This window comes from Coptis chinensis, chromosome 2 (genome assembly GCF_015680905.1).
Source record: "Coptis chinensis isolate HL-2020 chromosome 2, ASM1568090v1, whole genome shotgun sequence".
Classification (NCBI taxonomy): Eukaryota; Viridiplantae; Streptophyta; class Magnoliopsida; order Ranunculales; family Ranunculaceae; genus Coptis; species Coptis chinensis.
This window is the reverse complement of record NC_141457.1, coordinates 79115165-79254527: the sequence shown is the minus strand read 5'-3', so window position 1 is coordinate 79254527 and position 139363 is coordinate 79115165. Positions and strand designations below refer to the sequence as shown.

General features: G+C 38.2%; 13 protein-coding genes and 1 pseudogene across 17 annotated transcripts; 8 read left to right on the top strand and 6 right to left on the bottom strand.

Annotated features, from left to right (window-relative positions):
* The first annotated feature begins 8305 nt into the window (after window positions 1–8305).
* On the top strand, window positions 8306–9893 carry LOC147518085 (uncharacterized). The gene has a single exon (XM_086590057.1). The coding sequence runs from the start codon at window positions 8801–8803 to the stop codon at window positions 9704–9706; it is 906 nt and encodes a 301-aa protein (XP_086446183.1). The 5' UTR covers window positions 8306–8800; the 3' UTR covers window positions 9707–9893.
* A 19338-nt stretch (window positions 9894–29231) lies between these two features.
* LOC147518084 (uncharacterized) lies at window positions 29232–30377 on the top strand. Its single transcript, XM_086593811.1, has one exon. It carries the CDS (start codon window positions 29232–29234, stop codon window positions 30375–30377), a length of 1146 nt encoding a protein of 381 aa, XP_086449937.1.
* A 425-nt stretch (window positions 30378–30802) lies between these two features.
* On the top strand, window positions 30803–33699 carry LOC147518083 (uncharacterized). The gene is made up of 3 exons (XM_086593809.1): window positions 30803–31293; window positions 32449–33274; window positions 33346–33699. The coding sequence occupies exons 1-3, from the start codon at window positions 30803–30805 to the stop codon at window positions 33697–33699; spliced, it is 1671 nt and encodes a 556-aa protein (XP_086449935.1).
* Window positions 33700–37266: 3567 nt separating this feature from the next.
* On the bottom strand, window positions 37267–38257 carry LOC147518082 (zinc finger BED domain-containing protein RICESLEEPER 2-like). The gene is made up of 2 exons (XM_086594730.1): window positions 37436–38257; window positions 37267–37322 (listed from the first exon to the last, which is right to left on the bottom strand). Exons 1-2 carry the CDS (start codon window positions 38118–38120, stop codon window positions 37267–37269), a joined length of 741 nt encoding a protein of 246 aa, XP_086450856.1. The 5' UTR covers window positions 38121–38257.
* Window positions 38258–57390: 19133 nt separating this feature from the next.
* LOC147518081 (protein NDL1-like) lies at window positions 57391–62785 on the top strand. Of its 3 annotated transcripts, XM_086590054.1 has the most exons (11): window positions 57391–57514; window positions 57600–57700; window positions 58094–58191; window positions 58302–58390; window positions 59591–59651; window positions 59778–59864; window positions 60133–60210; window positions 60303–60359; window positions 61081–61136; window positions 61347–61482; window positions 62202–62785. In XM_086590054.1, the coding sequence occupies exons 4-11, from the start codon at window positions 58344–58346 to the stop codon at window positions 62430–62432; spliced, it is 753 nt and encodes a 250-aa protein (XP_086446180.1). In that variant the 5' UTR covers window positions 57391–57514; window positions 57600–57700; window positions 58094–58191; window positions 58302–58343; the 3' UTR covers window positions 62433–62785. The 3 variants fall into 3 exon arrangements, with proteins under 3 accessions (XP_086446180.1, XP_086446181.1, XP_086446182.1); XM_086590055.1 differs by lacking the exons at window positions 57391–57514; window positions 57600–57700 and having other exon boundaries at window positions 58122–58191; window positions 58293–58390; XM_086590056.1 differs by lacking the exons at window positions 57391–57514; window positions 57600–57700; window positions 58094–58191; window positions 58302–58390 and adding an exon at window positions 59014–59066.
* Window positions 62786–63228: 443 nt separating this feature from the next.
* On the bottom strand, window positions 63229–65782 carry HSP70T-2 (heat-shock protein 70T-2). 3 transcript variants are annotated; one of them, XM_086590053.1, is made up of 3 exons: window positions 65603–65663; window positions 65109–65165; window positions 63229–65038 (listed from the first exon to the last, which is right to left on the bottom strand). In XM_086590053.1, exon 3 carries the CDS (start codon window positions 64975–64977, stop codon window positions 63436–63438), a length of 1542 nt encoding a protein of 513 aa, XP_086446179.1. In that variant the 5' UTR covers window positions 64978–65038; window positions 65109–65165; window positions 65603–65663; the 3' UTR covers window positions 63229–63435. The 3 variants fall into 3 exon arrangements, with proteins under 3 accessions (XP_086446179.1, XP_086446176.1, XP_086446177.1); XM_086590050.1 differs by having other exon boundaries at window positions 63229–65165; window positions 65603–65782; XM_086590051.1 differs by having other exon boundaries at window positions 63229–65157; window positions 65603–65782.
* A 5955-nt stretch (window positions 65783–71737) lies between these two features.
* LOC147518079 (protein FAR-RED IMPAIRED RESPONSE 1 pseudogene) lies at window positions 71738–73329 on the bottom strand (annotated as a pseudogene).
* A 2759-nt stretch (window positions 73330–76088) lies between these two features.
* LOC147518078 (uncharacterized) lies at window positions 76089–76694 on the top strand. Its single transcript, XM_086593808.1, has one exon. The coding sequence runs from the start codon at window positions 76089–76091 to the stop codon at window positions 76692–76694; it is 606 nt and encodes a 201-aa protein (XP_086449934.1).
* A 4676-nt stretch (window positions 76695–81370) lies between these two features.
* On the bottom strand, window positions 81371–87755 carry LOC147518077 (uncharacterized). The gene is made up of 4 exons (XM_086593807.1): window positions 87141–87755; window positions 86917–87036; window positions 82898–83674; window positions 81371–81709 (listed from the first exon to the last, which is right to left on the bottom strand). Exons 1-4 carry the CDS (start codon window positions 87753–87755, stop codon window positions 81638–81640), a joined length of 1584 nt encoding a protein of 527 aa, XP_086449933.1. The 3' UTR covers window positions 81371–81637.
* Window positions 87756–96760: 9005 nt separating this feature from the next.
* Window positions 96761–97365, top strand: LOC147518076 (L10-interacting MYB domain-containing protein-like). Its single transcript, XM_086593806.1, has 2 exons — window positions 96761–97147; window positions 97240–97365. Exons 1-2 carry the CDS (start codon window positions 96761–96763, stop codon window positions 97363–97365), a joined length of 513 nt encoding a protein of 170 aa, XP_086449932.1.
* A 1047-nt stretch (window positions 97366–98412) lies between these two features.
* LOC147518075 (uncharacterized) lies at window positions 98413–99342 on the top strand. The gene is made up of 2 exons (XM_086593805.1): window positions 98413–98713; window positions 98951–99342. The coding sequence occupies exons 1-2, from the start codon at window positions 98413–98415 to the stop codon at window positions 99340–99342; spliced, it is 693 nt and encodes a 230-aa protein (XP_086449931.1).
* A 4740-nt stretch (window positions 99343–104082) lies between these two features.
* Window positions 104083–106114, bottom strand: LOC147518074 (uncharacterized). The gene is made up of 4 exons (XM_086593804.1): window positions 105709–106114; window positions 105407–105567; window positions 104738–105298; window positions 104083–104396 (listed from the first exon to the last, which is right to left on the bottom strand). Exons 1-4 carry the CDS (start codon window positions 106112–106114, stop codon window positions 104325–104327), a joined length of 1200 nt encoding a protein of 399 aa, XP_086449930.1. The 3' UTR covers window positions 104083–104324.
* A 2374-nt stretch (window positions 106115–108488) lies between these two features.
* LOC147518073 (uncharacterized) lies at window positions 108489–109808 on the bottom strand. The gene has a single exon (XM_086593803.1). The coding sequence runs from the start codon at window positions 109806–109808 to the stop codon at window positions 108489–108491; it is 1320 nt and encodes a 439-aa protein (XP_086449929.1).
* Window positions 109809–120141: 10333 nt separating this feature from the next.
* LOC147518072 (SEC12-like protein 2) lies at window positions 120142–125099 on the top strand. Its single transcript, XM_086590049.1, has 9 exons — window positions 120142–120555; window positions 120649–120799; window positions 122967–123058; window positions 123191–123290; window positions 123628–123703; window positions 123786–123906; window positions 124250–124363; window positions 124483–124553; window positions 124818–125099. Exons 1-9 carry the CDS (start codon window positions 120230–120232, stop codon window positions 124889–124891), a joined length of 1125 nt encoding a protein of 374 aa, XP_086446175.1. The 5' UTR covers window positions 120142–120229; the 3' UTR covers window positions 124892–125099.
* Window positions 125100–139363: the final 14264 nt, after the last annotated feature.

Genomic DNA, 139363 nt, shown 5'->3' with positions numbered 1-139363 from the left:
ACTGTTGTGTCTATTTTAGAAGGCTTTGTGGTAATGACTTCATCTATCTCCTGCTTTATGTGGATGACATGCTTATTGCTTCCAAAAGCATGGTGGAGATAGACAAGTTGAAATCTCAACTTAGCTTTGAGTTTGAGATGAAAGACTTAGGTGGAGCCAATAAGATACTAGGCATGAAGATTGACAGAGATAGGAAGAAGCGACAGATAGTTGTCTCTCAGAAGAAATACGTTCAGAAAGTAATTTCTCGATTTGGTATGGAGAATGCAAAGTCGGTTTCTACACCTTTATCTGGGCATTTTAGGCTTTCAGCTAAGTTCTCTCCTAGTTCGGTGGAGGAACAAAAGCATATGGCAAATGTTCCTTATGCAAGTGTTGTGGGTAGTTTGATGTATGTTATGGTGTGCACACGCCCAGATATTTCACAAGCAGTTAGTGTTGTAAGCAGGTATATGGCAAATCCTAGAAAGCAGCATTGGGAGGCAGTGAAATGGGTACTAAGGTACTTGAAGGGTACCTTGGATGTGGGATTAGCTTATGGTGGAGGCACTTGTTATGTCAGTGTGTTTGTGGATTCTGATTATGCAGGTGATCTAGATAGACGACGATCGACTACTGGTTATGTGTTTATGATGCATGGTGCACCGGTTAGTTGGAGGTCTATGCTACAGGTTACAATTGCTCTATTTACTGAGGCAAAATATATGGTAGTGGCAGAGGCAGTGAAAGAGGCACTATGGCTTCGAGGTCTTCTAGATTATATGGGTATTGAGCAAAACAGTGTTGCTTTGTATTGTGATAGTCAGAGTGCTATTCATTTGGTGAAGAACCAGGTTCATCATGCTCGGACCAAGCATATTGATGTCCGTTATCACTTTATACGGGATGTCGTTGAGGATGGTGATGTAGCACTTGAGAAAGTGGACACCCATGACAATCTTGCTGATATGCTGACGAAAGTTGTCACTGGAGTTAAGTTCCAACACTGTTTGGACTTGCTCCAAATCCTACATGTTTGAAAGAGCCCTTTGTGGGCATGGCCCTTCGAGGCAGTTGACTGCGAGTCTTCCTTGCTGGATGTGTTCCTACTGGATGTGTTCGGCTCGGTTTTATGTGTTAAAACCTTACTGAGGTGGAGAATGTAGAGAAAAAGATGAAGTTTTCTCTATTTAGGCTTGAGCGTACCCTGCGCTCCTTTTTGCCTGGACAAGGGCGCGGGTCGCGTTCATGTCTTGGTCGAACTATAGGCTCTTCAGCGTACCCTGCGCTAGACTTTGCCTTGCCGAGAGCACGGGTCGCGCCCCACCATATTTCAGCACGAATTTGACTTATTTCGGAAGTTTTCTGAAATAGTATAAATATAGGTTTTTTCTGTAGAAACCTAACTTTTCCAAAACCAAGAAAGAGAAAGATTATAAGTGAGCAATTCTTTGTGAGTTGAGTGTTCATTCTTTGTGAGTGAATTGAGAGACTTGTAATCTGTTACTCCGGACATCTAGTAAAACTTGGGACTCGCAGTGTGGACGTAGGCAAATTGCTGAACCACGATATATCTCATTTTGTGGTTTGTTCTTCTTTTACATTAATTGTTTTACTTTATATGCTTGTTATTTGATATTGAGAAGTGTTGGGATATTGCTTGGAGGGTGTTGAAGTCTTGTCTATTGAGAATGATCGATCCTTGTGTAGGATTGATCTATTTGTTGTAGGTAACGTTGTTTCCGCATTGTTCTATTCACAACATAAACATGATTTATGGACTCAATATGGTTGCTTCAATGAAATAAAATGAGTCTTAACGATTTACTATTTTTGTCCGCATGAAAATTGGTTCATTGCAGGTTTCATCTAGCTTAATTATATACATTTGAGGAGTTACCCTCACAGACACTAGTTTCATCGGAAAGCTTCAAATTCTGCTGATAATTGTGGCCTTGAGCTTGTGGAAAATGACTGGCAAAGCCATAAAACGGAGCATTGTGGGATTTCAGTGAAGACTTTGGATTTCCAAACAGAGAAATTTTCCTCGTGCTCTCTGTAGGGTATGCCGGTACGGGTACCTCACTCAGTGTTCGTGATTCCGAACGAAACTTCGGAATTTCGCCTAATATTTCGGTTTTTCAAAAAAATGACATTCCAAATGTAAAATCGAAATATTGAATATTCTGAAATCATTTGAAATTCCGAATATAATAGGGTCGAAATTTGATAAATTTCAATTTTTAGATTTGTTGGAATTTCAAGAATTCCGAAATCCCGGACTATGACCTCACTACATTTTCATATTTAATAGCTGATTTTATCATACCTCTATAATTCGGCGTAACTTATTATGTTTCTCGTGGAGGGGACAGTTGGAGTTGTGTTTCAGCAGTGGTCCTGAATCCCAAGTTCAGTTCATGCTTCCTTCATCTAAATCTTCACAGTTGTCATTGTCTGACCTTTTATTTAATCACCATAAGACCTTAAAAAAGCTAAAAACTAAGGGATACTCAAACTTGAAATCATACTGAGAGGAAAGGAAGGAGGGAATAATTCGCATATTTGGCCAAAAAGCAAAGACAAATTCATAATGATACTCCCCGGCCCTTTTCTGTTGTATTGCAATTTTTCACTCTTTTATCTTTTTGTTGCGTAGCCTGCATTCTAAAGTGGCTTGATGTATCGATTTAATATCTTTTTTTTTTTTATGCAATATCGATTTAATATCTTCGTTGGCTATTTTATAAGACCGTCGTCACCCCGCGCGTGATATAAATCCCTAGCTATTAATTCTTTCACTTGAGACTTTTTAACATTAATATTCGGATCCTAAAATGTTTCTCTTACTTAATTTGAAATGCATCTGAAGTTTCAGAAAAAAAAAGGAATTATTTTAGCTTGTGAAGCTTGTCTCCTTTTCTATTCACCTGATCAACAATCCTTATTACTTCATCTCTTTGCGCTTTGAACCCCGGCTAAAGCTTGTAACTGTTAGGGCTAGCTTGTCTTCAAACTGGTTTTGAATTCGGGAAAAACAATATATCATGCAAATTTCGATCTGTTGGCTCTGCATTGAAATACACATCATATCATCAGAAACCATCATCTATTCGTAGTTTCCTTCACAAAATTACCAAATACGATGATATTTGATTGCTAAAACATAACTACACATAGATACCTGTGTCTACATTTGGTGAAAATCATGTAGCCTACAGGGCTACAGATACCTGTGTCTACATTTTCCTACCAAAAAAAGTCTGGTATTAGTTGGCATGTATGTCAGCATGCGTGACCTCGCTGAACATTCCTTTTGCATTTTATTTTATTGGATATTGTCAAACATAAATACCTATTTTGTTAATGGTCCTAAAACCTGTTTTAGGACCATTGAACACATAGATTGCATGAAGGATATTGAAGCCTTTGAAGCCATCATATTATGTTGATGGCCCCCCTAGTAATTGGTCCCAGCTCCTTCACTTTGAATGCCATGTGCTGTGTGCACTGGAAATGTATGAGAGCTAATTTTCCTCTCAAATTGCCGAGGCCATGAGAAGTTAAGAACTACTTTTTCTCCTCAAGGCAAATCTCTGTCCCTCTCCCACACAATTAGGATTCTTTTGGAAGATCAGATCGAGTTGAGTGTGAAAGTCTGAAAGATGGCGTGCGGGGTGCTGACGTCATGATGGCCTTTGATGGTTGGGGCACCAATAGCTAAGTGCTTTTTGTTTTTTGTAGTTCGTAATAAACCTAAAATTAAGGCAACTCTGGGCCCAAATCATTTGAGAACACAAAATTCAGTGACCGTTTTTACAAAATCATTTCATTTTCTGTCAATAGCTCTTAACTGAAGAATGAAGTTGTGTGGTTGTAGGCAGAAACTATCCAAGTATCCAATATAATATTATATGTGTTCTTAGAATTTTGTCTATTATTTTCTTGGAGGTAAAATTACACTTGAGCTCATACAAATTTCTAGCTAGGTATCACAGAAGTATCTCCATTATTTTTTGATAGGCAAGTATCTCCATTATTAATTGGTTGGAAGTGATATCAACAAATATACGAGGAACACATGTCCCAGATGCTTACAAGTTTTCTGTCAACAATTTCCTTAAGATTAATACATGTTTTGCTCTGAGCCTCTCAAGACCCTGCAATGGCGTGAGCTCCCCTTGTGCATTCCCCTACAGCGTTTTCTGAGGGAGAGCCGATAAACACAAAACTATTTAACTGCTAAAAAAAATGGAACTAAAAAATTAAATTAAATAAAAAGGGATAATTGATTAAGTGACAAAATGAAGGTTGAAACGGCTTTGAGCAGATCCCAATTTTTGTAGTGAATCAAATCAGGCCCGATCCAGCAGACATGACAACCAAGCATAGACAATCACACGTGATAGCCACGTCTTTGCTTTTAGCAAACATACAAACAATACAAATCATCGCTAAACTTTATATCGAAAAAGTATTAATATTGTATTAGCCACGTATAATTGAAGAAAATTAAAGTAAAGCTAAAGCATATCCATCAAAATGTTAGCCCAACTAATCTTTAGAATCAATTCACCTACATATACCAACCCATACTCTTTTACTAATTGAGCTGTTGAGCCTTATTATTTTTCTGGTTTATTGTACCCACGTCCTTAAATTGCATAAAAACATGCGCGCCATGTGGAAGAAAATGGCGCTAATAAGAAATATCGTGTACGATTTAAACAAATATTCAATATCAGTGGCCCCAGTGGGCATAGTTGGTGAAGACGTGTAGTAAGAACAGTTTATTAGCAGCGTGAATTATATTATGAAAAGTCCTTGGGTAATGATTCTTTTGGTGATTTTCATTTTAGTTTTTGTTAGGTGCTACCGTGCCACTGGAGAATTCCTTTATCATTAATTTTGTGCAACACTCAAAAATGCCACAAAATGAAATAAGAAAGTAATCCACGCACAAATTATGATTATGAATTAGGCCCGGTTTTCCACAGAACATTGGTGATGCCCGTGATGCCATCAAATTTACTGATACCTCGCAGGCGCGCCGTCACCAGGAACCGATTCAGCCAAGTTTACAAACTTAAAAGAGGTGACGAGACTAAAAATAACCTACATATGACTATATGAGTTGGTGTAGTCCTTGAATTCCGGAAACCATCTTCAATCTTAAACTTTACATATTCTCCTAATTTTCCAATGTAATGTTTTTTCAGTTAATGTGAATAGTGCAAACCTATCAAAAAGCAAAAATTAAGAAGTCATGATCATGATGCATCAATAATTAAGCCAAGCATGCCAAACTTGGTCTGCTTTGTGTGATGCGTAGCATAAATTCCATAAAAACAGAATCAACATGAATAAGACACATTTAGTCCTGATTCTGGTCTTCTGGCCAGCTCCACAGCTGGGCTTAAGAGTTCGAGACTCTGTGTGACACTCATTTTCCTGAAACTCAATAATTGATTCTTCCAATCTTACTTTCTGGTTAACATTATTCTTGAACCATTCAGCTCCAAATTCTATGTATTAAAAGTGCCGTAGGCATGTGGAACAAATAACAAACAATGATCTATATATATCAGTAGCCGCCTAGCCAGGAAGTAAAAGTCTATTGAAGTGGGTTTTATATTCGTTTTTCCTGTATAATATCATTAATATGCATTGCGTGTTTGAATAATTAAAAGAGACAACTGAGATATTTCATGTAGATCTTAGTGGGGGCATCATACAAACTAACAATGAATTTTTACATCAAATGCCTTCGCATCATACTAGGGGTGATAAAAGGGCCGGGCCGGGCTAGCCCGGCCCTCAAACCATAAAAGCCCCGTGATTGAGGGGCGGTCACCCCCTATTTGATATTGAGGGCGGTCGAGTAGGGTCAAGCATGAAAACTCAGCCCTTAACAGCGCCTCCCCTCATTTTGAGGGCCAAATGAGGGGCCCGGTCCCCGGCCTAATTATAGTTTCATTTTTTTTTTTTTGTTTTTTTTTTTTTTTTTTTTTTTTGTAATTGATTTAATGATATGTATATAAAGTATACAAAACTAATTCTTTATATCTTTAAAAAAAATAGATAGAGATGGTGGAAGAAATGATATTCTTAAAATATCTACATTTTTAATACTTAACTATGTTGTTAGGTTGGATTTACTTTATGTATGACTTATATACATATCATTAAATCAATTACAAAAGTGCATATATTATATTATGTTATAATTTATCCCCTATTGAAAACTAATTTAATAATTTTTTTTATACAATTTAGATAATTATAGTATAATACATAAATATAATGTAAAATAACAATAAAATATAGTTTTCTTTTAGGGTTTAAAAAAATATATAGTATAATACATAAATTATCACATCTATTTTGGGTTTACACAAAATAATCATAATTCACTTTTCTTTTTATATTTGAACTCTTTTACTCAAATTACAAAATACCTCATGATATGTGGTAAACTACTATTATTAAACATCATTTGTAGTGAAAATATTTAGTTCAAATAGGGATAATTGTGGTACCTTACATATATAATGTAAAAAAATAAAATATATCTTATCGAAAAAAAAAACACGGGGCAGTGAGGGCTTGGAAGGGGAATCTTGCCTACGCCTAGAGACACCAAAGCCTGCTTTTTAACAAGCGTGAGGGCGGAGGACCCCCCCTCAAATCTGTGAGGGCCAACTTTTGAGGGTTTTGACGCGTATTTTTGAGGGCCGGGTCGGGCCGGGTTGAGGGCCTGAGGGCCAAATTATCACCCCTACATCATACGCATATTAGGCTGGACATTTTGGCACAAAGAAATGAAAACGTACAAATTTCTGTTTTCTTTGTCCAAGTCCCCTCTCTTAGAACTGTTTCAAATGCCAAAGGGCTTAATCGCTGGGATGTAAAGGCGAACTTGGTTTGCCCAAGAACTCGAGTACTTGCTTGATTGATTGATTCACAAATCTTTGAGGTCCATGCCATTGCTAGTTTGCCACATAGTCAAGGATTACTTGACTCAAACCTGACACAGTTCTATATTTTCTCTGCTACACATTAGCTGAATGTTGTATTTTAGCCACAGTCCAAAGAATTCTTCCACTTACTCCGTTCCCAAATGCATGATAGTGGCCGAGAAAGACATTCTTTTCAGAGATTCCCTTCTACATTTCAAAATTGAATTTTAACCAACAATCCATAGGACACACCACATGTAATGGACTGCATTTCCTGGTTCGAACCATATAAGGTCGTATTCCATAATTAGATATCGTTATATGTGACATTTTAACTATGTAACCATTGCATGATTTGACTATCGGAAAAAAAAAAACATTGCATGATTTGATTTAGAAGTGAAAGTGTGGAAAATCCAATTGTTAGATCATAGATCCACTGATCATGCACTGTACACTCCTTTGAGTAAAATTCCTACTTCGGAGATACGATTATTCACCTCCTTAAACACGAACTTACTTAACAGGACTGAGGGAGCCTCTAGAGGAAATGCACTGGTTAATAATCAGTATGTTACTAGAAGTTACCAAACAAAATTTCGTCCTTTACAGGCAAATGTCCAACAGAAATTCATTAACACTGTACTTTATGGAAACAGAATCTTGCAAGGAAAATAATGTACTGGGATGATATGTTGGCAGTTAGTGTGTGATTCTGGTTTTATATGGAAAGGGTATGGTCAAGGAAGTTGATAAGGACTCAAAAATAGGGAAGGTTTTCTTACCAATTTATTGTGACCTCGTGCCTTGCACTTTCACGGCCCCACTTCCAAAAACCGTTTTCTTTCTAAATTATTCCCCTTCCTAAATCATCATCATTAGTAAAAGAGTCCCGTAAGTCCGTAACACACTTATATACAACACTAAAATTGCTTCTAAGCAACCCTTATAAAGAGTTGCACTACTAGCGAAACATAGATATTGCAAAACATTGTAAACTTTGTTATTTAAAACATAGGATGAACGCTAGCATGCCAGCAATGAACACACTTTTGAGTTGCATACTAAGTATGTAACCCAAGTAGGAGTCTTGTGGAGCATCATGCTTGGTTTGTCACGACCTTTTTGCAGAACTCCAGTGTGGATTGCGCTACAAGAAAAATAAAACAAAAAAAAAAAAAAAAAAAAAAAAAATGATTCACAATTTCACACTCACATGGTATCTTATCCGGGGTGGCATGAGTGCAGCTGTTTATGAAAATTCATGGATGCACACTTTATTACTTAATTAATTAATAATAAAATACTTGTTTAGTATTACGCGTAATATAATAAATTTATAAAGAAAGTCATTGAAAGGAAAGTTTGTATTATAACTCCTCACAATTTACATCTTCCTCTCATCAAAGTCCACCATTACTCTCTTTTCCTTTCAACTCAGAATCTATTCATATTCATATTCATCCTCATCTGAGTTTCATTTCATTGTAATATATAATATAATAATAATAATAAAGTTTTCTGCTATAATAATGCATGTGGTTTTTTTTGTCAGGTAAAAACAACTTCTGCATGATTGCCAAGTCTTTTTTTGTTTTTTAGAGTAGAGGTAGAAGACTGAAAGTGAAACAAGTCCTTGTTTGTCTTGTTTCATTTAAAGTTTGTTAACTGTCTACATTCTATGAAATTGTCATTAGAATGGACTCTGTCTTCTCTCGGGACTTGTTTGATTTTTTTTTTTTTTTTTTTTATGGCTGGGTCAATAAGGTTATGTTGATTGGTTGAGGTACATACCCATTACTTTTTTTGTTTTTATAGATTTCAGTTGTTTTGGGGTGAATTAATTTTTATTAGGAATTAGGATGAGGGATTTTCCTTCATGTTTTGGTGAGAGTGGAGTTCAAATTGCAGATTCATCATCATCATCAAGTAGTAGTAATAAAAATGCACAGAATATAGTTACGTGTGTTCACCGGACTAAATTACGAGGTCGGGCTTGTTTGATTACTGTTACATGGAGCAAGAATTTGATGGGTCAAGGCTTAACTATTGGAATCGATGATTCGAGGAACCAATGTTTGTGTAAAGTAGATGTTAAGCCATGGTTGTTTTCAAAGAGAAAGGGGTCTAAGAGTTTAGAGGCGGAGAGTAGTAAAGTTGATATATATTGGGATCTTTCCTCGGCGAAATTCGGTTCTGGGCCTGAACCATTGGAAGGGTTTTATTTGGCAATTGTGTTTGATCACGAAATGGTTCTTCAACTTGGAGATATGAGGAAAGAAGCATATAAGAAGACTAATGCTCTTCCTCTTCCTACCAATTCTATCTTCATTGCCAAAAGGGAGCATATATATGGGAAGAGGGTGTTTGGTACTAAGGCGCAATTCTGTGACAATGGGCAGATCCATTCTATTACGATTGAGTGCGATACAATTGGACCAAGTGATCCATGCCTTTTGATCCATGTTGATAGCAAGAGAGCGATGCAGGTGAAGCGGCTTAAATGGAAGTTTCGTGGTAACCAGACCATATTGGTTGACGGTCTTGCTGTTGAAGTGTTTTGGGATGTTTATAATTGGCTCTTTGGTACAACTCCAGGAAATGCGGTTTTCATGTTTCAGAGTTGCCTCTCAGCTGAGAAATCCTTGTGTTCCCAAGTTCCATCTGATACGCCAGTATTACCGTGGTCTTGTTCACAGATATTCCAAGAATCTCAGTTACAAGGTCTTGGTTTTTCATTGATCTTGTATGCTTGGAAAAATGAGTAGAGGTGTATCCTTCCTTTTGATTGCTAACAAATATTTTTAGTGAGTGGAGATTTTTATATACTTTGTGCTTGAATTACATTTTGAACGTGGTTTGTAAGTGGGTCCAATTTGTTTGTCCTTAATGTTTTTCCTCTCAATTAATTCGAGAGATTTGAGTTGATAAGAAAGTTTTTTTCACTTCTTTAAATTGGTTCATTCATATCTTCATCCGAACATAATTTGGAGAGTGATAGACACGTTTGTACAAATTTCTATGATTGGGCCATCTTTTCTGCTTTTGGATCATATCTACCAACATGACATACACTCCATGAGCTGTTGTGGGAACATTTTATCTTTTCATACTGCAAATTTGGTAAGTCGATTACCTGATTTAAATTGCCAACCCTTTCTTTTCTTTTTGATTTTATACATGACAAGGTTTAACATCCTCACTATTGCAGGAGCTCAGAATATAAAAGCTGATGGGATTGTCATATCCATTACTTCTTCTGGACTTATATTTGCTCTGCATAATTTCGTTCCTGGGGTTTGGGGATACTTCTCGAAATTGCAGAGCTTGAGTAAGTCATTTTATCGTGCGATTTAGATGGCAAAATGCAGTATGTAGTATTGTAGTTTGCATCATTATCTAATTACTATTTATTATCTTGTGATGTTAAATGTTTAGCTTAGAAGCTGATAATATTTTGAAGATGATTTTTATTTAAGGGTTTTTCTTTGTACACTTCTCTTCACGTCTGTCTACATGTTAAGAATGGTGTAAGGTAGGAATTTCCATAAGACCATAGAGGAAGCCTTAGTACAGTCTATGAAATTGTTTAAGTTCTGGCTGTTTGATTGGGGAATACTAAATCGATAATGTATTGTGAATTATGAAGAACCTTCTTTATGTGTTGTGATTTGTGAAAGATGAAATTCAGAACGATTCTTCATACGTGATGTTCGTCCATGGATAGGAAAATGTATATTTAATTTGTAGCAAACTAGCAATCTAGCATCACACGCTTAAAATCCAACAGCTTTTCTGTAACATCTACGTTCACTCCAACTTCCTTGGAAACTTGTTGATTCTATTGTGATACCAAACCAAGCTTAGCCGAAATATCATAGTTCTTTCGCATAAGTTTCACTGATGTTGGAGATGCCTAGGAATGTTAGGTGTTTCTTTCTGAGTACGTTCAAAGTTTTGGAACACAAGGACCACTTCGAGCACTCATTTTCTTTTCTATGCAGAACAGTAGTGTAGACACAGTGATATTTAAAAGACTTTTAGCAATAAGAAGCGCCATTACTTGCGGGGACTAGAAAACAAATTGGTTCCAGAAGATTAGCGGTAAATTCCAGGACGGTTTTTACCAAAAATTTTAATGTACTTGCCAATTTGTTAATCTTCTTTGAGCATTCCTTACAAGCATATGACTGTCTTTCATAATTCGTAGGCAGGTTCAGACAAGAAAGTGCTCATTTGTGTTAGCACCTGCATATTATACATACTTTCAAGGTTCTTGTTGTAGAGTATAGTCCACAAAATTCTCAGAGCAGACAATGTGTCAGAGGGTGTTGGTTATTGTTTATTGTTCCCCCAACTGTTTTCCAAAGCTAACTCACCTCTGGATGTAGTAGGTGGGAAAATCTGTTTGAGGGTATAGATGGCTGAAAATAAACAACAGACTATTAGGTTGCTTGGTCTAATATCTCTAATGGAGCAAGAAATTATCCCACTGGTGAAGTATCAAAGGATAGGAGGCTCCAGGAGTCAGTATAACACCGAAGTGTCACCAACCATTGTTGCCTAACAAGCAAGCATCCCTAGCCAAGTCCCCTGGTGCACTCAAGAGTGGAATATGGGTAATGAGGCCCTAATATATCAGTAACTCCCTTGTTTGCCATGAATTAGTTAAGGCCTGACACCCAAGAGAACTGAGTGGAAAGTGGGGGAGAGGGTGGCCTGCTTCTCTCATAACGGATCCACATTCAGATCCTTTCTTCAACCTTTGGCTTACATTAATTAACTCGTAATGCCAGTCTTGTTCATCCTTCATTAATGGACGTAGGGAAGCATGGGAGCTTATCTATTGACATTTAGAGGATGAATTTTCATGTGGACTTGTGTTTTCTTTGTTGAAAGCTGCGCTTTTGATTCCTATTTTCTCTCATTCTGGGGCTATTGTTTGTTACTTGACTAGGTACTCATTGGTATAGATTAAAGAGGCTAGGTACTTGAGTAGGTACTCATTGGTATAGATTATAGAAACAAATAGCTAAAGTTAGGATTTGGTCGTCTATATTTGTAAATTGTATTTACTCATTTAGAGATTATCTAACTAATCTCTGCAGGCTTGCAGCTGCTAGGGACCCAACAAGGAATGTTTCTTTGAAGACTTATCAAAATCAGTATTTGAAATGTTGTCACTGAAGATTGTCCAAACTTTAAAGCGCCTTAACAATCTGACAGAAAAGCTAACATGGAATTAATCTCATAGTCGGTTCACTCTGATGTCTATCAACATTTCTTTTCTGATAGTTCTCTGAAGAAAATAAAAATAACCCCAGTCTATCTTAGACAAATCCCAAATGTATTATGTTTGAGAAGCTGCAAATCAATTGAATGAAACTATCTAGGGATTGGTACAAATTCGAATTTCTTACACCGGTAAGCATGTGCTTAGAACAGACTACTGTTTTGCATGAATATTACATGTGCTTCTAAAGAAGATTGATGCAGTGCCTTGAATTTCATGTCATATAAGTAGATGTTTGTATTATATTGTTTTTACCACTTTGTCATGTGTCACAACCCCAGTTTCATAGAGCAAGTCTTGTACTTATCAGAGATGTATGTATTTAATTTGTCAGTCTCATGCAATTCACGTTTTCATGTGAATGTTGGGTCCAAATGCTTAATGTAGAAACTATGAATTTCAGTAATAACTTCCTAGAATTTATTTACATTGAAGAGTTCGTGTGAGAGTCTGTAGAGTGGGAGTGACATTAATAAGGTCTTGCAGAGACAGCAGAAGACAGGGACTACAGGGACCCAAAGAAGTTTACTCTGCGTGTTATGTCCACCAGATGGTACAGTGACTTGCAAAGTCTAACACAAGTACACAACTAATTAACCAATTATTATTATTATTATTTTTTAAGAAAGACAATTCCAACGCTAGAAAGAGCTCAATACACTCATTACGCCCATACATACACATAAATTAATAAGTGACCTTGCTGTAGCAGAATTTAGAGTAAAGTGCGGAGGGTACATGAGCAATAATGGTCGAGTCTCTCAAATGTAAAAAAAAGTTTTATGATCAAACAATTAAAATACAAGAGTAAATATCATGTGCAACTGATCTAGGTCACCAAGATTAATTTGTTCCTTTTTGCCCTAAGATTTCCACTAGCTGTTTGTAGTGCGTCAAAATGGTGTCTTCGGATGGTTTGTCTCCGTCACCTCAAGATCATAGGTGCACACTGGTTCTGTCATGTCTTGCTCCCATATGAATATCCAAAGTTATTCCATGTAGCAAAACCAAGGCGTGCTTGATTAGCGCTATTATTCGAGGTGGCATGAGGTAATGACAATCAGTATCTATCTCGGGCCAAAAGTTTATTAGATTGTTTTTAGCTTTAGGTTTTTCCTTGTTAGTGATGATGGTTGAATGGTTGATGCTCTATGAATTATACTAACTACATCCACTACGGCCCTTCCTAACAACGTCTAACACTGATCAATTTATTTTTAGTAAGGGTGCAGTCTCATTTTTTTTTGGTAATTAAGGGTGCAGTCTCATTGTTCATAGAAAGGTTCTCAAATTAATGTTATCGGAAGTACCACTACCACTCTTGGCATTCATATAGTACAAACAGATTTTCAGTCTTCAAACTTCAAGCACATGCATTGCTTATTAGAAATAGCTTCGTGCATGTCAGAGTCAGAGCGTGCACGCGCCTCGCATTCCAGTAGACTTGATACGAGCTGTACTCGCACCATTTGTACAGATTTTCTATTATTTATTTCTATTTTCCTATTCACAGTTATAGTAAGAATTGATATCAATTTTAGAAACTTGTAATCTCTATATAAACCATTGTATGAAACCTAAAAATAAATCAAGAAAATATTCTCTCAAATCTATTTCTCTCTTTAATTTATCATTGCTATATTCCACCTAACACGCCAACACTTTGTCAAAACTAATATCACTCTTGTGCCAAACAGCAATACATGCAAACAAGTAATCGAGTACCAACTTCAAGCACATGTATAACTGTCATGGTCTCATGGAGCAATCTGTGAATACTTGCTAGACCACAAATAGTACTATTGATTATTGAATCTGAGAGACTTTTAGGGGCCATTTGTTTTTGCCTCGTATAAGACAAAGTCTTATAACCTTTTATAAGATGTGGACCAGTGATTTTGGACATTTTTTTTTTTATTTGTTTTTTGCTTATTATAAGAGACATTTTACTAGAAATGTCTTATAAGAGCATCTCTAGGTGGTGATAGTATCAGATGCATGTTTGAAGCCGCAATTTTAGATAAATATCCGCAAAATTTGACCAACTCTAGGTGGAGGCAAATAACAGTCACAAATTTGGAATAGGGTTTACCTTGCGCAACATTGATACTGTTGCGCGACATTACCACTATCGCCCCGGATTGAAAAAAGTAAAAAAATAAAATAAAACCCACGTGACACTCCCACTGTCGCGCCAAATTGAAAAAGTCAAAAAAAAAAAAACCCACGCGACATTGGCAATGGTGTGCAACATTGTCACTGCCGCGCCACATTTGCATCCAAAACCACAAATTTGCATCCACGGATGCAGCTAGACAAGTGATACCTCCACATTTGCCCCTCCACCAAGAGATGGTTTTTCGCAAAATGTGCAGATGATACTTCCACCTAGAGATGCTTTAAAAGGCTCCAATTTTATAAATACTAAAATTGGATCTATTTCAATTCTATAAGTCTTATAACTTCGAAAATAACTCAAATACCCCCGTCCATATACCCCTACCCCTTTTTCTATTATTCCATTTTCATTATCTTCTTCTCTAAATAACTTCATTGCCCTAACCACCATCACCACCACCACCAAGCTATTATGGCCTCTCCTGCGGGCTACAATAGTGGCAAAAACTCATATTTCTCCTCTTCCTGATCATCCTAGCTCAAAATTGAGCCTTACAATCACTCTCCTTACAATCACTCTCACCTCTTAAAACCTCATCTTCAAACAATCCCCTCTCCTACCCTACCTTCACTTAAAAAATAGTTAAATATATAACAAAAAAGAAGATATCCACCTTCTCCTTTAGTTCTTAACAATCTCACAATATCAAGCTAGGATGGAAAACTGGCCAATGCTCCTCACAAGGGAATCATCCTCAAACAATGGAAGTAAGCTGGAAGACATTCAACAGAAGTTACTAAGCCTCTTTTCCTCCAAGAAGCAGATCGAAATAGACAGCATCAACGAGGAGGACAACACAAATGAACAACTCACAGTTATGGGTAAGATGTATGGAGGCTACCCAACTGTGCTGACGGATCTAGGGGAAGAACTCCATCGTATTTGGCAAACAAAGGGGACTATATCTATGGATTTGGTTTCCCCGGAGCATGTCAAGGTGGTGTTTGAACAAGAGAGTGAACACAAGTTTGTAATAAAAAATGGCCCCCAGATAGTCCATGGACATATATTCTCTGTAAAAAAAATGGAAAAGAGTTGAGGATATAGAGGAATACTGTCACACCCCGAATTTCGACAGAATTCAGAAAAACATTATTTGTTTCCGACTCTTCGATCTCCGAGGTGTGACGCACTCTCCACTTCCAAAAACCCATAAACAGTTTAAATATGCGGATAATTAAAAACCAATAAAAATTTTAATTTAAACAAAAGTCATCTTCATTACAAAAATTAACAAATGAAAATGCAAATAACCTTATCTCAACTGAAAACCTTTATCACCTCAAAGGAAAACAAAGTCTATCTTGAAATGCGACGCTAACGCAAACCACAAGCAGCAACCAACCTTCTTCACACTAAACCTGTCAAGACTTATCAACTATGTTCATTTAATGAACACACCCGATAAGCAAACATGCAAATTGGATTGACATTATAAAATCTTTGGTGTGAGTAGCTCTAAAATACAACATATTCTTATACAAATATATACACAATCTATAAGGCGCTTAGTTCTTCCAATCGAGCCTTTAACTTTCAACGACTAATACAACATCCTTAAGTACAATAATCTAGGCGGGTAGTTCCTCCACCGAAGGCCTTTAACTTCCCACTAACCCACAACAAATTATACGCATAATAAATAAGGCATGTAGTTCCTCCATCGGGTGCCTTAGGTTCTAACTAAACAAATAACCAACATATTACCATAATTATATTATTTAAGGCTTTCTTTGCATGTCCCTAAAATCACGTCGTATCTATGTCTTACCTAGTTTCCCTGGCTACCACAATCGCTTCCCAACGCCGAACATGTACATCCACATGCCTCCCCTTACATAATGAACCACTCCGTGCGTAACTACCACCTCGGCGGGATGCGCGCGACACCGTAACCTCACACGAAAGCCATTATGTAAGTACTGCCACTATTCGGCATAAAATATCGCGCGTCTCGTTCTATTTTGCGAATGGAATAATCAAGCCACTATTCGGCTACGCCAGAAGGGCCATTCAGATTCACTGAAATGCCAGAAGGGCAAATCACATTACTTACGCCCGAAGGCCATTCAGATTCACTGAAACGCCAGAAGGGCCAATTAAATTGCACACGCCCACACAGGGCAAATCACATGAATTGTGGTAGCTAGGTTCTAGGATTTTCGTTACGTAATTTATTCAAATGTCATATATTTATGACTCATAATAATTCCACTATATCACGTGCAGGTCAAATACCTTATTGCACTAAGCCACAATATTTAGAAAAATATCTCAATTATATCTCATAACTACTTTCATTCTGTCACGTGCCAATATATTATTGCCCTACGCCACACTCCCGTGGGAAATATCCACAAATACTCTACTAGCATCTCACAGATAAAATAATGGAGTGTCTATACATTTATTTCTCCATAACTATTGCATTTAATATATATATATATATATATATATATCCCAACATATTATATAATGTCACAATATTAACGTTAAATCTTAATTAGATAATGACAACCAAATATATACAAGCTTCCACAGCATTTTAGCATTTGATTTGTCCATACAATTTAATATATAAAAACATAACACGATTAAACAATCAACAGTCCACAATCAAAGTCCATGAATCTAAATCCGTATATAATTGAATACTCATAAAAACATATATATCTAAGTCTTATAAAAATTTCTCCGCTTGTTACATGCCAACATATTATATGCTTTACACACTACTCACGTCAAATCTTAATTAGATAATGACCAACAAATTTATACAATGTTCAACAACATTTTATTACTACATTTGTCCATATTCTTAAACATGTAAAAAAAACTGGAAAAAGTCAACATTCCACAGTCAACAGTCAAAGTCAAAGGTCAGCGGTCAAAGTCAAAAGTCAACAGTCAAAGTCAAACTGTCGTTTCTATGTTCAACAGGTTCAGAGTCATAGCCCTGGTTCATGGCTAAGGGCAAAGGTGCATGGCTCATGGGCTCATGACCAAGGTAATGGTTCGGACCCAACTGGCCAAGCCCAAACCTTAGAACCCGAAAGTCTAAACATTTAAAGACCCAATTAGATCTATTTTAAATTATATGGACCGGCCCCAAAACTAACTTGATACTGGTCCAAAGAAAAGCAATTAGTTTTAGCCCAAACAACTTAACCTAAACTGGGCCCAAACTAAACCAAAATTGGTCCACAACTTAATCTGGAACTGGCCCCACACACTAATAGATTTCGGCCCAAAACAACACAAAAAGAACTGGCCCAAAACTTAACTTGGTTCGGCCCAAAGAAATAAAGGAAAATTGGCCCAAAGACTAAAAATGAAAATGGCCCAAAACAACTAAACTAGAATCCGGCCCAACCAAACAACATAACCTCGGGCCCAAATAACAAAAACCAAAAGAAATGAATTCGGCCCAAAACCCCAGGCCCAACTGACCTAACAGGTCGTCTTCTCCCTCCAGCAGCTCTCTCCTCCACCACCCACCGGTGCTCCAAACCAAACCGAACTAACTCGGTTTTGTACCCCCCGAAAAACCCCATCTTTTGCTACCCTCAAACTCAAGTTCCCTCACTCCACTGGCCAAAGATGAATTTCGGCCAAATCGCGCCGCCATTAACGCCTCATTCAAGCTCCCAACAGCCTCTCTCATCAATACTCACACACACCCACTACTCCTAACTATTGGTTCAACCCCAAACACCTAGATTATGACCCCTGCAAATACACAACCAAACTCACCAACCAACAACAAAGTTTGAAATAAAACTGGGCGATTTCTGGTCGCCATTAACACAGTTGTTCAAGCTTCCAACAGCCCAGTAAACCAACAATCAGGACGTTTTCTCTATTTCAGTCTGGCGACGCCATTAACGCCCTCTCAAGCTACAACAGCACACCCACATTTCAATCCCGACATCCATTCTCTAAACTCCCGACATCGACCAAAACAAAAACAACCCCCGCACAACAGTAAAACGAGTTCAATACAAAGGTTAGTTTTAGGCGTGGCGCCTTAACCCGCCCCTTCAGAGTTTCGACAGTTTAATAACTACGCAAAATGATATACTAACCTTACCTAGTTTAACAGTTCAACAGGACGCCAAAGATAATGAGCAGTAACAAATTGAGTGAAAACATGGGACAATAAACTATTTCGATATACGGTGAAGTAGAAAAACTAACTACTTACCGGTATTAACAGCTCCTACGAATTTCTCCGAGTCCGAGTCGTCGCGCTCCACCCTCCAGCAAACGAGTTTCTATCTCTGCCTCCATTTTTATTATTTTTTTATTCTCTAAAAATCCTATTCTCTAGAACAATGTGATTATATACTTGGGTTTGAAACCCAAGCCCAATACAGACTCGGGCCCAGAAATCAGGCCCACATGTCCCAAATCCAATCCAATCAAATATTAAATAAATAATTAAATTAATAAATAAATACGTATTTTAAATACGGGCGTTACAAATACTGTTTTGACAGAGTGCACTTTTGGGTGCAAATTTGGGGGCTACCAAAAGTACGAATAAACAAAGATAATGTGGAGAAGATTGGTGCTGAAAAAGGTATAGTAAAGGATGTGGACCTATCTTGTCCACTGGACTTTAAAACACCAGTGGCTAGGGTCAGAGTGGATATGGACATCAAGGAAAGACTCACCAAGGAACTAATCATCAAACTAGAAACATGAGCTATGTTCCATGTTATTTTCAAGTATGAAAAACTTGACATCTTTTGCTACTTCTGTGGAGTTATTGGTCATGATCACCACACATGTAGAATTCGAGCACAGTACCGGTATGATATTATCAAGTGTGGGGGTTCACCAAAGGATATCAAGCCTTTCTTCACAAGTTTAATTAGAGCCAACAAATTCTTTAATGGTAAAGCGGGCATAGGCACACAGTCTGTCACTTTCTCAGGAACCCTATAAAAGCTAAGGTATGATGAAATTCCGGCGGCCAGTGATGGGAACTATGACAGACAAGCTAGAACTCCGGGGGCACATGTTAGAGAAGACAGATGGCATAGGCACATGTTAGAGAAGACAGATTGCATAGGCACATGTCACAGAGGGAGTACAAGGACAAGGAGCTTAATAGAGCCGTTAGAGGAGTCAGTCTGGAATATCAAACAACAATTGGTCAAATTGACACAGTAACGAACGGATAGTTTTATAGAGGATAGTGCAGTTCAGGGAGCAAATCTGGGCTAGTCAGGCCCTTTCACTTTTTGGGTTCACTGGGTCAGTTGGTTAGTTACACCTTTTCTAGTACGGGCCCAAATGTAAACCCTGCTAGGGTAGTAGTGGATATGGACCTGGGGTTGAATGAATTAGCTACAAGTGGGGAGGCCCAACGGATTAATTTTGGGGAAGCCTTGCTGAGCCCTAGCATCACACTCTCCCATAACACTCACGAATCTCCAGAACAGGTGGAAGCAGCTACTCAGCCAACCCAAAACCCTAGATCTGTCTTGGAACTCCACGCAACCATTATCCCCTTCACTGTAGATGATGGAAATTAATATTTGGGAAACAAAGTTGAGTTCAATGTTGCATAAAGCACATCCTTCAAGCCAACTTGATTGGTCAGCAGACACGGTAAAGCTTTCAAGTAGCTGGCTGCAATGAATCCAAAGTGGGAGAGAGGAAATAAATCTAGAGCAGAACACAACAAATCACCCTATCAAAAATCCATCAACCTCACTACCCAAACAACGGAATACAAACAAATATATAAAAAAGGAATTTTATCAACATGGCATAAAGATCTACTGAGAAAGGAATGCTAGGACGAGGGGTGAGGAATGCTATCAATAGATCCAAGAGAGCTCGCCTTATGGCTAAAGATATGCACAAAAAAGGGAAAGGACATAAACTTATCCCAACACATGCCCAGATTATCTCCATCTCCAGTGGATCAAGTGAGCAACACAATGAACAAGGAACATGATGGTACCTCTCCAACAGCAAAGGGTAGGCACAACTCAATATGAATCGGATGATAGTGTAACCCAACCCACGCCTCTGGCGGTTGATGCTTCATATATGGGGAACCAAGTGACAAGAAGGATAAAATTTGAGGAATATTTTGGAATACATAAAGGGGAACTGATAGTGGTGCTTGGACTAGAAGTATCAATCACTCAGATGATTAATCATTGGACATGTCTATCTCAAGTGGATATACAGGGAGCTCTGGGTTTGGATCTACAAAAGGGTTCGCGGTGGCTGTCCTAACACAGCCGCCTTCACCTCAATGACAATCTACGTCTGGAATTGTCGGGGTCTTTATTCTACCACGACGATTCAACATCTAAAGAATCAAATTGGGGTGCTAGAGATAGATGTGGTTTGTTTGTCTAAAACCAAAGCTGACAGTAGGAAGATAAAGGGTTTAAGAAAAGCAATCAAGTTTGAGGAATATTTCTCTATGCCAGCAGATGGGCTTAGTGGGGGCCTAATAGTTCTTTGGAAGGAGGGAGTGCACTTGGAAATACTTGGGGCTATGAAGAACCAAGTAACAGGTAAATTTACAAATTATAATTGCCCAGGAGTCTAGTTCTTTTCCTTTATTTATGGAAATCCGACTCATTGTAAGCGTCATAAGGTGTGGTCTGAGATCAGGGATGTTGTTCCTCTAGTCCCTGGGCCTTGGTGCTTTTTTGGGGACTTTAATGCCATATCATCCCTTGATGAGTAGGTTGGGGGCAACAGTAGGCTGACCAAGTATATAGAGGACTTTAACATTATGATAAATGATCTTGGCTTGTTAGATTTGGGGTTCAAGGGACCCAAGTTCACATGGAATAACAATAGAAGACCAGGTGACATGTACTTGAGAGACTAGACAAAGTTTTGGCTACTCTTGAGTGGCTGGCTCTTTTCCCCCACACATGTGTTAATACTTCTATTAATGTCTCCTCAGATTATCTCTCTTTGCATATTAACATGATTAAAAGATGAATCTTGTAGGCCTTGTATTGATGATGCTTGGAACTCTGTAGTACATGATCTACCTGATTGTAATGTGTTATCTAAAATGCAAGCCACAAAATACAGTCTTACAGAGTGGAATAAACATGTTTTTGGAAACATCTTTCATAACATAAAGACTACTAAAAAAAAAGCTTGCTCAGGTTCTTATGAAACCTTTTAGTGCTGATAATCACAATAAGGCTAGAGAGTTGAAATTCAAACCCTTCTTGATTGGTACACTAAGGAAGAGAATTTTTGGGAACAGAAATCCACAAATCAATGGATTAAAAAAGGGGGCAGAAACACTAAGTTTTTCCACCTTTCTACCATATATAGAAGAAGGACGAATAAGATTGTGAAAATAAAATATGAGGATGACAATTGGAAGGAGGGAAAGGATGAAGTAGGAGTAGCCATCAGCAACTACTTCACTGAGCTCTTTTCCTCTGACAACCCAGAGCCAAATCATAATATTCTGAATCTTTTCTAGCCTTGCATCACTGAGAGATAAAATGATATACTTATTGCCATCCCTAGCCATGAGGATATTTGGCAGGTGGTAAAGAAGATGAGGAAGCTTAAGGCTCCTAAGCCTGATGGCTTCCAAGGTGTGTTTTATCAGGATTGTTGGGATATCATTAGTAATAGTATTTCTACTTTTGTAAGAGATTTCTTTATCAATGGTAGCCTAAATCCTACCTTTAATGACACTTACATTGCCTTGATCCCTAAAATATCCAATCCTGATCATATATCCAAGTTTAGACCTATCAGCTTATGTAATTTTAGTTATAAGATCATTGATAAGCTTCTGGCTAATAGGCTTAAATGCCATATAAACAAAATTGTCTCTCCCTTTCAAGGGGCTTTCATTAAAGGCAGGAGCATATGAGACAATATTGAGCTAGCTTGTGAAGTTTTCCACAATATGAAATATATGAAAACCAAGACAGTTGGCTAGACTGTTCTCAAGATAGACATGGCTAAGGCCTATGATAGAGTTGAGTGGTCTTTTCTTGATGACATCTTTGAGAACTTAGGTTTTAGTAAGAGGTGGAGAGAGTTGATCTTTCAATGCCTCTCTACTGTTACTTTCCAAGTTCTCTTGAATGGCTCTTCCTTGGCAAAGTTCAATCCTGAGAGGGGGCTCAGGCAAGGGGATCCCCTATCACCTTGTTTGTTCATTTTGGTTATTGAGGCACTATCTAGAATGATTGCTAAGGCAAAAAATACTGGAGAGGTACATGACATTAAGATCAGAAGGGGATCTCCCCCTATCATACATCTTCTATATGATGATGACCTCATCCTCTTTACCAAAGCAACCATGGAGGATAGTATACACCTGAAAAATATCTTGAATGAGTACTATGAGGCCTCTGAGCAAAAGATTAATTTTGATAAGTCTAGCATACTTTTTAGTAAGAATGTAAAGTTTAGGAATCATCTTAAGCATAAAAAGTTATGGGGTATGAAATTGTTTGCACCTAAGGATAAATATCTTGGGGTTCCTATTATGCTTTCTCAAAAAAATATATATAAAAAAAAAAAAAAAAAAATGACTATCTTGTGGATAGAGTTAATAATAAAATCAAAGGGTGGAAAACTAAGGTGCTCTCTTAGGCTGGGAGAGCAACTCTGATTCAATCAGTTGCCCAACAAACTCTCTTGTATGCCATGGCTACTTATATGCTGCCTGTGTCAACTTGTGTTAAGATTGACAAAACATGCAGAGATTTATATTGGAATGGTTATTACACAACTAGCAGTGTCCACACCATTGGGTGGGAACACATCTGCAAACCCAAACACTGTGGTGGGTTGGGGTTTAGAAAGGCTAAGGATATGAACATAGCTATGCTCTCTAAACTACCATGGAAAGCTGCTATTGATTTGGAATCCCTATGGACAAAAACTTTTTCTAGTATTTGAAGTTTTCGTATTAGTGGGAGTAGTTGTTGAGGTTCACCATAAATTTTTAGAGATGGATTGATGGGAGTTTATGAAGGTGAGAAGGTAGTATTCTTAAAGTTCATAACTTGTTTTTGAAGGAATGAAAACTTGTATTGAAACTTGACTAAAACTTGAGTGGAAAAACTTGTATGATGAATGAAAACTTAGATTGAAACTTAAATAACAACTTGAATGGAAAACTTGTATTGAAGAACAACTTGGATTGAAACTTGAAGAACAAACTTGAATTGAAGAGTTGTATTGAAGAACAAAAGTAAATAAAGCAATAAAAACTTGAAAAATGTAAATGACTTGAAATTAAAATCTACTCTACTCCTACATGACCATAGATTAAGTCTAGGTGTTTTCTCTCCTCTTACTTTTAGGCTTTTATACTCCTACTTTTATAATGAGCGATTTGCCCTCTCCCTCTACAATCAAGACACCTCACCATGTTGCTTTTTACTTTTCCTTTATGCTTTTGCTTTTGCTTTTTCTCTATCTTCTTGAGCAAGCTAGGTTTTGAGCAAGTTTTCTTTTGTGACAAGTAGGTCATCCATCTCTAGTCTTTTGAGTTAAGGACGTGACTTCCAGTCCTCTGGTTTTGAGTCATTGACCTTTGACTTTGACTTTTTCAATATTTTTTCATAGCAGCTTGAGTCTTCATAATAAGCATTAATAAGACTCCTTTTGGCACTAAAATGCAGTTTTTATGATAAGTGGTATGAAATGGCATGTAACCTGCAAAAGGTAGTAAAAGCTATGAGTTGTATATTTATTATGTATAAGAAGGGTTGTAATGAAGTAATGTAAATGTAATAAAACGCACATTTGGGAGCTAATCAATATCTATGGCAAAAATTGGATTGGTGATGTTGATAGCCCTCCAGTGACTGCCTCTTTCTTCTGGAAGAGAATTCACAAAACCTTCTCTAAGATAAGCAGTGGGCTCATTTGGAGTATAGGCAGTGGTTCCACCACTTCTGTCCTAAATGACCCTTGGCTATGCAAGGATGGTATACCCATCACACTCGAGGAAATGGGAATTGATGACCCATTACTTGAACCTCTAAAGGTGACTGATCTATTCCTAGCAGATGGCAATGGATGGGTGTCACACCCCAAATTTCCAGAAAACTTACAATAGGGAATTATCCAAGATATAATTATCTCAATCGTCACCCTATTCAATCATCTGAAAACCCATGATGAAACGAAACCCTAATAACATATTATTAACTACAATATTAAAATCTGAGATCAAATTTAAAACCAAAAGGGACAATCCTTCAATCGTATTATTAAATTACAAAGAAACTAACCAACTCTATTTCATCTGTCTCAAAACAAAACCGTACACTTCAGAAAAACTTAAACCAGAAGACTCCAAGAGCAACTCCAACTCACGTGTCCTCATCCACTGCACTCCACCATCTATGTTTCCAAGAACACACCCACATTGCAAAACAAAGTAAACATAGGTCAGCAAATTGAATTTGCTGGTATGAGTAAGACTAAAAATATAAAATAGTATAGCAGTATGTTCAATCGTTCAAATCAAGAAATATACTATTACAATCATTTCAACTTGGAAGACAATTTAGTTCTGTATTCTCAAAATGGCATGCAATTTCTTTCCAAGTAAAATTTCAACCCCTAATATACATTTACAAGAAATCTCATATAACAGTATTCATCATTCTCATTTTCCAAAATAACTCACAATATAATTTTCACTTACATTCCACTTATTACATACACATATGATAACTTATTTAAATATGAGTTTGATACATTTTACCTTTAAGCCAGCATGCCGTCTTAGGTAGCACAACGTCTCTGCATAAAAAGTTAATAAGTCATACCCTCTTGCAAAACAAAGTTAGATTTCCCAAACGTAATCATTTTCTAGTATACATCTATTTTACGTTCACTGCAACCATCATAGGTATATATAATCTGGCATATTATATCGCCAATATTAACATTCATGTCACACCACCATATCTATTATATTATAATATATCACCAATATTAACTAACATTCATATCACACCACCATATCCATCATATCACGCTAACCATATTCACATTCCTTCGTAAGAAATTATATGCATCATATCATAATATATCACCAATCATATCCAATAACTCGCTCATATTTAAAGCCAATATTTTTCTTAAAAACCACTCGTCTACTTATGAGAACAAGGAAATATATCACAACTAGGAAGTACATTCATCCCTCGTGAGTATCAACTCACACAAACCACGTATACATTTCCTTGTAAGAAGTCATGTACATCATAATACATAAATATTCATATGTAATAACTCAGTCACACGTAAAATCAATATTTTACTTTAATATCACTCGTCTACTTATGAGTACGAGGAAAAAGTTATAACCAGGGAGTACATTCATCCCTCGTGAGTATCAATTCACACAAACCACATAAACATTTCTTATAAGAAATCATATACATCATATGCAATAACTCCATCATACGTAAAATCAATATTTTACTTTGCTTATTAATTATCTCATTGACTTATTTATTAAAAGACACAACCCAACCTTTAGCTCCTACTCCACGACTTGCACTTCACACATTTGCCAAATCACACATATCTGTGTGCCTCACTCACACCAAGTATGTATCACTATAAGACATATGTCCCAAGCGGGGATATCGCATCCAGGAAACATATTTTCATTTTTTAAACTCGTAACTTGTGAGTCACAGCCATCTCTGGGCTTTCCATACACATACACAAAGCCTTTTTTGGGCATAACAAAATATCAGGTCATTCATGGCACATTCAATGAATACCTTGGGTCATTCCTGCCACATTCAAGAAATACCCATCATAACACTAACAGGTCATTCATGACACATTCAATGAATACCTTAGTACATTCCCGCCACATTCAAGGAATTCATACCTACATTCCCGTACACTCAAGGAATACAGTCCACCAGCAAGGTGAATGCCTTAGTTCCTCTCTAAGGCGGCTTTTCACATGACATCATTAGTCATAAATATTTCCTCTCATTTCTTTTCATCAAAGAGGTGTGGAGAGATCTAAAGATGTGGGTGACACATTAAATTTTCACCGGACACTTTTACACCGGATTTTAACACTTAAGAGTTCTCATATATTATAATATTTTTAGTACAAAACAAACATCATCTCAAACAATATAATCATTACTAAAGATTCCAAACATAATAACTAATCAACTCACCTCATTATCAATTATATAAATTATAGATATCAAAAGGTTCAATCAGAAATAACGCATTAGTTAAATGTCTCGTGAATACATTTTAAACAACACAATCACGTACACAATTAAGTACTAACTTTCTATACATATAGTTATCACAATAACTAATAACTAATAACTAATAACTAGTATATAATATATAATATAGTGGCTACACTTTTGCTCAAAGCTGCCTACGTATCCAAATCTTTCAAAATTGGAATCAAACATTCGTAGTTCTTATCAGCCACATAGTCAAAGTCAAAAAACAATAAGAATTCATGTTTTAATGTTGCACACTTCATTTCCCTTTCATTCCTCAATTTTATATATATATATATTAAACACAAATTTTAGTGTATATGCAGCAATTGTACTTGGAATATAATACAAATGTAAAATTAAGCAATCAATATTCAATACACTCGTATGTCTAAGTAAAATTATTTATCTCATTACAATAAGAAAAGTTAACTAGAGCTCCCCTAAAAAGAAAACATGGTAGGTTATCTAGGTAACTTGCCAAAATAATAACGTTTCTTATAGCCATCCAAATGATACCCACCTTTATTATTTGAAAACTAGGATAGGTATTGTGTGTACCCTATGTCATATTTCCGGTCCAAAGTGTACTCGGACTATGAACCGGGTGTAAGACCAGCGGCGGACCAGTTTGGGGGCAAACACTTTGGATAATCCGGTCCTCTAATCCGTTAGAGTTCACAACGGGTTTAAGGCCCATCCGGGTGGCCCAAGTTCGTGGACCCAATCCGTCCGGATCATTCTGATCCAGTCACCCGATAAGATCCTAATGCAATCCGATAAGATCTTGCACAAGGATAGAATGGAATTTTAGAGAATGATCCTATTTTAGATAGTCATGATAGGATTCATGAAAGAATGCAATCTCCGAGAATCACTTTCTTGGCCGCCAAGGCAGGAGATTGCTATATATACGGAGGCTTCTACATCCTCGAATCCACGTTTTAAGAGACTTGATCCCGATTCCTCATCGGGTGCGTGGGCAACCGAACGTTGGTGCAGTCTCTCTTCCTCAAAAATCCCAATCCCCCATCTCTTTCGAGCCTTCGGAAGCACCATCACATCGGGAGTGTCGGGTTAACGTTTTGCCCCGACATTCTTTGGCGCCGTCTGTGGGGACCGAACCCACGACCACGTGGTATTCCGTTGGAGTTTGATATCATCGGCCTTATTTTTCATACGTCCTTGTTACCATGGCTAAACAAATTGCGATGAGTAATACAGAAGCTGCCAGTCGGCATGTAGCAACTCTGCAAAACATGGAGACTATTCCAGGCACCACTACGGAGGTGGGGCAGTCGAGTTGTCGTAGATCTTTCTCTCAGAACGGAGGAAACCGACTGTCTGAAGTGCCACACACTCTAGAGCCATTAGGGACTCGGGAATCTAATCCCCGTGTCCCTCGCCGAATAATCTTTGTGTCGGAGAACGAGAGCTGCCAGAATCCACGTCGGGGATGGTCTGCTTGAACCCACCCGTGATGCTATCTTGCTAGCGACGTCCAATAAGGGGCTGGGGAGGCCGACATGCTAACCCACGCGCCTCCATCCGGAACTTGCAATACCAATCGGATCCAGCTCTAATCTCTCTTTTGACAAGAGTAGTTGCGGAAAACAAAAATTTGAGAAATCAACTAGGCAAACGGCCTAGAGACCCTGCGGAGTACCAATCGGTCGAGTCCCCTTTGTCTGCACGTAGGCAAAGGTAACGGGCCGAACCGGGACAGCGCGAAGATCCTAATAATGGCCAAAACCTTATTCACAATAATGGTCAAGCTAGAGATCCAAGCCAAAGCCGGACTATCCACCCTATCGTGTCTGTCCACACTCATTCACAGTCAAACAATGTCTGGGATCGTTTGGGCACAAATCCTCAGACACACCAGTCACAACAATCTGGAACGCCAGCAAATGCATTGAGTTCCAGTTCGGAAACACCAGCATCCGTGGATGTGTCCGGATCAAGATATGAATCCCAACACACAAATCGGAATGAGAGTCCGCTACCTGCTAACAGAGTGGCAGGCAGAAGGCGGGGTAGAATCGAACATCGGCAACGATCGAATCCCCTTCGAATCTTAGCCCGCGATGAACGGATCTGGAGAGAAAAGAATCAAGATAAGGACAGCTGTGAGAATATGAATGAACAAAGGGTTAAGGAATTGATTAACCAAGCCGTGACCAGGCAAACCATCAGAGACGATCCACTCTTGGAAAGGGCTGTGCGAGGTCCGAAATTTTCACCCTTTGTAAATGACATTCGGGACTGTGCTCATCCTGAGGCATTCAAACAGCCCCCTCTTCCGACTTACGATGACGTGGATGGCTATCCGAACGAGCACGTCATGAGCTACCAAGCGGCTATGACCTTATGGGAATTTCATGAGTCGTTAATGTGTCGTATTTTTTCAGCGACGTTGAAAGGATCGACTATCCCGGTTCAACAAGTTGCCTCGCGTTCAATTGATTCATTTACCAAGCTCGGTGATATGTTCATTGAACGTTTTGATACAACATGAAACGAAGAAGAGTCCGAGTTAATAATTGTTCAATCTCGCTATGGAGAAAGGCGAAACAATTAAGAGTTTGGTACGACGGTTCAGGAAGCTTCACGCCGAAGTTCAGGATGTGAGTGATGCTTTCGCAATACAAGCATTCCATCAAGCGTTGCATTTCGACAGAGATAGACTTTACAACTCTCTCACTCGAAAGCCGCCTACCACCCTTTCTGATTTATTCGCCCGAGTGGAAGGGTACATTCAAGTGGAAGATGATCAAAAGTCTCGACAGAGAAAGGATGGCGCAGATCCAGCTTCCAAGGACTCCACAAAGGATAAGATTGCCAGTCAAGGTAACAAGAGGAGTACTCAGAATAATACAAAGGCCCCAAATATAGAGGAAAAGGTATTCACCCCTTTAACTCTTGGCCTTGCAGACCTGTACGAAAAAATCAGAACTAAAAAAATGTTACTGCCAGCTCGGCCGCTACCAGAAGATCCTACAGGTAGGCGGGATAAAAATCGAAAATGCAAATATCACGATGATATTGGGCATGAAACAGATCACTGCAAAGCTTTGAAGAAAGAAGTTCAACGCCTCGTTGACGAGGGACAGCTTACTGAGTTTGTTCAAAGCAAACCTCGGTCAGCCCATCTCAACTTGGCTGAACACAACGTTATCGATGTATGCCGGCGTGTCGATAGGCGTCTCCGTCGTCGGCGCAAGATAGAAACACGCTTTGAAACTTCATATACAAGATCATTACCGGTCAACGGTTTCAATTTTGACCAAGGTATCAATACGGAAACCTATGAAGGTCACGAATTGAAGTTCACTGAGAATGACGAAAAGGAGGTGTATTACCCTCACAATGACGCTATTGTCATTACTGCATGGATAGGAATCTTTAAGGTGCAGAAGATTCCTATCGACACAGGAAGCTCAACTAGCGTGTTATTCACCAGGTCTTACTCCAGAATGAAACTATCAGAGGACCTGATCATAGAAGACCGTAACCCAATCATTGGATTCAACGGCGAACCAGCCCATGCCATTGGAAAGGTTCATCTCCCTGTCACGGTTGGGCATCAATCTGTCGGGATAAATTTCCTTCTGATAGATTGTGGTTCTTGTTACAATGCAATTTTTGGTAGGGAATGGATCCATGCAAATCGGCCGTTGTATCCACCTTCCACCCGGCGTTGAAATTTACCCGCCAACGGGAGTATGTAAGATCGCGGTGACCGGATGATGTCACATCGGTGTCATGATTTGGCACAAGAAGATACGAGGAAATCGAAGTCGGGGCAACACGATTCTCGGGTTGATCATGCCAAATAGCAATTGAGAAACGTTGGGCTTATCAGTGCGAAGCCCGATGCTCGAAAAGGGTCCCTCGATCGATCGGTTGGAGGAAGTTCGGATAGGGCGAGAGCCATGAAACTACTTTCATCATCGCCGGCTTTACCCCAACCGAAAAAAAAAAGCTCTAATTCACTGTTATGGGATTATCAAGAAATATTTGCACGGGATATCAACCAAATGCCCGAGTCGACCACGGATGTCGTCGCACCGCGTGCTTCGATATTGACACGAGATTCAAACCGGTTCAACAAAGACCAGGCGGATGGATGGCTCGGCGAAAACTAAAGGTCAATGATGAGATTGGTAAACTGCTTGAAGCAGGGTTCATTAGGCCCGTCGAACACCCGACTTGGGTATCCAATATCGTCGCGGTTCCAAAGAAAAATGGGAAGCTCAGGGTTTGCATTGACTTCACCAACCTAAACAAAGCTTGCCCAGTGCATCCATACCCATTATCTCGCATCTCAGATCTAGTCGATGCGACCTCGGGTTTTGAGCGTCTGTCGTTCATGGACGCTTCCTCTGGTTATAACCAGATACCTCTGCTTGAGGAGGACCAGGAGCACACAACATTCGTAACAGACCATGGCCTGTATTGCTTTAGAGTCATGCCATTTGGTCTGAAAAATGAAGGCGCCACCTATCAGAGGATGATGAATACAATGTTTGCCGATCGATTGGATCATCAGAAGTTTACATCGATGACATGGTGGTCAAATCCAAAGAAACACCCGACTACCTTCAACATTTACAAGAGGTATTCGATAGGCTCGTAAGATATAAATTGAAGTTGAACCCTTCGAAGTGTTCTTTTGGGTTAGCATCTGGAAAGTTCTTAGGATTTCTGATGACTCGACGGGTATTGAGGCAAACCCCGAACAGATTCGGGCCATTCTCGAAATGCCCCACCCTCGAATAAAAAGATATTCATTTCGCTCCCGGTCGTTTAGCGACCCTTAATAGATTTATATCAAAGTATTCAGATCGATGCAGGCCATTTTTTCAAACGTTGAAAGGTGCCTCAATTTGGAACGAGGACTGTGATAGGGCTTTTAAAGAAATTAAAGCATACTTGGTATCACCCCTCGTCCTGGTTAGTCTGCAAACTGGCCAAGACATTGGAATTTATTTGGCAGCTTTTGAGATCGCAGTAAGCGCAGTATTGTTTGTGAAAAACCCGGAGGAGCGCCCAATCTACTTCATTAGCAAAATGTTGACTGGATCAAAGAGTAGGTATTCTAAAATTGAGAAAATCGCGCTTGCCCTTGTGCATGCAACACGCAGACTTAAGCCTTATTTTCAGGGACGTGTGGTGAAAGTGTATATCTGAGAATATCCCTTCGCGAAGGCACTTTCGACGACGAGCGAAGAGTCCGGCGCCTTGTTGATTGGTCTAGCTACCTAAGTGCTTACCACATCTTATATGAGCCTCGCACTGCAGAAAAAGGTCATGCATTAGCTTCTTTGATGGCAGATTTCCCGGTAGAAGATATCATGGTTTCACCCGAGTTATTCGAGGAGGAACAACTGCTAGATTTTCCCAACCACCAACCTGACTCCGTTGAAGAGAATTTCACGGAGGCGTGGGCTGGTTATATCAGATGGTTCAAGTAATAGGAAGGGGTCAGGGATCGGGTGTGTGATAGTCGACCTAAATGGTAGCCGAATCGAGAGGTCCGTCCGACTTTGCTTTCCTGCTTCCAACAATGAAGCCGAATATGAAGCAGCAATATTTGGAATGAGAGCGGCGCTCGAAATGGGGGCAAAGGAAATCAATATGGTAATGGATTCTAAGCTAGTTGCTTGTCAGTTTGGAGGGTCATATCAAGCTCGAGATGAGCGAATGGCGGCTTATTTAGATCGATCTGGCGATCTCATTTGCAAAATTTGAGCGCATATCAATTTTGCAAAGACCAAGGAATGATGTTCGGCACGCTGATGCATTGGCCTACCTTTCAGCAGCAGTTGATTCAATTGAACCTCGCAATATCAGGGTAGAGGTCCAGTTACTGCCTAGCATTGACCTCCCATTGCCCGATATGGCTGACGTCTACGCTGCCGAATGCGCGGCATTCACGCAGATTTATGCAGTCACTACGCGCAGCAAAGCGCGGGACAAGCACCAAGAGCATCCCACTCAGGATTCTCCTCACAGCCATGAGGAGGATGCTGACATCTCCCCCACGGTGGATACTGACTCTGCAGTGGCGGAAAACGAGGTTGTACAGAAGGAAGACTCGCGAATCGATTCAAACGGATCTTGTCGACAATGCTCCGAAATACCGGATGATCGGGTTTCCAACATTGAGTTAATGGAACTTCTACTTCCCGATTGGCGTCAGAATATGGTTGAATTCTTACGGACTGGAGAACTCCCCTTAGACAGGGCTTTATCTGACAAAGTCAAACGGGATGCATGGCAGTTTGTGTTGTTACCTACCTCGGAGGGGGGGTCCTGCCTTTACAGAAAACCCATGGGTTCAGGCCCACTCCTCCGGTGCCTTACTCCTGAACAGGGACAACAGATTTTAAAAGAAATTCATGAAGGCATTTGTGGTAATCATTCTGGTGGCCATATATGCAAAAAGATGCCAAATGGTTTGTCCAAATATAGGTACCATGCCAGAAACATGCTCGGATCATTAAGCTTCCTGCGAATGAGCTTCATCCCATACTTAGCCCTTGGCCATTTGCTAAGTGGGGACTCGACATTGTGGGTCCTTTACCTACGGCCCCAGGTAATGTGAGGTTTCTCTTGGTCGCAACTGATTACTTCACTAAGTGGGTTGAAGCTGTCTCCTTGAGTCAGATTCAGTCTTTAGACGTCAAACGGTTCATCTGGCGCGATATTGTGTGCCGATTCGGTGTCCCAGCTGAAATGGTATCGGACAACAGCCGCCAGTTTGATTCTGCTGAGATCCACATCTTCTGCAAATCCCTGAAGATACGACATAACTTCTCCGCACCCTATTATCCTGTGGAAATGGATGCGTATAATAACGAACCGGGTTATTCGGACACGTTGAAGAAAATGCTTGAATCAGTTAAAGGAAACTGGGTTAAACGGTTACCAGGGGTGCTTTGGGCTTATAGGACAACCCCCCGTCGTTCAACAGGAATGTCACCCTTTTCATTGGCATATGGAATGGAAGCGATACTCTAATGAAATAATCGCCTAACAACGGTCGCTCACAAGCCATCTCCACAGAGGTCAATGTCGACATCTTGGCTCGCGACAGAGCCATGGTGGAGGACCTTAGAGATGAAGCCCCGCAGAATCTCATGACTTACCAGGATTCTATGAAGCGCAGTTTATGACAAGAAGTTACGCGACGACGAGCATTCAAACCAGGCGATTGGGTCTTACGCATTACCACGCAAAGGAGCAACGAAGAACCCAACAATGGGAAACTTCGGTGAGAACTGGGAGGGCCTTTTATCATTGAAAGGCTCGCGATCCAAAGGTTCTTATTTTCTCAAGAACTTGGTGGCGATGTCCTAACCAAACCATGGAACGCGCACCATTTGGCGCTTTATTTCACAAGTAATTTAATTATCATTAGTTCCACCAATAAATTTCACATACAATGTACTTTCCTTCCATTTTTCATCAATAAAATTCTTTTCCATTTATGTTGTGTTTTAATTTCAAATTGATCATTTAGTTTTAAATTTACCCGGGTGGCGAAGGCAATCCGCGCCGATTTAAACTGCGTGGTATGGTGGTGTGCCTACGCCGCATCATGGTTCGACAATGAAAATCCAAGAACGATAATGTCCGCTTTTTGGTGCGGGTGCGATTGTTTAGAATACATCAAGCGTATACCCTTGGTGGCGGAGTCTAAGCTACACTCGATTTAAACCCAACATCGAGGCACTTCGGGTTGTCGTTGGTCTCCTCAAGGATCGTCTATGGGAGAATCTTTGCGGTGTAACTACGCTTTGTTCATCAAGTGACTTAGTGGCATTGTTATCGTCGCTGCAGCGGTAGACCACCGTATAATATTTTATAAAGATATTACACATATTCTTTCGATTGTTACGTCCACTTTCGCGAGGTTCTATGAAGAGAATCTTACGGATTAGTGTCGAATCGGTTGGAGATGTTGTCCCAATTCCAAAGATTCCACTTCTATTTCTCTCGATTTGGCTTCCATACTTTCATCCGCATCGACTTTGTTCTTCACACGACCACGGATGCAGCGCGGCGGTTCATTAGATACTATGTATTTTGGTGTTATTCCGTCACAAACCCCATGTTATTTCTAATGATGAGCTATATACCGGGGCGTAACAACCTGGCGGGGGCATCTTAGTTGATGACCTTTACGAAGTCAGCCATGTCGGCTAGATTTGCCGCATAGAGCATATATAGTTTAAGGCTTGACTATCAAATAATTGATTAGCCACAAGCCCAGTCGTTCAAGACATCCGAAATTCATTATTCGAATAGCCTCCCATGTATTCAACAAAGCCCCATCCAAAGGGCCCATTCCAAAAAAAAAAAGTCGCATTCGCGACTTGAGCATGCACTTCAACTCTTGACCCTCTCCCACCGGCGACCGGCAACCGGCACAGGCCGGTTCAAGCATTTTTCTAACCGGTTCAGGTGGTTTCCATCCGGTTTCGACATTTTTTCAGCTGGTTCACTCTTTTTCCAAGCTGGTTGGTTCGCATTTTTTTCGGCTTGTCCAGCGGTTTTTCTTTGGGTCAAAGACTTCCCACCCAATTCAGTCGGTATACTTGCGGTTCCAGCAGTTGCCGGGCGGTTCAGCCTACTTAGATCTGGTCCGATGAATTTCCTACATTTTGGTAGGGTCATCATTTTTCTTCACGGGTCGGCCGGTGTGTTTGCCGGATCAACCGGTTTTCTAGCCAATTTTAGTCTTTTTCGACCCGGGTTAGCCTCTTCCATAGTCATATCATTTAATTGGCCACTCGTTTTACCCACTCAAGTGTTTAAGCTTTTCAAACTTTTCGGCTGTCTCCATTACACGTTCCTTCTTACTTCATTTTGGTTTTTCGGTACTTTAATTATTCAACACATCATCTTCATCTTCGTTTTGATCATTTGTTGAAGAGGGGCAATGTGTGTACCCCTACGTCATATTTCGGTCCAAAGTGTACTTTCGGACTATGAACCGGGTGTAAGAGGCCGGCGCATACCCGTTTTGGGGGCCAACACTTTGGATAATCCGGTCCTCTAATCCGTTAGAGTTCACAACGGGTTTGAGGCCCATCTGGGTGGCCCAAGTTCGTGGACCCAATCCGTCCGGATCATTTCGATTGATCACCGATAAGATCCTCTAATGCAATCCGATAAGATCTTGCACAAGGATAGAATGGAATCTTAGAGAATGATCCTATTTTAGATAGAGTCATGATAGGATTCATGAAAGAATGCAATCTCCGAGAATCACTTTCTTGGCCGCCAAGGCAGAAGATTGCTATATATACGGAGGCTTCTACATCCTCCAGAACTATGTTTTTAAGAGACTTGATCCCGGATTCCTCACTGGGTACGTAGGCAACCAGAACGTTGGTGCAGTCTGTCTTCCTCAAAAATCCCAATCCCCCATCTCTTTCGAGCCTTCAGAAGCACCATCACATCGGGAGTGTCGGGTTAACATTTTGCCCCGACAGGTATACTTAGGGGTGTGCACGGGTCGGTTCGGGTCGGTTTTGGGCTAAAACCGACTACCGAACCGACCCAATCGGTTTATGCAATATTGTAACCAAACCGACCCGACCCTATAGACTCAACCGACCCGCAACCGACCCGACCAGATTCACATTTCTAACCGATGCCCGACCAAAACCGACTATTGGTCGGTTTACCCGATTATAACCGACCCGACTCAATAACTTTGAGGGTTCTTATTTGAATTTTTTTTATGGGAAATGGTTCCGGCGGTGATGGTGATTACAAGCCATGAACTGTTCTCGGTTCTCACTACTGCTTGAGAAGGAATCACGAACAAACTGGAAAGAACCGATTCTGCAGATTTAGCCGGTTCTACGAAAGTTTTAATTTTATGGGCCTGATTTTTATTGATCATGCAGAGGCGCTCGGACCGGGGCCGATAGTTTGAGAATTGATACTTAAATAAAGTGCCGGTGATTTCCTTTGATGTGAGACTTTGAGTTTGGAGATGCACTTGTCATTCATATTTGCCTCTCCAAATTGCATTCATTTCCCTCCAAATTGCATTCGTTTTTCAAGCACACAAGAAAAAGCGTACATAGCCTAACCCATTCAATACAAAGATTATATAAATAAGAACTGTTCTTAAGGTACAGAAGATACCCTCTTAACTATGGCGTAGGGAAGCAAGGGATTTCCACACTCGTGAACAGCTGAAGGAAAAAGAAAAAGAAAATTCCTGCAAGACTATTATGGATTATGTGACTGCTGAATTGCTGTAAACTTGAATCCAGAACACAATTTCCTGAAAGCAAAGGGACCAGCACGAAAGCAAATAGCCGAAATTCTTCCATCATATAACCAAAAACCAATAGCATCGACAAAGGCCAAAACTATCCACACAAGCCACAGCTATCAAAACAAAAGCTATCCACATGATCTACATCTATCTGCCTATCCACATCATCAAGTTCTAAGCACAACTGCATTTCATAACAAACAAAAATAATCCAACTTATTCAAGTTCACAAATAGACATAGTGAATGAACTTCACAAAAAAATAAACTTAAAAACCTGATTACCAATCAATTCTCCGTAACATTCGCAGCATTAGGCTCAGAAGAAGTCGATCCAAATAATTCTGCAAAAAAAAAAAAGAACACAAGCATATACATACGTAAGTCGAACTATATAAGTACATATTTTAACATAAGAAAATAACGATAGACTAAACATTGCAATGCAAATTATTACCTCCATCTAGTTTATCATATTGCTCAATATCATCCATTGACTGTCGAAGATTAATTGGAATTGATGGAGAACGAAGCCAATCTTGTGCACAAATAAGGGCTTCCACCGTGTTAGGAGCTAACGAACTACGGAAAGGGTCAAGTATGCGCCCCCCCGTGCTAAATGCAGACTCAGAAGCTACGGAAGATATCGGAACTGCCAAAACATCACGTGCAACAAGAGAAAGGATCCGAAACCTAGAAGCATTGATCTTCCACCAACCCAAAATGTCAAACTTATCCCCACCAACTTCATTAGTTTCAGCCAAAAACCTCTCAACCTCAGACTTATTCTGTAAGTTATCTTCCTCTAGCAAGTGTTGCTGAAATTCGGCGGCTAGTATAGTAGGATCTTGCTCATCATCATCAACATCCATTCGGCTTGCTGTTTGGCTCACGTTCATATCAATAGGTGGCTGAGTTGAAGAAGAATAGTGCCCAACATACCACTCATACAACGCAACCAAAGCATCTTTCACTTTCTTTGCTTCATCATTAGCTTTAGTTTCTTCATACAACTGTTTGAAGGAATACGACACATACTTCATCTTGAAGCGGGGATCAAGCACAACACCAACATATAACAAAATGTTAATCTTATCCATATCCCAATACTTATCAAATTTAGTTTGCATACGCAGCGCCATTGATCTCAAACGTGCATCCTCACTTCCATTAAACTGAATCAATTTCTTCTGAACAATTAGAATTTCACTAAAGAAATTATTCGAGGTAACATAACGAGAACCTGAAAATCGCAATGTTGCCTTATAGAAAACTCTTAGAAATTTCACAAATAATCTCGCACTATTCCAATCAGTTAAGGTTGGAGGCCCTTGATCTTGTCATCATCAAAGTAAAGGGTGTACTTGTGGGTCTTCAAGCTCCAATATCTCAAAGGCACTTTGGAACTTCTCAAAGAACTTCTAACATCATGAATGTCGATTCCATCTAGTTGCCACATCTAAGCATAAAAGTTTGGTGCACTCTATTTGTTCTTCCTTCACACACTCCTTGAATCGGCCAACCTAGATGGAGATGACCTCACATACCTCACTGCAAGACATTACTTTCGGAAAATAGCATCATTAACATCTTTCGGGCCATCACAAACAATAAGATTCGGGATGTGAGCACAACATCTCATATGTAAATACTTATGTTCCATAACGGTGTCTTTCCCAATTTTTTTGCTTTTCTTCAAGTAATCAATGGCAAAGAATTAGAACTTGCATTATCAGCGATTCTGATAAAAAGACTATGGACACCCCAATTAAGAAGACACTTTTCTACCATCTTTCCAATGGTTCACCTTTGTGATTTGGAACTAGACAAAAATCAGAATCCTTTTTGTAAGTTCCAATCACTATCGATGAAATGAGCAGTCAAAACCATGTAATTTAAGTTTTGAATAGATGTCCAAGTGTCAGTTGTTATACATATTCTATTACCATGCAGAAAACTCTTTAACTTTCTTCTCTCCCCCATGTAAAGTTCAATGCAATCCCTACCAACTTGAGTCCGATAGGGCAAATTTGTGAACTTGGGCTGTATAACCTTCACAAAATGTCGAAACCCTTCACCCTCCACAAAACTAAACGGCAACTCATCAATAATAATCATTCTAGACAGAGCATCTCTACAAGCTTTTAAGCTAAAACTAATAGCAACAAGCTCTTTATCTTTGAAAGACAATATTTGTTGTGATTTATCAGCCACCACCTTATTGTTAGGATTCTTCTTACATACTTTCATATGACTCAACATATTAGAAGTTCCACTACTTTTCGAAGCACAAGCATAACTAACAGGGCAATAATTACATTTGGCTCTTGGATTTTTGGGATCACAACTCTCTATCTTATGAAAATGATCCCAAGCAGGGGAAGATAAGGATTTTCTTTTATTACCTGCCATAGTAGGATCGACCGTATCCGTAGGATTTTCGACAGTTGACTGTGGAGATGGACCATCACTAGGAACCTCAAGTAGAAGCCATCTAATAAAAATGACACATATTAGCAATCGAGATAAAACAAAAAGCCTGTGATAGATCGATAAATTTAGCAAGTGTGAAAGACTGAAAGTGCATTCATTTATATTTAATTGTGGAAAGTGGGGAACCATGCGACAAATAAATTGAATCGAGATATGTAGTCAATGAGAAAGTGGTCACCATTTCATGAGCTTGAGAAGCTTTCGTCAATGTTCTATACGTACTATGTGTTGTATAGATTATAGAACACCATTTTGTAATTCATGGAGTGGAAATAGTTTTGTTTCAAAGACCTTGAGTATAATTTGCACATCATTACGGGAGTTAAATATCATGTATATGATTATACATTTATCTTGGATTCTCTCTTTCTTGATAGATCAACGACTTCATAAAAGGTATTTTGGTCTTTTAGTGTTAGTAAGTAATCAAGCAAAAGAAGTTAGCATGGTAACACATTCATCTTGCATTTTCGAAAAGTACATATATATATATATATTTTTTTTAATATATATATATATATATATATATATATATATATTGTCTGATTCACATAATTTGCCTATTGAGGTATTGTATACAGGAGCTAGAGTGTAGGGATAATCACCAAATTCCTATGCTTGTGGGGCAACAATCTATCGCTATAGCCTATTTATCAGCACTCTTCTTTTCCATTTTTTTGTGTCTAATGCCTAGAGCTCTTAGGAACTCTACACTAGCAGATCCTACCAAGTGGCAAGTACCATGTAAGTCCTGCCAATATACTTTGCAACCACAAGCTGTCGACAATATCGATTGCTAGAGAATCAGCTACATGTTGTTGAACACCGCCAGATCCCCCAACAAATCAACCTTTCTCCCCATGTAACCGCATTATAGCTGCGGCTAATATTCTTTGTTGCCATTGGAAAATCAGATCTCAAACTGAACGGATTCCTTGGAACACTATCCTTCTCTATTGGCCACCATTTCATGATCAAAACCCATGTACATTTGAACTATTTTGTAATAAGTTTTAATTGATGGCTCGATTAAGATAGCGACGCGAAGAGATGAATACTACAGGGCAAAGAAGAAGATCATATTTTGGATCTCCGTTTTTAGAGAAACACAAAAAAAACAAAAAAAAAAATAGAAAGAAAGAAAGAAACCAAATAATTAGTTATTACCTTTGTTGATGGTGCCGATTGGCCGACCGATGGAAGAGTGGTGGAGGAATGGTGGGCTAGGCTGGTGGGGATGTAGCGCTCTCGACCCTAGTTAATGGGTTTTACTTTTACTAATTGGTAATTTGGTACGATACATTTCTAATTTTCTACTAATCTAGTGAATTAAGATATTATGGATCGGTCGGTTATTTTCGGTATACCAAATCCAAACCGAAAGCACCGAACCACTTCGCCGGTTTTGCCATTTAACAAACCGACCCGAACCGTCTTAAATGGATAACTGACCCGTGTAGCTCGGGTCGGGTCGGATCGGTCGGTTTAGTCGGGTACACCGGTTTTATGCACACCCCTAGGTATACTTACTTTTTCATGTAGAACTCGAAGTCCCAATGTTATTTTATCTCAGAGTAAAAATAGTTCAAAGTTGGTAAAAAGTCCAACTTTTTAGCAAACTAGATTTCTGACGGACTATCTTCTGAATGACACAACGCTTTCTACAGGTGTCCAAATGCATCGAGTCTTTTTGCGTTGAAAAGATAACACACAAATATTACTTTCTTATGTTTTACAAAAATACTCAATCTCATCCTAAATGTTCGAAAACTAAGCTCGAACACAGTACGCAGAAACTGATTTCTGACGCACTGTTTTCTGCCAGTCAAACTTTCAAACACCATAATTAATTCCACAAGCCTCGGAATGTGATGAGGCCAATTGGAATAGAAATCAGACTTCCAAATCTTAATTTTTCATGTTTTCATAAAAATCTAGTTCAAATTAAAACTAAATTAAAACTGGCCTTGAACAAATTGTACAGAAACTGATTTTTGACGCACTATTTTCTGTCAACCAAACTTCCAGACACCATATCTACCTCCACAGACCTCGGAATGCGACGAGACTAATTGAATTGGAAAGAAGACTCAGAAAACTCACTTTTTTATGTTTGGAAAGTGTTTGAATCTGACGCTAACTATGTGAAAACTTGATTCCAAACCAGGCACAGATTCGGCCCAAAAACAAACTCTCACCCAAAGCCCATTTTAAACAAAACTTAAACCTACATGTTTATATTTCAGCCCAAGCCCAACTCAAACAAAACTTAAGCCCAAAAGTCTTATAACTTAAAAATAGGCCTAAGCACAAAAGGTTATATCTTAAAAACAAAATCAAGCCCACAATTCATGAACTAAGACCCATGACCCAACTAAAATGAACTAAAGCCCAACCCACTTACAAGAAACTAAAGCCCATTCCAATTAAGAGGTTGTCTTCTACCTCCTTCCTCCTCAACAGCCAACATCACCACCAAATCAACCACCACCAATCTCACTCCCCACCACACCAAAACTGTGCGGTTTTTCTCCCCTTCAAAAACCCAACTCTCTGCCATTAACAATTTTTAGTTCCCTCACTCCTCCAAAACTCGATCTCGACCGCCATTAACAACCCATTCAAGCTTGAACAACACCCAAACCATTAACCCACAATATCCAATTCAAACAACAACCAACCAACATAAACCAACAACCCCAATCAACCCAAACAAATAACTCGACAGTAAGCTACCCGATAGTTCATCACATAGTATTGTAACTCAAATAATAAATATACATCTACATAGATTGACGGCAGTTAAATCAAAGAACAAAGGAATTACATTCAAATCCTTTAAAAATGATTTTTTTTAAAAAAAACAAATGATACATTAACTCCATGAATTTAACGAGATCTAAAACTGTTTCTCTGAAGTTGTATGTATTTATTTGTGATGATAATAAATCATAAGTATACTAATTAAAATCGACAAACACGACAATATATAATCATCCAACATAACATATATATTCACGATAGGTTATAAATATCATTTCATCGCTAGTCACGTAGAAATTTACATGTATGCAAAGTATCTACTCATCTCTCGTATCCCGCAGAAAATTATATAGAAAAGAACTCCAAAAATCTGATCGAAAGCTAGATAAGAGGTGCACAATTCTGCATCTTTCTTCTTCTTTCTTCTCTATGTGTAAAACTTTTCCGTGTGAACTCCTCTCTGTGTTTATTTTATTTTCAAAACCCCCTGAAAACAAGGAAGAGGGTTTATCCTCTTTCCCCCTATTTCCTCTCTATCCACTAATCTTTATCCTATTTATTTTATTTTATTTATTCTTATTATAAATATTAATCATATATTATAAAAATAATAAATAGAAATAGCTGAGTGTTATAATGGGATACTGAGAAACTTGATGGCCTTTTCCACCCCTTTATTAGCTAAAGAATTCAAAAGGTGGTGGTTAGGCCACAAGGTGCCCAGAGTGATAAGATGAAGTGGTGTGAAACCAAGAAAGGAGATCTTACTGTCAAGTCTGTCTACATCCACTTAAACAAAGCAAGCTGGACTGGACAATCTTCCAGTTACAATCAGAACACTATTTCTCATATCTGGAAAGCCCAACTCTTTGCTAGTACAAAACTATTTCTGTGGAAACTATACATGAACGTACTGTGTCTGGGAGCACTTCTGACTTAAATGAAGATGGTGGGAGAGTTTTCTTGCCCTTTATGTGAGAGGACTGTAAAGTCAGACCAACATCTTTTCTTTGAGTGCAACTAGACCAAAGCAGCTTGGTATGATTCTGAATTATGTTTAAGAATCCAAAATCTTCAGGGGGATTGTCTAAGGGATTGGGTGCAACATATCATGAAGTGGTGCACCAGTAATGAAGAGCCTACAAGGAGAGCTGGAACCTTCAGCTGTCTCCTCCTTCATGGAATATGGGAGTCCAAAAATGCTATCAAATTTGAGCACAGACTTGCTCACAGGGGAAGCTTGCTCAGAAAGTGCAGCATGACCACAGACAAATGCCTTATAGCATTCAGTGAACCTACTTAGCAGACTACTCCTCCCAACCCTTCTAATTCTACTTCTTTAGGTCAGTTGTTCCCTATTATACCACCCAAATGTATTTTAGTAAGATTTGATGTTTCTTTCCACAGGGGCACAGGGTAGGCAAGAGCTGGATGTTTGGCATGGGATGAAAGAGGCAAGCTAGATGGAGCAGTAGTCCGAATGTATAAGGCACAAGGACCTAAGGAAGCTGAGATGGTGGCAGTTCTGTTGGCTTGCAACTTAAGGAGGGCACAATATGTGTTTGAAGGAGATTGTGAAAGTGTAATCAATTCTTTTAGTGGAATATGAAGCTCTTGGTCTTTATCAACTTTACATAAGTCTGTACTGAACCACCTTCAGGCTTTTGAGTTTTGCAAGTTTAATTGGATTAATAGACTTTCAAATGGGGATGCGCATCAGTTAGTTGGGTGGGCAAATCGCCAGTTGGCTATGTAGCATCTTCCGAAGTGTATGTTAGATGCAAACTCTGTTCCTATTTCCTTATAATTTCAATATATGACATTGTTTATTGGGGAAAAAAGACCACCACCGCCGCTACCACCATCGTACTATTAAGACCACCATCACCACCACCACTACCACCACCACTGCCATAACCTCCACCATCACCATCACCATTACTACCACTGTGTTATTAAGACAAATACCATCACCTCTACTACCACTACCACCACCATCGTGCTATTAAGACCACTACTACCACCACCACTACTGCTGCCACTACAACCACCTTGCTATTAAGATAATTTATTAAAATCGATATTCTAATTATCAAAATTAATTTGAAACTGAAAATCAAATTATACACTTGTTTCAAATTAATCTATTCAAGTAAAATGTGATGTAAAACAGAGTTATATTTGTCAAATATCCATCTATTGGATGTTGTGTATTTGTTTTTTCTATTTTTACAAGTGCTTATAAGAATAACTTAAAATGAAAAACAATCCACTTTATAAAACCATCTTATAAGACCTCGTACAACTTAACCCAAAAAAACAAATAACCTCTTAGATCAAGTGAACGAACCAATAAATATTGGGTCCTGTATTGGGTGCCACTGAAATTAGATTGGGCAGCCTCCAGCCCAAGCCCAAACAACAAAGCCTAACCAAAAGCCCAGTACACCCCCCTCCCCCTCCCCACCAAATCGCGAAACCAGAAAAACCTCCTGAAACCGGTCATCTTTATTGCGCAAACCCTTCGAACCCTAAAAAAAACAACCCCAACAAAAACCCAATCTTATTGAAGCAATCCAACAAGCTGTCAAACAACTATTGATTTGGAAATAGGACACTATTGTTTCAGAAGCTTCAACAGAAGGTATGCACCTTTTTTTGGGTTTTCTCCTTTTGATTATCTAATTTGATCAGTATATGCATGGGTGCTCAAATCTGGTTTGCGTTTTTGCTCATTCGCTTTGGTGATTCTTGCTGAATCTTGTTTCGAGAGCTGATTGGTTTGTGACTAGAATTTTGGTCTTTGAATTTTGGTTTGTTAAGAAATCAAATTATATGATTTGTACTTTTCGTGCGATCATCGGATTATGTGGGTTTGGATTATTGTTTTTCACTTAAATGCTTGTCATGGTAATTTCACTGAAATGCTTGTCCTTGCTCTTCTGAAAAACATGATTTGTTAAGCTCTGCGATATTATTTGAGAAGTGAGTGGTGGTTTGAAGAGTGGGGAATGCTCTATTAGAGAGAAAAAAAATTATGGGAAGAGGAATAAGATTAATAGTGCTATATATGAAATGGCGGGAATGAGATGATATTAGTTTGCTTGATTCTGTTAGTATTGAATAGAAACTTAGATTTTATGTTGCTTACCTTTATTTGCATTGGTTGAAGCTTGTATATGTGTGTTTGTTGGTTGTTTCAATCATTATTACCACCACCCAACTGCATGTCATTACAATGACATCTCTCGTCTTGCTAACGAATCACGTTGTAAGCTTCATTATTGTTGTTATTTTTTTTTACTATTAATTTGATAATTAGAATTGTGTTTTGTGTGTTGTTGTTGCAGTTTCGGTTAATGAAATAGAGGCGTTATATGAGTTGTTTAAGGAGTTGAGTAGCTTAATTATTGACGATGGTTTAATTCATAAGGTAATTCTCTACTTATTTTTTGTAATGGCTGCATGTTCGATTACCTTTAGGGGTAGCTGATCGGCAAGGGGGGCACACCCACCAAACATTTGAAAAAACCCTTATGTTATATTACAGTCCCTGGCCTTTGGGCAATAATAACTAGTAATAAGACCGACCTATTTATTAGTTTACATACGCTCAGTTTATTCTTACCATTCTCCAAGCTCCAAACAGCTTCTAATGACAAGTGTGTATCATACTTAGTGAACCAATTCTAATTCTAAGGTGCATGACCATAACAAGGAGTTGATTTTCGCATTTAATGTAGGAAATTTGGAATTCATTCATTGCTTGCTTGCTGCTCATTATGATCCATTGCTTGTTGGTCATTATAGTAATTAAATTACCTTTTCTGTGGCTGTCTGCGTGTTTCTCAATCGGGCTATGCATATCATAATGATTATATGGGGTTTCTTTGTTTATCTATTTCCTAGGAAGAGCTTCAACTGGCACTATTCAAGACTCCTTACGGCGAAAATCTTTTCCTTGACAGAGTAAGCTCGTTTAAACTAAAAATTACCTTCTTTTGTCACTTTTGAATATTTAGGTCATGCATATTGTATCACTAGGATTGGTAGTGGTCTTCCAATTTATGAGTTCTATTGACTTGGACAGACCCTCATTGATTTTTTTGTTATTCCGTGAGCATATTATCATTTAGTTTGGATATGCTTAAATCTGAATTTCTTGAAAATTTGATGGCGAGAAGGTTTATTTATGTGCTTTTGCTTATTTATTTGTAAGACAACAAATTGACGCAAATGTAAGCTACTAAGCCAGTAATGAAGATATGGCATATTGCAGTGTCATACATAGCCTTAGTTTAGATGTGTCTTACTAGTTGAAGGCCTCATTAGTGCTAAGTGGGAATGAGACGGTCAGAGCTAGACTCATTATTATTCATAAGAATAACCCAAATACAGAGTGTATGTTTCTAGGTAAGGATTCACGGTTTTCAAATGCAAAGTTTTTGGTTTGTTCGATTAATTATAAAAAGTAAATAAGTATGGTTTGTTATCAATTGTCTAATTCCAATAAATTCTTATCTATGAAATAGGAATGTTTTCTCTAACTTTCATATGTTACTATATTATATTGATGAAAAGAATTCAAAGTCGAGTCTTGCCGGACTTGTCTTACAATAGAGTTGTATGGAAGCGCCGATGTTGTAAACATGTAGGCACATCTCCTAGTCCTTGGCTTCAATTTATTAACTAGAATAAAATCTTAAATTCTTTGTTGACACTATATATTTTTATTTACATTTCCAGGCTATTGTTCAACCTAATATCCAAAACTTGAAGATAGCTAAAAAGTAAAAACTTTATGTAATCATATCTCTGAAATTTAGGTAACGTGTTATATTCTATATCATCCTTTCATTTTTTTCAATGAATGTTTGTCCCAAAATTTCACATGTCAGCAAAGAATCAGTTGTTCGATTAATGTATTCCAATTATTTACTCTTTGACATCTTTGATTGGCAGGAAAGAGACGTGTTTGTTCTTATATTTTCTGCAGGGCTTGCAGACATTATTGAAGAGGTTAGTTTCAGAGGTTTCTTAATATTGTTAATAGTGGTTGTCCTTTCTTATATGCAGCTAGAATAATGTCTGTTAATAGTTTCTTGTAACTTGTAGTGGTTGTCGTTTCTTAATACTGTTAACCAGTTACAAGACATATAACCATGCCGTTTTGAAAAAACAAAAACTTTTCTTTTGGAAGTCTATCTTTTCCTTCTACTTGCGTCCACCTATTATGCGGCTAGAAATTGTATTGTGGGTTGAATATTTTATAGGGTGTTATGTACATATGGTTTTTGGAAGGATGTCGTTATTGATTTCTAGGTTATGACAGGTTTAAGTATACGAAACGTTGACTAAACAAAGGAAACTCTGCCCAAAATTCGATAGAATTTGGATAGCGTAACGCCTCATTCTATTTCTTCATATATACTTGAATGAATGTAAAACCCATTATAAGTATATTAGCAAGCTTATAAGTATATTAGTTTTACGACTGGGATGATCTCTCTTTTCTAGTGTTTTTCTTTGTACATTGTTTATTTAAATATGGTTTACTAATACTTGTTTTATTTTTCTTTGTAGCGATGGGTCCTCGATCAAAGAATGTGAAGAATGTAGCGAAAACTACATTCAAGGGTGTGAAACAATTGTTTGGTGGCGGTTCCTCTAGTGGTGACGCAGTTGGAAGAAAGAGACAAAGGGCAGAGGGCTTAACGGTATCAGCACGTAGAGGGGACCATTTGGAAAAAGAGGTTCTTGAGGTTCCTGAGGTTAATTCATCTAGTGAAGATAGTGTAGATAGTGATACTAATGTAGGTTTAGATGTAAATATGGACAAAAGGAAGAGTATAGTAGAATAGGAGAGTGAGGAGAGTGAGGAGGATGATGTGGAGGGTGATGAAGGGGATGAGGAGGAGGATGAGCAAGATGATGATGTGGAAGAATATGTGGTAGAAGATGTACCACCAGTGGAAGAAGCACCTCCGGTATTGGATTTCGTAAGAAAATCCAATGATGATTTGGAGTTTCAAAGAGGTGTGTATGGGGGAGGCTCGTATGAGTCAGAGTTGTTGTATGACTATGCGGTACATGTCACTCGTGATGTTTGGGAGAGAAGGGTAATATTTTATTTTTCTTGGGTACTTTGATTTTCTTTTACAAAATCTTTTGTTTCTGTTCATATATATCTAATGCGTGCTCGTTTGTTTCAGGAGGATCGCGAAGCATTGAAGTGTGTTTCACACTTAGCGAAGTTATCCCAATGGGATTTCAAGAATGAATGTGAAAGGTCTTCGAGATTTGCCCAACAGTTGAGAAGGATTGGGTTGTTTGATCTCGTGAAAGGTTATCACGAGCATATTGATCCACCATTGATCTCTGCGTTTGTGGAGAAATGACATCCGGAGACCAACACCTTCCATATGCCAGTTGGGGAGATGAGTGTGACTTTGGACGATGTTGTCCAAATCTGTAGAGTCACAGATAAAGGAAAAGCAGTGCAAGGGGACAGTGAGCTGAACTTACAACAATTGATAAATCTCCTACATATTGTTCTGGGGCTCCCTATTGATTTGATTAGGGCGGAGATAGAATCTAGCAGGTTCACTTAAAAAATAAGGCTAGAATTCATCCGGAAGCATTTTGCGAACAAGGTTTATGATAGCCCTATATGTGACGCTGCTGGGAAGGTGGTGGAGAAGGCCTCGAGTTTCCAGGAAGTTTAACGAGCTATTAGAGCTTTTATCCTGTTTTTCTTTGGATGTGCCGTTTTTACTGACAAGTCTGGGACTGGAGTGCCTATATGTTATCTGAAGTCGTTGTTGAAATTTAGTGAGATAGAAGAGTATGCATGGGATGCAGTAATTTTGGCGTTTTTGTATAGAGGTCTTGGGGCTGCCACATGTGCTAAGGTGAAAGGGATTACAGGCTATATGACTCTTCTACAGGTAAAACTTGAGTATTTTAGAGTTTATTTTTTTTTAATATTAATTTTATTACTCTATCAATATGTTAACTATTTGTGTATATCTAGGCGTGGATCTATGAGTATTTTCCGGTACTCAGAGCAGTTCCAAACTTCACTATACCTCGTCTCAGCCCCGTGCTCATATACACACCCCAGTCACTCCACACTATTACGATACAATGCATGCATTGCAGTATTATCAAGCGATAATTGATGATTTGAATTATTTCAATGTAAGTATTTAAGTTTGTTTATATATATTTTTTAGTAATTGATCATTGGAGTTGTTAATGACACATTTGATTTTGTTTCAAGTTGATTGGCATCCCTAAAAAAGTGTCAGAGATACAAACCCGATCGATGACATTGCATTTTTTGAGGGATTGCTATGTTTTTTCAACATTGTCGAGCTTTACGCTGTCGCAAGGGTGCTGCGTCAGTTAATTCACGTGCAGCATGTACCTGTAGATCCTCTAATACCAAATTGGAGAACAATAACTGTGGCAGGACGCGGGTATGAGGTGAACTGGACCAATATTGGGCCACTTTTATCGAGTCATGGCAGAATCACGTGATCCAACCCTGCAACCGATGACCTATCTCGTCTTATCCATGGGAGTGTCATCAAAACTACATGACTTGGTATGCGAGGAATTCTCATGTAGTTTTGGTAAATCCTGAGCGTCTTCCTATTCATCCCTCCCTGGAGACACTGCCTAACTGTTCACCGATCGTAAGTATTGTCATTTTTAATTGAGATTCTATAACTGTGATTTTTTGCATTCGATTGGTAACTTATCTTGATTTTCCTTTTTTCGACAGAACGACGTCATCGATGAAACCAGTCGTTTTCTATAGAAAGGTCTGCAATTGGCTGGGAATGATATGCCAGAGGAAGCAAGGTCCTCCTTCGAACGGGCGTACAACTTGACTAGGTGCAAGTACATTGGTGGGCGTTATAGTTCATGATTTGTTTCAGTTTAGGGTTTGTAACTTTGTAATTTGTTTGATGGATGGATTATTTGAAACTTTGTTAACTTTGTTTCAGTTTTAGTTTGATGGATGTAATTTGTTTCAGTTTAGGGTCTGTAACTTTGTTAACTTCGAATGGATGGATATAATGTTTGAATGAATATTTGATGTTTGAATGGATGAATGATGTTTGAATGGATGTTTGATGTTTGAATGGAATTTGATGAATATGAATGGATGAATTTGATGATTGGATGTTTGATGTTTGAATGGAATTAAGTGGAATTTGATGAATATGAAAGTGTTATACAAACGAAATGAACTTTCAAAAAAAATTTGTCCAAACGACCCAGCCGCATCGTTTGGTATAAAGGCCAAACGACCTCATCAGATCGTTTGGCCTTTATACCAAACGACTTCGGCAGATCGTTTTACTTTAAGCCCAAACGACCCAGCCATGTCATTTGGTATAAAGGCCAAACGACTTCGGCAGATCATTTGGCTTTTATACCAAACGACCCAGCCACATCGTTTGGTATAAAGGTCAAACAACTTGACCATGTCGTTTGCCTTTAAGCCCAAACGATGTGGCTGGGTCGTTTGGTATAAAAGCCACACTACTTGACCATGTAGTTTCGGTCATTATTGACAACATACAAACATTATTTCAAATCACTCGATTGCCGTCCGAATCAACTAATCGATCACTCGATTGCCATCCGAATCAACTTAGTCAATCACTCGATTTCCAAATCACTCGATTGCCGTCCGAATCAACTTAGTCGATCGAGCGATTTCCAAATCACTCGATTGCCATCCGAATCAACTTAGTCGATCACTCGATTTTCAAATCAAATCAAATAAAAACCCTAACATTATTTTCAAATAACATAAAAATAAAATAAAATTACACTTGTTCCAAATTACATCAAAATATCACTTAGCCGATCACTCGATTTCCAAATCACTTGATTGCCGTCCGAATCAACTTAGTCGATCACTTAATTTTCAAATCAAATCAAATAAAAGCCCTAACATAACAAATAACATAAAAATAAAATAAAATTACACTTGTTCCAAATTACATCAAAATATCAAATTACATCAAAATATCATATCTACAACATACAAACAACTTAGTCGATAACATGTACTGTTGGGTCTTCAACGGGCTCGTTTTCCCATATTAAATTAGTAATGTTCAATGCCATAAATTGCAATGGCCTTACTGTCAAGGTCAAATTCAAACTTTCAGCAATATCATATCGAGCTCTAAGCCATTGGCGCATTACTAGAGGAACCGGACAATCTTCAACAAGTTCAACATTGACAAAATAATTTCCACCAACATGTGTGCTACCCAACACTTAGGTCACTCTTTCAGGATTTGCTTGGGTTCTCAGCGGCATGATAAGGAAGCACTGACGAGCTCCTAAATGAAGGAGGACAACATTAAATCTTGAAGCAAATAGGTATCCAGCAAAAGGCATGCTCATCCACTTATTTAATGGTGCGTAACCTTCTTCATGTAGGATTTCCTTCATCGCATAAACAACCTCACTTTGACTGTACAAAGTACAATAAAAGGGGAGGTTGTCAATAAGCTCTTGGTACAAATCCTTTCTCATTTGTGGCCAATCTTCTTGACTTCTTCCTAATGCAATGCAGAAAGCTCTATAACCGTAGTTGCCATCGCCAACAGGGTCATGGACTCTAACAATATATTTATGCATTTCTTCAGGAATATACAACTCGTAATCCTTAGGACCCCTCGTCTTTCCAAAGTCTAACTCATCTCTCACATTTTGTGGTGTGGCTGTTTTTGGAGAAGGCTTATTTCGTGGTGTGGTTGTTTTTGGTGTTTTTGGAGAAGGCTTATTTCTTGGTATGGTTGTTTTTGGTGTTTTTGGAGAAGGCTTATTTGTTGGTGTGGTGTGGGTGTTTTGGGTTTGTATTTTTGGAGGAGGCTTATTTCTTGGTGTGGTGTAGGTATTTTGGGTGGGCGTAGTATTTGGTTGTGATGAGACCCACTCCTCATGATCACGTTAAGAATGTTCAAAATGAGATGGATCTCGCTTTGAAAAGTTCTCATCTTCAGCTGGAAGCTTTCTGCTGCAGCTACCTTTCGGCTGACCTTTGGTTTTTGCTTCCTCACGAGGCGGTACTAGCCATGTACTTTTTGGTACGACAATCTCCATAAGCTTCCTAATCATAACCCTTTGCTCTTCTTCAGAAACCATTGCAAACCTATTCATGAACAAGTCCATCGAAGGTGTAACATCGGGACCAACACCCACTGACACATTGGGAGATGCAGACAATGTTTTCCAAAAGGGGTCGATAGCAGTCAAAGGGATGGACCGCTCTTGCTCTTCAAACTCAATTAATTCATGAACACATGGCAGTCCATGGCTCGTGCGCAAATAACACCAACACCTGATCTTTCCATCTTTAACACGTTTTACACAGGTATCTATTTCTTCAAATAGCAAGTCCAAACACTTGCGTGAGACAAGGCCTATAAGTTCACGAAACAAAGGAATTTGGTGGTGGTGCTGAGTTACAATCATACTTTTCTCAAAGGTAGCTCTAATCTCAGACATCTGGATCTCTAGAATCGGGTGGATTAAGCTAAACATACTCAAAAAATCATAACAGTTTGCATTTCCTAGTACACGCTTCACCTGAGCATGAGACCCTTCAACTCTATTGGTCGTTGTACTCCCAAAGTGAATGTGTTGGTCAGTCCAACAACATATGAATCGATCCCTGTGAGGAAACCAAGTCTTTCGCAAATAACTAACAAAACTGGAGTACTCAACCCTGTAATATTTTTCCAAAGCATCCCATCTATGCTGGAAAATAGCCCCTATCTTCGATTTGACTACAGCGTTCCACGAGAACTGGGCCTTCTCTACAAGTTCTGTAGTTGGAAAAATATCGTAACATTTTGAAAGGACGCACGTAGCGATATGCCATCTACATAGATGCTTGTGCGTTAGGGAAAACTTTGTCACCGCACTCATCAAGGCCAAGTCCCCGTCCGACACACCATCGATCGCGGATGGACTTATGTCACCAAACAAGCCCGAAATGATGCGGGGGCCCACTCATAGTCGGCTGTTGTTTTGGTGAAGCAAAGCACGACACACGGTGAAAGACTTCCACGTTGAACTTACCCCAACAACCGTATGAAAAGGCCACCGATACCGTTAGTTTTGTAGGTAGCGTCTAACATGAAAACTGTTGGAAAAGTCCGAGCCAACTTAACACCTTCTGGATGGGCCCATAACAACCCCGTTATCTCCTCGGTATTCTCATCCTATCTCAACTCTTCAAAATAATATTCTTTTGCTAACAACTCACGCAATCTCTGCAATTGTGTGAGACCGTTCATATCCAATTTCCTCACCTTCTGCCTTGCATTGTAGACTTGGGATATACTAGATATGTTATTATGATACCTATTCTTGATGGAATCCAAAATTTGTTTAGGCTTTATTCCACACTTACTCATCTCTGACAAGTACTCGAACTCTGGAATGGTCAGACGAGTAGCAAATGCACTTCAAAGGTCTTCGCCAATACATGGTTGTGAATACCATTTCTAACTTATATTTTCCAACTATCGACAGTGCCGCGTTGGAAAACACCTTTTTAACTTAAATGGACATCCCGATTTCTTGGTTCCTGACCTTCTCTTATTAGCCCTTTCTTCGCCTTCCTTCTTGTGTGACCGATACACACCCAAGCACTCGCAAGCCAAATTCAATCTTGCTACTCGATTGCCCTTGGCACACTCTGACTTTTCAATGACCACAACAACATTAACTTGTCTTCCTCTAGCGGTTGCCCAACCGATTGTCTCGCTACGTGTATGAAAGACCTAAACACATAAAAAACAACAACTATTATTATTAATACACTAATAAAATTACATTTAGAAAATTTTTAAAAAAATGAAATCAATGCCTACTCAATCATACCTCTTCCGTAGTAAAAATTTATGTTGTATCACTTAAAATCGGTTGACAATCCACATCATTCGAGTTTGCAGGGAATCGATTCCTGGATAGCGGCAAAGAATTCTACATGTAGAAGAATAAAACAAGAGTCTCAAACAATTTGCATTTAGTTTCAAAGTCACAAAAAAAATGAATTTTTAACTAAATTTAGTCCAAACGACCCAGCCATGTAGTTTCATAGAGGGTCCAAATGACCCGGCCATGTAGTTCTGTAGTGTCCCCAAATGACATGGCCATGTAGTTCTGTAGTGTACCGAAACGACCCAACCATGTCGTTCTACAATGTTCCCAAACGACCCAGCCATGTCGTTTGGGCTCGGGTTTTGCATTCATTCAAGTGTTTTGCATCCATTCTTTCATTCAATCAAACAAGTGTTTTGTATTCAATTTAATCAAGTGTTGTTACCTTATTATTTAGATTTGCACTTTGTCGTCAATGATTTCTCGGCATCTCATTTGCTCGACTAGTCTCATCTTCAAATTCTTCACCTTGACCTTCAATATTTTGTTCCACTTCTTCACTTTCAATATATCTTTTATTTTCTCCTTCTCTAATTTGTTGTTGCACCTCAAATATTACCTCAAATGCTTATTTTTCACTCATAACTCCTCCTTGCTCATTTAGAGAAACTTGAGTATGTAGAGAAACTTGAGTATTTTATGTAAGGAGTAAGAATTTTGATGAAAAAATGAGCAAGGAGGAGTTATGAGTATTATATATATTTGAAATTTTGATATATTTTGAATAATTAAGTGAAATATATTTGTAAACCCTAAACTCTAAACTCCCCCAAACTAGTTTATTATTCACAATTGAATAAAAAAAATGGAAAATAACAAGTTTAGATATAAAATAAATTATTATTTTAGATTTAGATAATTGAGTGAAATATGTTTGAAATTAAATTTTTTTTATGTTGGTACGAAATTTGTAAACCCTAAACCCAAACCCCAAACTAGTTTATGATTCAAAATTTGAAAAAGAAAATAAAAAATAATAAGTTTAGAAATAAAACAAATTATTATTTTGAATAATTAAGTAAAATATGTTGGTACGAAATTTGTAAACCTTGAACCCTAAACCCTAAACCCCAAACCCCAAACCTAGTTTATGATTCACAGTTTTAAAAATAAAATAAAAAATAATAAGTTTAAATATAAAACAAATTATTATTTCAAATAATTAAGTGAAATATGTTGGTACGAAATTTCTAAACCCTAAACCCTGAACACTAAACTCCAAACCCCAAACTAGTTTATTCATAATTGAAAAAAATAATAATAATAACAAATTTAGATATAAAACAAATTATTATTTCAAATAATTAAGTGAAATATGTTGGTATGAAATTACTAAATCCTGAACCCTGAACTCCAAACCCCAAACTAGTTTATTCATAATTGAAAATAATAATAATAATAATAAGTTTAGATATAAAACAAATTATTATTTTAGATTTTAGCATGTTTGATTACATGTTTTAACTTGGTTATAAAGATATGTGACTATGTCATAATAGATAAAGAGTGTAGAGTGCATGTTGTGTTGGTGTAATTGTGTTGTTTCTAACCCAATTTTTTAAATTGGATTTCAATTTTTCTAATTCAATTGGAATGTATTGATAGTTGATCATTACTAATTCAATTTTGCACATAATTGTTTAAATAAATTATTTTACACTTATGATCGATTAATTATTTGAATTATAAGAAAAGTGTTAGTGTTTATGTATAAGAAAAGTGTAATTGGTGTTTATGTCTAAACAATTTCACCATATCGCCCCATATAAGTCTTAAACGACCCACTTGCATGTGATACCAAATGATTAGCCAAATCTAAAATGCACACACAAACGATATGGCCATATCGTTTGAGTGTATACTCAAACGATACGACCAAGTCGTTTAAGTGTTATGCACACTAACACTCAAACTACGTGACCATATCGTTTGAGTGTATATTAAACGATATAGTCAAGTCGTTTGAGTGTATACTCAAACGATATAGCCAAGTCGTTCTGGTATACACTCAAAGGTCACGTAGTTTGAGTGTTAGTGTGCGTAACACTTAAATAACTTGTCCATATCATTTGAGTATACACTCAAACGACTTGGCCATATAGTTTGAGTGTTACTCAAACTAACACTCAAACGACTTGGCCAAATCGTTTGAGTGTACACTTAAACGATATGGTCATCACGTCGCTCCTGGAAGGTTCGTTTTGGCGATACCGGTTGAATTAGTTGCTGAACTTGAACTTTGATGGCAAACTTGTAACATGACAAATTTGTAAAAAAAAAATTTTTTAGGAGTTGTCCAATCCAATTTGATGAGTGCCCGATAGAATCACCTTAATATTTTGGCTCACGTCTGAACTAAATGCTAATATCACTTGGACGTGCGTGAGCGTGACAAAACGAAAACTGATGGTGCAAGTGTGTCCACGATTGTTTTCACCAACCGATTAGATGAATTGCCTAAATCATGTCTTTTCTCCAAACAATAGGAAGATGAATCTGCTCGTCTCTCGGCTGTACTAACTCCAATTTTACAGTCTACACCTAATCTCCAAAATATTGTTTCTAGAGTTCTGAATATTTTCCCACTGTACTGTCAAACACAGTCCAACTTCATTTGATGCTTTTTTACTTCCATTAAAGTATTGAACAACAAATACATGGCTCGTATTCAAGATCCCTAACCTCCCAAATATACCTTTGGAATCATCTAATTTGATGCTCATAATGCACAGTGATATTAATTTGAGGATATGGATAAGAGACTTTTAGTCAACAAGTAGGTTCCACATGCATTTCAATGATGTGGCGCCGCTCTATGATACATTTATTTGTTTCCAGGTGGCACATATATACAGCTGTCTCTGATGCCAGAGAAAAAAGGTACCACCACCACTCTTTTTTCTCAAAAAAGCTCTTCACTTTCCACATAATTACATCTCATCTACCCTTTTAACCGTTGAAACTACTTCTCAAATTCCTTTAACTACCCTTAATCAACCGTTTGTTTGACCTTAACGGTAACTTACTTTAAGTAAAACGACAACGGTTCAAAACTTTGACCAGAGGACAAATCCGTCAGTTCACTAAAAATAGATAAAAGTTTGAGGGCATTCTAGTCACTCCTGCTAAAGAAAAAAACCAGAAAGAAGAAAGAAGCAAAAAACAGGAAACAGAAAAAAAATCTTCATTTTGAAAACAAAACATTTTTTTGTGAATTTGAAGAGAAGAAAGAGACATGGGAGATTCAAGTGACTCAGTTTCTATAGACATTGAAATGATACCATTAGGTGGAAAGGTAACAGAGCTATATACTTGTTAGGAAAAAGGTTATTTTTTTTCCTTGAATGCATTTTGAATTTTCATGTTGTTTACATTTTCAGGAATGTTTGGTTGAAACAAGTAAAGGTTGTATATCTAGTTTTTATATGTGGGAATCAAGAGAAGCCTGGTTTAATAACTTACTCAGATGTTGCTCTTAATTGTAAGATTCTCATTTCCCATTATTTTTAGCTTCTATATGTTGGAATAAATTTTCTTTATTTATTAAATGGGTGTTTTTAGTTGTTCAGTTATTTTTCATGATTTTAGTCCTTATATTTACATTTTTAATTATTATTTGTTGCCCACATTTCCTTTTCATTTTGTTGTAAATGTAAGTGTGCTTCTTTCCCAATAAATAGTTTTGTGTACATTTTAAATTGAGACAATATACTTTCTAGTTTTAGTAGGTGCAAGATTTTGATACATGGATAATTTAGTTCTTGGTTCTGCTTAGTGGGTGCAAGATTTAGAAAACAGGGTTTTTCTTACTTATCATATATATTTTTATTTGAAAAGTTTCTTTTGTTAAATTTGTCTTTCTTGGTCTTGTCAGATATTGCTTGTTTCCAGGGTCTCTTGTTTTGCCCAGATGCAGCTTCTTTGTTACTTCACAACTTTTGCATATACCACATTGATGCTCCTGGACATGAGGTCAGTGTTGCACTTTGATTTTTCATTACATCTATGTCTTTCTTAGTCTTTTTATGTTCCCTTTCCAAGATTATAATCGAGTTCTACCGTTGGTTTAAGAGGTATTGCAGTTTGGAGCTCCTGGGATTCCGTCAGATGTTTCCTTGCTTACTATGGATGACTTAGCGGACCAGGTAGCTGAAGTGCTCGACTTCTTTGGGTGCGTTCTTAACAATGACTTTTATTGTGTCATCTTAATGTTACCACCACTATTAACATGATTTAGCATGAACTATAGAAAATGGGTTCCTGATACTTATTTTATGTAATGTGTGGATTTGGGGCTGCTGTAATTTGAACAAAGAGAGAACAGGCCACTTATTCTTTCTTTGATCTCTTTATGTGAGCTCTTCTTGTTGTTTTTCCATTTTCTTTTGCTCTATCTTTTAGTGAAGCTATTTACTTTCTGTCAATCGATATATAACCTGTTTGTTGACTGGTTGAGGTTTTTGGTTTTAGCTGCTTCTTCGTTTCGTATTCTGTAGTTTTGTCGTATGTTTTCACACTTAATATTTCTTATTAAACATTGGATCTCTTGTAAACTTAGCCATGCATGTGGTCCTGGACCACCAAATTCAAATGTTCAACATCCTTATCAATTGTGCCTTTTTAAAATTTATTTGTTGTTGAAGCATTGCGTTATATGGATCATGTACTTGTGTGCAACCCATCTCATTGTATTAATTTTGTTTGATGTGTCGTTTCTTTCTTTATAAAAGAGATCTCTATGTAAGAGTGTATGACCAATAACTTTTAGGTATTGTGAGTGAAATAAACTTCCTGCAGGTTTACCTACTTGAGTGTGAGCTGTCAAACAAGCACTTCCACGTAGCAAAGTAAGAACAGTTGGCTTAGTATTGTAGTCCAAGTTTTACTTAAGAAGATTGTTCCAATGAGCTTTAGATGTTACCCAACATTTGAGAAAATTAGTTTAGTTGATAAACAAAGTGAGTGACCTGGAACATTTTTTAGGTGTGGTATTATGTGTCAGCTTATGAACATGACCAAGTCAAACCTTGAGCTTGTTGCAACCAGCAAGGACTAATCTCTTGTATCTTGGACCTGATTGACTTTTCTTTTGGATCCTTTCCCTAATGGTGTAATTTATTGTAGGCCCTTGTAAATGGAATTTGTTTGAATATGGCTTATTGATTTTCAAATCTTACATGCATATTCTGTGTGGCTATTCATTTGATAGCCTGTCCTTACTGAGTGGGGAAAACAAAACAACACTGCTTAGGGTTTTGTATAATATTTGTTTATTTTCATCAACCCCTGATGAATTTACATTTCCTCATTGGTGGAAAAAAGGTTAAACCTTTTTCTTTTATGGAATCTCATGTTTAATTCTATCTATCAGGCTTAAAGAAGTTCTATGTTTGGGGGTAACTGCTGGAGCTTATATCCTTACACTTTTTGCAGTAAGTTCAGTTTCTACGTTTTGAGTGGATAGGTCTTGAGCTTTCACCTGATCTTTTGTTTGTTTCTGATTTGGAGTTTTTATTTTGGTTTTGATTTTGATTTTGTTATTTTTTTATGCGATACAGATGAAATATAGAGAACGAGTTCGTGGGTTAATACTTGTTTCTCCCCTATGTAAAGCACCATCATGGACCGAGTGGTTTTACAATAAGGTTAGTGTGATGCAGAGCAGAGAAACACTGTATGAAAAATGGGCTACCATGGTTGTTGGTTGTCCTTTCTTGTAATCAACAAGTGCAGTTATATAATGGGATTTACCTTGATTAATGGATTTCCTTTTGGATGGTGACCCTAGTGGTCTTCCCCAGTGAAGGATGATATGATTTACTTTATTTTACTGAGACTTCGTAAACCACTTGCTATGGTTCTGATGATGCCTTTATATTATGAGTTTAATTAAGCAAATTAGTACTCGCACAGGTAATGTTGAACCTGCTATATTTCTATGGTATATGTGGTGTACTCAAGGAGTGCCTTCTCCAGCGCTACTTTAGTAAGGTAGTCTTCTCCTTCTTCTTCTGTTTATTTATTTGTTTATTTCCTTCTCTCTTTGATGCTTTTTGTTTTTTTATGTTATTACATTCTCTTAGGAAATTAGATGTGGCATGCACGGTGCAGAGTCTGACATTGTTCAAGCTTGTCGGAGGGTAAGGAAGTTCAATACAAGCTTTACTTTGTTGCACTTGTCATACTATATTACTTTCTTTTCTGTAAATTGTTTAAGTCCTGGAATCTTAGCATAGTTGTTGCACTTGTCATAATATAATGCTGTGAGAGATACGGGGTGGTTAGATACTTTGATGCTTTTTGCTGATCAGCTTTAGACCGTATTCCTGGATGTTCCCTATTCATCTGACTTCTGATGATCTCATGGAATTTGATACTTGCTATTATAATCATGAACCAGTTTTACTTGTGAAGTTGTGATGTTAGCACATCAGTGTTCGTATCCCTCACGAACATGTGTTTACAACTAATCGGTTTCAAAATTCTAGGTTACATTGACACGGGCACGCGTGTCAGTGTCTGACACGGATACGGGGTGTCGGATACGGCGAGCAGTTAAAGATCGACATGGGGACACGGATAGGAATAATTAATTAATTTTTTAATAATTATAAATTTATTAAATTAGATGGTAAATCAGAAATTCGAGGTAAATTAAACACAATATGTGTCCGACACGGACACGTGGATACGTATCCGACACAGATTTTTTTCAAAATATGGCGTGTCCATGTAACCTAGACAAAATTAATCTTATTTGTAGTTTCACTTACTTCTACCTACAAAACCACCAATTATGATCTTATTTATAAATTAACTGCTTAAGTACAGTTTTTGACTTTATTCATTTTTTGTGGACAGCTACTGGATGAAAGACAAAGTTTAAATGTCATGCGCTTTCTTCAAGCTACTAACGAGTGAGTTTAGGGACCATACAGAAACTTCTACTTTTTGTAACCTACACTATTGGAGTTGTCGAACGAGTTTTTATTATTTAAGTCTGCAATATGTGGGCTTCTGTTTTTGTGCTGTTCCTTTCATGTACGAAATTGGGATAATGTTATTTTAGTACTTCGGTACTTCCTGATGTAGCACAGCACAAGCTGGTCTAATTCTCTTTGTTTCAGGAGGCGGGATCTCACAGATAGCTTGAAGAAGTTAAAGTGCAAGACCCTCATTTTTGTCGGTGAAAGCAGCCCTTTTCACTCTGAGGCCGTCCACATGAGTACCCAAATGGACAGCAAGAATACTGCTCTTGTAGAGGTAAGGACTTCATTCTGTTTTGTGCACTATCTCATGTTTCTTCCTTGAAGGATCCTCGTTCAGTTGGACCCTTTAAAAGTAAGTATTGCATAAATGCATACTAGGGAAAATTTCAAAGCTTACTCTTTTTATAGCAGACAAGCCGTTTAACACAAACCATCCCTTTGACATGTTAGTACATGTTTTCTTTTTCTTTTTTCAAAAGTACATGTTTTCATTTGTAACATTCTGTAAGAAAACCTTGGGAAATATATAACGACGTTGGTGTGCCTCCGGCTTCCAACAATATCTTACCTGGTAAATTAGTTTTGTGAAAGATAAGAAAAGGTGGCAGACTACATGTTTTAACTTTGTAGTTCTAAGATGACCTTTTTAAAATGTAATTCAACATTTTTTAACATAGTAGTTAATAAATAAAATAGTAATTGTTGGGAGGAAGGAAATAGGAAAAGGAAGGAAAAGATTGTCAGTCTACACCTGATATTAACTATCGGGCTGGCAGCTATTATTGAGATCATCCAGCTACAATCCGGCAATCTTTAGTGTGCACCTCAAATGGTATGTCAGCTGTATATTTACCAAAGGCGTGTACTAGGCCTTGATGTGTAGCTTCTTTAACACATTGGTATATGGCCTTGATGTGTAGCTTCTTTAACATGTTGGTATATGGCGGGTCTCCTCTGTAAATTACATGAAAAGCTAATATCATCTTGTGGCAGGTGCAAGCATGTGGCTCACTAGTGACAGAGGAGCATCCATACGCTATGCTTGTTCCTATTGAGTTCTTTCTAATGGGATTCGGCTACTACAAGCAACCCCCTGCTTCAAGTCACAGTTCAAACCCTACCAGCCCGTCATACCACACATGCATATCACCAGAACTCCTCTCCTCTGAGAGTCTTGGCGTCAAACTCAAACCCATAAAGACACGCATTAAACTCAAAGCCTGATGTTAAGAAGATGCATATCCATTCGGGGTATAGTGCCGTTAAATCAAGCATGATCCATGTATGTATATGCCTGTAAGAAAGATGGGCCAAAACCATTGTACGAATTGTGTAGCGGCAAATAGTGTTTCACAGATTCTTTGTGCTCGTCCTTGCTCGTAGGCAGGGTCTGGGCTATACAGTTGTAGATAAAAGAATTGGAGTATGTAAGAGAGAGTAGTTTTAAAGTAGCATTTTTTTGAAGCGTGAATTACGTCCATTCATTTTTGTATACTATGTAAAATTGAGAGAACGATCAGCATTGTTAACATTTGAACTTAATTAGTTATCTACTTGAAAATATACTTTTTATGATGTGTCTGGTGAGAGAGATTACATTTGCTTCGTAATAGAGGTTCTGTTTCTTGCTAAGTTCTGTTTTTACTAAAAGTTATGCGTATTTTTCTTTAGAAGTGTGCTTGGCTGTGATGGAACTATTTTTTTTTCTGGTTGTTTGTATGTTTTCAATAAATAAAGGTTGCTTTATTTTATTGATAGGTGTGTAGCCGTCTCATCCTATAATGTTGCCTGAAACCTGTGAAATTGCTCTCCCAAAATCCAAACTGGAGACTGGCAAGTGGCAAGTACCAGGGGCCAAGTGAAAACAGTTTGATCTTTCTGCACCTGTTTACTCTTAATCCGTCTGATTGCAAACCCCGTTCACCCTCTCTGTACATTGTGGAGGCCAACATTTCTTTGTTTGTATGTACTTGCCAAAAGAAAAAAAGGGAATTAAAGAAAAAGAAATGGGACATATATGTCACACTCAGATATGAGCACTCTGACGATGAATTATTTCTTAATAATTACAACTCACAAGGTGTACGGTGACGATTAAATTAAAGAACAAGCCAGGACAATCTCATAAAACGAACACTTTAAACTTTCAGGTGGCAGAAAAAGATACAGGCAGCGGAAGACACTAGTAACCAAAACAACACACTAGTAATCGACTCTTGTCCATTTATTATATCCTCTTTGGTAATGTTTTCAAGTCTAGAGTTTGTCCATACATCTTCGTCAGAACTGCTGCACACCACCCATGACCATCATCCACAGTTGGCATTCTAACTTCAAAGATGGGCATTACTGGGTGCTGGATTCCTTGCATCCCAACCGCAGCAAATACTCTCAGCACATTTGCCGCGTCAATATCCATGCACACACTAATCTCTGGAGTTCCTTTAGGGACAGGGGGCATCCCTATGAGCTTAAAGTAGCCCAACAGATGATTCTCTTCCACAGTTTTACCTTCACCTTCATAAACAGCAATCAGGGCCTCAGTTTGATTGTCGTGTGCAGTTGTGAACCACAACTCTTTCCTTGACGGCATTGTGGTGTTGTGGTTTATGATGGGAACAAAATTATTGCCATCCGCTTGTATGCCGATACTAAGTGGAGTAGCTTGTAATGTTAACAAGTCCAAGCTTCCCAGTGGATCACTGGCTCCAGAAGCCACAGCACCTTCCAGCGCAGCACCACGAACCACAGCTTCTAACGGGTTCATCGCCATGTATGGCTCTTCTTTTCTGCACAAGGACAAGACCAGGGTTCTGACCTTGGGAATATATGAGCACCCTCCAACAAGTATAACATCACTTATGTTTCCCACATCTACTTTTGCGTCGAACAGACACTGAGTGACCAGGCTCTCACATTTCTCAAATATCTTTCTGTTAACCTCTTCGAACTCAAAATGGTCCAAGACTTTATTAATTCTTAAGTGATTACCCAAATCAACTTCAATCTTGACACTGTTTTGTGAGGACAGCTTGTGAATGGCGTCTTCAGTTGCAGCCCTAAGTAACCCTATTGCTTTAATCTCATTAATTCCATGGCTTGAGAAAAGACCGTCCAAGTTCGGTAGAATATGGTGCATTACATTCTGAAGAATATCTTCTCCACCTAAAGTACTACCTGACAAAGCTTTGATCTGCGAAACACCACCAGCTGTAGCAGTTACACACACATCACAATACCCTGCCCCCATGTTAAAAATGAGTGCAATCTTCTCACATCCACTCCCCATGTTCTCATGTACACTTTGTTGCTGCTGTTGTGCATAAAGAAGTGCCACTGCTGTTGGTTCAGGCATCAACCTGAGGACACGTAGACCAGCCATGGCACAAGCCCGCTCAATCCTTGTCAACTGGAATCGACTGAATGAAACTGGTACGGTGAGGACAACATCTCGTACAGCTTTCTTAAGTTGGATCTCGGCCATTGCTCTTAACTCTACCAGGAACAAAGCAAGGACTTCTTCGGGGGTAGTCGATCTCCAAGCTTTGTCCACAAGGGCTGCAATAAACGGCCGGACACCTATGTCCAGAGTCTGCACCAAAAAGGGTAGAGTTTTGCTAGCATGAATAACTGGGTCTGTGTCTGATCTACCTATTAAACGTTTCATGTTGAAGATTGCAGACCCCGAAAATACATCAATCTCGTGAGCTAGTTGACCACTCACACCACCAGAAGGGACTTCATCTTTGAAAGTGACATACGACCGCATTAGCGTTTGATTCCTAGTGTTCTTCAGGAGTTCCACATCAGAACCATTCCATACTGCAAGACTACATTGTGAAGTCCCAAGGTCAATACCAATTGCAATTTCGGGATAAGCAGGTGATGGTTTGTCCTCACCGGTGGTTTCACTATCAGATGCCACAGTATATGCCGGTTCAGCCATATCCTGTCTTACTGTAAGGTGTAAGATATATAAAACATTACACCCTTATAACTAAAAAAATAGAATCAGAACAAGTATGGCATGATCATCGAAAAGACCTACACAAAGGGGCCAATGGTTCAAAACACCTTGCTACAACATGAGATTCCAAATCAAACAATTGGGGAGCATATAGAAGGAGTCAATCTAATATATCCATATACAATTCAAGGAAAAAAAGACATATCTTAGTTGTTAAACTGATCCAGCTCACCCAGTTCTATAAAACTACTCAGCTATAAATCAATTCAACAAAACAGAAGTACCCATTGGAAGGATTTACCTTGAAACTTAACATATATGATTTCTAAATATAACAGACATAAATATTCAACAAAAACAGACAAGTACTAGTTAATCAACACACAACTAAATAATTAGAAACAGAGAAATGAAGAGTCAAACTTACTCTGAGTTATTTGAAGTTTGAAAAAGAGGAGAGTGTTGTTGTTAATTAATTACATTTGAGAGAAGGAGTTGGAAGTATATATAAAAAGGTGGTAGAACATTCCACAAAAGCGTTGCCTGCTTCGAGAAGTGTCAAGAATCGTTCTGTGTCGGTTTACACGTTTCATGCAGGTGGGACCCTACATATTAGTTCCTAGGCCCCCACGTTATAGATAATATATCGTGTGCTATCTTTCAAATTTCGGTATATATCGTCGATGCCCCAATACACAGCCAAGCTGGGCAGTTTAATCAGCACATAAGCGCTATGCCCCCTCGACCAATCCGATCAAGAAAAAATTTAGAAGTCTGAGCGGATGTCATAAAACGGGCGATTTCTTCCGCTTAATCAGCGATTAATCGGAAAATCGGTATAAAAAAAAAGCTGATTAATAGGTTTTTTTTAGTTTAAGTCCACAAAAAAGAAAAATCCACGAATCTATATATTGAAAACGTTTCATTTCACCGAGGAAAAATAATCAAAACAATAAAAAATGAAAAACCACCAAAGAAAACTCTTAGGCCAGCTACCACTCTACCACTCAGACTTGTAGTTTTATTTTATTTTATTTTGTTTTAGGTTGTTATATCACTTACTAGCTTGTAGGCCCGTGCATACGCACCGGTTCTCTTGAAAACATTTAGATTTTTTATAGAAAATTGGGAGTACCATTTTAGTCACTAATCCGTTATAATTTTCTAACAAATTATTTTTAATTAAGTTTTAAAAACCCGCTTTTTCAATTGGGAGACACATTCTGTTTTAATAGGAGAAGGATCCTCGCTTTAATTAAAAATGCTAGAATTTGTTTTAATAGGAGAATAATTCTCGTTATAATAGGAGAAGAATTCCCATTGTAAAATAGGATTTCCATTTTCAAATAGGAGAAAAATTTATGTTTTAATAAGAGATTATGTAGCTTTAATATTAAGATATAGATATGTGACATATGTATTATAAGTTAACTAAGGCGATTAATTCCGATTAATCGCTATAAGTTCTTGGAGCAACTTGCTCCCGATTAGCGTATTTTGTTAAGTTTTCCCATTTCACAGCTAATCAACAAATACAATAAGCTTGCTACTGTTTTACATTCTTGCTGGACCACCTTTTGTTATGTTAACCGGGCTTGGAATGTATATTGAAACATTGGAAGACCAGAAAGCGATTGTCTAATTTCCGTTAGGTCTTTCATTTAAGTTCTTTCCTGTAGCTGAAAAAGTTGGCAATTTGGATTCTGAAAGATTGAATGCTAGTGGCGGTGAGTGTACTGGTGGTGGAGGTGAATGAATTGGAGAATTTACTGGTGGGAGTGAAGAGCGTACTGGTAGTGGGGGTGAGTGAACTGGAAATGGAGAAGAATGTACTGGTGGTGGGGGAGAATATACTGGTAGTGGTGGTGAGTAGACTGAAAGTGGATGGGGGGTGGGGGTTGGTTCTCGCAAAAGGGGGTACGGGGGTTAATTCAAAAACAGCCCAATGATAAATTATTGTTACTCTTATTGTAAGCTTTTAACGAGCCCAACGTCCCAAACAAGCTGGCTGGACTGTTGTCAAGTTCCCAGTTTATTTTGGAAAAGCTTGAAATTTTCAACAAGCGAAATAGTGTCCAAATAGACCTTGACATTTCTGAAATATCAAGTGGAAAATAATTTCAAACACACCAAAAGCAAATAAATGAAAATAGGCCAGCCAATGTGTAGGTCACGGCATCTTGTTCAAAGCAAACCATTTACCATATACCATGGAGTGTCAGGAAGAATTATCCAGGTAGAAATTCCTTACCTTCTCACATATGAGAATTCAGTACAACCAAAACAAATATTCCCTGCTATACCAATAAGTCTGGGTCTTTAATAAGTACCTTAAAATACATCAAGTATTTATGTAGTATCTATTGAGAGTATTATTTACTACGCTAGGCATTAAGGATCTTTACGATGCATCTTCAACGGATCTTCAAGGTTAGTCTCCTGCAGTTTTAGTTGGATCCTTAGTTCTTTCGGCAAAAGACATTGGTAAGAGCTGCATTGGAGGTTAATGAGGTCTTGAGAATGGATAGAGCCTGCATCATAAATCAACTATGTTAAGCACTCCTCAATAATATTGTTGATGGAAGGGTTTCAGATACATAAAATAGACTTGCACTCGGGGTATGTCCCTTGAAACAACTGTAAGTCAGAGTATAACAACCAACCAAAATGCAAAGACAATGTTGGTCTGTTACATTGTGAAACATTGCAACCACACAATCCAGGTTGCTTATTAATTATTATGTAAGTGAAACAAATCTCATGGGTCCACTTTTGTTTTCTCTAGGATGAGACTGCTGTCTAAAAAACAAGAAAGTAAAATATTAACTCAACTCGCCTAGGATGATGATCTAGGCTTTTGAAGTTATTACTGATATTTATAGAAGTAACTACACGCGGCTAGTACTTCTGATATGGGAGCAATTGTTGCTTAGCTATACTTATTCAGGATCAAGTTCATAAGAAAAATCTCTCCAAGAGATCAAGATCAAAGAATCGGAAAAAGCAATTGCTATTTCAAAGTAGCGTGAGCCTCATTTTATTGAATAATAACTCTTTAAGCTAGAGAACCAAAAAAGATAAGTGCATAGGCACATTTAGCATCACTCGATCACTATACGTAGATAGTGAGTTTGTTACTGACATGTCACATCGTATAATATATGATTAATTAGCTAGGTAAAGTAGAGACTCCGATATGACATGATGTACTAAGTATACATGTCAAGAATTCTACAATAAGGGTTCAAAAATATAGATGCACTGTGACAAAGTGATGATGAAATACATGCCATAGATGGCTTAAATGGGGATTTGGTGTGTTTACAGACAACACAAAATAACAATGACATACTAAGTATACATGTCAAAAAAACTACAAGAGAGTAGAGTATTTACCTCTTTTTCACCCACACTCACAACCCGTTCCTCTAAGTCGCTGAGTGGCACACCCAGCTTGTTGACAAGGGAGACACTTGATATTGATGAAAGTGGTTCTACAATTAGCTCATCAGTTACCATAAACATCATGGATTTCTCAATAAACCTTCCCCCTGTTTTAGCAACTGTGTCACGATATTTTGGATTGACAACACTTAAGGGGTCGTTTGTTTTTCTAAGCCTATGAATCTTTGAATCTTTGAATCTTTGAATGGCTCATCCTCCGAATGCTAAATCTTTGATTCTTTGAATTCTAAAAACATGTTTGTTTTCTGTTAGAATAACCAGCTCTCGAAAATTTGAATATAAATCATTAGGACAATTTTACTCATGCTATCTATTTTAAACACTAACTTGATTTCTTATTAAACAAAATATATATTATATTTGAGGAGAAGAGATGGATTATCAAAAAAAAAATAAATGATAAATAAATTTATTTAAAATATGCTTTTCACAAATATATTTTAACGGTTTATTTTCATATTTTGTTTATTTTCGAATAATATATATATATGTAATTCTATTTTTAACAAAGTGGATATTATTCAAAAAAAAAATGAAAAACCCGTGACGCCAACATCAAATTTTGAAGAACCTATTTTGAAACCATAAAAGTTAAGGTAGGAAAGTAGATGGGTTCTTAAGATTGGGTTCTTAAGAAAGCAAAGAAGAGACTTTTTTGTTTCAAGTATTAGAATTCAAAGATTGAGGAAGAAATTTTGGTGCTGAATCTTTGAATCTTAAAAGTACCACTTAATGCTTAAACTACTTTAAAAAAACAAACAAGTTTTGAACCTCTGAATGCTTAAAACTTAAGTTTAAGAGGCTCTGAATACTGAATTAAAAAAAAACAAACAACCCCTTACTTTTGCTTTACCAAAGCCATGTTTGCAAACACAACCTCGAATGACATCGACACCCTCTTCAAAACAAGTTGAACACTTGTGAATAACCCTACCACCCGAGCCTTCTTCCCCCACCTGCAATAACTGATTCTCACAACCATGATGCGAAGCGACCTTAGGATGCAATATGTTTTTTAGATCCCCAGTAGACAAATCTTTCACGCTTCTATATAAATTCTTTATACTTCTTATAGAGGAATACTTACCAAGAAGTTCTACCATAGATCCAACTGGGAAAGCAAGAAAGCTGAGCAGAAAATCTAAGAAATCTTCCTCAGCCACAGCATATAGAACCTTTTCTTCTCTTCTTTCAACCAAAAGAGTCAAGCTCACCCTTCTTGCGACTAACCCTGTTCGAGGAATTGGAAACTTTATGTCCCCTGACTTGTTTCCAATCATATTTGTATTTATCCAGTTTCTCTTTGAAAGAGACACATCCGACAATGGCGTCTTTGAGACAAGAGAACGTAATAGCAAATTCAATACCTGTTCATATGCAGGACAAGTACACAATCTGGAAAAATTTAACTTATAACGTTTTAATGGTTTGGATATTGGTTTGTAAGTGCAAAAAGGTGCAAAAAGGTCGCAAGAATCTTCCCTTGTCCATGTTCTTGCCCAAGAATTGTTTATAGGACCTATATCTTTTCCACTGGCAGAGACCAACATGATGAAAATCTCATCTTCTTGTTTTGTTCTCATCAGTATTTCCGACATAAAAAACTGAGGAAAAATCATACCCAATATGTGCACTTAACAAGTGACATTTTAGAAAAGGGAACTTTTAGTGCAAATTTTCATGAGATAGCATGTATAATGAGGGAGGGCACAAGAACGCTACATGAAAGAGCTTAATGTGGTGAAATTATCCCATTTATGCTTCCTATCCCATGAATATCTGCACTAATGAATTTCCCAAGTAGTAGTTTAAGCCTGTTCTCTGTACAAATTCTTTGAATTCTTTAAGCTGCAAATGTAGTACATGAAATCGTTAACTTAGATGTTGCTACAAAGTTATAAAAAAATTTACTCAAGCATATGGAACCATCAATACTGTTGTAAACAGTGTAACCAAATTACTAATAATTCAGATTTTCAATATATCATTGTAGCTTACCTCCTTTACACCAACACATACAATTCTTTCTTCAACAGATTTTGTTGCTTTGACAGCAAACTTGCAAAGAATAGGAAATATAGAAGCTTTCCTTACTAGCAAATCATCGCTGATGATAAACTTCCTATTTCCCTTAATAAACACTTCAGTGAGATCATCCCCTTCAGCAAATTTTTCTAGCTTAATCCTAATCTGTTTATCCATCTCTTGTCCGCACTGACATAAAGTATTCTTGAAACAACTCAACAAGCAGTTAGTTTCAGTAAGACAAGTCCATATAGGACATCCGTAATAACAAGTGTGACCACATATGTTTACTGCTAGATTTATGTGTTTATGTTGATATGCACTTCGGGGCATGAGCAACATCGACTTGCATGCTCCTGTTTTAAAATAATCAGTGTCAAGAGTCTCCACACTCTGATACAAAGCATCTATGCATCCCAACTTTGATTGCTTCTCAGCTAATCTGACGATGGTACCAATGGGAATTGTCAAGAAGCTAAAGAGAACATCAGCAAAGTCCTTATTAGACTCCGCAAACAGGACCTTGTTCTTCTCCTTGTCTACCAGAAGCTTTATGCTTATAGTTTTCTTTTCAGCCATGGAGTTTATCTGAAATAACATAGATATCATCTTTTAGAAACCAGTTTAAGGCTGATGGATTTGAGCAAAATGTGGTTAACCACCAAATATTATTAAATAACTAAGAAGCCAGTGAGCCTAGCAAAACAACTAGAGAATCATCAACAACATTTGATCCTATAAACTCAAAAATAAATAGTGTCCAAAAGACTACAAAAATTCAGGAGGCTACATAAGTTTTTTCAGGTGCCAATATAACAACTTATTACCCCACACATGTCCTAACAACAATATAATAATAAGATAGTAAAAATAAAACATTTCTTAATGTACTAAACAGATATACAAGTGTACATGGCATATAACACATACTAGACTGAAAGGTGAGGATAATTTACCTCAGAATGAACAAGGAAACTGCAAATGTGCTTAGAGGAAACACTAGGAAAGTGGGTAATGGTAAAGTTGTCTACTTGTCTCGAGTCTTTGACAAGTGATTTGACTAGTTATATCGTCATGAGGGAGGCATTTGGCAACCCACTTTTGTGAGTTGCATGGATGCCACCTCACTGAAGGGCGTCATGCCTTCAACTTGATATCCATTTTGAACTTTTTGCTGCGAAGAACCCGTGACATTATCTAAAGATGACAACTTCTCAGCTGCTTCTTTCAAAATCTGTTTTACAAGTATATACTTGTCTTTGGATGTACAACCTTCCTCAGCAAGTTTGATACAGCCCACACATAAGTCACTAAAGCATTTCGCTTTAAACTCTGGATTATCCTCGTTTACTCTAGTAGAATTTTCATAAACGATATCCAAAGATTTTGCATCCTTACTCCAACGTTTCAGTACATAGTGAGGTGGGATCTCATACACACCTTTTGCAAATAGAACAACCATTGCGTGTCTGCACAGAAAACCTTTGAACTTCATTATAGATGACAAATACAAGAAACGTTGGTTTTTGAGTCATCCCACACAACTGTGTATTCCTTCGTTCTCTTTTTACCGTTTAGCTTCACTACCAACTCTTGCACTACATGTATATCTTTTTCCCCATCTAGTTGAACTGTACCTCTATTACACAAAGGAATTCGTAATATTTCCTCTTGGAATTTCTTGAATATTCCAAATGTGTATATAGATGCCATCTGAGCTTCATAAGGCGATGTTGTCTTCAAATATGGGGATTTTTGGCGAGTCTCAAAATCTGCTTTCTCTTCATCATTGTATCTCTTTTGTAGAGCTAAATTGTATTGATCTACAAACTCCTTCAAACAAGTCTTACGGTTTACATAATCATCAAAGAAAGAATTTATGCTTTCACTTCGTTGAGACGTTGACATTCCTGCAAAAAAAGTATTATTCAAGCACACCAGAACCCACTGTGTACGACATTCGAACAATGCTAAAAGTCATTCATGATCACCAAGCTCATATGTTTCAATCAGTTTTTTCCACCGTCTTTCGAACTCGTCGACTATCAATGAATCATAAATGCACTTGTTAAACTCATACATGAAGGTCGGATTGGCTACACAAACACTGCCCAATTTCTCAGGTACTTTCTTCAGAATATGCCACAAGCAAAAACGATGGCGTGTTGTTTTTGGAAAAACTTCTTTGATTGCTGCTTTCATCGCCTGGTCTTGATCCGTGGTAATGGCTTTAGGAGCTCTTCCTTCCATTGCAATCAACCATGTTTTAAAGACCCAAACAAAAGATGGTATAGTCTCATCCGTTAGTAAAGCACATCCAAGCAACACTGATTGCCTGTGGTGATTAACTCCTACGAATGGGGCAAATTTCATGGAATATTTGTTAGTCAAGTATGTAGTGTCAAAAGTAACAACGTCACCAAAGTGTGCATAAGCCATCCTTGACTTGGCATCTATCCAGAAAACATTCCTCAAATGTCTCCCTTCATCTAGCTCCATAGCATAAAAAAAGCGAGGATTTGAAACTTGTGTACGAAGAAAAAATTCATAAATAATCTGCGCATCCCTAGTTGACATTGATTCTCTCTTTTCTTTGTCACGAAAATTTCTAAGATCCTTATCCGTGAAAGTCAGATTTTTCACTCCACCCGATTGCTTCACCATTGCTTTGCCATGATCTTGAACACCTCCTCCTCCTACTTGATGAGAGAGTTCTAATTACGTTCTTTTCGGTGTGTTAATCTTCTTTTGTGATCTGAAAAGCGTGAACTATCGGTTCCACTTCATGATTATGCTCTTTAACAATGTCAAGCAAAATCCACTTTCCATTAGTGATTCTCTTCACCTTCATCATTGCCTTACAATCTATCCTTGTGTTCGGTCGTGGGTTTTCAACTCCTTTTGCAAAGACGCGTTTTTGCCTTCTTTAGAACACACATAAGTCCTACCAATCACATCATTGTTGGTTTGAATGCTTCATGTGTTTGTCTCTCTGAATACTAAAGCCAATAATCTTCGCATAGTCATTGTAACATTTATAAGTTTCTTCTTCAGATTCAAATTCCAAACCAACATAGGGATCTACTATTGCATTCTCATTTTCAGCGAACTCCTTGTCAATTTCACCGTCAGCTTCTTCCATGTAAACATTAGTCTCTTCATTTCTAATACTGTCATTGAAGATGGACTTCTCCGCAACCACGTTTCCATCAATGTATATTGCATCATCCATTATTGTTTGTTCAAAACTCAAGTGTCTTGGACTATCCATGGCGTCGACGTAATCCATATACTCTGTCCAATATAGATAAGATTAAAAAATTTAGTAAATTATCTAAATTCTATTTCATTGATGATAAACTGAAAATAAACTTGCTAACTAGATGCGATAAGCAAAACATTGATTCAAAACAATAAAGTACATCATTGCTAACATTTTTTTTGGTCAACCAAAACAAGAACAATAACTGCAATAAATTGTTCCTAATTAAATATGACTCAATCTCGATGAAATTCAATGGGGACACTCAAGGCTAGGAGAAACGGAGGAAAACCCAAACAATTATCAAATAAAAATGAGAGTGCCATCATCCAAGTTAAAGCCTCATGGTAGTAGCTACTAATTTGAAATATTTGATGACTGAAATGTTCAATCATTTTATCTTTGTAAGTGGTGCTTGCTTGCTGGGGTTATTTTGATATCCACTGCGCTACGTGAAACTACCATTTCAATTTTTCTATAATGTATACCAGCGAAAATGAGGGGAGAGAAGAAGCAGGCAAAGTATACAAATTACCTTTTTCCATCAGTTTGTCTCGTTTCCCGCCACTGGCTAAAACCCTCACGCTTTCTTTTTGAGTTTCTTTTTGTTTCAAACTTTCTTTATGAGTTTCACTAATTAAAATTGTAAACATATAGAATAAGTCAACACATATTTTATTTCGACATTTAGCGGGTGAGAATGGTCCTACCCCTTTAATGGTCAGGACGCGCCTACTAGAAAGAGTCGGAGCCATGCAAAGTATGCAACCTCGCTAAAAACTAAATGTTTGGTTTTGAGCTAACAGACTGCGGAAAAATGTATCTCGGAACATTTCGAGAATTCGAGTATAGTATGTTGGATATATCATATATGCAACCACGATCATGTTGTATACTTGTATGTTTGTTCTGTTTTCAAGTTCATTAGAAGTGGGTTAGTGAATATAGAACCACGCTATTAATACTTCACATATTGTTATTTTGTTTCTAGGCAAATTATTTGTAACGAAGAGCTCAACAATAAAAAATGTAACCTAGTTATTTCAATAAAATCTAAACTTCAAAATAAGATCAACAGTAGTAAAACAAGCCCCCCTACGGGCTACGGGAGCTCTGGGCTACTAACAGTTTCGTAGCCTAAATGCAACATATGAACTACCTTAATTTCCAACCTGATTGTCAAGTGGCTAGAAACTTTCAAAGACACCAAAAGCAAATGAGAATGCCAGCAAAATACTTGGCTCATCAAGTTAGAACTACCAAATTAAATTGAACTTCCGTAAAAGCTTAAACAGTGTAGATGCTTTTGTCTAAACAGTCAAAACTGTTAACCGGTAGATGAGAGCATCTTTTGAAAAGCCCATAGTGTGTTTGGCCCATTTCGTGCCTAAACTATGTTTTGAGTCTATCAGTCAGGGAAATACGGTGATAACCATAGAAGTAAAAAGATCGACATCAACAAAATCGGATATCGATTGAGAGATTAAAACAGATGCGAGATTCTCGGATATGCAATCTTGTTGAGAGAAAGTAAATGGGGGTTGATTGAGTGAGTTTGAGGTTGCCTTTAAAAAGAGAAAAACTCACACGGTAAAGATGAGCTTTTCACCAGAAAGTTTGCTGGAGATATTGAAGTGGATTTCTTCATCTTGTCAATCCAATGATCTTATTGTTGCGACTACATGAGATCACTAAATTGAGTTCTTCCATACGTATTAATTGTTGGTAGCTCTTGCGAAGGGAGTGAATCTTTTTCCCGCGAAAGGAGACGAAAGGTTACAATATTGAGGAGTACGATATTCGGGTAATCATGGGACTTGATCCTCGTTGTGAGTATTCTTACTTTGTAACTGATTGATTTATATAGTGGATTTTTATCTCACTACCTGAGATAGGTAGTGACGTGGATGTTTCCCAGTGATTGGGTTTACCACGTAAAAAAATTCTCTGTGTCTTGTATCGTTTTATTTTTTCAGTGTGATTGTCATAGATAATTGTTTGCTTGTGCATGATTAAATCTAATTGGGAACATTGAATTCATCGAGATTACTCTGTGAAATCGTATATGGGAATTTCAATTGGTATCAGAGCGGTTACGCTCTTAAAGGTTTAAAAGCCTAGGCATGATTTTTTTTTGTTCCTTAAAAAAAAAAATTGTTAGATGAAAGTTGATAAGTTTGGTACTTCTAATCGACCTCCTCAATTTGATGGGAAAAACTTTCCCTACTGGAAAGCTAGAATGACAGCTTACCTACAAGCCTTAGGTTATGATGTTTGGATAGCTGTAGAAGATGGTTGGGTTCATCCTACTCAAACTATCGGGTCTGGTGACACTACTGTAAATTCATTAAAACCTAGAAACCAATGGACTGATGTTGAGAAGACATTGTCTCGTCATAATAATAAGGGTCGTAGTGCTATCTTCATGGCCATGAATCCTAACGAATTCAGATGCATTTCCACTTGTACCACCTCAAAAGAGGCTTGGGATAAGCTTGTTATTTCGCATGAAGGTGATAGTGCTGTCAAAGAGAGTAAGCTTGAGTTGCTTACTACTCAATTTGAGACCATGAAGATGGAAGATAGTGAGACATTTGATGAATTCTTTATCCGTCTCCAAGATGTGATTAACTCTAGCACGGCTTTTGGTTTAGAGTATCCAGATGTTCAAGTTGTTCGCAAGATCTTGAGGTCATTACCTAAGAGGTTTAGATCTCGAAAAGATGCCATTCAAGAGGCACATGATATAAAAAAGAATGTCCATTGAGACTCTTGCGGGCAAATTGCGCACTTTTGAGATGGAATTAGAGTATGAAAATCCTCAGAAGATCGAATAAGAATTTAGCTTTCAAGAGTTCATCTTATTCTAATTCTTCTAAGGATTTCTCTGAAAATGATGCCTCTCTCGAGGATGAGTCTTTTGATATTGATCATGAGATTGCTCTTATTTCTAGAGATTTCCAGAAACTATTGAAAATAAAACATCGAAGAGAATTTACTGATAAAGTGAAATTTAATAATCAAGTGTCAAGACCTCATGATAGGTTCAAAACTGAAAATAGACCAGACAAGTCTTTTACTGATTTCTCAAAAGTCCAATGTTATAAGTGTAATAGGTTCGGTCACTATGCTCACAATTGTCCTACGAAATTGAATGAGAAACCCTTAGAGAAAAGGAAAGCCAACATTTCTGTAACTTGGGATGATAGTGATGACGAGATTGAACTTGATGATTCCCAAGCTGATGAAATTGTTAACTATGTTGTGTATGGTGCTAGTCTTTGTGGAGATCTTGAGGAATCTGACAAAAATAGTTTTGCAAGTAGCAAGTTGAATAATTTTGAGTCGAGTGTTACTGATGATGATTGGGCTGAGATGTACTCTAACTCTGTTGCCAAGTGTATCAAGCTTGACAAGACAAATAAAAATCTTATAGTCAAGTTTGATGCACTTAATGCTCAAGTTTTAATAGGAGCTGAGGAGTACAATATTCAGGCTGAATTGTTTGAACAAGAAAAACAAACTTTTTTAAGCAAAATTGATGTTCTAGAGAGAGAATTTTGATAGCGAAGAAAAATGCAAATCTGTCTTGGCTGAAGTTGAGCAAACCAAGAAAGACTTGGTGTTTACTCAACATCAACTTTAAGCCTTCACTAATGGTGTTCAACAACTTGACAAAATGCTTGGGGTGGGTAAATCTCATTCTGACAAGAGAGGTCTGGGTTATAATGATGTTAATGCATCATCTTCTAATACCTCTTGTGCTATTACTTTTGTGAAAGTTAAGGAACATCCTGCAACTATGGTCTCTCCTAGTGTCAGCAGAAACAGTGTAAGAGCTCATAAGAAACTTCCTATTCAAAAGGTTCGGTTTGAGTCAAAGTCTATTGTCAAACATAAAGTGTTTACATGTTATGCTTGTGGTAGAATGGGACATCTTGCGCCTTTTTGTTGGTACAATCATTATTCTTCTTTTCATGGAAACGGATTTCAGAATTCTTATGTGCCCTTTCGACAAAAATCACCCAGGTTGGTCGATTCGTAGGGGTTTAAGCCTGGTAATCTAAGACCAACTGGTCTGGACTTACCAATCGACAACCTATTACAAGGGATGATTCCTCTCCAATATATAAAGTCTCTCTCTCTTGGGGCACAGGTATGTAACCACCCTGGTCGGTAGATTCGTAGGGGTTTCCACCTGGTAATCTAAGACCAACTGGTCTGGACTTACCAATCGAAAGCCTGTTATAAGGGATGGTTCCTCTCCAATATATCTATATATATTAAGGAAAAGAAAAAGAAAAAGCAAAAGAAAAAGAAAAATAAAAAGAAAGAAAGAAAGAAAGAAAGAAAGGAAGAACGAATAATACTAATGCTTATTCTTGTATTTTCTTGAGTTGCTGCTTTTCATTTTCATATAGTTAGTTGCTGTCATATCATTCCCGATGGAAACTATGCTTCACAAATGTGTGTTGAGCATTGATCTCTTGCACAAACAGAAGTCTGCACTATAAGTCTTGCATTATGGTCCTAATACGCATTGTGATTTTGTTTTCAATGCGTTATATGACTTGTTTTTTTTTTGCAGCTCATGTCATGTGGTCGAAAGTTACAAGTTTAGTCTTGCCAATGCCATTTTCTGAATGGTTCTTTATGAATGTGCTTAACTTCTTCTTATGCATGTTTGCATTTCATGTTCTCCTCTTTCATTGTTTTTGGGTACAGAGTTGTCCTGCCACTTCTTGCAGAGCGTGTTACTCCTTCACTTCATATTCTCTGCCTCTTTCATTTTTTTTTTTTTTTTTTTTTTTTTCATAACAGGGAAAATTTTTTACTTGTTGCTCTGCTGGCCTCTCCTTCTGTGTCACTCCTTATGCTGTGAGCGTTCAAATGGAAGTTGTGTATATTGGCGGGAGTGTTTTCTGTCCTTGCGATTTTGGTACAGTTTCAGCATGATTAATGTCTCTACTCTCTTACTCTGGGATGATGTAAGTGAGTCTCTATCTAGTGTGTGTAATCCTTGAAAATGCTTAATGGAAGTTTTCCTGCAACATTTATTGACCGATTCCTTCTGACATTTCCATGCTTTCTTGTTTTTTAAAAAGAGTGTGTCATTAGTGGATACTTCTTTTGAGTCCTGCAGTAGCCCTATTCATTTTTTTTGCATCTTAATGTGTGACTGCTCTCTTTGTCAAGGTCAGAACCTGCTGTCACATGGATTACTTGATTGGTTGTTGCTTGTGGTTACTCTGCAATATTTTATTTTTCATATATTATCAGTGTTTTTTTTGCTCTGCCTTCATTTCTTATGTGTCCATATTTGATGTCTCATGGCCTGGTTTGTAGATTTCCTTTCCATCAATAAGCTATCTCCTGAAGTTCTATGTTTTGTATGGTGATCTCTTAGTGAGGGGGAGTTCCACATGCACCCCTACTTGTTTTCATTTAGGGGGTTTTTCATTTAGGGGGATTCGTCTTTTGTTGGCTACGTTTCTCATTGCTTCTGTTGCGTAAATTTTTGTTGCTCATTACCCATCTTCACTTTTGTCCTTTCGTGACAAAAAGGGGGAGATGTTTCACTGGTTTGCTCTATGTGCAGCGGATGGTCTTATTCCAAAGAGAATGCAGGATTTTTGAAAAGCATAAAGATCTTTGGTTTAGTTTTGACTTGGATGATATGAGGTGTTGAAAACCTTGTGGAGACTGAGTGTTTCGGAAATGTTTATGCTACAGATGAAGTCAAATAAGAAGAGAGCCGGCTGATGCTGAAGTGAGGGGGAGAATTATGTGTGGAACTGGAACTTTGTGTTTTGAGTTTTCTTGAGTCCTTTGTAATTATCATTATGTCATTAGCAAGAAGTCTTTTGATGTATTTTCCAGTGAATTGTTTGTAAGCTCTCTCTAAGGTTTTGTCACGAAATTGGCCAAAAGGGGGAGATTGAAAAGCCCATAGTGTGTTTGGCCCATTTCGTGCCTAAACTATGTTTTGAGTCTATCAGTCAGGGAAATACGGTGATAACCATGGAAGTAAAAAGATCGACATCAACAAAATCGGATATCGATTGAGAGATTAAAACAGATGCGAGATTCTCGGATATGCAATCTTGTTGAGAGAGTCGTAACAGGGTTGATCGAGTGAGTTCAAGGTTGCCTTTAAAAAGAGAAAAACTCACACGGTAAAGATGAGCTTTTCACCAGAAAGTTTGCTGGAGATATTGAAGTGGATTTCTTCATCTTGTCAATCTAGTGATCTTATTGTTGCGACTACATGAGATCACTAAATTGAGTTCTTCCATACGTGTTAATTGTTGGTAGCTCTTGCGAAGGGAGTGAATCTTTTTCCTGCGAAAGGAGACGAAAGGTTACAATATTGAGGAGTACGATATTTGGGTAATCATGGGACTTGATCCTCGTTGTGAGTATTCTTACTTTGTAACTGATATAGTGGATTTTTATCTCACTACCTGAGATAGGTAGTGACGTGGATGTTTCCCAGTGATTGGGTTTACCACGTAAAAAAATTCTCTGTGTCTTGTCTCGTTTTATTTTTTCAGTTTGATTGTCATAGATAATTGTTTGCTTGTGCATGATTAAATCTAATTGGGAACATTGAATTCATCGAGATTACTCTGTGAAATCGTATCTGGGAATTTCATCTTTAATAAGATTAATACAAACCATTCTAGTGTTATGAGACACTTTCCAGGATGACATTCCTTACCTTATGGAGTCAAGCTGCAACGGCTGTCTTGGCAGTTCTGAGCCTGTAATTTCATGACAACTTGAAATAAGACCGAAAAACCAAACCACCATTAACTTTCATTTTTATTAACACAAAATCCTGACCCGCTGCTAGTAAACATCATGTCAAAACTCAAAACCCGCTAGTTGAGTTTTAGTTCGGCTTCTAACTTGGAATTTGTAATCACAATTACGGTTTTTGTTTATTCTGTTTTCAAGCTTATTAGATGTGCGCTGGGGACTGATAAATCTCTATGGCCTTTGGATACTAAATTTTCATGATGTAAATATGTAATCAATAGAAGTTGTAATACAAAGCGTGACTTGGAATACTAAAAATTCAGAGTAAGATCAACATAAGTAAGAAACACCAGTGAGATTGCATACGCAATACCATTCCCAGATTCTGTACTAGAAATAAAAGAGCCAATACCACCAGTTTATTTTTGGAAAAACTTGTAATTTCATTAGCCAAGCAAAGCCTCGAATCCTCAATACCTACGCAGCAAGCCGTGTATGAACAACCTTAATATTCCAACCTGAATTTCACATGGTAATAATATTTCAAACACACCAAAAGCAAATGAGAATGCCAGTAAAAACTTGTCTCATCAAGTAGCTAATATAAAGCTTAACAGTGAAGATGAGTTCCTCTGGTCAAACACTATCAAAAAAAAAATGTTCCTCTGATCAATCAAAGTATGACAGCATCTTGATTAAAAAACAATTTACCATACCATTCAAGGTTACGAAGACCAGGATGAAATTCCTTACCTTCTCACATAAGAGAATTCAGAACAATCAAAACAAACACTCCCTGCTATACCAAGCCTGGCATTTGAAAAGGTACCTTACATTACATTAAGTATTTATGTACCTTCAGAGTATTACAACACTAAGTATTACAATCTTTAGTATGTATCTTCAAAGTATCTTCTAGTCTAGTCTACTCCAGTCCGAGTTGGATCCTTAGTTCTTCTGGCAAAATACACTGGTAAGAGCTGTCCTGGAGGTTAATGAGGCCTTGAGAATGGAGCGAGCCTGCATTAGAAATAAACTGGCATTAAGCAATCTTCAATAATATTTGCTGACAGAAAGCTTTCAGATACTCAAACTAGACTATTAAACAATAAGCTTCCACTCAGGATATTCCCTTGAAACAACTCTGTAAGTCAGAGTATAACAACCTACCATAATGCAGATGTTGTTGGTTTGGTACAGTGTGAAACATTGCAACTGCAAAATCCAGATACACTAATTATGTAAGGGAAACTAATCTAATCGGTTTTCTTTTGATTTCTCTGGGATGATCTAGATAGCAGTCACACTATAATGTACATACAATCTCATGATTATGTGTTATGTTTATATATATTGCAACTACTGACTAGTAAAATTTAAATAATTTATGCAAACTCAGATTCGCTCGTTCGCCATCTACCAATGTTGTGAGTTAAGAATCCTTATACTAGTATCCCATTTACCAATCACTTTTGCAGTCTACAAAGCATGGCAATACAGCATTTACTCAAATTGTAGCATAACTTAAGTTATTGCTGATATATGCAGAAGTAATTACTGAACCGCTAGTGCTTTCGATATAGGAAGCAATTGGCGCTAGATACAAATATTCTCAAACAAGTTCATAGAAAAATTATGTCCACGAAATCATGATCAAAGAATACAAAAAGAAATTGCTATTTCAAAAGTATAGTTAGCCTTCTTGTACATATAGTATTCCATTAAGAGAACTATACGAGATTAAGGGCATAGCATTACTTGACGTCTTGACCAGTGTATGGAGAGTGTGTTATTCACTTGATCATTTCGTATAATACATGATTAGCTGGGCAAAATAGAGATTCTGGTATGGATGAAATGTGAAGTTTATAAGTTATGTATTCTACAAGAAGGGTTCTAGAGGAATTTTGACACAAATTATTTCATATATGCCAAATAATTCAGCAGTAAAATAAATTTTACTGATTCACATAAATGAATCCAAATCCTCCGCGTGGAGGGAAGGTTGGAAAACTCTCATCCTTCAATGAAATACATGCGATAGTTGGTGTGAATAGGGAACTTGGTGCATTAAAAGGTAACACCAAGTAACAATGGACAATTTCACTTGTCCAGAAGGATTTCTAAATTCAAGACCAAACCAAAAGTTGCACTTTAATCAAGTTTGAACATATAATTTCAAGAGAGAAGTGATGACACAGTATTTACCACTTTTTCACCCACGCTGACAATTCGTTCCTCTAATTCGCTGAGTGGCACACCCAGTTTGTTGACAAAGGAGACACTGGAGATTGGTGAAAGTGGCTCTACAATTAGCTCATCAGTTACCATAAACATCCTGGATTTCTTAAGAAATCCATTTCCTCTTTTAACAACTGTATCAAGAAATTTTGGATTGACGAAACTCAATTTTCCTCGATCTAAGCCATGTCCGCAAACGCCACCTTGATCAACAGCAACCTTCCCTTTAATACAAGTTAAACACTTGAGAACAGTCGTAACACGCAAATCTTCTTCCTCCATCTGCAATAACTGATTCTCGCAGCTGTGATGGGCAGCAACCTTAGGATGTAGAAGTATATCATTGCATTCCTTGAACTGCGCAGGATTCCCATTGCGCATATCTTCCACGCTTTTATATAAATTATCTATGCTTCTTATGGAAGAATCTCTACCAAGAAGTTCTAGGGCAGATCCCATTGGGAAACCAAGAAAACTAAACAGAAAATCCAAGAAGTTTTCCTTGGCTGCAGCATATACAACTTTTTCCTTGTTTCTTTTTCCCATATATAGAATTTTGTTTGGTTTTTTAATCAAAAGAGTCAAGCTCCCCATTTTAGTGTCTAACGCTGTTCGGGGTACTTGAGGCTTTATGTCCACTGACTCGCTTCTAATCATATTTGGACTAATCCACTTTCTCTTTGAAAGTAACACATCCGACAGTGGCGTCTTTGAGAGAAGGGAACAAAACAGTAAATTCAAGACCTGAACATGAACAAGAGAAGCAACCAGTTAAATGAAAATAAGTTTTCACCATTTCAATCATTTAGATATTGGTTTATAATCCCTAATCCATAATTTTAAGCATAAGTGTAACACTTATACACATTCATTGTGCATAAAAGAAAAACAACAATTTGAGCAACCACAAGAATTTACAAGTTATACTTTAGCAAATAGCCACGCAGAAGAAACATCAGAAGTAATACTGATGCGGACGACATCAGTATGGTAAAAGCCCATGGGTTGTGAGCTCACTAGTTTAGTTATTCTATTTTAGTTGTTGACACGTGTTGTGTTACTATTGGTTTATAGTTTTTAGGATTAGTATAAATAACGGATTTGTAATTAGGGTTAGGGAGTTGTGTTATTGAAAATATTTCAGAGAGAAATAAAGATTTGTTTTAGTTTTCGTTGTTTTGTTTAATTCAAGAGTAGATTTGATAAACTGAAGCTTCTGCAAGTTTAATCCACATTATTTGGTATCGGAGAACGAATCATTCCTGAGTAAAATCCAATTTTTCTTTTTCTTATTCGTTTTAATTTTTCATGTTACTGTTCACAGAACACTGTTCATCGGAAACACTATTCATGTATCACTATTCATCGCGTTACTGTTCACCCGAAAATTAATTTTCTGTCTTTGTCTTCTTTCAAGATCAAAGTTTTAATTTTTATGCCGTATATCAAGAAACCAGAGATGGAACACCTAGAAAAAATTTATCAAGGTTTGAATGCCAAGTTTGAAGCTATGCAAGAAACCTTGAATGCACTTCTAGCCGCCCAACAACAAAATTCTAGGGTTTCTCCAGAAGTTAGTTTACCTTTTCAACAGCCGTCACAGGTTCCACCATTAATGGCACCTTCTTAGAGTTTTCAGACACCACCAGTTTCTATGCCATTCAGCTATTATCCAGATCTCTATCAGCAACAGATGATATATCAGGGTTGTTCTCTTTATTATCAGTCTTGGAACCCTAGTCAATATCATTATGTTCCTCTTTATGCGCCAAACCCGAACGGGATATCGCCTCAATCATACATCCACGGCAAAGGTTTCGTCTTTGTTGCTCGATCTTTGCGGGGTCTTGAAGTGGTGGGTGCGCCTATTGTGACTATAGTACTCTCGCCTCCTACTTTGGTTACTACTACTGCACCAGCAGATACTACAGTAATTCCAACACCCACAGATAATGTCTTGCTAGAATAGGTTGCAGATCAGTACCAACCACTGCGTCCTTTTGATGTTCTGTCTGGTCACTCGACTCCTCACCCAGGTCTTACTAATACAGCTGCAACAACAGGCCAGAAACGAGTTGAACAATGGCTCCAGCATGATCATCCAGTCGAGGTTCCTCCATTAGTTCATGAACTTTTTAATCACGTTGTGTCATGTTTTGAGCGTGATAACAAACGAAATCAGCAAGTTCATCACCTTCCTTTGCAACAAAGATGTTCTGCTGACCAGATCTATGAAGGTCTTGTTCATCCAACTCAGCGAGCACAACGTGGTGGTTATATTGATTCTTTTCTAACCAATTTTGAGAAGGTTTTTGCTCACAGCCACAAAACACTTAAACGCATACTTCATGACTTTCAATATTCATTGTGTTTCAAGAAAGGAGTACTAGCAGTATTATGGTATCATGTTATTTGTTTGAGTAGATATTTGGGAAAGATTCGAGGTCGAATTCCTCAGAACCTCGAGAGGGTGACATATACAAGTTTGAAGAGCTTTTGCATATTGGTAGGTTTTTATGTCAACAAGCTTGTGGACAAGCTTCTTCAACATGGAGAGAGTGATGCGGACATCAGTATGGTCAAAGCCCATGGGTTGTGAGCCCACTAGTTTAGTTATTCTATTTTAGTTGTTGACTCGTATCGTGTTACTATTGGTTTATAGTTTTTAGGATTAGTATAAATAACGGGCATGTAATTAGGGTTAGAGAGTTGTGTTATTGAGCATATTTCAAAGATAAATAAAGATTTGTTTTAGTTTTAGTTGCTTTGTTTAATTTAAGAGTAGATTTGATAAACTGAAGCTTCCGCCAATTTAATCCTAAATTAACCTTTTTGTCTGAAACAATTATAGGGTCTACCTCAACCCTAAAACTTATTAAAAAAAAAAACAAAAAATCGTCTAGAACAATTCCCCAGAAACAATCAAAGAGAAATGCAAAACCTCATAAATTCCTCATTGCTTGCCTGCATCGTCGACCACTTGATTGTCAATGTCATTCACATAATCGTCTCCAAGTGGAACTTCTCCTTGAAAAAGTTTTTGCCTCATCATCATCAAAACCTCTGACAACTATTTGTCAAGAAAATATCATGACGACTATCTAAAAAAACAATATAAAACAAAAACTATGGCGCGCTTGTGCCATAACCCAAAAAAAAGGCAAGTATGGGGCAACAAGGCGAGAGCCTAATTCTATGCGGCTATGCGCCATATTTCTTAATCGAGTTCCAAGCTCCAACAACATTGGTGTTAAGGGATCAGCCCCAACACTGAATTTCATAATTCTTTATTTGCTATCCCTAGGCCGTGCAATTTCTTTTTATCATTTTGTAATTAATGTATTTCGTAATGACTAGCCCTATAACTCCAAGCATCCAAGCAATTCATTTTAGCTTAATTAAAAGATAAATTGATCAAAACTCCATTACTACAACGATCTTCACCCGAATATAAAAATTATAGGGACAATACGAAGTAGAGTTTGATACATATAAACCTATATAAGTCTCATATAGTTTAGAAATTCATATTAAAAAGAAATAGCAAGCTTTTGTTAACCATGCAACTAGAAAAAGCAAGGGATATTCTGAGTAAAAGATGATAAATTCATTCAAGTTTACTCATTACTATAGAGGCACACAAAACCTACATTAAAATCAAACCATACAATAAGGTGTCCATGTGATGAAGATTATCATCACAAAACACCAACCAGGTAAAAATACTCATAACGTTTGGAAATTTCATCCAAAACAGAAAAATCAGGACCACAATTCTACTAAAACCTAAATTTCTCTTTAAAGGTCGAGAGTTTTAGATCAATAAACTTTTGTGAGGTTGATCTTACTGGCTTAGAGAATTTTTTGTGCAGTTAGATTACAATTGTGAATTTTACGGGGTCCCAACAACAACGAGAGTATGTGCAGAGCCTTTTTTTAGAGTTTTATAGACCTACTAAAATATAATTCTTTTACATCAAGCTCACCCTTCTTATGTCCAATGAGACACTTCTTTTCATAATTGCATCAACCCATTTTTTGTTTGAAAGAAACACATCCGACAGTGGCGTTGTTGAGAGAAGCGAACGGAACAGCAATTTCAGGACCTACTCATATACAAGACAGAAAAGTCAGGTAAAAATTAATTTCGAAAGTGTAACAGTAGAAGATTTTAGACATATTAACATTACAATGTGGGCATGTGGCTTACCTGGTTTGCACCAACAGATACAATTCTCTCTTCAGCAGATCTTGCTTCTTCGATATTAAAGTGGCAAAGAGTTGACAGACTGGTTTCATTACAAACTTCCCTTACGACCAAATCATCACTGATAATAAATTTTTTATTTCCCTTCACAAACACTCCATTGAGTTCATCCCCTTCAGTAATTTTTTGGGGCTTCCTAAGCACTGGTTTATCCATGTTTGTAGTGCAGTGACATTTAGTATTCTCAAACATACTCAGCAAGCAGGTAGTTTCCGTAACACAAGTCCACGTAGGACATATGTAATACAGAGGGTAAGTACATACGTCCACTACTAGATTTCTGTTTTTATATTCATATGCATTTCTAGGCATGAGCAACATGGACTTGAATGCTTCTGTTTCAAAATTCTTCCTGTCAAGAGCCTCCACACTTTTATACAAAGCATCCATGCATCCCAACTTAGACTGCTTTTTGGCTAATCGGACAATGGTACCAATCGGAATTGTCAAGAAACTAAAGAGAACATCAACAAAGTCCTTATCGACCTCCGCAAACACCACTTTGTTCTTCTTCTTGTCTACCAGAAGCTTTAAAATTATAGTTTTGTTTTCCGCCATTATCGTTATCTGAAATAATACCAATAAATCTTTGATAAATAACAATGTGGGCAGTTAAAAGGCCAACACTTTTGCTAAAAAGCTTTGCAACCACAGTACCACAGTACCACACTACCAATTCTCTAAACTATCAAAATGACACTTGAAGTTGAGGATGCTAAGTTTTTCTAAATGCCAATTTAACAACTCAAAAGCCAACACATGTCCTAACAACAATATTATAATGTGATAGTAAAAATCAAAACGTTATTAATTTACTAAACAGATTAACAAGTCTACATACTGTGTAACACATGAAGGATTAAAAAGATTATGGTTTTTATGAAGTTATTTACCTGGAGTGAAGAAGGAGCTCTGCAAATGACGTTTGTAGGGAAACCCTAGGATTAGGAGATAGTAAAGTTGGTCTAGACTCTAGAGTAGAGTGAGTAGTGCTGGACTAGCCTAATTATAGAAAGATGGCAAGAAAATATCTTCATGAACTTAAAGGCATTGAGGCAACCCATTTTGTGGGCTGCATAAATGCCTCTCACTAGAAAACACATTTTTTGTCTTCAGGACAAACAAAAGTTGTTATTTTCAATGAGGTGGCATGTGAGCAACTCACTCGAAGATTGAGGAGCTACATTGGGTTGGTCCTGAATATTTTTTTTTCCCTGAATGATTAAACGTTCAATTATATTGTTGAAGGGCAGGCTTTAGATAGATTAAAATGCAAAGACATGGTTGGTTTGGCGGATTCGTAGGCAACTGCCTTGAGTTTAAGGGATGGGTCAAGCCGCTTGTAAAAATAACAATAGCTCAGTTTCCATGTAACTTCACATGCTTTTGCTCTGCCATAGATAGGCTTCTCTTCCTTAACATTCCCCCAGATTCCCTCACTCTAATATCTTGGCATGGATCTATTCCCTTTGAGCTCATGCTGCTACAATTCCTCACACACTCACTCACTCATGTTTTATATCACTATTTTGATATCAGTCAATTGTCAAGTGCAGATTTTTCGTGAGAAAGAAGTAATGAAGAATGATGACATAATTAAACTTTTATTTTCTCAAGTTAACATGCATTGTTTTGTTTATCGACGAAAAAACAATAATTAAGTATAAACTGGTTGATGTTAGAAGCAGTACGTGGCTTGGTTAAGAAGAAAGTTGGTTAAGAAGAAGGATATGCGCGCGGAGATTGTCTACATTTTGAAGTCTATAGAAAGCATAGCCAGTGAAGTAGTGATGGGAACGTTGATCTAGAAAAAACAAGAAAAGAAGAACGCACAGCTAGCTTGGGTTGGGGTTTAATACCGATACCAATTGATTTCCAACTACATAAATAATTTGTATTAGGATCAATAACAACTCTAGACAACAATCTAAATATTCCCTACAACCAAACTAACATGCCAAACTCGCTAAACAACTATTAACAACAGATAATAATGTAAAACAGTAAAAACATACTACAACACAAAGATATACCATAGTTCGGCCAATGGTGCATACACAATCACTTTTTTCAGTCTCTCACCTTACTAGATCACTCATCTCTCTTTACAGGATTGTTTCTTTATAAATGTTATCTCTCAATCTTGATTACTTTCAAGATTGGGTTTCCTCTCTGTGTGTTGTATATTTTCGTGTCTCAGCATGTGTTAGGTTTTGCCAAAAACCCAAACCTTATATTGCAAACTCGTGGTTTTGCAAAAATAGAAGTTCTAACGAAAATAGGCATGGGCGCGGGTGCGCCTTGGGCAAAGCCAAAGTTGAGCGTGCGCGCTCTAAAAACACTGGAGGTTGTCCAGGCCACGGCATGGGCATGGGTATGGGTCGCGCCTTGAGCAAGACTAATCTGAGCGCGTGCTTGCTTAAGCTTCTCCACGCAAGCTGAACTCCTTTTCTCCTCATGTGAGGGATAATCTCCCCCTCCCGAACATGTAGGGGGGATACCTCCATGCAATTTCCAAATCAACAGGAGGAGTCTGCTACCATTCCGGCAGTAGCACAATAAACATCAAACTTACTTTTCGGTAAGACTTTGGTCATCATATCCGACCCGTTTTTGTCGGTATGGATCTTCTCGATACACAAATGTTTGTCTTCGAGTACTTCTCTAATCAAATGATAGCACACATGTATGTGATTGGATCTAGAATGAAAACTCTGACTGTCACATAGAACTACAAACTGTTTCTGCTTTAATCATAGTTCATCGAAGAATCTCTTCATCCATAGCATCTACTTGCAACACTCAGTGGTTGCAATATACTCGGCTTCTGTAGTGGAGAGAGCAACACACTTTTGCAACTTAGATTGCCAAGAAACTACTCCCCTTGCAAAAGTAACCAGATACCGGAGGTGGACTTCATCGAGTCAACATCACCTGCCATGTCTGCATCAGTGTAACCTTCAAGTAAGGACTTACTTCCACGAAAACACAAACACGATTTGGAAGTGCCCTTGAGATATCTCAATATCCACTTAACACCTTCCTAATGTTCCTTACCCGGATTTGATAGAAATCGGCTTACAACACCAACGGCGAAAACAATATCCGGTCTTGTACACACCATTTCATACATCAAGCTGCCCACTGCAGATGCATAAGGAATCTTTTCCATCTAACTCTGCTCATGGTCACCCTTTGGACACATCTCTTTGGTCATGTGGAACTGGCCACCAAGCAGACAACTAACTGGCTTCACTTAATCTATGTTGAATCTCTTCAACACCTTCTCAATGTAGCTTTCTTGAGAAAGCCACAACTTCCCACTCTTTTTGTCACGAGTGATCCGCATCCCAAGTATCTGCTTTGCTTGACCCAAATCCTTTATCTCAAAGGACTTACTCAAGTTTTTCTCCAGCTTGGATATCTTGTTGATGTTTGAGCCAACTATCAATATATCATCCACATACAACAATAGCACTATGAAATCCCCGTCTGGAAATTTCTGAACAAACACACAATGATCGGAAGCAGACTTTTTGTATCCTTGCTTTGCCATAAAGGAATCAAACTTTATGTATCACTGTCTCGGCGCTGAATTGCTTCAATCCATATAAGCTCTTTATCAGCTTGCATACTAGGTGATCCTTGCCTTTGACCTCAAACCCCTCTGACTGGTCCATGTAGACATCTTCTTCAAGGTCTCCATGAAGAAAAGTTGTCTTAACATCTAGCTGCTTAACCTCTAGGTTCATACTTGCGGTAATACCCAATACCACCTGGATAGAAGTCATTTTCACTACAGGAGAGAAATCTCATCAAAGTCAATACCTTTCCTTTGACCAAATCCTTTCACAACAAGGCGAGCTTTGTGCCTTGGGTGTGGATTATTCTCCTCATACTTGACTTTGTAGATCCACTTATTCTTGAGAATTTTTCTTCCTTTCGGTTTCTCAACTAGCTCATAAGTGTGATTCTTATGCAAAGAATCTATCTCATCATGCATGACCTTCAACCACTTCTCTTTGTCTGTACCTTCAAGTGCCTCTTGATAGTACATAGGTTCTCCACCATCAGATAGTAAAACATACGTATGTGGCAGATACTTGGTTGAAGCTTGTCTATCTCTGTCAGACCTCCTTGCCCCATCTGCTGGTGCCTCAGGAGAATGCACTTCTGCTTGCTCAGGTGGTGGTTCATGCACTTCATCTGCATGCATCTTCTATATCAATAGGTTCTATCCCATCATGAGCAATAAAATTCTTATCATGAGCTTCAAACTCATGGTTCTCTTCATTCTCAATGCCTTCTGCACGTTCGACAGTAGAAACTTCTAGTTCTGAATCAACAAGATCATTGGTAAAAGCCTTTAGCTTCTCACCCTCTTCAAAGTCTGTTATGATTTGGTCTTCTAAGAACACAATATCTCAACTTCAGATTACTTTCTTGTTAATTGGATCATAGAGTTTGTAACCAAACTTTTCATCTCCAAAACCTAGAAAAATGCACCACTTGGCTTTGTCATCAAACTTGGATCTCTCATTCTTCGGAATATGCACAAATGTCCTGCACCCAAATACCTTCAAGTATCCATAATCACATCTCTGCATGACTATACTTTTTTTTTGGTAAGCCTGTTTTAAATGAGATCAGTAACTCTTTGATGCTGGCGGGATTCGAGCCCCAGACCTCTGGTATCATCACCCAAAGGTTTTACCGACTTTGCTAGTCGACACCTGCTGCCTGACCATATACTCTCTATGGATAATCACTATTTAGAGGCTTTGATGGTGATAGGTTGATCATATGCATAGATGCATGCATTGCTTCTACCCAATAGCTTCTAGGTAGCTTAGAGTGAGATAACATGCATCTCATCCTCTCTATAATGGTACGGTTCATTCTCTCTGATATTCCATTCTGTTGCGGTGTTTTGGAAATGGTCTGCTCATGATGAATCCCATGACTCTGGCAATACTCTTTAAATGGCCCAATCTACTCACCCCCATTATCTGAGCAAATACACTTCAACAACTTCCCTGTCTCTCTTTCCACCATGATATGAAATTTCTCAAACACGCCAAGTACTTCATCCTTAGTCTTCAGACTATATGCCTATACCTTTCTTGACGCATCATCAATGAAGGTCATAAAGTATAAAGCTCCCCCATGGGACTTCACTTTTATAGGACCATATAAGTATGTGTGCACTAGTTCAAAGACATTGTCCTTTCTGTGAGATGGGAATCTTTGGAAAGACACCCTGTGTTGCTTTCTTACCAAACAGTGAGTACATCGATCTATTTAAATGTGTACCTTTGATGTCTGGCAAGGCCTTTTGCTTAGCAAGAACTTCCATCCTTTTTTCTCCCATATGACACAGTCTCTTGTGCCACAGTTCGGAGGAAGTTTCTTCTTCTGTCGCATTCACTTTTGCTTTACATAAACTATCCTGTGTTTTGTAAAGAGAGCAATTTTTCTTCTCTCTGGCTGCTACAATGGAATCTCTGCTCAGTTTCCATACCCCGTTACCAAATGAGTTTACAAAGCCATCGTCATCTAACTTCCCAGCCGAAATTAGGCTTAGCCGAATGTCAGGGACATGTCTTACATCCTTGAGTGTCAAGGTGTAGCCAACATTGGTTTCTACATGAACATCACCAATGCCTATAATTTTCGAGACTCCATTGTTACCCATCTTCACTTCACCATATTCACCACAGCTATAGGTAGTGAAGAATCCTCTGTGCGGTGTGACGTGATATGATGTTCTTGTATCTATCACCCACTCTGTATCCTGGCCTGCGGTACTAAGACAACACACACCACAATATGACATAATTCTCACTAGATTGTCGACTAGTGCGGTAGTATCTCTGCCTGTGTTTTCGTTCCTCTACACCATGTCTTCATGTACACAGTTATTCTTCTCATCCCTCTTCAGTGTTCTGCACTCATACCTGAAGTGACCCTTGGTGGCATAATAGTAACATTGCTTCTCTGCCTTAGGAGTTCTAGCTTCACCCCTAGATTTACTTCTGTCATCACCTCTAGAACGAGATGATTTTCTGCTTCTACCTCTCCGTCGTTTCTCTGTGACAAGGATCCCTGAGTGAGAGGAGCTGCTTTTTGAACTCCTTCTAGTCTCCTCATTCAACAAAGACGCGGTAGCCATCTCCATGGAAATGATTCCATCCTTGGTTGATCCGTGTAGAGAGACTGCTAACGTCTCCCAACTTTCGGGTAGAGAGCCTAGTAGAAACAAAGCTTCAACTTCGTCTCCCAAATTAATCTTCATCAAATGCTCAGACATTGAAGAACCTTCTTGGTACTTCGTGTTGGCAAACTTCTTAACGAGCAGCACTTTGTTTCCGCTCGACTTCCTCTCATAGAGGTCTTCGAGTTTTTTCCACAAGCCAAAAGTTGTAGTCTCTTAGGATACATGGTGAAAGACACTGTTGTTAATCCACTGTCGAATGTACCCAATTGCTTTTTTGTCAAGCTTGCTCCACTCAGCCGCATCAACCGATTTCGGTCTTTCTCCTCCATTCTCAATGGGTTGTGCCAAGTCCTTGCAATAAAACAAGTCTTCCATCTTAGCTTTTCAAATGGTGTAGTTCTTCCTATTTAGACTCGTCATGCGAGTGTTCACGGAATTGTCCATCTCTACAAGTTATTTAAACTCAAATCTTCTCTCAGGAGTTTTGTCAAACACCTTCTAACCAAGATTTGGATAGCACCCTAGACTAATCTAACCAATGCTCTGATACCACTTGTTGGGGTTTAACACCGATACCAATCAATTCCCCACTACACAGATAACTTGTACTAGAATCAATAACAACTCCAGACAACAATCTAAATATTCCCTACAACCAAACTATCATGCCCAACTCGCTAAACAACTATTAACAACAGATAATAATATAAAGCAGTAAAAGCATACCACAACGCAAAGATATACCGTGGTTCGGCCAATGACGCCTACTTCCATAAGAGCTAATCCTTTTATAAAGTGGGAAGGAAGATTACAATCACTCCTTTCAGTCTCTCACCTTACTAAATCACTCCTCTCTCTTTACAGGGTTGTTTCTCTGTAAATATTATCTCTCAATCCTGATTGCTTTCAAGATTGGGTTTCCTCTATGTGTGCTGTGTATTTCCGTGTCTTAGCAAGTGTTAAGTTTTTCCAAAAACCCAAACCTTATATTGCAAACTCGCGGTTTCGCAAAAATAGAAGTTCTGACGAAAATAGGCATGGGCGCGGGCGCGCCTTAGGCAAGGCCAAAGTCGAGCGCTCACGCCCTAAAAACACTGGAGGTTGTCCATGGCATGGGCGCGGGTCACACCTTGAGCAAGACTAATCTTAGCGCGTGTGCGCTCAAGCTTCTCCACGCAAGCTGAACTCCTTTTCTCCTCATGTGAGGGATAACTCCAACAGGTTGATCAAGCTAATTAAACCACTTCACATTTGGAACATTCGGTAGGAAAGAAAGGCTAACCAAATGCATGTCATCAAGCTGAATAAGACAACAACTGTTGAAACTGTCTTCCATGTTTCTGTTTCCTTATTCTCACGGCATTCGAGCCCTTGATGAAATACGTAACTGTGTATCTCATTGAGATCCAGGCTAGTAATGCATATCAAAAGGCTCATAATGCACTCCGAGTAAAAGCCCCGCAAGCAAATTCTCTCTCTTGGCTTAGGGGTAGTTTGTTTGTTTTTTTTAAAATTTTTAAGCATTCAGCACCGCTGAAAACTAGTTTTCAGCATTCAGCGAAAGGTAAGTTGTTTGTTTTTATTGGAGTCTTCAGCATTCAAAGGTACAAAACCGACTTCAGCATTTTGCGTTCTTTTCTCACTGAACGCTGAAGAAAGAGTCGCTCAAGTTAGGTTTCCAGTTAGGTTTCCACCTCTACCCTTTACCCTTCCATAACTTGATAACCCTTCCACTAACTCATTTTCTCCTACTTTTGGTTGCTGCGCTATAATAACTAGGTACGTAAACGTCGTGTTTTATTATTATTTTTTCCAGCAAATACCGATTTCTCTACTCTATTTATCTTTGATCCATTCTTAATTAATATGTGTTCTGTGTATCGTTTATATATCTGTTTGTTTTAGTGTAGGGAAGCATTAATTTTTTTTGCTTGCTGATTATCTCTGTGTTTGGTGGTGTACTAGTTTCTGAGAAAATCATGTTGCAATATTTGAGTTCCAGAGTTGATGCTTTGTGCCTAGGGATAATTGTAGAATTTTTCAGTAATACACAATGAAAATGCATTTGAATCAAGTCTGGAACCATTAATACAAGTTGATTAGTTTAAAGAAAAAAGAACAATATTCATTTATTCATCCAAAACAAGTTTTCAATCAATAATCTGGAGAAAGTAAGGCTAGCCACCCCAGAATAAGTTAAATGTACTGGTTGATTGGTTATTTATTTGCACAATCATACACCTGCTTACAAATGTAACTCTTCCAGTATTAGGTGAGTTTCACATTCCTATACTAGTGAAAGGTTCATTTTTTGGTCTGTCAGAACCTTCTAGGGCTTTTCTTAGCTACTATGAGAAGCTAGGTTATGTTTCATCGTTTGTGTCCTTTTGTGTCTGGAATGCACTTTGTTCCCCTCAAACTTCTCAAGCTACTTATGTTAGGTGTTATTAACATATTTCTCACTTGACCAAAAACGAAATAAAGTTACAATGCATCATCATGGCATATATTCAGAGAATCGGTAGGAGTAAGTTGGACTCCAGCATTATCAACCAAGAAAGTTGCTTACTAGAGAGCACCCTAAAAAAAATACTCTACAGAGTAGGTTGGATGTTTGCATGTTGTTCTTTTGTTTTATTGATTTTGGTCGTCAAGTAATTTTTTGATACCTAGCTGAGAGACTGATTTCTCCAATTTCCATGTAGTTCCTTCTGTTGAGTTTCCTCACAAATGTTTTTTTTTTTTGGATCAGAGTGATGCTCATTAGCTTGTTTCTATGTTCTTGTTGTTTATGAAATTGCCAATGTTTGGCAACCAAGAAACAAGTTTCTTCACTTCATCAATTGATTTAAGTTTGTAGGCTTCTGTCAGCAATATTAGTAACTCGACTTTGAGTTGCTCTGCATTTATATTGCTGAATTGTGGGTTAAAAGTTCTCCGTTCTGTTTAAATACATGTTGTTTGTCAGTTTTGTCACTTTTTTTCCCTGAAATTGCTTCTCCAACCTTGAGAAGTAGATATATCAGATATATTCTTTGAAGGACATACGCGAATCACCACATCATTAGAAGCTATTGATAAGTTAAGGTGAACTGCAGCCTTTCCTCAGTATGCCTAGATTGTAGGATTTTTTCCAACAACTTTTCGTACTTCTTCTTGTACTTGCTTCATCGCATCCGGGTGATTGACAAGTTTAGCCACTATGCATATATACAATTCACCATATATACTTTTTCATAATATTTGTTTTTATTCAAAATTGCATTCGTCTATGCTTCTATGTATTTTTTATTTTATTAGTGCATTACTTTAAATTCATTTAAATGGCTAATGAGTGGCATTAGGCATGGGTCCCCGGAAGGAAAAATTAACTCCAAGAGTTAAGAAAGAGAAAAAAGCAACTCAGGAAGTGGTTGAGAAATTTGCTCCAAATCCTAGGTTAAAGACCGATGATACATGGAAAAAATATTTCATCGAAATGTGTTTGGACGAGATTAATAATAAAGGCTTTAGTGGAACTTCATTAAAATTAGAGTCATGGACTAAGATTATTGAAAAAATGAGCAAGAATTACAATGTCCCATACACACAAAGGCAACTCAAGAACCAATGGGATTATCTCCAAAAGCAATATGCGGCATGGAGGTTACTATCAAAACGGACAGGACACGGAGTCGATTTTGTTGGAGGTGTCTTTGAATTCCCAGATGAAGTTTGGGACGACTTAATTGAGGTAGAAACTCACATTTTTTTGTTCATACAAGTTATATAAGCGTATGCATATTATTTTATTTGTTTAATTTGATTTTTTTTTGCTATAAACAGAAATATCTGTTGATTGGTCAATTTAGGCATGCTCTGTTGGTGAATAGGGAGTTGTTAGAATCCTTGTTTGAGCCCACCCTAGCTTCTGGCGATGAAATGTTTAATCACAAGCATCCATTCCAATGACAAATCCCCCCAATGATCATGTTGCAAAGGTTCAGAATATTGAAAGTGATGGAGATGAGGATAACCAGATTCATGGAGCTGATTACTTCCTTAATGTCACAATTTGTGGGGACTATGATCCCTACACATCACAGGATGTACCCATGGATGACACACAATATAATCCTTCTCATGATATTTCATCTGATAATGAAGAATCTCTTACATATTCACATAATACTCCAGCAGATGGACCACCTAACCAAAGACAGGTTCCGACTACGTCACGAGTAAAGAGTGATGCAAGTAGCTTGTAGCAAAAACGTAAGAGAGATTCGATTGAGCCAGCAGATCCTCTTGTTAAGAGTATTGGGGAGCTTGTGGAGATAGTGAAGACTGAAACCATGGGAGACAAAAAGCTTGTGGATGAAGGTGATGCGCAGGTGCAAGAGTTATATGTTTTGGCCGTTTGCTAGATGATTCTCTTTATCTTAACTCCTTGGAAGCTCTTTCCCTCCACCCTTCTCATAACAAGAAGCTTCTGAATCTTCAAGAAAATAGGCTTAAGATCCAATTCCTGAAGAATATTACTTCTAGGATGACATATTTTTTGCAAATAATGTGCGCTAATTACTTGGATGACTATCGTATTTACATTTTGTTGACTTGGATTACTGTCATATTATGATTATTATGATTCAACATTTATGAGTATTTTTGTTGACTTGATTACTTATGGTTGCTTTAAACTTGTTACTTTGAGGTTAACATTTGATTTTGTTTTGTTTTTTTAAACTTTAATTCAGGGAAAATGACACCACGACAATGGTTATTAGTGTATTTAATCATAATATTCACATGGCTTTTGACAAAGCATAAGCGTATAAGGCAGAAGATATGCATATCCGCGCTTACTGGGAAAATGTACGTACAAGAGCTTCTACATGGAACTTCCACACATATGTTTAACATGTTAAGGTTGAAGAAGCCTGCCTTCATTATGTTATGTGATCACTTTTGACAAAGGGAGTGACTTCATGATAGTAAACATATTGATGTAGAGGAAAAATGGCTATGTTTTTAATGACTATTGGTCACAATAAGCGAAATCAATCAATAGTGGATCGATTTCAACATTCAACACAAACCATTAGTAAGTGTTTTCATGAGGTGCCAGTGGCAATGCTCCATTTCTCAAAGGAGATGATAATTGATCCACCATTTGATGGGGTTATTCATAAAGGTGGATCTCGTTACCAACGTCGTCTTAAGAGAGGGTCATTTAAAGGAGCAGTTGGAGCTTTGGATGGTACACTAGTAGATGCACACATTCTACTTGATAAGCAAATTCCTTTTCGAGGAAGAGGAGGTAAGGATTGTTTCCAAAATGTTCTTGGTGTGTGTGATTTTGATATGAAATTTGCTTATGTGATGGCTGGATGGGAAGGGACTGCACATGATGCTCATGTATTAAACGAGATATTAAGATGGCCTGAAAAATACGGATTTCCATTGATTGCCTCCTGAAGATGCGTATCAAAATAACCTCATCGATCAAATATATATTTTTGGTTTACATACTTATTCATGTGTTTCATTATTGTAGGTATGTATTACTTGTGTGATGCTGCATACACACATACTAGGGGCTTTATGTGTCCTTGTAGGAATGCTAGGTATTGGTTGGTAGATTTTAAACGAGGTGGTCGTCCTAAAAACAAAGAGGAGAAGTTTAATCAGGCACATTCTTCGCTAAGAAATGTAATTGAGAAAACATTTGGTGTCTTGAAAGCAAGATTCAAGATATTGAAGAAGATGGTTCCATATAGTTTTCGCACACAAGTTCAAATTGTTGTAGCATGCATGGTGATACACAATTTTCTCCGTTGCGTGGCCATTGATGATGATGATGGATTGTTCAAGCAATATAAAAAAGAAAATGTGACTATTCCAGTGAGGTATTCAATTAACTCTGACAGACCAGAAGCACTAGTATAAATCACACATTTGGACCCGAGGCACATGAGTACATGATCAACTTGCGTGATCAAATTGTGGAACAATTATTTAGTGGACATATATAATCAAGTTTACAAGAGCCGCACTTTGGAGTTACTTGTAATGTCATTTAACTTGGTATTAAGATTTTATAGATGACCTTATGGTTATTGAACTATTATTTATGTTTATATTTTTCGTAATTTTTTTTATCTCATATTACTATATGAGCCTTTTAGGCATCAAAATGTTGAATAAACAAAGGAAACTATGTTAAATCCATTTTTAACTCTTTTGTTTTACAAGTAATCAAGTTAGTGTTCAAAATGGATTGCAAGGGTAAAAATGTCTAAATGATTTATATTCAAAGATTGAGTCGGTCATTCGAGAAAAAAAAAAACATATTTTTTCTCGAAGTTGACATTCAACATTCAGAATTCAGAGGCTAAAAAAAACAAACGACCCCTTAGTATGCGTTTTTGTGCTATGTGTATTTGTATTTATGTTCATTTGATTGCGTGGGACACATTTGTCTAAGCTGAAAATTAGAACAACATGCCTTTCTCGTGATAAACAAATTTACTCGACCACATTGTTTCAGGAAAAATATATTAAATGAGCCACTTTACAAAGAATAAGGTCAATAGAATGGGTCTCAATTGAAACAAGTTCTTCAGTGTGTCACCTGTTACTTGAGTAGTATATCACCTGTTATTTGATATATTTCACCTATTTGAGGTGATATACTTGAGTAGTATATCACCTATTTCACCTGTTATTTGATGTAGTATATCACCTGTTACTTGAGTATTCTATAGACACTTATGTAGATAGAGAATCCCATAGGAAATCAGGACTCCAATCATCGTACAAAGTTGAGGGGAACTCAACTGATCCAAGATTATTTTCCCATGGGTTATGAAAATTGTGTAAATTGTTAAACTATGTTTCTTTTTCTCCAATATATATATTGTCTTGAATCTCAATTTGTGAATTAATAGAAAATGCACCACAATGCTGTTGCATTCCTGCAAAGCTTGTATTGTTGAATGCCTTATTGTTGTCCCCAAGTAAGGCAGGGGATGTACCAAGAATGGAAAACATGAAACCGAAGGTCGGCATTTATAGTGGAAGGAAGGGATGTCATTGAGACTGTTGGATTAATAGGCTGATTTTCAAGGAGGTTACCAATCACTTCCCAATTTTGGTACAAGAAGAAGAAGAAAACCACCGCCAGTTATATTCAATAAGTGACTTGTTTTAGTCAATAAATATTTTGGATACACCTAGGGATCGTACTATTGACAGACTCCAAATTATGTTGGGCAGACCGCAATTGGGTTGGGCACTACCAGGAGTCCAGTACACCCCCACCAAAAACACTCGAATACACGAAAAAAACGAGAAACCGGTTATAAACAGTTTCCATTTCTCTTTTTCTCTTCGTCCTCAACCCTTCGTCCTTCTTCTTTAATTTCAATTCGCTATGTCGAGAATTCTATGAGCCGTTGCTACCATTCAGGTGTTGGGAAAGTTCCAAGCCAGATCTTGATTTCTTTTGAGTTCACAAAAGTCATATACAAATTTTCGTATGTTCGGTGCTTAAATTATTGATATCTCACTCTTTTGCTTCTTTTGGATTCTTGGTCTTTATGCTCTTTGGTTTGATTTGAAGTTGAGTTTTGTAGAGATTGAGATAATCCAGATGATGTTGATGAAACAGAGCAATCTGTGTGTCTGAATTTGGTGCGCACGATTTAGGGATTGTTGACTGTAATCCAAATTGTTGCTTCTTTAAAAATCTGAAGACGACCCAATGTTTTGTTTTGTTTTAACTCTATTGTAATCGGGGCATGTGAGAGAAGTTGCAGGTGAACCAACCCCATTAAATGTTGACTTTGCTTGTTTCTTGAAGATACTCTTAGAATCACACTGGATCTCAGATTTGTTTTGATCCTTTAGAAGATGCTCAGTTAAACCATAGTTGGGGACGTTTTAGTGAGTCCCTAGCACTTTTCGGGGCATGTGGGAGAAGTTGCAGGTGAACGAGCCCCACTCAATGTTGATGTATATTGATGTTAGAAAGTAGTCTTGGAATGTTTTTATTCGGCTATGTTGTTGCTGGTCATCCTTGTCAGCCATCCACATGCTTTCAAATACAATCTTTAGACACCACTTCCTCCAGGATATAAAGTCATTATTTCTTCTACCAGGAAATTGGTTCTTTCTAGTTTCTAGAGGTCGTTTGGGTTTTGGCTGGCGGTAGAGTTCGTAAGTAGTAGATTTCAAAACAATGGTCAGGGTGTGGTAAAACGTTTAGAGCCTTTTAGCACATACAGAAGTTACTAATATGATCAATGAAGTAAGTGTGCACATGTTGTCACTGTTCCACAGCCTAAAAATCACTTTTCGTCTGGTACACAGTCTTGATCGTCTATTTAGGGTATTATGCCCACTATATCTACATTCTTGACCAGTATTATTTTTTACTTGCACAAACGTTCGGTATTGTTGCATTCCACTTTTAGTTCGACTTTGCATTGTTGGGATATATGTGATGCTCAACAGTCTGAGGTTTAGGTAAGGTAGTTCATTTCAAAAATTGAACCGACACACTAGAGATGGGGAGGACCAATGGAGGGCTGAGATAAGGCTAGACTGTGGTTATTTGGGATGGATGAATTAGCTCGAAAAGAGGGCTTTAAAAGAGTTTTTTTTAGGTCACTGACGCTACCATTGATACTACCTGCCTACATATCCAGTCAGATCTAATCTATATAGGGGCAGATGAAGCTTTTACATGCGATCTTTTTTATTAGGTTTATCCATTTCATTGTCCATGGTCTATTTAATTTTGACTGAGCAGACTGCCTGCTTGTATGGTATTTGAAGAGAGACAGAAGACATTGAGAGAGCAAAACTACAGAAACTAGAAAAGAGACACCACAAAGGAACAATGATTGCAGCTGGAAGCTGAGTGTATGAATGAGTATAGATTGAAGAATTAGAATAACATCAACTGGTAAAAGTGGAAAGTTGTTGTTTTTTAAGCTTTAACACTTCAATTTTCTTTTAGTGAGAGTTCCAACCTGTTTCCTAGAGAAGCAATATTCGGACACAAAATAACCACTAGGCATGACTCATGATATAAGTTTACAATTATCATGTGGTTTTGGTATAACTAGCACTGACACACAAACAAGAAAAGGGAAAATAACTGTAGGAAGCGGCCTACATGACAATTATCCAAGTCATGGACAATAGATGCAAACAAACTTAAATACTATCATTCAACTTTCAAGTAAAGGAGAGTAAAAAATGGAACAATATCCTCAAAAGAACTCTGGAGGAAGAAGGGGAACATTAGGGTAATATATTGAAATGATGCTTTGACCCTCTATGTTTTTTATTTTTTATTGATATGCTAGTACATGACTGGCTGACATTGATTCGAAATAGAGTGCGCACAAATAGAGAGCTCGAGTTTAGTAGACATATGAGCCAAGAGCTCGAGTAGCACAAAACTTTTTGCAAGGCATACTGTGTATTATAAGTGAATTATCTAATCCAGTGTATCTTTTTGACGTAGTATATGATGCGCAGGTGATTGTTGTGTAATTTATCATGGGTAAGATAGTAAAACAAAGTTACACATGCAGTAGAGATCTATTAGTGGCTGATATACTACATATGCTAGTGTTGATCTGCCAAATAGAGAGTCCGGTTAGAGTATTCCAGTTACCACTACATAAAACCATGACATGATAAGTCATTAGTTATCTTACATCCCAGTAACAATTTGTGTGCAGTTGACTGAGTGGGGGAAGATGAGTCTCTGTGATGCCGAGAGACGGCTCCTTGCAAATGCATTGCTTGAGTGGAGGTTGTATTTGGAAGTGGGGTCTTTTAGGGTAAGACCGTAAGAGCAATAGGAGGTTCCAACAAATTACCTTGTAGGTGGGGTGCCCAACACAAATTACAATTTTTTTTGTCAATGACAAATTTGTAAAATAATTTTTTTTTTTTGGTCCGCCCAACACAAAATGAGTTGTGCCCCTAGAGTACCTAAAAATAAGAGTAATTTTGGAAGCTAAATGTGTCAAAAATCATTTTATTTATTTATTTTAAATAAAATGATTATAGGTGTGTCCAAGATCACCTGACATGAAACCCAATTGCTAAATATGGCCTATAATCTGGAGGCTAGACACCAACTCCCGTATGGCCAAGCGATCATACCCCAAGAACCTAGGGTCTCCTAAGTTCCAAGGACACTCAATTTGAGACGTCCTTAAAACTTAAAAGTAGTATGGTACACTTTGAGGCATGGCCCAAAATATCGCCGAGATATCCGATATCTCGTCGATATATCTTGGTAAATTGGTACACCGATATCGATATTTCCGATATATATCTACCGAATATTGAACCCCTTTTTTCCGAGATATATCGGAATTTCCGATATGAAACTTTATATCGCCGATATAATCAATATTTCCGATATAATCGATATATATCGGTTGACTTTTTGACCATTTTTAAATATAAATCCGATATTTCCAATATATTTTCGATATTTCCGATATTTCCAATATTTCCGATATTTTAAATAGTTTGGACTGGTCACTAAAAAAACCGATATTTCCGATATATCTCGGTTTTTAGGTACACCGATATCGATATTTTGTGCCTTGCTTTGAGGAACACTGATAGAACCTATTGTGCAGAAAAGAACACCCCTGTTAAAGTTTCTCTGTATAGTGACACTATAGATGAAATCAATTCAATTCCATCAAAATAAACCATCGAATTCCCAAGAAGGAAAAAATCAAATTGTTAACCAGGAAAATATTAATTACATGTCCTGTACTCATGCATGAGGAAAATTAGCCCAAAACTCTTAGAAGCAGGTGCAATTGGGGTGCATAGAATTCCTGAATGACGTTTATGAGACAACGATAGCCCAATGGTTTGATGCCTCCTTATTTCTTTCTGCAAAATACATCGGTAAGAGCTGATTTCGAGGTTAATGAAGCCTTGAGAATGGAAAGAGCCTGCAAAAAAATTAAAAATTAAAAAATAAGAAAAAATCATTAAACATCCTTCAATAGTTCTTTACTTCTTTTGTACCCAAAATCAATTAAACTTTTGTTGTCCTTGTTAGGTCCTTGTAGGAGCTGTAGCAATATTTTATAGCCAATTGAGGAGTTTTCCTAACACGACAGAATACAGTCATTCTGTCTCAAAGTACATACTCCGATATTGCGCAGACCAGGTTCTAAATCAGGGGATTAACAGCAGTAGCCCAAACATTTACTGACAATGTGCGTTTGTGGTGCATAATTATCAAGACTTACCTTCTTAAAATGATGGAACCTTGAGTTTGAGTACTTACCTCATGTTCACCAACATTTGCTTTCTGTTCCTGTAAGTCGCTCAAAGGCACGCCCATTTTGTTGATGTAGGAAATGCTAGATATTGGTGAAAATGGTTCTACCACTAGCTCATCAGTCACCAAAAAATATGCAGGTCCTTTAATAAAACCCCCATCAAATTTAGGATTAAATGGTATCCTCTCAGATCTCTTATAGTTTCCAGGATCCTCATTACACAAAATTTCCTCACTTTTTATCAAGTTGTCCATACTTCCTATGGACGAATATCCCCCAAAAAATTCTGCCATAGTTTCAATTGAAAAAGCGAGAGGACTAAATATAAGATCGACAAATTCTTCATTAGCTATTGCATATAACACCTTTTTTTGTGATATACTGACTACAAGCTTTAAGGAAATTTTCGCAATAGCATCCCGCATTATTTGATCAAACGATTGAGACTTGACGTCCAATGGCTCTGCTTTAATCTTAATTGCAGCATTGATCTCATTTTGCTTCAACTGAAACATGTTTGTCATTGGCGTCGTACAGTATAGTGAGAGATTCAAAAAATCCTTCAGCTAATTAATATTGACAAAGCAAAAGGCGAGTTAATAAAAGTAAATATAAAATCGACAATAACAGATGGGAGCATAACTGATTTTATGAAGTGCATGCCAAATATATACCTGTGCTTGACCAACACTCACAACTTTTTCTTCAACAGTGGATATATCTTCGATTCCAAACTGACGAATAAGAGACAGACCAGTTTCATCAGAAATCTTCTTTATACGCAAGTCGTCCATTATCATAAACTTCTCGCTTCCATTCACAAACACAATTTCATCTACCTTTAGTTTACAACCACAAACAAAATTTGTGTACATCGCCCACAAGTAATAATGTAGTTTGGTGGAGCATCCCAATTTTTTTTTTTTTTTCCTCAAACATTTTCATATTATTTAAACTAAACGGGGCGTGGAAATACCCATACAGTCGAAAAAGAGATCTTTACAGATGATATCTGGAGGTCTATCATGCCAGCTCATGTGACGAGCTAAAGAAATGCCATATTGTGCCAGTGTGTCCGCAGTTGCATTTCCTTCTCTGTATATATGGATGATGGATATGTTTTCGAACAAAGAGAAAAGTTGACGAATATCCTCAATGATCCCAGCTGCCTCCCATGGACTATCCCTGTCTTCCCCCTTAATGCAATTGATCAAAGCCTGGGAGTCACTTTGGATATTTATGTGGGTAATGCCATATGAGATTGCTAGATATAGACCTAGTCTCATGGCCAAAGCTTCTGCCAGGAAAGATGTTCCGAAAGGGACATAATCCACTGAAGCAGCAATAAAACCCCCGTCATACTTCCTTAATACACATCCCATACCTGCAGGGCCTGGATTTCCGTGACACGCACCATCAGTGTTTAGAGTTACGTATGGGGTGAGTGAGGCTTCAGCAGAGATGAAGAAGTTGTTTTGGTCTCTTGGGTGTAAGGAGTAGTGATGGGCATCCTTTGTGCTTCTCGAAAAACAAGACTAGCTTTGATTGTGCCTTGAGGAGTGACCTTCTTTTGTTCAAAAATCATTTCATTTCTGCTTTTCCAGATGTTCCAACAGATGATTGCAAAGAGTTCCATGGCAAAGGGTATTTCTCTATGCTGATTTCGCAATAGATGTTGAGTCTGTGATATCCATTGCTGCGGTGTGTCATTGAAGGGTGCGTTAACAATTTGGGGGATGGGCAGTCTCTCCATATTTCCGAAAGTGAAAGGGCATTCTTTGAACAGGTGTTGGGAGGTATCTGGGTAGCTTTTACATAAGACACAGTCTGGGTTAAAGTTTAAACCTATATTGAATAGGTTAGAGGAGGAGTTTAAAGCATCAAGTGCAAGTTTCCACATGAATACCTTTACTCGCGGGGGGCACCGAAGTTTCCAGATGATTCTCCAATCAAAGAGAGCTGGGTTTTGGTTGTCGGTTATAGCTTGATACCCTGATTTCACCGTGTATTTTCCATTAATTGTTCGTGTCCAAATTCTTCTGTCCGGTTTCGCAGTATGTGAAAGTGGAATGGAGATAATTTGTTTCGCAATATCTTCCGGCCAGCAGTGGTAGATGACGTTGGAGCGCCACTTCCTGGTGTAGCTATCAATGAGGTCCGAGACGAAAATCGGTTTGACAGTAGGATTGGAGTATATTGGAGCCGTGATGCCTTCTTTACTTGGGATCCATCTTTCTGTGAACAGGTTGATATCTGAACCATTTCCTATTTCCCACCCCAATCCTTTAGTGAGGACTGTACGGGCTTTTAGGATGTCTCTCCAGACTCTAGAGTCACGTGGTTTGGGACTCACAGTCAAGAAATCCTGATTTCGCAAGTATTTTGTCTTGACAATATCGATCCATAAAGACCTGTCACTTGCAATGACTTCCCAACCTTTCTTGGCGAGGAGAGCTAGATTTGTATGCTGAAGATTTCTGACTCCCAGGCCTCCATATAACTTTGGCTTTTCAATCGTTTCCCAGTTAACCGAGTGAACTCTCCTAGTGTTTGCTTCATGTCCCCAGAAAAATGCACGCCGCTGTACATCAATGGGATGAGTAACTACTTCTGGTAGTTTAAAAACCCCCATCTGATGAATTGGGATTGCGGAGCAAACCGCGTTAATAAGTGTCAGTCTACCCGCTTGAGAGAGGGTAGATGCCTTCCATAACCTGAGTCTGTTTTGTAGTCTCAGAAGTAGCGGGCTGAAGGACTTGCTTGTTACTCTGCTGAGGCAAGTTGGGCTCCCCAGATAGTTTGAAGTTGGCTTCTGTCTTTTGATGTCAAAAATTATGCGAGAGTTTTGCTTAAAATCTCTCGTCGCATGAGTACTGAAGAGCAGATCGGATTTTTCAAGGTTGATTTGATGACCTGATGCTTGACAGAATAGCTTCAAAGCCTCGACCATTTCATTAACTTCTTTGAGCTCATTATTACCAAAGAGCACAAGATCATCTGCGTATAGCAGGTGGTGAATCGAGGAGACACCCCGGCCAATAGAGATTCCTTTAATGAGTTTGGCCTGTTGGAGTTTTAGGAGATGGGTGGACAGGACCTCCATGCCTAGAATAAAGAGGTATGGTGAGAGCGGATCTCCTTGTCGGATGCCTCTCTTTGGATTAAAGTATCCGCATGGTCTGCCATTGCGATAATAGAATAGAGAGGCAGATTGCACACAAAACATCACCATGTTACACCAGTGGTCATTGAAACCAAATGAAGAAAGAGCTTTCCTCAGGAAATTCCAGCCAACACGATCATACGCTTTAGATAGGTCAATTTTTGCTCCCCATTTTTGTTTGGCTTTTTTGTTTCTGGTGTTGAGGTGGTGAAAAAGTTCGTTGGCTATAAGAATGTTGTCATGGATACATCGATCTGGGATGAAGGCGCTTTGGAAAGGGCCTATTATTTTATTCAGTAGTGGTCGTAAACGATTCACTATGACTTTTGACAGGATTTTATAGGCCACATTACAAAGGCTGATTGGACGAAAATGTGTAGGTTGTTCAGGATTTTTTGTTTTTGGAATTAGGACGATGTTTGTGTGATTCAGAGGTTTTGTGAAATGGGCAGTGAGGTAGAATTGCTGGATGAAGTTTGTGATGTCCCTACCGATGATATCCCAATAGGTATGAAAGAACTTTCTGTAAATCCATCCGCCCTGCTGGATTTGTTCGCTCAATCGATAGGGCAGCTCTTCTAATTTCGGCCTCCTCACGGGGTTCCGTTCATGTCAATGTTGTCTAGAGCAGTGATCCTTGGTGCACAAGAGTTGAAAATCTGGCTTGTCGCATCATCATCCGACCTCTCGAAGTTTTTCTGGAAATGGTCCACAAAAACCTTTGAGATGGCTTCTGGATCCGTTTGCCGTATGCCGTCCTTGTCTTTGACTGTAGTGATACCTTTGGCTTGTCTGTTGATGATGACAGACATATGGAAAAATTTTGTATTATCATCCCCTTCTTGGTGCCAGCTTGTGTTTGCTCTTTGTGCCCAATGCCTTTCTTCCCTTAATACCAAATTTGCAAGGAGCTTTGACAATGCTTTTTCTCTGTGATCAATTGCTCTGGTTCTCGCTGAGGGTGGGAGTTGGTGGATGTCCGCGATGATCGCTTCTATTTCATGGATTTTCTTTTCGGAGTTTCCAAACACAATGTTTTTCCACCGAATGAAGTTTTGCTGGCAAAGTCTTAGTCTCTGAGAGAGTTGAAAGGAGCTTGAGCCTTTAAAGGTTTGGATCCAGCTCTTGTGCACCGGGGATTTGTTATCCTGGTGTAAAAGCCATGCATTTTCAAATCGAAAACGATGGAATTTAGGAGAAAAAGGCCTAAGGTTGCTGGTGAAAATCAAGACTTTATGGTCTGACTTTTGAGAGAAAACATAGCTCAATTGTGAGTTTGGAAATAAAGATCGCCATTCGACATTACAAAATAAATGATCAATGGTTTGAGCCACTCTAGCTAGTCCATCTCTCTTATTTGTCCAACTAAAACATTTTCGGCAAGGTGCATAGTGCATTAGATTACATCTATCGAGCATATCCGTGAGAGGCATCACTTTTGCTGGTGTAACAGGTCTTCCTCCCATCTTATCGTCCTGACATAGAACTTGGTTAAAATCTCCGAACATTGCCCAAGGACCTTGTACCGTATCACCAAGAGCCGCTAACAACTCCCATTGAATTTTCCTTCCATGATGCTTTGGGTGGGCATATACAGCAGTGAAAGTCCACTTAGGTTCAGTTGATGAAAGGCACTGTGCCGTACCATGTATCATCCAGTTCTCAAATTTTTCAATGTGAACTGACAGCTTGCTTGTCCATAAAAGACTCATACCACCAGACCTGCCATTTGAGGGGACATGAAAATGGTTTACAAACCCTTGTCTTTGGATTTTTTGGGAGATTTTTGGAGATTTCACTTGGGTTTCAACTAGCAGGATCATCTCCGGTCGATATTTGCGGATTTTCTTCAACAAATCTTCACTGTCGAGGGTGACCAAACCCTTGACAGTTCCACGAAAGAATAGACTCATTGTGAGGGGGCTGTTTCCGGCCAGCCGCCATCACCGTTCGATGGTCTCTAATATCTCATTGGCGAGGTCTCCCTCTTCACGTATTTCAGATTATGGTAGCGAGGCTTTTTGGTGGAGATGTCTTCTGACAGTTGCAAGAGGTTGAATTTCCGTTTGAGGTTAGATTGGTGAAAGAAGCAACAGTCTAGGACTTGGTTAACATCTAGAATGATTTTGTTTTGTGACTCATTGATTTTTTGTTTCTTCATTCCTTGTATTGGTATCGGCCATTTGCCTCCCAGGAGAAGTTCAAGCTCATTTGTTGGTGGGATAGGTGAAAAAGAAGGTTGTTGGGGTTGTGATGTGCTAAGAGGTTCTCTTTGTGTTGCTTTGTATTTGGGTGAGGGTGTTGCTGTGAACTTGAAAGGTTCCTTTTCCTGCTCTGTAGGTGGAGAGTTGTGTTCATTGTCAGAGATAGCTTGGTTGAGTGGGTTTGGGTCAGAGATCGGTTGTTGAGTCTGGTCCCCTCCTGTCCCTAACATAGTTGGTGAAGGGTTTTGGATGTTTGTGATGATTGGTTTACCCAAGAGGATTTTTGGCATGAGTCTGGGTTTGTACTTCTTGACAGCCAGGTGGTTTGAGAGGTTAGGTGGAGGTGGCAGACCCATGTAATCAGGGATTGAGACAGCCTGACCGAAATTGGGGAGTGGGTGAGTGTTGTCAGAGTTTGGTGGGATGTGACGACTAGAGTGTTGGGGAGTGTTAACGTTGGTCGCCCCGATGCAATCGTCCCGGCAGTTTTTGGTATTTTCTTGCTGAATAGGTGTAGTGGATCTGGGGTTTGGGATACTCAGAGGTTGATGGCTGCCGGAGCTGATGTGGTGATGTTTGTTTGAGTTGAAACGGAGGTTTGAAGTGAAGAGGGGTTTTGAGCCAGTAAATGGATCAAACCTTAGGTATCCTGGGGGCGGAATATTTTCGATGCATTGTTTGTAGCTATGGCCGAGAATCCCACATCGAAAGCATACCAGCGGAAGATGTTCATAGGCATATTCAACCCATATACCTCCAAAAGTTGATGGTAGGGCTGCACCTGCCGCGATGGGTTTGTCGATATCAATCTTTATTTTGACTTGGACCATGTTACATGGCTTCTCTCCTTCTGCCGGCACATTTTGTGGGATGCTCACACAAATGACCTCTCCACATTTTGGTACACTGCGTTGGTCCAGGATACTACGAACAGATTGTTCGTCATAATAGCAATGAGGAAGATTGATAAGGTGAATCCAGAAAAAGGCTTTTGGGAATGCTCTAGTCAGAGAGAAATCTTTCCATGATCGTAACTGTAAGGTAGTACGTGCCGGATTCCATGGCTGGTTTTCCATGATGAAGTCTGTATCAGACTGGTTTCTGAAAACAAATTCAAAGAGGCCTCCAGGGTAGACCATTGACTTGACTGGGCGAATAGGATCCCAAGCTGCAGTGAGATCAGCTTTGATTGCGTTGTATCCCGTTTTATCCACCAGTATCTTACCCATTAGAGTGAAACTATTGTGTTTGTTAAAGAGTGTTTCCATACGATTGTCCAGTGGGAGTATCTTTTTACCATCAGTTGGTAAGCAAACCCTCTCATTTTGTGTGGCAGTGTTCTCTGTCAGAGGTTCTTTTCCCTTGTCTCTGGGGGCTTTTGGCAAAGGTTGGGTTGGATGCTGAGTGTTTGTTGTGTTGGAAGACCCTAAAACAAGTTCTAGGGAAAGGTTTTGTGGGGTGATGTTTGTGAGATTCATGCTGAGGAACTTTACTGGGATGTAAGGATTTTGTGATGTTGATGTGGGTCTTTGGTGGGAGATCGAATTTATAGTAGTTTTCTTCCATGCGAGATGGTGGTGGTGATGATTAGTTGATGTTGTGTGTTGTTATATTTCGAGCGGCATGGAAATTCTGAAGTTATCTTGTGGAATCATCTTAGCTCGATGAAGAGTCTAGAGACAAGTTACATTGCGATGATTTTTCGAGAAAAAGGTTTATTTGTGGTGGAGTGGTTGAAGGTATGATGGGGAATCGGATAGGTGTCAAAAACAAGGCGAATTTCGAGTCTATTGTATGGAGGAAGTGTAGAAATTCAGACGAGTGAGAGAAGGAAAGGTCTGATGTTTGATTTGATTTGTGAGAATACTTACAGTTGTAGTTTGGTTTGCCCACATGCTTCTTCCCTTATGGATCCTGTAGTGATTAGAAGCGGTAAATCTGGTTTTGCCATCATGAAGAACAGCTCAAAACTCTCTCCCACTTGATAACACTTGCCGATACCCAAACTGGTGATGATCATGTAAAGACAAACTCCAAAGTATAGCTGAAAAGAAAATTCTCATCTTCTCAAGTAGTCAAACTACAGATCGTATACTTGGTTCCTTGAGAGTTGAGACCTTGAACGAATGATAAACAAACTGATACGGATACCATGCACGAAACGTACAAGTCCAAGGATACCAACCTCTCCTTGTTCTAAGCTTCCTGCCTTTCATTATCTAAACAACAGTTAAGTTGACAACTCCAGATACATTGGTCAGTAAGTAACGTTGTCTTGCAGGAATCAGTGCGGAAATACTTGGTGTCTAGAGACTCCGCACTTTGATACAAAGCAACCATGTTTCCTAGATTTAATTCTTTATTGAAAGATTTGATGATGTTACCTATAGGGCAGTGAGTGTTGAAATCTCCAAGAGTATTTCAAAATACTTGTGTGTTGTTTAGTCCCATATTGGTGAACCACCACTAGCAAGTGAGGTATATGAGAAATTCCTCCATCATAAGGGCGTGCCCTTGGGGTATAAAGGCTTTTGTGTTAGGAGAGAGGACTCACCCAAAGCCACACACACCCCGCCCGCGTTGTGTCAGGTTCGGGCTTGGGCTTGGGCTTATTGTCTAGTGGGTAGTGGCTTACCAATTGCCTAAAGTTTCGGCTAGGGTGGCTAGAGTTCTATTTCGGCTTGGTTTTGTGAAACCGACTTTGAGAGGTGTCCTTCTCCAATCTAGTAACCGATCATACCTCTATATAAACACTGCTGTGTTCATAGAGAAAGATCAACACAGAACAGAGAGAGAACTCGTGTATACCGGTAAAAGTAAAGCGAGAACTTCGTGGATATACGACCCTTCATCCCCCCCCACACCTAATCGGAGAAGCGAAACCATTAATTGCTTTATTCTTCTTCTCTTCTTCTGTCGGCCGCCCGAGAGAGTTATATTCTTTGTTCTAGAGGGTAGTCCGTTTTTAGTGCAAAGTCACTCTTTGTTAACCATTGAATCTGTGAGGGAAGGCATCGCTTGTTGCCTTTCTGCACCATTGGAAGGGGCGAAATCTTTCCTTAAGATTGTTGTAAGCAGATAAAAGAAAACAATAGAAGACAAGGACAGAATAACAGGTAATAACCAAGGCGCGGATTAGGCTACTTCGTCTATGAGAGATGCTGCACCTCTACTGAATGCTCGCAACTTACCCAATGTGTCAAAGATTGAATCCTTCAATGGTTCACACTTCAAGCGATGGAGAGAAAGGGTGTTCACAGCCCTAGATGTACTCAACTATGCAAAGTATCTCACTGATACAGCACCCATGGAGGGTTCAAATGATTTCGAAAGAAATCAAGCTGCTTGGCTTAATGGGAATAAGGTATGTCATCATGCTATTTTGAGTACCTTGTCCAATGAAATTTTTGATATTTATTGTTCAAATAAGAATGCACATGATATATGGGAGAGTTTGAACAAGAAATACATAATAGAGGATGCTGGTACTCAAAAATATGTTATTGGGACTTTTCTAAAGTTTCATATGAGAGAGGATAGAGATGTAACGTCTCAAATCCATGATTATCATGTGCTGATTAATGATTTGAAAACTGAGGGTATTAATTTACCCGAAACCTTTGTTGCTGGATGTTTGATTGAGAAACTCCCCGAGTCTTGGAAACACTATAAAAATAGTATGAAGCATAAGTGCAAGCAAATGACCCTTGAGGATGTGATCATTCACATTCACATAGAGGAAAAGAACAAGACTCGGGATGAAGTGTTGTCTAAGGAATTCCATTCTAAAGCCAATATCATTGAAGGTAATCCCAGCAAATCTAATAAAACCTCTAAAAAGCAGAAGTACAACAAAAATAAGAATTTCAAGGTCAAAGGGACTTCTTTTAAAAGGAGTGGTACTGGCAATGGAAATTGTTATGTTTGTGGTAAACCTGGACATAGGGCTTTTTAGTGCAGACACAAGAAAGACACTGATGATCCTCCCAATGCTAATCTAGTTAAGGGAGATGATATTATTGCTGCTGTGGTGTCACAAGTGTTCATGGCCACTGGGAAGAAGAACTGGGTACTAGATTCTGGTGCCACCCGCCATGTCTGTGGTGATGTTGAAGCCTTCTCAGACTACATACTAGTGAAAGATGAAAATGTCTATATGGGTGACTCTAGGTCATTTCTGTTGAGGGAACAGGCAAGATTCTTCTGAAGTTAACTTCAGGGAAAACCCTTTCACTTAGTAATGTTCTTCATGTTCCTGAGATTCGTCAGAATCTGATTTCTGTGTCCTTACTGGGAAAAGTTGGCGTCAAGGTGACTTTTGAGAGTGACAAGTTTGTTCTGACAAAGAATGAGGGTTTTGTTGGTAAAGGTTATTGTAATAACAGTGGTCTTTTCATGTTGAGTGTACTTGACAACATTATTATTAATAAGAATGAATCTACTTCTGCTTACTTGCTTGACTCTTTTAATATATGGCATGGTAGACTAGGACATGTGAATGTTTAGTATATGAAAATGATGAAAGCATGTGGTTTATTGTCTGATATTTCGGATTTTTCTAATGATAAATGTGAGATATGTGCTGAGACTAAAGCCACGAAGAAACCCTGCAGAACTGTTTCTAGAGATAAAACTGGATTACTAACTCTTAGCTTATTCATACGGATTTGGGTGAATTCAGGAGTACCATGTCTAGAGGGGGGGAAGTTTTATTATATTACATTCATAGATGACTTCTCTAGGTACACCATGGTATATTTACTTAGAAACAAACATGAGGCAGGTGAGATGTTTCTCAAGTACAAAGCTGAAGTTGAAAACCGGCTTAAGCGTGAAGATTAAAAAGACGGTCCGACGGGGTGGAGAGTATGAGTCTAACCCCTTCCAGGACTTTTGTGACAAGAATGGCATTATTCATGAGACTACTCCACCGTACTCTCCTGAGTCTAATGGAATAGCCGAACGGAAAAACAGAACACTAAAAGAGATGATGAATGCTATGCTTGTAAGTTCTGGAGCTTCCCTGAACTTGTGGGGGGAAGCAATCCTATTTGCTTGCCATATACAGAATAGGATACCCAACAAGAAAACAGGGAATAAGACACCATATGAGTTATGGAAAGGTCATGTACCTAACCTGACATACTTCAAAATGTGGGGGTGTCTTGTAAAGGTTCTTGTGAACGAACCTAAAAAGAGAAAATTGGGACCTAGAACTGTTGATTGTATGTTCATTGGTTATGCTCATAATAGTGCTGCATATAGATTTTTAGTAGTAAAATCTGATAATAACCTTGTCGATGCTAACACTATTATAGAGAGTAAAAATGCTGATTTCTTTGAAATTTGTTTCCTTTGAAAATTGGCATTGAGAGGTTGGTTGCTCCTAGTGAACAACAATCAATAGATCCTGAAATTTCTGAACAAGAAATTCGGAAGAGTAAAAGAGACAGAAAATCCACCAATTTTGGTGATGACTTTTACACATTTCTTCTTGATGATGATCCTGTGACGTATAATGAGGCAATCAGTTCTCGAGATGCACCTTTCTGGAAGGATGCTATACACTCAGAACTAGATTCGATTATAGCTAATCACACATGGGAGATAGTTGATCTACCTCCTGGGGCGAAACCTATACGTTACAAGTGGATCTTCAAAAAGAAATTGAAACTAGATGGTTCCATTGAGAAATACAAGGCTAGACTTGTAGTCAAGGGATTCTCCCAGAAAAAAGGCATTGACTATTTTGATACTTATGCTCCTGTAACTAGGATTTCTTCTATAAGAGTTCTAATGGCTCTAGCTGCTATTCATAATTTATTTATTCATCAAATGGATGTAAAACTACATTTTTGAATGGTGATCTTGATGAAGAAATATATATGCTGACTGAGGGAAGTACGATAGTACCGGGGAATGAGCATAAGGTATGCAAGTTAGTTAAGTCTTTATATGGGTTGAAACAAAGCCAAAACAATGGCATGAAAAGTTTGATGAGTTGTCATGATGTCTAATGGATATCACATAAATGATCTTTGATAAATGTATTTACTTTAAATCTTTTGATGTGAATACATATGTGATTATCTGTCTATATGTAGATGACATGTTAATCATGAGTCATAGCCTTGATGTTGTGAGAAACACTAAGATGTTTTTATCCTCCCAATTTGAAATGAAGGATTTGGGAGAAGCTGATGTGATTCTTGGAATCAAAATCATCGAAAAAGCTTGATGATGGCTATCGCTTTCACAAGAGCATTATGTTGAGAAGTTTTTGAAGAAGTTTAATTTTTATGATAGTAAGCCTGTGTCGACACCTTATGAGGCAAATAGTGAACTTCAGAAAAATGCTCAACATGGTGTCCTTCAGTCTAGATATGCCCAAATTATTGGTAGTCTCATGTACTTGATGAATTGCACTAGACCTGACATTGCTTATGCAGTTAGCAGGTTAAGCAGATACACTCATTGTCCTAGCCAGGAACATTGGAGTGCGTTAGAGAGACTAGCTAAGTACTTGAGAGGAAGAATGAATTGCGATAGAGGGTTATTGTGATGCAAACTGGATATCTGATTCTCATGATATCAAGTCCACTAGTGGTTATATTTTCACCCTAGGTGGAGGTGCAGTCGCTTGGAAATCTTCTAAGCAGACCTTGATAGCTCGTTCAACCATGGAGTCCGAGCTTATTGCTTTGGATAAAGCAAGTGCTGAGGCTGAGTGGCTTAGAAACCTCTTGGCAGATCTTTCTATTGGTACAAAACCGCCTCCAGCTGTACCTATGCATTGTATTTGTCGGGCAGCCGATAGCAAAGTCAAAAGAGCAAATTGTATAATGGGAAAAAGGCATATTAAATGCGAGACTACAATCTATAAAGCATTTCTTTGGAATCTAGAGTTGTGGCTCTAGATTATGTGAGGTCGAGTTAAATTTGGCCGATCCTCCGACAAAACCGCTTTTAACGGGGAGACAAGTGGTTGAAACGCGTTGAGGGGATGAGACTTTTGCCTTAGATAGAGGGCGACATTGACGGCAACCCCACCTATGTGATTGGAGATCCCATGAAGTAGGTTCAAAGGGAAAAACAAGTCACCTCGTCACTCTGGTATGCTATTGTCTTTCTTTGAGACGTCCCACCCTATGACTAGATAGCATTATTGTATACTTTGTATAACTTGAATTGCAATAAGAAATGATGAGTTATCTTACTCTTAATGGAATCCATAGTCCATTATTTTGTTATGAGATAGTGTATTCTAACTGCTCTGTACACTTGATGGATATCCACCTACGTGAATGTAGAACTGGGTCGGTTCTTATGAGTATTCAGGCAAGTACTTTAGAGCATTCATGGAACACAGGCAGCGCAAGGGCCAAAAAGCGCAACACCGCAGAACAGGCATATAATGAAAGAACAATGTGCAGTGGGTGCATGTGCTCTATTTTACTACAAGGGAATGTTGGTTCAAAGATTTTTTAATCCACCACTTTCACGTATTATAAAACATGTTACCCTATGACTGGTTCAAGCCCGAAAAGCACCAGTATCTTATGCATTGTTTTTTCGATTCTCTCTGGCATTTCGTTAACCCATTTCTTTTGTAATATCCTATTCTAAAATAGTGGGGGACTATTAGTATTTTGAAATAGTGGGGGATTGTTGGAATTTTCAAGAGTATTTCAAAATACTTGTGTGTTGTTTAGTCCCACATTGGTGAACCACCACTAGCAAGTGAGGTATATGAGAAATTCCTCCATCATAAGGGCGTGCCCTTAGGGTACAAAGGCTTTTGTGTTAGGAGGGAGGACTCACCCAAAGCCACACACGCGCGCGCGCCTGCCCGCCCCGCACCGCGTCGTGTCGGGTTCGGGCTTGGGCTTATTGTCTAGTGGGTAGTGCTGCAAGTTTCGGCTAGGGTGGCTAGAGTTCTACTTCGACTTGGTTTTGTGAAACCGACTTTGAGAGGTGTCCTTCTCCCATCTGGTAACCGATCATACCTCTATATAAACTGTGTTCATAGAGAAAGATCAACACAGAACAGAGAGATAGGCAGAGAGAGAACTCGTGTATACCAGCGAAACAGAAACAGAACTCGTGGATACACAACCCTTCATCCCATCCCACACGAATCAGAGAAACAGAAACCATTAATTGCTTTATTCTTCTTCTCTTCTTCCTGTCAGCCGCCAGAGAGAGTTATATTGCTGTTCTAGAGGGTAGTCCGTTTCTAGTGCAAAGTCACTCTTTGTTAACCATTGAATCTCGTGAGGAAGACGCATCGCTGTTGCCTTTCTGCACCATTGGAAGGGGCGAAATCTTTCCTTAAGGACAGCCTAATCCACGCCTTGGTTATTACCTGTTATTCTGTCCTTGTCTTCTATTGTTTTCTTTTATCTGCTTAGGGCATCTCCAATGGGGGGTGTAAAATTACACCTCCACCTTGGCTCCACGTAGGTGCCATTAGGATTTTACACCTCTAATTGTATATTATTGTATAGCTTATAAATATCCACAATCTATACTCTCCAATGGAAGAGTGTAAAAAAAAAATAGATTTTAAACTCGGACGTCACTTGGAGTGACGTCCCTCTTTAATTTAAACTGGGACGTCCCAAGTGACGTCCGAGTTAAAAAATTACTTTAGAATTAGAAAGGGATGTTACTCCAAGTAACGTCTGAAAATTATTTCACTCAGACGTCAGTTCGAGTGTCGCCCGGGCTTTTTATTAACTAATAGCGAGAGGGAGAATTCCCCACCCTCTCTATTAGCTAATACACTATTACCTACGGTATAGCACCCCCATTGGAAATAGTTTTTTTATATTTGGGGTGTAAAATTTCCACTCTATACAGTTTACACCCCCCATTGGAGATGCCCTTACAACAGTGAGGAGGCTAAAAATAACTTCAACAAAATCCTTACCAGATTATGCAAACACCAGTTTGTTCGTATCATTGTCAACTAGCAGCTTTATGCTTAAATTTTTAATCTGAGCCATTATTCCCTTTTGCTTCAATTGAGTGAAGTTGCGCACTAGCTTCAGAATTGGAGCCAAGTTAACATAAGAGTTTTATATAAATATATAGTAGTAATATATACTGTCACTAAGAGAAGTTAACATAGTTAAGGACTTTCATTTATATCAAACACATATTTTATCAGCCACGACTAACCTCTACCAATAGACACAAAATGACCATATTTGTGGCTGGTCCCCTTATAAATCCTTGTAGATCATAAATTATCATCGTTTTTCTCGTTAGTTGGAAATATGAGATATTTAATGAGACTCCATAGAGAAGTGGTTTGGACGTTTAGATTCTAGTGAATGCATTCTCTTTTTTTTGACTCTTTGAGATTTCAATGAATCTCATAGAGAGTAACTTCTTAACCTAATTTATATATGACAGAAACTCAACGACTGTTCATTGATAAAAAATCATCTAGAGACAACCTGATTTGGTTCCATATGCCACTACTTATTCTTCATCTATATAATCGCACAAGAAAAATTATTGAACCGTAAATCGTCTATGATCAACAATTACAATTTGACTGAATGAGTTCAAACGCATCAGAATAAGGCCATGAGCTCATGATGGCTGAACACTAAATTAGGCTTAAGGCCCAGGCAAACTTCAAGGCCTAACCCAAAGCAAGGCCCAAAATATCGATATCGATGAATATATCGGTATACCCAAAAACCGATATATATCGGATATATTGGATATATCCATTTTTTTGGTGACCAGTCCAAACTATTTAAAATATCGGAAATATATTGGAAATATCGAATTTATATTAAAAAATGGTCAAAAAGTCAACCGATATATATTGATTATATCGGAAATATCGATTATATCGGCGATATAAAGTTTCATATAAGAAATTCCGATATATATCGGAAAAAAGGGTTCAATATTCGGTGGATATATATCAGAAATATCGATATCGGTGTACCAATTTACCGAGATATATCGGCGATATTTTGGGCTTGACCCAAAGTATGAGTGAAACTGGCCCAAAAATTGGTTGACCAATTTTGACTCGTTTTCAAGTTTCAGGTTTGCAGACAAAGAAGCAAAAACCATCATCAGAGATTTGGATCTCAATTTTGGGTATGTCTCAATTATCTACTCAGAAATATGGTGTTCCCATTTACGGTGCTGCATGGGTTCCAACAAATTTACTCCACAACAAAAAACAAGAAGAAGAAGAAGAATTAGATTCTTCCGAGTTGAGACAGTGTTTAGTTTTGTGTGGAGGTGGCGGAGAAGGTAAAAGTGGAATCCCAAATTCCATTTTACTCTCTCTCTTCAACCCCACTTCCAATTCTCTCTCCCCAACTCCGTTGTCTAAGATTGGTACTGGTGCTGACTTACCATATAGAATGGCAGTCCATCCTGGGGGAGATGGTGTTATTTGTTCATTTCCTAAAAGTTGCAGGTACTCTTCTTTCTTTCTTTCTTTTTTTGTTTACAATGATTCTTATTTCGACCAAGGTTTTTAAAACTGTTTATTATGTGATTGGTTATATAGATGGTTTGAGTGGGACGTCCCGGAGTCTTCTGAAACTTATAAACTGGACCTCAAGTCTTCTGAGAAAATTTTGACCCAGATGGAAGATGTTGGGCAGCAGTTAGCAATGACTTTTAACGCTGATGGTTCTGCACTTGCTGTTGGTGGTGAGGTATGTTCAATCTGATACACATTTTATATGAGAAAAATCACTAATGGATACTTTAGCTGTAGCCTTTGGGTTCAGTGTTATATTCAAATCATTTCTGTGTTGTCTTTAAACCAGAGTACTAGATGTTACTGAGCGTTGGGTAATCAAGTCTCTATATTTTGTTCTTCAAGGAACATGGGAAGCATGATTACACCTTTTATCTAGGAAGTAATGATTTAGAGTGGTTCTAGTGATGTTAAGCTTATAAGGTTCGTGAAGTATGCTGTTTATCTTTCAAAGAGAGCAAGGGTATGTCAATAATAGATCAAATATTGTTTCTTTGCTTGGGTCTATAAGGTATCAATTATTAAAGTCTGTACTAGAGGTGTGCTAGAACTTCTGTATCTATTTTGCCTAAAAAGTGGCCTTGGTGTCAATTCTAGCTCTTTTAGCGTAAATTATAACTATTGTAAATTTGTAATGCAATAGTTCACATTTTTTTTGTCTGATTAAATGGACGTTATGCCTATTGTAATGTATTTCGTCCGGCACACGTTCAAGGAGATGAAAAGTGAAGACCTGAACAAAAAATTAGTTTAAGGGAGTCGGTTAAGAATTGTTTGGACTCCAAATACAGAGGCATAATATTTTTAGTTTTAACACCAAGTTTGACTAAAACTAGAATTTGACACATGTTAACTCTTTTTTGGAAGCAAAATACAAAAATACCCTCTTTTAATTATTTACAACTACTTCTCCCATAATATCTTAAAATTTAAAGTATTCTAAAATGCGTTTGAAAGTAATCATTTATTTAAAAAATTACTAAAATGCATTTTAACTCTATTAACATTTTAAAAATAATAGAATTAACTTATAATCACGTACTTTGCATTTTAAAATGTATATAGTGTAAAAACTAAAAGTATCGGGTTTCCCATAGGCATTTGACACTAGACCCTAAGCCTAAACCCCAAACCCCAAACCTCTAAACGCTAAACCCTAAATTCCTATAACTAGACCCTAAGCCTAAACCATAAACTCTAAATCTCAATAAACTAGACCCTAAGCCTAAATCCTAAATCTCACTAAACTAGACCTTAAGCCTAAACCCTAAAAACCTTTAGACACTAAACCCTAGGCATAAACCCTAAACCTCAAGACACTAAGCCCTAACTCCCTATAACCTAACTCGTTGCATTGTCGAACCTATTGCATAATAAAATGCGTTTTGTATCTATGTGCATTTTAAAATGCAGAAACCCATCTACATTTTAAAATGTATTATGTATTTTAAAATAAATTTATTGTGTGGGTGTGGTTTTAATTTATGATACTCTGCATTTTAAAATGCAAAACAGGTAGTTATAATCGAACTCTATTATTTTTAGTGAAAACATTGAATTTGGTAGTTATATAAGGGTAAAAAAGATAATAAAGTGGTTACAAATCCCAATAACTAATTTATCTACTTCCACATTACATGGGTAGTTATAGTCAAAGCCTTTGCATCTAGTTTTTTTCCTTGTACAAGTAGTTTCCACTATATAAAAAAGGTAAATAGTAGTAAATTTATAAAATAATATTCCGCAATCTCTTAAGTGTAAATTTTTATAAAAGAGACTCCCTAACCCAATTTCTTGAGACCTGAAGTAGGTTAGGTCATTTCTTTATAATGGCCATTTTACCAATTTCACTGGTTTTCATGCAACATTTGAGGATGAATGGGGATTCACTAGAAAAAGAAAAATAAATATTAATGAGGATATCTCAGGTCTTCACAAAAGTTTTGCCTTTCATTGGATGCTTATTTTGAAATGTTTCAATGCGTAGAACTATCAACTGTTTATTGTGTTTAGGAAGATAGAATTGGGGTTAGGCCTCGTTTTTTGCCACCACATTTTGTTTAATTATGCTAAATCATAAGATCTACTAGTGGCTGGTCACCTCCGCCCACCTGAAACAGATCTCAAAATCAGCACCTGGATCATATAACTTCCTTGCTGCAGATTCGAAATTCCTGTAAGGTGGACGGCAGACCCGCTTCACTAGTTCATTCCTCTTGATGCATTCCTCAACAGATAAGAGATTAAGAGGTGATATCAAAACGATTAAGTTCAACAAAAGAAAGTACCTTTTCTTAGTGATGTACTTTTGTAATTGTTTCCTTAACTCTTCTGTTGCACAGGATGGCCATCTAAGAGTCTTCAAATGGCCTAGTATGGAAGTCATTCTGGATGAAAATGATGCACATGCTAGAATAAAGGATTTAAGTTTCAGGTTGTGTATTTACTTAGTTTAACCTGATTTATAATTTCTTAACATAGGTTGGAAAGAATATATTTCAGTTTTATTCCAAATTAAGATGCTGCTCCAAATACTGATTTTTCCGTTTTCCGTTGTCTCATGCAGCTCCGATGAGAATTATCTTGTATCCTTGGGTAGTGGTTCCTCTTGTAGGGTTTGGGATGTATCATCGTCAAAGATAGTAGCTTCTTTACCGAAGGAAAATGTAAGTTATTAACTTTCAAGGAAACCTAAGTTCTGCATGTTGAAAGTTACAACACTATGTGTGAAGTGGCAGATCATCTTCAGTAAATATTAGCATTTTTGTCTATGTGAAACTATTGATGACATGCACAAAAGAATCACCACTAATGTGCGAAGTTTCACCCCCTTTCGTGGCCTACCATTCACTGACTTAGATTTATTAAGAATTTAAGATAATAATATAAGAAAGACGATTATCTAAGTAAATTTTGGTTAACATTTCACCAAAGTTCTCTTCCTTTGTATTCCCCTCAATTTTTATATTTATAACTGAAGTTTTACTTTTTATTCATATCTAGGATGAGATGTTTGGTTTCTGTCGGTTCTCTCAAACCAAAGATAATACTCAAATTCTTTATATCACTGCAATGCGAGGTATGCTTTAGTTCTTTGTACTGATTCCTTTATCTCTATTGTTTAAGGTGCACACTGATTGACAATCTCAGATTTAACCCAGGACAAGGAGGAAGTATTATTTATTGGGACACGACCTCATGGAAGAGAATTGGGTCAAAGCAAGTTGTCCGAGACCCTATCTCTGCATTCAATGTTTCCAGTGATGGAGAATTCCTCGCAGTGTAAGTCTATTAGTTTTTCATTCTCACGTCCTGATTTACTTGATTGCAGTTTCTTTATTTTTTAAATTATTATGTTCCGTTGTTCCCATCTAATCCTTGAGCAATTGCTACTTGGGTTTGGTAGGGACAAATTGTCTTGATAAAAATGGTTTTAATATACTATCACTTATCTTAAATATGTCCGAGTAATGACAAGATGGTGAAGTTTTGAATGTCCAGTCACCCTGATACAACTCTCCTTTACCTGGCATGGGATAGTTCAGGGAGATTTTTTACGTCCTTAATACTGAATTATCTTGAAACCATTCTATTTGACCATCTCTTTTGGTCCTCCAACATGCAGTGGGACAATTCAAGGTGACATATACATTGTGAACTCTAGTATGCGGGTGCATACCGTTATAAAAAAAGCACACCTTGGGCTCGTTACAGTATTGATGTTTTCCGACGATTCCAGGTTAGCATCCTAATCAGTGTCAGTTATCATATATGAGCACTTTTTAATGTCATCGATCAACTGTTCCCAAGACACTTCTGTAAGTATTAATATTGAAGTGAAATTGCTTTTATTGACAGACATGTGGTGTCTTCATCTTTGGACTCGAGTGCTAGAGTGACACTAATTGAAAGCAAGAAAAAACAGAATGGTAAGTAGTATCTTCTATTCCTGCCTCTTTAAACACATTGCGAACTCCTGAAGTTATAATTTCTCGGTGGACTATTTGTAGGCCTAAAATTTGCTACAGTTGTGTTTGGAAAATTTGCTTCGCAACTACTAGATCGTGTCAGAACGGAACATTTTAGGCTCTTCACCCTCTTGGTGTTAATTATTTTCTCGTATATTCTCTAATTGCTAGTAAGGCTATTCATGTCCTCATGTTTGCTGTATTTTTTTTTTCATGTTTTCGCAGGATTGAGCATTTGGGTTGTTCTTGTGGTTCTCTTGCTTACAATTTTGGCCTATATCCTGGCATTAGTGATGTAGCACTATGTTTTTGGGTATACAGAGTTTAGTGCCATTTCATCCTTGATGCATTGGCTGGTTTGTTTTGAAGCAAATGTACACATAGCTGTATGAATCAGCTGTACTTGTTTTACAGGAAAACTATAGTTTGTTAATGCCTACATGCAGGAACATTATATTGATCTTCAGAAAAAACGTCAATGTTCGTCAATAATGTTATTTTCGGATATCACACTCTTGTTCAATTTCTCTCCGCAAACACACTTAACATTTTTAAACGTAGTAATGAAGAAGTGACTTTGAACTGCAGAACTCCGTGTAGGACATATGTGGTACGTAGGGCCGTTCCTATCATGACCAATGAAATTTACAACTAGATTTATGTAATTCGTGATGTGTAAGTGATGCGGTACAGATTCTTGCTGAGAAATATTTTGATGAATATGTGATGAATATGATGGTGTCATGAAAGTTTGAGAGGCTGTTAATAATAGTACGAGGGCGCACGTGCTCAGTGTTAGCGCACACGCGCTCCGGGCTAGAGGCTGTCACAGTAGTACAAGGGCGCACGCGCTCTGGGCTTTTCTTTGGGCTTTATGAGAATAGTCGTTTGTTTCATTTAATTTTTGGTAGGATTGGTTAGGTGGTTTCACCCGCTTGTTTATTTTAGGGTTAGGACGCCTATTTAAAGGCTGAGGATAATTGTGACGATTCATTCAATGATTTTATTAAAATTATTCTGTTGTTTCTTGGTTAAAAAACGATTAGTTGATTGTTTGTGAGCTAACACACTTAGTATTATATTAGTTGTTATCAAATTTAGCTACGATCTCAATATGTCTCATCTAGTAGGAAGAGGACGTGGTAGACCTTAGAGAGAAGCTTATCTGGACGATGTGTATGCTCGTGATCGCATGGCCGAACTTTCAAGGCAGGTAGCAGCGCTAACCCGCCAGGTTCAGGCCCTTAATCGGCAACCCGACCGACCACAAGACCGTGAACCACAACTGGTGGAGGACGATCTGGAGGCAGAGGATAATAACCCCTTTGCCGATTTGGGTGCTATTGACAATCTCTCGCGTGTTTTGCACCCTAGAGAGAACCGACGCTGGGAATCTGGTTTGAAAATTGATCTACCGGAGTTTCATGGCAGCTTACAACCGGACGATCTAATTGATCGATTGGCTCGGGACTGTGGAGGAGGTTATGGAGTTCAAAGAAGTGACAGACGACAAACATGTAGCGCTTGTGGCAACTCATTTTCGTGGTTGTGTTATGGCTTGGTGACAACAGTTAAAGGCGACTTGTCACAGACGAGATAAGTCTAAAATCGTGGATTGGGGACAACTTAAAAAATATCTCCGTGCCGATTTTTTACCATTCAATTATACGCGTGGATTATATCAACGCTTTCAAAACTTGCGTCAAGGTGCCAAATCTGTGGATGACTATACCAAGAACTTTTTTCAGTTATTGTCTCGTGTCGAACTGACAGAGTCTGATGATCAGTTGGTGGCCCATTATATTGGGGGTTTTCGTTCTAACTTGCAAGATGCCTTGAACCTGTTTGATGTTTTTTCGGTCTCTGAGGCTCATCAACGTGCCTTAATTCTGGAAAAACAACAGAACCGCAGGGTTAGTGGTCTTGTTCTCCACACTCCCAATGTTCCTATCACTAGGCCGTAGGGTCCAGAAGCTCTTGGTTGTGGCACTAATGCAGTTAAGTGTTTTCGTTGTGGTGAGATTGGTCACTATGCTAACAAATGTCCAAAACCGCCTGCTCCTGGTAAGATTTTGTTTGCTGAAAATGAGGATATTGATGAGGATCTCGTGGGTGGGTTTCTTGGGGCTCCCATTTTTATGTGGGCTCGGATGACATTCCGGAATAACTAGTCACTGGTGACCGGGGTGAACTTCTGGTGGTGCCCCGCCTGTGTTTTACTCCTAAGGAGACTAAGGGTGATGGTTGGCTCCGCAATCATATTTTCCAGTCGACTTGTACCATTCTTCGAAAGGTTTGCAAGCTGGTTATTGATTCCGGTAGCTGTGGAGAATGTTGTCTTTTCTGAAGCTGTTCGTAAGCTTAACTTAGCCACTGAGAAACATCCGGCGCCTTATTCTCTCTCTTGGCTGAAGAAGGGCACAGAGGTAACAGTGTCTAAACGTTGTTTGGTTTCTCTTTATATTGGTTCTAAGTAAATTGATAAGGTGTGGTGTGATGTTGTTACAATGGATGCTTGCCACTTGTTATTGGGTCGCCCCTCGCAATTTGATCGGCGGGTTTCTCATGATGGTTGGAAGAATACTCATAGTTTTCAGTTTGAGGGTGTTAAAATTGTGTTAGTACCGACTAAGGAGCCTGTGGCCACAGCATCAGCCGAGCCAAAGTCTTCTTGTTTGGCTTTGTGCAGTTTTGAGACCGAATTGATAGGTGCTAGTCATGTGTTTATTTTAATGTGTGAACCTAACATGCTAAAGGTTATGGCGTGTGTACAGGGGTTGTTACAGGAGTTCTCAGACCTTTTTCCGGATGAGTTACCGGCTGGGTTGCCTCCTATGAGGGATATACAACACCAAATTGATTTGGTTCCTAGTTCTAAAATCCCAAATCATCCGCATTATCGGATGAGTCCGAAAGAGCATGCGGAGTTACAGCGCCAGGTTACCGATTTGCTGGATAAAGGATTTATTTGGGAAAGTTTAAGCCCATGTGCGGTTCCTGCTTTGTTAGTTCCCAAGAAAGATGGTACTTGGCGTATGTGTGTCGACAGTCGGGCTATTAATAAGATCACTACCAAGTACAGGTTTCCTATTCCAAGGTTAGATGACCTTTTGGATCAGCTACATGGTGCTGCAGTCTTTACCAAGCTTGACTTAAAGTTCGGTTATTATCAGATTCACATCTGTATTGGGGATGAGTGGAAGACCGCCTTTAAGATGAAGGAGGGCCTGTATGAGTGGTTGGTCATGCCATTTAGCCTCTCTAATGCACCTAGTACTTTCATGCGAGTCATGAATCAGGTGTTGAAGCCATTTTTAGGCAAGTGTGTGGTGGTTTACTTCGATGACATCTTAATTCTGATGGGATACGTCTCATCTCCGGATCTCCAGCGGGTGTTGTTATGCGTCTTACGCCAAGCTCAGCTTTTTGCTGTTGTTGCTAAGTGCGTTTTCTGTACTGACTCAGTTTTGTTTTTAGGTTATGTGGTTTCGGCAGAAGGTATCTCTGTGGATATGTCTAAGGTCAAGGCGGTTCTCTCCTGGCCTAGCTCGACGACATTAACTGAAGCACGTAGTTTTCATGGGTTTGCTTCTTTTTATCGCTGCTTTGTTCCTCACTTTAGTACTATCACTGCTCCTATGACTGACTATTTGCGTGGTAGTAAGTTTCTTTGGACTCAGGCAGCTGAAGAGAGTTTTCAGTTTCTCAAGACTAAGCTTATTTCGGCACCAATTCTTAAACTGCCGGATTTTGCATCTCCCTTTGAAGTGTGTATTGATGCTTCTAAAGTTGGTATTGGGGCTGTTCTTAGTCAGCATACTCACCCTGTCGCTTATTTCAGTGAGAAACTCTCCGGTGCGAAACAGAACTACAGTGCTTTTGAGTTAGAATTTTATGTCGTTGTTCAGACCCTTAAACATTGGCATCATTATTTGATTCATTCAGAATTTCTCCTTTATTCTGACCATGAAGCACTTAAGCATATTGGTAACCAAGATAACGTCAGTTCCCGACAACTGCGCTGGTCTAGTTATTTGCAGGATTTTACCATTGTCTTGCGCCACAAGTCTGGGGTTCAAAATCATGTGGCGGATGCTCTTAGCAGGCGTTCTTTGTTGTTGGTGTCCTTGCGTACTACGGTTTTTGGGTTTGACTCTTTTCCTGAGATGTACACTAGTGATCCCTATTTTTCGCTTGTTCTGACTGATATACAGGAGGGCCAATTATATGAGTTTTCTTTACAGGAGGGTTTTTTGTTTAAGGGTAAGTGTCTCTGTGTTCCTGCCTGCAGCTTTCGTTTTCGTCTCCTCACTGAATTGCATAATGAGGGCCACTTTGGGCGTGACAAGACACTACGGCTCGTATCTGAGTCTTATTTTTGGCCGGGTCTTAGCACAAATGTTCACAAGTTTGTTGCTCGTTGTCATATTTGCGAAGTCTCTAAGGGCCATGCTACTAATGCAGGGTTATATATGCCTTTACATGTTCTGAGTCGTCCATGGTGTGATATCAGTATGGACTTTGTTCTTGGTCTTTCTTGTACTCAACGAGGTCACAATATTTTTGTGGTGGTAGATCGGTTCTCTAAGATAGCGCATTTCATTGCATGCAAGAAATCTACCGATGCTGTCAGTGTTGTACAGTTGTTCTTTCACGATGTTTACCGGTTATATGGTTTTCCTGCATCTATTGTTTCTGATCAGGATACTCGTTTCCTTAGTCATTTTTGGCGTTGTTTATGGAAGATGATGCACATTGAGTTGAGATTTAGTACGGCCTATCATCCACGGACTGATGGCCAAACACAGGTTGTTAACCGGTCCTTGGGTAATCAGTTACGTTCTTTTGTGGGTACTAAGATCAAGAAGTGGGATTCTCATCTTGCCCAAGCCAAGTTTGCCTTTAACCGTTCGGTTAATCGGAGTTCTAGGTATAGTCCTTTCCAGGTTCTCTATGGGTTTAATCCTCGCGTTGCGGCTGATCTTGCGCCTATTCCTGGTTTATAGCCTATTCATTCTACTGCTTCTGAGATTGCTCAACACCTTTAGGATACTCATGCTACTGTTCGTCAGAAGTTATTGGAGTCAAATGCAAAGTACAAGGCTACTGTTGATCGCCATCGACGTGATGTTCATTTTGAGGTGGGTGATTTTGTCTGGGCTGTCCTTACTAAAGACCATTTTTCCGTTGGTGACTAGAATAAATTGAAACATCACAAGATTGGTCCTGTGGAGGTGATTGAAAAGATTAACTCTAATGCATATCTTGATAGGAAATTAGTCGGTCTAAATTAATTAGACTAATCTAACCCTAGTTAAACCGCAAGCGCACAACTATCGTTGAAAATAGTTGCGGCAAACGGGTTGATCCCACAGGGATTGCTACTTCGGACAAACGAGTATTAAAATTATACTTAACTAATTCGAACAATATTCTTTTATGGAAGTTTGAATTACTAATAACTAAAATTAACTAATTACTATGAAAGCAATAAATTAAATGGATTAATTATTAACGAAGAAAACACTAAGGCATTCGAATCCACCCTAGACTGTTGTAGGTTATCCTAGTCAAATCAGTTTATAGTTCTTTTTTTAATTACGAGTAGCATGAGGGAAAGGTAACCCTAGCTTTCTCGAAGATCTGATCATGAAGCTCTTATATTTATTAGATTGATTGGATTTTAGCAAACGAAACTATAAATCCCTAGCAAGAATTGTCTTTTTATAGCACAACTCTTCATAGATTTATTTAAACGATGAACGTATTGCATTGATATTAATAAGAGAATAATCTAACTATTAATCAGTCGAGACATGAAAACATGCAAGATATAATTAATGAAAGTAATCCTATTACTATCTAAAGAAATAAATCAAGTTTAATCTTTAAGTTCCGAGAACAGTAAACTAAAAAAAAAAACCTATACAAGTCTAGGGCTTCATCTTAGCCCTAGCTAGTAGTTTAGCTACACATAATAATCAAACTGAAAATAAAGTAAAGGTTAGGAGAACTCATGTCGACAGTGAAATCTCCTTGGCTTTCCTTCGTCTCGTTCTCTATTTCCGTGCGTCTCCAATTCTCGCTCTTCGGCTCTCCGGTGTTATGTTCTGTCTTCTGTGTTCTAGAGCGCCCCCTTAAGTTCTAATTATTCTTTTTTATATACTCGACAGTTCTCCTTTGATAAGGAAACCAGTTTTTGATTAGGAAAAGAAAGGGGTCGGTTGAAGAAATCGCGGGCATTAATTATCAAATTTGTTTTACCAAAAAGAATTAGGTGATTAGGTGGTTCGGGGTCTATGGAAAAGATGGTAGATTGGATGCAAACGAAATAGTGTGTGGTTGATTTTGTATGTGAACAGGAGGCATTTTGCAGGTTGGAGTCGAATAGAATTGGAAATTAAACTAAAGGATCCGGTGGTAGCGGGAGTAGGTAGAGTTTATGGTATGATAGTGTGTCGGTTGTTTAATTGTTTAGTTCAGGTTTCGATCAATTCGCCAGAATTTGAGGAGCTTTTGGGTTTGTTTGTGTTCGTGAATTGAATTGGAGAAGAAAACTGTTTTGATCTAGTGGTCCGGTAGCTAGGAGCTACAGTGGGAACGGGCTTTGGTGTTGATGGGCTTTGGTGTTCAGCACTTGGATCCGGTTTTTAGATAATGGGACTAAACTTAACTTTGGCCCATATTTCGACAAACAGATCCATTCCTCACTTTGATAGTCACGTGCCCACTAATAAACTTCTAACCAGCTCACCAGTTCCCGCATTCTCCCAAACCATCACATTAATTTCTTGTCAGACCACAAACAATTCCATATTTTTCATTGGTGCATTCTACTTCCTGTTATTCTTTTATATCCTCTTTTCTTTCCTTAGCCCAATATTCACAAGCCCAACTAAAGGTAAATAATAACCCAGTAGTTCACCATCGCTTTTGCGGCAGCTCCATCGAACCGCACAACCCGCCAGCCAACCACACCGGGGGACTAATGCAGTGACATCCCGAATCTCGACAGTTTCCACACTTTTAATCATGTTAAGTCCAATTCCTGTAATATCACCAAAAATACACTAACTAAATCAAACAAATAAATTAAACAAACTAACTAATATAAAATTGAGCGTAAATATATAGCATTTATGCGCTTATCAATATCGCTTTCGTTTGCCTAGTCATATCCGGACTTCAGATGTCTCCAATGTTCGACACCTAATCCTATTATGTGGTGATCCGTTTGACGATGAGGATGATTTAAATTCGAGGACAAATTCCTTCCAACTAGGGGGGAATGATGTAGTACATATTCTTGTTGAGAAATACCTTGATGAATATGATGGTGTCGTGAAAGTCTGAGAGGTTGTTAATAGTAGTACGAGGGCGCACGTGCTCAGTGTTACCAGCGCATGCGCTCAATGATACCTTTCTTACAAGCACGCACGCGCTCTGGGCTTTTCTTTGGGCTTTATGAGAACAGTCATTTGTTTCATTTAATTTTTGGTAAGATTGGTTAGGTGGCTTCACCACTTGTTTATTTTAGGGTTAGGATGCCTATTTAAAGGCTGAGGATAATTGTGACGATTCATTCAGTGATTTTATTAAAATTATTCCATCGTTTCTTGGTTAAAGAACGATTAGTTGATTATTTGTGAGCTAACACACTTAGAGCATCTCTAGGTGGTAGTATAACCTGCCTTTTTCTTCATATTTGAAGGAAAAGTTTGGAATATCTCAGAATTCCATCTCTAGGTGGTAGTATAATCGGTCGCATCACCTGCTTGTTTGCATTCTTGTTCGCAAATTTGGCAATTTGGATGCGGATGCGGAGCGACATTGGTAATGTCGCACACCATTGCAAATGTCGCCCAACTTTTTTTGACTTTGAGCAGCACTAGGCGCGCCAGTGGTACTGTTGTGCGCCACTCCTAACGTCGCGCGCCAATGCCAATGTCGCGTGGTCCAACAGGAAAAAAACGGGCAAAAAATGGCCGGATTTCTACATCCATATATCTACACTCATCTCCTTCTTCATTTTCACACACAACACTCTCAACTATTTCACAACCATTTCACACACAACACTCTCAATGTCACAACCAAAACAAGGAAGGGGTCCAAGTTGGACAAATGAAGAAAATATTGCTCTTACTAGAGCGTGTATTAAGATTGGAGAAGATCCTATAGTAGGGAATGATTAATCGGGACAAGTTTATTGGGAACGAATTATGGCTAGGATGAATCAAATTCAAGGTTTTGACCGCAACTGTAAGTGGAAGGGAGTCTCACAATGTTGGGCGATTATTTTACCGTTCTTCAACAAATATCATGCTATACTAAGAAAACTTGAAGAACAACCTCCAAGCGGGTGGGGGGACGTGAAGACATTGTAAGGTTCGTTTATACTTCGTTTTATATACTACATGATATATATATATTTGTTAATAAATGTAGCTTTCAGACGCGGCAGCAACTTATGCGGCTACTACTGGGAAACCATGGATATGGCAAGATTGTTATAATCTAGTAAAAAATACGCCAAAGTGGCAAAGAACTCAGTTACGCAACGAAACACTTGCTCCAAGACCAAAGAAGAAAGCAAGATCCGGAGATGTTGAAGGTTTCAATTCTTCACCCTCAACCCCAACCCCTTCAATGCCTTACTCTACCCCTTCACCTTCACTGTACTTGGAATACGATCCTAGCAGTACCAAAGGTTTTTTGGAGAGGTTGGTCGGTAGGAAGCAGAGCAAAGAAATTGAGAAGAACAAGAAAGTTGCTTCTACTGTCGAGGGTAATGTTGCATCCACTACTAAATATATGGATGAATTTTTTGAAGCTTTTAAAGAAAGTCAAAGAAATAAAGAAGAGATTCTAAATGGGCAATTTCAAAGTATGCTGAAATTGAAGCAAGAGAAGACACAAAAAAAGTTATTTTTGAAGCAAGAAAAACTCTGTGTTAGAGAGGAGGAAAATGAGACTAGGTTGTTGGCAATGTCACTCGACAAAGTCAATCCTCGTTTGAGAAGGGTTTTAGAGCTAAAATAAGATGCAATTATAGCTAAATATGAAAAAAAGGCTAAATCAAGTTGATAGGGTTATATACTAAAAGCATTACTTTTGTAATAACTCTAATTCTTTATATTTTGAATGAGAATCATATGGGCAAATGTTATGCATATTATATATGTTATTAGTTATATATATGTGTCTAATACTTTATGTTGTAGATGATATGGTGTGAACACACAGAAGATCATATCATTAGTATCTTATAAAGTATAAGTAATCGTTCACAACCTAGATGGATTTGGACAAACCATTGGTATGGTTGTAGCATAATCTGGTATTAGTCTATCTTGACTATATGATTACACTAGTACACTTTGTGTGTATTGAACAGGACCAAGTGAGGTTATTTCTCTTTATACTGACTATATAAGAGAACAAACACCTCTGTTATTATGGATGTTTGTCCTCTTAATCCGGATATAATAACGGGCACTTACGTGCGTTGTATATTGCTTTAAATCATCAATGAGTGAGATTCATTTGTGAATCAACAAACTCGATGGATTGGATAATGACATTGTATGTAAGGTGTGCTGTTGATTATAGAAGTAATCCATGTCCTGCAAGAAGTCAGGCTGATGATGTCCCCTTGAGGAGCTCAAAAGAATTGTCATGTAAACCCTGCAGGTGGATTTATTCCGACATGACAATGAGGTTGAGTGGTACTACTCAAGGAGATAAGAAATTGATTAATGTAGTTGTCAGTAACTTGACTTAATCAACGGGCATTCGATATCTTAAATATGGGGAGATCAACAAGCATATAATATGGAGCCCATAAATGCTGACACGTAATTTGGGATTAGGGCGGTAGTGCAACAATGACCTTTAGTGGAATAAGCCATTTGTTGATGGGACTTGGGTCGTGTGTTCTGGGCGAACATGGGTAGCCCAAGCCCGTCAGGAGGCCCAACCCTAATTTGTCCTCATGGTCCCTGTTGCAGCCTATAAATAGAATCCCTTCTCTCTTGGCCGAAATTACTATTCACTCTGGATTGAAAAGAGAGGCAAGGAAAGATAGATCCAAAATTGGATCTAGCTTTGTGAGAAAGAAGGGTTGGTAGATCGTTGCCCACACAACGTCCAATCTATTGAAAGGAATACAACAGAAGATCAAGGGGTTGATTGTTGATTCGGATTCATAGCTATTGGATTCTCATAGTTACCTTACCCGATTCAAAGGTATGTTTTCCTATCCAAAACCGTGAACCCCATTAATTCCGCTGAGCGTGAGTTTTCGCTGTTTGTAGAAATTTGCATTCTGAAATAACGGTTCCTACACAAGTAGTACAAATGAAGCTTCTAACGACGAAGAAGCCAATGATGACTGACTTGATAACTAGAGTAACTCTAGTAGTATGTAATAAGGGTGATATGTAATAATTGTCTTTTATTTATTTATTTTTATTTTATGTTTTTGCAATCATGTATTAGCTGTCGTTCTATTAATAAAAATTGCAATTCATTTGCTAAATCAAAGGAAGTAAATTAGAACTTATCAAAATGATCAAATGAACAATTCTAAATCACACAACATAATAATAATCGTCATACAACAAACTTAATATTATAAATCACCAAGTCCTCACTTCCTACATATGCCTCCTCTGCCATGAACTCCTCCTCGACTGTCCTTGTGCTGAACTCTCCGTCTGTCCATGTGATGAACTCACCCTTGTGCAATCAATCTGAGCCTGTAACTCATCAACCTGGCATTGCAAATCGTCATAATCCGCATGAGCCTACGAAATAACTCTCTCTCTCTCAACACTATAAGCGAATACCGAGGAGCGCAAGCCATCATTTACACGAAGGCATGTCTTATATCTCATGCATAGCTCATCCTGAAATAATTATTCATTAATAATTTATGACATTTTCATAATAAACATTAATAATAAACCAAAACCAATCAAAATAATTACCAGAGGTAGATTTCCAAGTTCAGGCTCTAACTGTACGATGCGAGTGTCATCAATAGAAGAAATGGGTTGGTAAATCGTCTGGCCACTCGGATCACTCAAACTGAAAACCCATGGCCACTCTGACTGAGGGGGATCTGGTGCTGGAACAAATGTGTGTACAGGTCCATGCTGAAACGTCGGCTGTGACGGCTGGCCAATATGGAATTCACATCTGACACCCATTATGTTAACCGTATGAATGTTGCATGTACGACCCACAGCTGGGAGCAAATGACCAATAGATACCTTAAACCAATAACGGTAGTATTGCTCATAAGTCTGCAATGTAACTAGGTCAGAAGCCTGTAGCCAACTCCAATGCACGTTTTTCTCGATGACTTACTCTAAGGTCATGTCCTTAGCCTCTGATACATGGGTATGTGGATCAGGGGGGATACCAAAGCATGGTGTGAGCTGTCTATAACATTTATCCCCTAAATACCACTCCATATCACTCCCACAAGTGAATACCATCCTTCTATGAGAAATCATCAATGCGTATCTACAGTCATTCGCGCCGATGTGCACATATGTCCTCCAAGGCCTCCAAACAATAGAAGTTTGTGTGCTAAGCTCGATCTGGGTTCGGACAGAAGTTATGTTATGACTGATCTCACTGGTCAAACGAGCTTGATGAGGTCCGTGCCAAGCCCTGAGCTTAGGCCTCTCATCGGTATACTTTGTGAGGATAGGATTTGCAACACAAAAATACTCATAAAATCATACCTTTAAGAGAATGACAAACCTTCCCATTTGGGGACTACTGACAATACCAGTCTGCCGAGAAGCCCTATCTAAACAACGCAACAAATGACAGTATATGGCTCCACCAAAATCAATACCGCCCAACTCATGCAAGTGCTCAAAGTTGGCTAGATACCCCAAGTTAATCGTGGAATGGCCAGAAGGAAAAAAGAAGACGCCTATCAAATACATACAGAAAGCTCTTACATACTCATCAACATGTGCTTGACCATCATCAGAATCAAGTGACAAATAATTTATCAAAAACTGCAACCCTGAATCAGTAGTCAACGGTGTAATGTATGCAGCCTTGATACCAGATATCCTAACACCAAAGATCGTGTCATATGACTCCTCTCATCGGACAAGGGAAGAAAGTCATCATTTGGGCACAACTCGAATTCAGATTACATCTCAACGGATTACCTAATCCTATACTCAAACCAGATATCATGCAAAAATCTAGTGGAGTGAAGCCCAACTCTCCCTGAGGGAAGTGAAAAGTATGTGTACTATCCCACCATCTCTCAACTAAACCATTAATAACTCCCTGAATATCAGTCTTATTGTAAGATATGTCAACTAGATGACCAAAAGGAGTCGCTAAAATTGCATCTTTAACATGGTCAAGTGCGACTTTTTTAATATCATCCCACCACGTCTTAAGTGCACGTGGAGTGCACCGAACCCGATACATAACACATCTCTGATGTACGCAAAATGAAGCTAAAATTAAAAATGTACGTATTTAACTATTAAAATTAACTACTACTACTACTAATATATGAAATTAAAATACATACCTATTGTTCAAGAACAACTCTTGAGACATGCCTATCATGAAATCTCATAGACACCGGCCTAAGATGGCTGAAATCAATAGCCTCAGCAGGAAATTCAAAATCGACTTGCTAATACTGAAGCAGCAATGGATCCTCAGCCTCAACTCCTTGATTTTCAGCTCCAGAAGTGTTTGGTTCATCATCTAGATCACCAATGGGATTGTTCCAAACGTATGTACTATTACAACTGTTTTCTTTTTCCTCACTGTCACCACTCCATCGTGTTTGGTTATTATAGACGTATTCGTCGTCGGAATTCATTTTTTTGCTAGAACTAGAGAAATTTAAGTTGGAAAAAAAGTTGTGAAATGACAAAAGTTCGATTGTCGCGCGACATTTTATTAAGCATAGCACGTGATATTAGTACTGGCGCGCGCCAGTACTAATGTCGCGCAGGATGGGGTACAATGAATTTTGCAACCACTTAGAGTTGGTCGAAATTTGCGACCAGTTTCTTCAAACTTTTTCTTCAAATATGAAGAGTACGATACCACCACCTAGAGATGCTCTTAGTGTTACATTAGTAAGTACTCAGCTTCACTTTTGGGCGTCAGCAACAATTTCTTGCAGTCCTAATTGATGTTTAGAAAATCGTAGAATTGTTCAAGGATATCCAATCAAACGGTTGTTGCTTACAGAACAACAATTAGATCCCCACCCAGTGAGAAAAGCAAACACACAAACAAATCCTTCAAAAATAAAATTCTTCTTTCTGAATAAGGAATTAGCACCATTTTGGTTTTACGTTCACCCTCTCTCTAGAATTCTTCTTTCTGAATACCAAAAAATGCAAGTAGCAGGATCCAATTTAATCGAAATAATACCAACAAAACCATGCATGACGCACTTATCTACTTATCCAAAGCTAAATCCATACTTGCAATTGTCAAACTGGTGGAGTCAGCCAGTCAGGGTATATAATAACCAAAATGCAGTACATAACATCCAAGAAGGTTAGTGCAATAAAAGAACGTCCATGAGGACGTCTTAAATTAGTTCTTGCAGAAGACATTTGTAAGAGCTGTTTTTGAAGTCAATGAAGCCTTCAGAATAGCCAAAGCCTGCATAAAAAATTAGTACTAGTAAATACTTCAATACTTTACAGGATACTTGAGATTGTACATGTACTTGTTAGGATTATCACCTGAAACAATGTTAGTCATAATTCTCACAGCAAGTGAACAACACTATAAATCAAGTTTATGGTTGGTAACTTGGAATATTATATTGCCGCTGCATAATTTATACTAGAAGGGAAATGTGCTTTTCTTTTCTTAGTTTCAGCGGCCAAGAACTTCGCAAGTCAGCAATTATAGCATGGTATAGTATAAGAAAGACAATTATCTAAGTAAATTTTGGTTAACATTTCACTAAAGTTCTCTTCCTTTGTATTCCCCTTAATTTTTATATTTGTAGGGGAGCAATATCCCCACTAAGGAACATTGCAGACGAAGCACAAGCGACCTCAACGCATCGACCTCCAAGACCGATCTGCGAGCGACTCCTTAGAAGTAGGTGTGTACATTGCAGACGAAGCACAAGCGACCTCAACGCATCGACCTCCAAGACCGATCTGCGGCGACTAATTTACAAGTAGGTGGTATGCGAACAAAGATACCTCAAGATTTAACACTTTGCGAGGAGACGAGCAGCCCACCGGATGTAATCATTGCCAAAATCTTATTTGTATTCCCACCACCGGAAATAGGGACTACCGCCAACTCCCAATCAGAGTACAACTTACACCAAAACCACTCCAAAGACTCATTCACGATCTCTACCCTACATTTGTACACAAAGGGTACACGTAATCGAAGGATCTCCACTCCCAAAATCCTATAAATACCATCTACTGGAACTACGTCGGACCTGATTCTTCTCTCCCCAAGAAAAGGAAAAACGAGAAGATCGTGAGGCGGATCGCTCACAGCGACCTCGGTCTCATCCAAAGTCCAAACCCATCTTGTCCTCCTCTACTGTAATCAGGAGAAAGCTAAAACGCTCCTCTACATTGGCGCCGTCTGTGGTTCCGATTACTGGAGAGCCACTTTAGATCAGTTCATCCATCTCTAACTCTCCAGCCCACGAAGCATGGTTAGCATAGAAGATCAAGTTCAGAACCTTGCCCACCAGTTAGGAATAACGAATGAGAGCA

Coding starts and splice junctions, on each gene's coding strand:
- LOC147518085 (XM_086590057.1), top strand. CDS start 8,801: ATGAGGGATTTTCCTTCATGTTTTGGTGAGAGTGGAGTTCAAATTGCA.
- LOC147518084 (XM_086593811.1), top strand. CDS start 29,232: ATGGAGAAAGGCGAAACAATTAAGAGTTTGGTACGACGGTTCAGGAAG.
- LOC147518083 (XM_086593809.1), top strand. CDS start 30,803: ATGGCTCGGCGAAAACTAAAGGTCAATGATGAGATTGGTAAACTGCTT. Junction 31,294..32,448: donor ACCTTCAACATTTACAAGAG/GTATTCGATAGG, acceptor AATTTTGCAAAG/ACCAAGGAATGATGTTCGGC. Junction 33,275..33,345: donor TCCTTTACCTACGGCCCCAG/GTAATGTGAGGT, acceptor TCCTTGAGTCAG/ATTCAGTCTTTAGACGTCAA.
- LOC147518082 (XM_086594730.1), bottom strand. CDS start 38,120: ATGGCGCTGCGTATGCAAACTAAATTTGATAAGTATTGGGATATGGAT. Junction 37,323..37,435: donor ATATGATAAACTAGATGGAG/GTAATAATTTGC, acceptor TTTTTTTTGCAG/AATTATTTGGATCGACTTCT.
- LOC147518081 (XM_086590054.1), top strand. CDS start 58,344: ATGGATGACTTAGCGGACCAGGTAGCTGAAGTGCTCGACTTCTTTGG. Junction 58,391..59,590: donor GAAGTGCTCGACTTCTTTGG/GTGCGTTCTTAA, acceptor TCTATCTATCAG/GCTTAAAGAAGTTCTATGTT. Junction 59,652..59,777: donor ATATCCTTACACTTTTTGCA/GTAAGTTCAGTT, acceptor TATGCGATACAG/ATGAAATATAGAGAACGAGT.
- HSP70T-2 (XM_086590050.1), bottom strand. CDS start 65,154: ATGGCTGAACCGGCATATACTGTGGCATCTGATAGTGAAACCACCGGT.
- LOC147518078 (XM_086593808.1), top strand. CDS start 76,089: ATGAAAGTTGATAAGTTTGGTACTTCTAATCGACCTCCTCAATTTGAT.
- LOC147518077 (XM_086593807.1), bottom strand. CDS start 87,755: ATGGCGGAAAACAAAACTATAATTTTAAAGCTTCTGGTAGACAAGAAG. Junction 87,037..87,140: donor TATCTGTTGGTGCAAACCAG/GTAAGCCACATG, acceptor GTATATGAGTAG/GTCCTGAAATTGCTGTTCCG. Junction 83,675..86,916: donor TCTCATTGGACATAAGAAGG/GTGAGCTTGATG, acceptor GTTCATGTTCAG/GTCTTGAATTTACTGTTTTG.
- LOC147518076 (XM_086593806.1), top strand. CDS start 96,761: ATGGGTCCCCGGAAGGAAAAATTAACTCCAAGAGTTAAGAAAGAGAAA. Junction 97,148..97,239: donor TTTGGGACGACTTAATTGAG/GTAGAAACTCAC, acceptor TGCTATAAACAG/AAATATCTGTTGATTGGTCA.
- LOC147518075 (XM_086593805.1), top strand. CDS start 98,413: ATGGCTATGTTTTTAATGACTATTGGTCACAATAAGCGAAATCAATCA. Junction 98,714..98,950: donor TCCTTTTCGAGGAAGAGGAG/GTAAGGATTGTT, acceptor TCATTATTGTAG/GTATGTATTACTTGTGTGAT.
- LOC147518074 (XM_086593804.1), bottom strand. CDS start 106,114: ATGGGATGTGTATTAAGGAAGTATGACGGGGGTTTTATTGCTGCTTCA. Junction 105,568..105,708: donor TCTCTTTTTCGACTGTATGG/GTATTTCCACGC, acceptor AACTAAAGGTAG/ATGAAATTGTGTTTGTGAAT. Junction 105,299..105,406: donor TGAGTGTTGGTCAAGCACAG/GTATATATTTGG, acceptor AATATTAATTAG/CTGAAGGATTTTTTGAATCT.
- LOC147518073 (XM_086593803.1), bottom strand. CDS start 109,808: ATGAGTCTATTCTTTCGTGGAACTGTCAAGGGTTTGGTCACCCTCGAC.
- LOC147518072 (XM_086590049.1), top strand. CDS start 120,230: ATGTCTCAATTATCTACTCAGAAATATGGTGTTCCCATTTACGGTGCT. Junction 123,704..123,785: donor TTATATCACTGCAATGCGAG/GTATGCTTTAGT, acceptor GATTTAACCCAG/GACAAGGAGGAAGTATTATT. Junction 124,554..124,817: donor AAGCAAGAAAAAACAGAATG/GTAAGTAGTATC, acceptor ATGTTTTCGCAG/GATTGAGCATTTGGGTTGTT.